Source organism: Scyliorhinus torazame, chromosome 4, assembly GCF_047496885.1.
Source record: "Scyliorhinus torazame isolate Kashiwa2021f chromosome 4, sScyTor2.1, whole genome shotgun sequence".
Lineage (NCBI taxonomy): Eukaryota > Metazoa > Chordata > Chondrichthyes > Carcharhiniformes > Scyliorhinidae > Scyliorhinus > Scyliorhinus torazame.
The window spans coordinates 283,222,956-283,367,134 of record NC_092710.1 but is presented as its reverse complement, the minus strand read 5'-3'; positions in this window follow the sequence as shown (position 1 = coordinate 283,367,134).

The window sequence follows — 144,179 nt, the reverse complement described above, 5'->3', positions numbered from 1 at the left end:
ACTTTTACAGCTTCCATCTTTGCATTGTCCTATTCAGTATTGGAATTGAAATTGCACCCTGTGGGTCCACATCACCTCAGCTGATGCTACTTAGGCAGGAACAACATAGAACATAGAAAATACAGCACAGAACAGGCCCTTCGGCCCACGATGTTGTGCCGAACCTTTGTCCTAGATTAATCATAGATTATCATTGAATTTACAGTGCAGAAGGAGGCCATTCGGCCCTTTGAGTCTGCACAGGCTCTTGGAAAGAGCACCCTACCCAAACTCAACACCTTCACCCAACACCAAGGGCAATTTGGACATTAAGGGCAATTTATCATTGGCCAATTCACCTAACCTGCACATCTTTGGATTGTGGGAGGAAACCGGAGCACCCGGAGGAAACCCACGCAGACACGGGGAGGACGTGCAGACTCCGCACAGTCAGTGACCCAAGCCGGAATCGAACCTGGGACCCTGGAGCTGTGAAGCAATTGTGCTATCCACAATGCTACCGTGCTGCCCTTGAGAACAAATAAATCTACACTATATCATTTAACCGTAATCCATGTACCTATCCAATAGCTGCTTGAAGGTCCCTAATGTTTCCGACTCAACTACTTCCACAGGCAGTGCATTCCATGCCCCCACTACTCTCTGGGTAAAGAACCTACCTCTGATATCCCTCCTATATCTTCCACCTTTCACCTTAAATTTATGTCCCCTTGTAATGGTTTGTTCCACCCGGGGAAAAAGTCTCTGACTGTCTACTCTATCTATTCCCCTGATCATCTTATAAACCTCTATCAAGTCGCCCCTCATCCTTCTCCGTTCTAATGAGAAAAGGCCTAGCACCCTCAACCTTTCCTCGTAAGACCTACTCTCCATTCCAGGCAACATCCTGGTAAATCTTCTTTGCACCTTTTCCAAAGCTTCCACATCCTTCCTAAAATGAGGCGACCAGAACTGTACACAGTACTCCAAATGTGGCCTGACCAAAGTTTTGTACAGCTGCATCATCACCTCACGGCTCTTAAATTCAATCCCTCTGTTAATGAACGCGAGCACACCATAGGCCTTCTTCACAGCTCTATCCACTTGAGTGGCAACTTTCAAAGATGTATGAACATAGACCCCAAGATCTGACAAAAAAAAGCAAATGAAGTGGTTGAGTTAAAAAGCCTCTGATGGACATGCTGCAGGTACTTCAGGTTTTTCACATGCTGTCGGAAGTCTGCAACTATCCCAATCCTCCCCACTCCTGACACATCGTACAACTAAAGCTAAGGCGTTTGCATTGATTTCTAAGTCAGACACAACCAATTTGGAATTGCCAGTGACTTTAAACCTGTCATTCTTGAAGTCACTTGGGACATGAAGCAGGTGACACCACTTGGGTTAAGGTTAATAGCCCAAGCCTGCTGATGCCCTGATGTGCGCTTTCCCTATAGTCTGAACCAACAGGGAAAAATCTACCCATCTGTTTGCTGCCGTGTCCCCTTTTTCCATTCTCAGATCCTCAAATCGAGGGAAGCGGGGTGGGAATGTTGCTGGGTAGAAGACCCAAAGAGCCAAAAACTCAAGAGAAACTTCCAGTGGGGACTGTGCTAAATCTTAGGCAAGAAAAGTGAGACAGGAATTGTGTCTTCTCCATTCCCGCATAACGTGGAAAGCAGAGGAAATTCAACCTGGTTTCACTTATGAAACAAATTATGCTCACGCTGTCTGGAATGGGCGAAAAAGCCATACCAACCACTGAAAGAAGGGCAAGGTGCTGATAATTCCTGTTGAAATTAAAATCAATATTTTCAAGCAACCTTCCCTCAAACTAGCTCATTTATAGCCCTCAGAAATAAACACTGGCACAGAAGATATGCCCTTTCCCCATTTCTCTCAACTCAGCTTGTAATTAAGAAAATCTTCAAGGAAGCCCGTTTGATGTGTTTAGCATGTCTACCAAATTGATGGCAGGTATGCAAGATAAGCTTTAATTAAATGTTATCATTCTTGACAGAATTCTTGACAGAAAAATTGCTAACCTTGTCAGAATTTGGTAGGAGTGAAAAGAATTCCTTCCTTCAGGTACCTTTCCTCGAATCTTCTCTCTAGAAAAGGCTCAGAAGTTCACGGACCATAATCCCTGAGGTATATGATGATTGTACTGCTTGAATGCTTTCACTTCCTTGGGTTTTAAGCTGACAACTAGACAATTAGGAGGCAGATATAGACCTCATGAAAAAGCCTCAAATTGAAGTAGGAGGTAACAAAGAGGAGCATATTTTCATCATCCTCATCTCCAAAACAGTCTCGAGTTTAACTTGGCAATGAAGGAGTGGCACGGTGGTTAGCATTGTTGCTTCACAGCACCAGAGACCCGGGTTTGATTCTGATTTCGGTTGACTGTCTGTGTGGAGTTTGCACTTTCTCACCATGTTGAACGGTTAGATGATTGACCACGCTAAATTGCCCATAATATCCAAAGATTAGGTGGGGTTACGAGGAAAGGGCCGGGGTTTGGGCCTAGGCAGGGTGCTCTTTCAGAGGGTCGGTGCAGACTTGATGGGCCAAATGGCCTCATTCTGCACTGCAGGAATTCTATGATTCTATGGGCACAAACTAAATACAAAGGATTTGTAATGTGTTCAAGAGCCCAGGTTTGGATCATTTCTTCTCAGAAGAAATCTTCCCAGATGCACCGACAGATCAACAATGTTTAACTCCCTACCTCTTTTGTGTAAATATGCATTGATAGGCAATGATGTGTGGATTAGGAACACCATACAATTAAAAGTAGACCTGGTATGTCTGTATTTCTGGACCCACACACACATCTGAATTCAGCTGCATATCTCTGATAGCAATAGAGTGACTCGAAGGAACATAGGAATGTGCAGAACCAAAAAAGATCATTCCGGTGTGTCTAATTCAAAAGTTCAAAACAGAATGAACAATTCACAACCTATACTCCTCAAATGATTTCTTTGAGAAATTGGGATTTATGTGTTACGTGTACTGAGGTACAGTGAAAAGTATTGTCCTGCATATAATCCAGACAGATTGTTCCATCCATGAAAAACATAGGACATACGATAAATATACAAAGTAAATATATAGATATTGGGTGAAGCATACGGAGTGTAGAGATCAGTTCAGCCCAATAGAGGGCCATTCAGGAGTCTGGTAACAGCGGAAAAGAAGCTGTTTTTGAATCTGGTAGTGCATGTTCTCGGACTTCTGTATCTCCTGACCGGTAGAGAGAATAACCCGGGTGCGAGGGGTCTTTGATTATACTGCCCGCTTTCTCAAAGCAATGGGAGGTGTAAACAGAGTCGGGTTCATGTGATGGACTGGACTATGTTCACAATTCTCTGCAGTTTCTTGGGTCGAGCAGTTGCCATACCAGGCTGTGATGCAGCCAGATAGCACGCTTTTGTAGCCATCTGAGATGGCCACCTGCAAAGAATGATGGGAATTATGGCCAGGTTTGGGACACAGACAAGCTGCAGCTTGTATCTTTGCAAATGGCAGCCCAGAAGTATGCAGGAATTCACACCTGCAAATGGGCCATTCAAGGCGATTAAAATAACAATGGGACCATCAGGTCCATCGCATCGTCTTCCAGACTAGGCAGCACCGAGTGCCTGCTCAGAGCCCTCCCAGGATTGGCCACTGATGCACACCTCAAAAGTGATATGGCAGCCCCTGATTGGATGTGACCAATCAGAGGGTGGAGGCCTGAGGAATTGATTGACAGTGACCCAGAAACCGCCCACAAAAGGGGCGGGGCAAACTCAAGCCAGTTAAAAGACAATGCAGCCATGATTTCTGTCTCTCTTGGATCCAGCCTATGCCAAGTGCAGCATAACAACCAGACAGCCAAGTTCAAGACCAACGATCGCTATCAGACGGATGAGCCCAGCAGAAACAGAGCCACTTCTTCCGCCCAGCCACGCAAGATCCGAACAACGAGCCGGTTGCCCTGAAGTTAAGTATTGGTTATTGTAGTTGTTAGGTGTAGTTTAACTTGTAGTATTTTGTGTTCATGTCGAAGTAATCCTTGTGTGTAAATAAACCATCTTTGAACTTGAACTGACTAACTGGTTGTGTGAACCTTTGATCGATATCCGGTAAAGCCTTGTGGTGGTATCATTTGATACCTGGCGAATCTAAAGAGCATCATTAATAATTGGCAACATTGCTCTGGTGCCGATTGGCAACACTTTCTACGGCGCATCTGTAAAAATTGGTCAGGGTCAATGTGAACATGCCGAATTTCCTGAGTTTCCTGAGAAAGTATAGGTGCTGTTGTGCTTCCTTGGTGGTAACATCAACGTGGGTGGACCAGGGCAGATTGTTGGTGATGTGTACCCCTAGGAATTTGAAGCTGTCAACCATCTCCACCTCGGCACCATTGATGCAGGCAGGGGTGTGCATGACATTTCACTTCCTGAAGTCAATGACCAACCCTTTAGATTTGCTGACATTGAGAGAGAGATTGATCTTGTTACACCATGCCACTAGGTTCTCTATCTCCTTCCAGCACTCTGACTCATTGTTGTTTGAGAACAAAACCACAAATGTGTCATCAGCAAATCTGTAGATGGAGTTGGAACCAGATTTTGCCACGCAGTCATGTGTGTATAGGGAGTATAGTAGGGGAATAAGTATGTAGCCTTGCGGGGCCCCGATAGTGAGGACTATCGTGTAGGAGGTGGTTTTGTTTATACTTACTGATTGTGGTCTATGGGTCAGGAAGTTGAGGACGTCGAGATGGTCCCGGGATGAGTGTAGGGCCAGAGGGATAGTGTCTGCTGTGGACTGTTTTTGGCGATAGGTGAATTGCAATAGATCAAGGCATTCTGGGAGTATGGAATTGATGTGTCTCATGACCAACCCCTCGAAGCACTTGATAATGATCAATGTCAAGGCCACTGGATCGTAGTCATTGAGGCATGTTGCCTGCTTCTTCTTTGCCACCGATATGCTAGTGATCTTCTTGAAGCAGATGGGAACCTTGGAACGGAGTAGAGAGAGGTTAATGATGTTGGCGAACACACCCGCCTGTTGGTCTGCACAGGATCTGAGTGCATGACCAGGGACTCCATCAGGATCCATTGCTTTCCGAGGGTTCACTTTCAAGAAGGCCGATATGACTTCGGAAGCTGTAACGGTTGGTATGTGTAAGTCCGAGGCGGCTGGGGCTAATGACAACGGTTTTGTTGGTTTCCTGCTCGAAACGAGCATGGAATGCATTGAGTTCATCGGGGAGGAGTGTGCTGCTGCGGTAGATTCTACTTTATTTTGTCGCCTGTTATGTTGTTTAAGCCTTGCCACAACCGATGAGAGTCCGTGACGTTGGTCGTGACTCTATTTTAGTCTGGTATTGTATCTGGCACCCCTGATGGCTTTGCGGAGGTCATACCTAGATTTCTTGTACAGGCTAGGATCACCTGTCTTGAATGCCTCAGATCTGGCCTTCAGTGGGGAGTGAATATCCCAGTGAAACTATGGTTTTCACTTGGGAATGCATGGACTACCTTCTTTGGAACACAATCTTCTACACACTTACTGATGCAGTCTGTGGCAGTGGTGACATACTCATTTAGGTTGGCCATTGAATTCTTGAATATGGACCACTGAGTACAAACAATCGAGTAGGAGCTCTTCCGTTGTCTCGGACCAGCATTGCACGACATTCCTAACCGATTCTCCCGCTTAAGTTTCTGCTGGCGTGCCGGGAGAAGGAGCACCGTATTGAGTCTGATTTTCCAAAGTACGGTCAGCGGATGGATTGGGAGGTGCCCTTGATGTTTGTGCAGCAGTGGCCAAGGGCGTTGGCGCCCCTGGTGGGACAGGAGGTGTGTTGGTGGAATTTTGGCAGTAATCTCTTGAGGTTTCCCTGATTGCAGTCCCCAGCCATGATGAACAAGGCCTCCAGGTATTCTGTTTGATTGTTATCTATAAAGAGTTCATCAAGATATATCTGTACAACTACTTCAGACTATTGATGTTAGTGATCCTGTATATCTTTCTGGACTGTCCTTTCAAAATAAAACATGTTCCATTTGAAAGAAATACATCTGAGCTATCTAATTGCCAATACCGTCCTGATCTTCTCACACAAGCGCATTGTTGTTTGCAAGGCCACGACAAATAGTGCTTCAGGGTACAATTCATTTCTTTTTTTAAATAAATTTAGTGTACCCAATTCATTTTTTCCAATTAAGGGACATTTTAGTGTGGTCAATCCACCTACCCTGCACGTCTTTGGGTTGTGGGGGTGAAACCCACGGAAACACGGGGAGAATGTGCAAACTCCACACGGACAGTGACCCAGAGCCAGGATCGAACCTGGGACCTCAGCGCCGTGAGGTAGCAATGCTAACCACTGCGCCACCGTGCTGCCCCAATTCATTTCTTTTTTTTTTAATAAACATTTTATTGAGGTATTTTCGGTATAGTAACAACAACAAAATAAACAATATACATGAAACCATAAACATGGTGCAAAAGCCATTTACTTTCGTACAGGTCCCACCCTTATTAACCCCCTACTCTAATCTAAACTACTGCCCCCCACCCCCCCCCCCCCACCCCCCCCCCCCCATCTGCTGACGATTAATTTTTTGCAAAGAAGTCGACGAACGGTTGCCACCTCCGGGTGAACCCTAACAGTGACCCTATCAAGGCGAACTTGATTTTCTCCAAACTGAGAAAGCTAGCCATGTCCAATAGCCAGGTCTTCGACTTCGGGTGATTTGAGTTCCTCCAAGCTAATAGTATCCATCTCCGGGCTACCAGGGAAGCAAAGGCCAGAACGCCTGCCTCTTTCTCCTCCTGGATTCCCGGGTCTTCTGACATCCCTAAAATCGCCACCTCCGGACTCAGCGCCACCCTTGTTTTTAACACCGTGGACATGACGTCCCCAAACCCCTGCCAAGCTTTGGACATGTCCAAAACATGTGAACATGGTTCGCCGGTCCTCCCGCACATTTTGCGCATCTGTCCTCAACCCCAAAGAATCTGCTCATCTGGGCCACTGTCACCTGAGCCCGGTGAACAACCTTAAATTGTATCAGGCTGAGCTTGGCACATGTTGCGGACGCATTGACTCTACTCAACGCGTCCGCCCATAGACCATCCTCTATCTCACCTCCCAGCTCCTCCTCCCACTTGCGCTTCAGCTCCTTCGTCTGCGTCTCCTCTGACCCCGTAAGTTCCTTGTAAATGTCCAAGATACTCCCTGCTCCTACCCACCCTCTGGAAACTACCCTGTCCTGAATCCCCCTTAGCAGTAGGAGTGGGAAGGTTGACACTTATTTACATAGGAATTCCCGCACCTGCAGATACCTGAATTTGTTTCCCCTCGCCAACCCAAACTTCTCCTCCAGTGCCCTCATACTCGGAAAGCTCCCCTCTATGAACATGTCCCCCATCCTCTCATTCCCCGCTTTCCGCCATAACCGGAACCCCCCGTCCATACTCCCCGGGGCAAACTGGTGATTATCACAGATTGGGGCCCAAACTGATGCTCCTACTGCTCCCACATGCCGCCTCCACTGGCCCCAAACTCTCAGGGCCGCTACCACCACTGGACTGATGGAGTACCGTGCCGATGGGAACGGTAGAGGTGCAGTTACCAACGCCCACAAACTGGTGCACTTCCATACGCACCCACGCCGACCCCTCACCCACCACCCACTTCCTGATCATGGCTATATTAGCCGCCCAGTAGTATTTGCTAAAATTTGGCAGCACTAGCCTGCCCTCTCCCCGACTCCGCTCAAGCATTACCTTCCTTACTCGCGGAGTCTTGCCCGCCCAGACAAAGCCCATGATCACTCTGTTGGCCCCAATTCATTTCTTAACCATGGTGAATACCTGATGTGGTCGCCACAAAATTTGCTTTAGGGTAAAAATAACACTCAGCTTTATCGCCTCCACCCCGTAACTCAATGTTTGATGCCAGCCATCAGATGGGTTTACTGCAGTCCCTCAATATTCTTCCGGTAAGATCAAGGGGGTTTAGAAACAGCACAGGGTGAAGATAATTCTGATGAATTGCCTCAAACTCAATTATGGATAATGAGGATTATGGATAATAAGGATTATAGATAATACGGAATTATTATGGATAAGAGGAGATCATTTACATCAAAAAATCTGCCCTTACGGTTTGCAGAAAATAATTATTAATGAATGTTTTAGAAGGACACAATTGCATTGGGTGGGACATCACAAGTAATTCTGCCCGGCATTGTTTTGAGAAAGAGTATCACAATACTCTGAAGTCTGACAATTAACTCGAGGCAAAATTATCATTAAAGATTTATCGACTGGATTAATATTCTGGATATGAAACTAGTCTGGTGATATTTCCCCACTATATTATCTTGTCTTATTTTACATTAACGTGTATGTTTATTGAAATTCTGACCTATGTGTAAAGATTAATGTGAGCATGCACAAAAATTATTCCCAGCAGGCAATGATATTTTTAAGTTTTCTGTTAAATGTGGCTGCTTTGTTCCTTAATTTATTGAATATTCCAATGAACTGTACTTCTGATAATCCCATTAGGGAATGAAGGGCTTCCTGAAGGACACACAAGTTTGACTAAGCAATTAATAATCAGCAGCTCCAGAGTTACGGGAAGGATTTTTACTGGGAGCTGTGTTCAGCCAGGTAGGAGACGGGAATGGTCATAGAATCATAGAATCCCTGCGGTGCAGAAAGAGGCCATTCGGCCCATCGAGTCTGCACCAACCCTCCGAAAGAGCACCCCACCAAGGCCCACTCCACCTCCTTATCACCGTAAATATTGGACACTAAGAGGCAATTTAGCGTGGCCAATCCACCTAACCTGCACATCTTTGGACTGTGGGAGGAAATCTGAGCACCCGGAGGAAACCCACGCAGACACCGGGAGAACGTGCAAACACCACACATCACTGAAGGCCAAAATTGAGCCCGGGTGCCCGGCACTGTGAGGCTAACCACTGTGCAAAACCTCCACCCAGCAGTATTATCAATTTTTAGACCTGGAGTCTCATTTGCATTCTGCCTGCCCAACATAGGCATGAGGACAGAGCTGACTGACCACCAGTGGGGGTTATTCACCAGAACGCGGGTCAGTCATGGCTGTTTCAGTCAGGTCTGGTGAGTGGGAAAGAATGAGGTTGAAAGAGAAATACTACTTCATCTCCTGATCTCTCAATGCTGACCTTAATACTTACCTTGCGGGACCCCTGTTTCTTATCTAACCTCGCTATTGAGCAGGACAACAGTGGCAGATATCCCCACCCAATTGGAAGTATATAGAATCATAGAATCCCTACAGTGCAGAAGGCGGCCATTTGGCCCTACAGATCTACACCGATCCTTCAGAAGAGACTCACCTGCAGTGGAAGAGACTCACCTGCCCAGTGGAAGGACCTCACCTGCCCAGTGGAAGGACCTCACCTGCCCAGTGGAGAGCCCCTTCTGGACAGTGAAAGGACCTCATCTGCTCTGTGGCAGAACCTTACATCCACAGTGGAAGAAAGAACCTTACCTGCTGAGTGTATGGACCTCGCCTATGTAGTTGAAGAACTGTGCCCGTATCAATCCAATGTGACGTGCTTGCTGGCTGGCCTAAACTGTCTGCTAATTTAACATGTGACATTAGGCCAATGAGAATTGGTGGAGTTGTTCACTGCAAGGATTTGAACCAAATCTACACACTCTCTCCCCCCTCCCCTCCCCCTTTAAGAGTTAAAATAGAGGGCGCGATTCTCCACTCCCGCGCCGGTTGGGAGAATCGCCTGGGCCGCCAAGTTTTCCCACGACGCCGGTCCGACGCCCTCCCGTGATTCTCCCAAGCGGCGAGAACGGCCCCGTCAAGTTCCGCGCTGCGCAGGCCGGAGAATCGCCCGAGACACCCAAAATGGCGATTCTCCGGCACCCCTGCTATTCTCAGGCCCGGATGGGCCGAAGTCCCGACGGCGTGACCCCAGTTCACGCTGTCGCCGTTCACACCTGCTTTTTAAAGTCGTCAGCCAGTCGTGCTGGCTGACGCTGAGCAGGGAGGAGGTGAGTGGACTGTTCCGCACCTCCTGGAGACCGGTTCGGATTACCCGAGAAGGCTGCGGCCAAAGGGGGGGTGTGGGAGAGTGTGCAGGTGGGAGGGGGGTGTCATGATATTCAAACACACACATCATGATGGACACACCAACAGACAAATCAGAACACACAATCACACACAAAGACAGGAACCATAGAAAAGCACGAACACGACACCTGGTGGACAGTAGGTCTGGGGACAAGGACACGGACACGACCTGTTTTAACATCACAAACAGGGAATCCCCACGTGCAGAGTATCAAGACAAAACTGTACATAGAAAGTTTAAATAAAATAGCGTTGTACCATATACAACTGTGTTGGCTCATCTGTGCACCAGAGCACCCAACACCACATGGTACAGGAGTGGATCGATACCTGCCAACTAACCTGCCATTCTGGACATGGACCGCACCAACAAACCGCAGCCGTTGCAAGTCGCGGGAACCTTGGTACCAATTGGAAGCTCTTCAGGCAGCGATTTGACCTGTACATCCGAGCCAACGAGAAACAGAGTGCCTTGGATGAAACGAAGATTGCACTGCTCCTCTTCTACGCAGGGCAGCACGCCCTCAACGTCTTCAACTCACTGGTGTTCGAAGAAGGGGAAAACCAATCCAAGTATGACACGGTCATCCTCAAACTGGACCAGCACTTTAATGTTGAAGTGAATGAAAGTTTTGAAAGATACCTCTTTCAGCAACGCCTGCAAGATAAGGAGGAGCTTTTTCAACCCTTTTTGACGCACCTCCGAATTCTAGCGCAGTCCTGTGGTTACGGCAGCACCACAGAGTCCATGATCAGGGACCAGATTGTTTTTGGCATTGCCTCCAGTGGCTTACACCAGCAGCTTCTTAAAATAAAAGGCCTCACCTTAGCGTCTGCTGTGGAAGCCTGTGTCCTCCACGAGAATGCAAACAGCCGTTTTGCCCAATTTCAGGCGTCCGAATTGGCACGGAGGGGGTCCCCAGCCGTCGAATCGGCAAGCCAGGCCGCCCACGACGCTGAACGCATCCAGGCCGTCGATTACTTCCCGACCCGCGGCCCCGACGAGAGCGGCCGCTTCCCGCGCTTTTCGCGGTCTCCCGCGCTGGTGCGCGCCAAAAATAACGGCCACATTGAGGGACGCACTGCGCAGGCGCGCCCACCGCAAGATCGCACTGCGCATGCGCAGTGGCGCAACGAACGCCGTGACGTCATGACGTGCGGCAATTGTGGAGCTGTACACTTAAAAGGGCAATGTCCTGCTAAAACCCGACAGTGCCTCAGATGTGGCAAGATGGGCCACTACGCTGCCCACTGTCGTGCGGCTCAACCCATGGATACTGCACATCTCCGACAACCTCGCAGACACGTCAGGACCGTCCAGCCCACGCATCAAGACTTCCAGTTAAGTGATGCAGATGACCAGGATGCCTTCCGCGTTTCCGTCATCGATGTCAACAAGGTCAATGCCATCAATCCAGCCGATGAGTGGTGTGCCACCCTGACGGTCAACCGATCGCGCGTCACCTTCCGTCTGGACAACGGCGCATCCGCCAACCTGATTGCATATTCTGAATTCCAGGCCATGAAGGTCAAACTACCCATCACGCCATCCCGGCTCAAGATGGTTGATTATAACGGGAACGTCATCCCGTCCATAGGATCTTGCCAGCTACAGATAACTCACAAGATGCACACGGCCACACTCCCCTTCGAAGTTGTCGGCTCATCAAAAGACTCGTTACTGGGCGCACAGGCGTGTAAGGTCCTTCACCTGGTACAGCGCATTATGTCTCTCTCGCCAGATGAGATATCCGACTTCCCCGATGCTGAGTTCCACGCAAATCTCCATTCCCTCCTTGCTCACAACCAGGAGGTTTTTGAAGGCATGGGGACATTGCCATTCACGTACAAGATTCGACTCAAACCGGACACCAACCCTGTCGTTCACGCACCTCGCAGGGTTCCTGCACCACTCAAAGACCGCCTCAAGTTGCAGCTGCAGGCTCTTCAGGACCAAGGGGTCCTATCCAGGGTCACGGAGCCCATGCCATGGGTCAGCTCCATGGTCTGTGTAAAGAAGCCCTCTGGCGAGCTCCGCATATGTATAGATCCTAAAGATCTGAATAACAACATCATGCGGGAACACTATCCCATCCCGAAACGAGAGGAACTCACCAGCGAGATGGCGCAAGCCAAAATATTTACCAAATTGGATGCGTCCAAAGGATTTTGGCAGATCCAATGCACGTTCAACACCCCTTTTGGCAGATTCTGCTACAACCGGATGCCATTCGGCATCATTTCAGCATCTGAAGGTTTCCACCGCATTATGGAGCAGATGATGGAAGGCATCGAAGGGGTACGTGTATATGTGGACGATATCATCATTTGGTCCACCACTCCGCAGGAACACATGCATCGTCTACGACGTGTCTTCACCCGCATACGACAAAATGGCCTGCGTCTCAACCGCGCCAAGTGTGCCTTCGGCCAGACTGAGCTGAAATTCCTCGGGGACCACATCTCACGATCAGGGGTCCGTCCCGAAGCAGACAAAGTTAGCGCCATCACAGCCATGCCACGGCCGGCTGACAAGAAGGCTGTCCTAAGATTCTTGGGCATGGTCAACTTCCTTGGGAAGTTCATTCCCAACCTGGCTTCTCATACAACGAATATGCGCCATCTCGTAAAAAAATCAACAGAATTCCACTGGCAACAATCGCATCAGCTGGAATGGGAGGAGCTCAAGCACAAACTGGTCACGGCACCAGTGTTGGCGTTCTTTGACACGGCTCGCCCTACAAAGATCTCAACGGATGCCAGCCAATCTGGTATTGGAGCGGTACTCCTGCAAAAAGACAGCACGTCGTCATGGGCCCCGGTTGCATATGCCTCACGAGCCATGACCCCTACCGAACAGCGCTACGCGCAAATAGAAAAAGAATGCCTGGGCTGGTTAACTGGACTGGACAAGTTCCACGACTATGTGTATGGTCTTCCACGATTTACGGTTGAAACTAACCACCGCCCACTGGTCAACATCATTAACAAAGACCTGAACGACATGACCCCTCGCCTCCAGCGCATCTTACTTAAACTCAGGAGGTATGATTTCGAACTGATCTACACTCCGGGGAAGGATCTCATCGTGGCGGACACGCTCTCCCGAGCAGTGAGCACACCACCAGATGCGGAGGGGTTCGTGCGTCAAATTGAGGCACACGTGACTCTGACAGCAGCAAATCTGCCAGCTGATGACCCAAGTCTGGCCCACATACGTGCAGAGACGGCGACTGACCCCCTTCTACAGCGAGTGATGCGCCACATGGCGGAAGGGTGGCTCAAAGGGCAGTGCCCCCAGTTTTATAATGTGCGAGATGACCTTACCAACATAGACGGGGTCCTTATGAAATTAGACAGGATTGTTATTCCACACAGCATGCGCCAGATGATTCTTAATCAACTACACGAAGGCCACTTGGGCGTCGAAAAATGCAGAGGAAGGGCCCGAGAGGCGGTATATTGGCCGGGTATTAATGAAGACATAGCCAACATGGTGCTCAATTGCACAACCTGTCAGAGGTTTCAGCCGGCGCAACCTCCGGAGACGCTTCTACCACACGAGTCGGTGACGTGTTGACCTATTTCACGCGCTCGGCAGAGATTACATCATTATTATAGATTACTTCTCAAACTACCTGGAAGTCATGCCTCTACATGATATGACGTCGTCCGCAGTAATTGGGTTCTGCAAGGAAACATTTGCTCGCCATGGCATTCCAAGGACTGTCATGTCAGACAATGGACCCTGTTTCGCCAACCGTGAATGGTAGTCCTTTGCCGCAGCATATGGTTTCACTCATGTGACATCCAGCGCTCTACATCCACAGTCGAATGGGAAGGCAGAGAAGGGCGTCCACATTGCCAAGCGGCTCCTGTGCAAGGCGGCTGCTGCCGGATCGGACTTTAACCTCGCCTTGCTGGCCTATCGATCGGCCCCGCTTTCTACGGGTCTCTCGCCAGCGCAGCTCCTAATGGGTCGCTCCCTCAGGACGACGGTACCATCCATCCTGGCACCAACAACGGACCATGAGACGGTTCTTCATAACATGTAAATGCAGCGTGATCGCCAGAAAAGTCAGTGCGACACACGAGCGACGGACCTGCCCCCCCCCTGTCCTCCGGAGACAAAGTACGCGTCCATCAACCGTATGGTGGCTGGTCAGCACCGGCCGAAGTCCTCCGACGCGTGGCTCCCCGCTCGTTCCTGATTCGAATGCCGGATGGTTCAGTGCGTCACCGCAATCGGCGCGCCCTTCGCCGACTTCCACGCTCGCAGCCACACAGTACACACACGCCAGATCCTCAACAGTCTTCCGAGGATGACTTTGTGGAGCTGCCGCAGATCACGCCCTCTCCATCGCCACCCATGGCCACGCTTGCACATCAGCCGGTGGTTCTTGACCCACCCTTGAGGCGGTCAACCCAAACTCGTCGCAAGCCCATTAGACTGGACTTATAACACCGTTCATATGTTCAAAAAGTTACACACTTCTGTATTATAACCTGTTGTTGTTTATCGTTCCAGATATCGTCTGACTGGACCAGTGTTCAAGTTTTTTTTTTCTCGTTGGCATTCATGTTCTGTTATGGTACAACCTTGTTGATGTGACGCACCCGACATCGCCCCATGTAAATAGTTACGTCATATGCACATGCTGTACACAACACACACACACTCTTAGATGCACTCACGACACGATTATATTTATTACCACGTAGGCACATATCTTTGTAAAAAGGGGGGATGTCATGATATTCAAACACACACATCATGATGGACATACCAACAGACAAACCAGAACACACAACACCACAACCAAACACACACAAAGACAGGAACCATATAAAAGCATGAACACGACACCTGGTGGACAGTAGGTCTGGGGACAAGGACACGGACACGACCTGTTTTAACATCACAAACAGGGAATCCCCACGTGCAGAGTATCAAGACAAAACTGTACATAGAAGGTTTAAATAAAATAGCGTTGTACCATATACAACTGTGTTGGCTCATCTGTGCACCAGAGCACCCAACATCACAGGGGGGGGCGTGTGGTAGAGTGTGCAGGTGGGAGGGGGGGGGGGGTGAGGGAGAGTGTGCAGGTGGGAGGGGGGGATGAGGGAGAGTGTGCAGGTGGGAGGGGGGGATGAGGGAGAGTGTGCAGGTGGGAGGGGGGGATGAGGGAGAGTGTGCAGGTGGGAGGGGGGGGGATGAGGGAGAGTGTGCAGGTGGGAGGGGGGGGGATGAGGGAGACTGTGCAGGTGGGAGGGGGGGGGATGAGGGAGAGTGTGCAGGTGGGAGGGGGGGGGATGAGGAAGCGGCGTGCAGGTGGGAGGGGGGATGAGGGAGTGGCATGCACGTGGGAGGGGGGTGAGGGAGAGTGTGGATGGTATCGTCCACCCGCGGATGCCACATGTCAGCTGCCCTGATATGGCAGGACGGTGACGAGGACACGGCCGCAGGTTGCGTGTGGCTGATGGGCACAGGCGAGTGGCACACTGGTGAGCAGTACGGTGTGAACTGACCGTTGGTCGCAGACAGTGACGGTGTTAGGCTGGCTGCGTGTCTGCAGCGCGACCAGGCCACCGGGACACACAGGTATCCCATGCAACCCGGCTGGCGAGGTGTGGAAGAACCTTGGTGTAACATGTCGTTTCTCTGCCCCCCTACCACCCTCCTGCAGGTCACCATGTATGTCAACCAGACAGCGATGTTCACTGCCGTGGTTGGAGCCGCAGCTTTGGAGTTTGCCATTCGGCAGTGCAGAGTCAGACGGCCCACAGTGGCTGCAGATGCAGCGGTTGCCAGTGCAGCAGAGGGGATGGCCGCGGAGTGGCCCGTCGTCGACACGCAGGCCGCAGGCGCTCAGGACCCCAATATACAGGGGGATGCCGAGGGGAACATTGACCGCCAGACGGCGAGGAATGCTGAGGAAGTGCTTGGGGGGGAGCAGGAGGAGGAGGAGGAGGAGGAGCAGGAGGATCCACTGATGGTGGTGCCAGGGCGCCACAGGCGTCCAGCAAGGCCGAGGGTGTACCGTGACAGAATGTCGTTCGAGGCCGTACCGGACATCACATGCAGGAGGAGACTACGGTTCAGCAGGGAGACGGTCGCACATATATGCCAGCTCGTGGCGCACCTCGCACCACGTGGAATGGGAGGAGGACACGCGATACCAGTCTCCGTCAAGGTGACGGTGGCCCTAAACTTCTATGCGACCGGTTCCTTCCAGGCGCCGAGTGGGGACCTATCCGGGATATCACAGGCATCGGTCCACAGGTGCATCAGTGCCGTCACGGACGCCCTGTACGCCATCGTGGACAGGTACATTCAATTCCCCGAGGACCGAGCACAGCAGGAAGCACGGGCACGTGGATTCGCTAAGGTGGTCCAGGGTGTCATCGATGGTCCAGGGTGTCATCGATGGTGTGCACGTCCCCATGCGCCCACCTGCAGACAACAGGGAAGTGTTCATGAACAGAAAGGGCGCATACTCCATGAACATTCAGGTGGTGTGCGACCCCCACATGAAGATCATGCACGTGTGTGCAAAGTACCCCGGGAGTGTGCATGACGCCTACATTCTGGCACAGTCATTCATCCCCGCAATGTTCGAAGGATTCCACCCCCACCTGGCTGAGGGGCTGGTTGCTGGGTGACAAGGGCTATCCGTTGAGGTCATGGCTGCTGACACCAATACGGAGGCCTCACACCAACGCGGAGAGCCTATACAACGAGGCCCATGCAGCAACCAGGGGTGTGGTGGAGCGGTGCTTCGGGCTGCTGAAGATGCGCTTCAGATGCCTGGACCGATCAGGAGGGGCCCTGCAGTACCAACCCGACAGGGTCGGTCGCATAGTTGTGGTCTGCTATGCGCTGCACAACATTGCCATGCAGAGGGGAGATGACCTGGTGGAGGAGCCGGAGGGAGGACCCGACGGCACCGGAGCCAACGCAAACGAGGGGGATGGGGAAGAGGAGGATGTGGAGGATGAGGATGATGGCGCGCATCATGGTGGGGGGAGGGGTGCAGGACACAGGCACTGCCCGGCTGCTCGTTACATCCAGGAGGCTGCGCGACGGCACCGCCGGGGACAGCGGGCATGCGACGCGTTGGTGGCCGCACGGTTCACGCACTGTGGGGGTGGGATATGCTGAACACTTGCACCGTCACTCCTGTACACGGGCACCACACAGCACCCCACCCCCCCCCACCCCCCCCCCCCCCCCCCCCGCACCCCCGCACCGCGTTCACGGCAACAATTCCACATTACCTTACCACTACGGCACTACGGGATTGCACAACATTGATGATTGTGTAAGCGGGTGTGAACAGTGCCATGTTGAATGATGACAGCCCGCTCTGCGATGAGCTGTGTGCTCAGATTCGCCAGCCGTGTCTGACTCATGGCTATAGCTGAACCATGCACTCCGGTGGTCACAGCCTTCGTGTCGGATATTTCACCACATGCCCGTGGGGTGGCTGGCGTCGGTGTACTGAGGACTACGGTGTCCGATTATGGGAGGCAGGGGGGAAAGGGACAGCACATCCGGAACAGATCTTGAACAGCTCGTATACCACTATGCCAATCGGGCACCCTCACGAGCCCCCTGGCACCGGACATAGTACACAGTCTTACAAGTCAAATCCAACAGTGAGTTTATTCGTGTGGATAACATAGGTGCCCTACCCACTACAAGTAGACTGTGCCCTGCACCCGTGCCAACTTCTTACGTGCCTAACGTCTTTGCCTTACGAGCCCTACCACTACGACTAGGTGTGTTCCCAGATGGTACAGCAGGAGTGGAGGCGGACTGCTGAGAATCACGCCCTTCGACATAGCTCCCCGTTTCCTGGGGCGGCCCGGCTTCGATGGGCCAGGCTGCTCGGCGGGCGTGCTGGATGGCGTGGTGCCACCCTGACCTGCCCGCTCCCCACCAGATGCGCCAGGGATCAAACGGGGGGAGGCCGAGTGTACCGGGACGTCCCTTGATGGAGCTACCGGGACGGGCCCCAGAACCTCCTCCTCCCTCGGGGAGCCCGGTGGCCCCCGGGACTCACTGTGGGACGGAGATGTGCTCTGAGACATGCCCCGTCGCACCACCGACACCTGGCACTGCCAGTCCTGGAGGCCTGCAGCGAAATCGACCACGGTCCGAATGTTCGCCGAGATGGAGCCCAGGGAGTGCCACATTCCTGCCAAGGACTGTGCGATCGCAACCTGTGAATGCGCGACGCCATCCATCACGTGCGCCAGGCGGTCAATGCTCTCCGCGACCGACTGCTGGGACTGTGCCATCGCTTGCTGGGACCGGGCCATGGCATGGTGAGACTCAGCCAGGGCCCTGAGAGTGGCGGCAATGTCGTGTTGGCTCTGTGAGATGGCTGCCTGTGAGAGGGCAGCCCTCTCCTGGGCCATGGATGACGCGTGCACGTGAAGCCCAACGCCTTGCAGAACCTGACCCATGGCCAAAACCCTTTCACCCATTGCCTCCACCGTGGATGCCACCCGTGCGGTGTCAGCCTGGGTGGCTGCGATGAGCGGCACCACTCCCTGCTCCTGGACGCGGATAGACTCCTCCAACTGCGTGTGCAGGTCCTGGAAGATGGCCCTCATCCCGTTACTCAGTCCCTGGGTGTCCATACGCATCGGTTGTCCGGGTGAGTCAAGTACATCCAGGAACACGGGAACCGTCTGGGTGGCAGCTGGTTGCTGGGCCTGGGCTGCCCTCCGACCGTCCAGCCCCTCGGCTGCTCCAAACTCCACCTGCTGTACCGGCTCGGCTGTGGGGTGCGCACCAGACAGTGACCCGGGAGCCTCATCACTTATATGCCCAACCGAGGTGAGTGTCTCTGTGATGGTGAATGGTGTGGGAGACAGCAGTGCCGCAAGCTCGAGGTCATCATCCGTCAGGAAGTCTGGTGTGTACTGGTCCCCCTCATGGCCCGGCACCCTCCCAACAAGCTCCATGCAGGCCATGTCGTCTTGACCTCCAGGTGGATCCAGCGGATGTGTGGCCGTGATGTGCGCTTCGACATGACTGTCCACCCTGTGCCCCTCACTAATGTCTGTCTCGGTGGTCTGAGCGTCCCGGTCCTGCGTTCCAGACTGAGAGGTCCGCCCTCCTGTCCGACCGACTGCCAACCTCTGCGTGCGTCCTTGGGTGCAGTTGCAGTTGGCGATGTTCCGCTGTTTCCTGGGCGAGACATCCCTGAAGGTTCGGCGGGTGGCCCTGGGGAACATAAAGATTTGGGGTTCGTTAGACACGGTGGGCCGGGTGTATGGTGGTGGTGGGTGCACAGTGTGAGGGGGGAGGGGATCGGGGGTGCAATGGCCAGAGTGTGAGGGGGGATGGGATCGAGGGTGCAGTGGCCAGAGTGTGAGGGGGGGGGATGGGATCGGGGGTGCAGTGGCCAGAGTGTGAGGGGGGATGGGATCGGGGGTGCAGTGGCCAGAGTGTGAGGGGGGATGGGATCGGGGGTGCAGTGGCCAGAGTGTGAGGGGGGATGGTATCGGGGGTGCAGTGGCCAGAGTGTGAGGGGGGGGATGGGATCGGGGGTGCAGTGGCCAGAGTGTGAGGGGGGGATGGGATCGGGGGGGCAGTGGCCAGAGTGTGAGGGGGGATGGGATCGGGGGTGCAGTGGCCAGAGTGTGAGGGGGAATGGGATCGAGGGTGCAGTGGCCAGAGTGTGAGGGGGGATGGGATCGAGGGTGCAGTGGCCAGAGTGTGAGGGGGGATGGGATCGAGGGTGCAGTGGCCAGAGTGTGAGGGGGGCGATGACGGGTTGGGGGTGGGGAGGACATGCAGGGTTCTCTCACTTGCTTCTGCGCCTCCGACCTGGCATGGCGCGACCTCCCGGGTGGCGGATCCCCCAGCGAGGTCCAGGGCCCTCTGCTCGTGAACGGTTAGGGGGTCCAGGACCGGAGAACCCCCTCCGGTTCTCATGCACTCCCGCTGGTTATGCGCTGTCTTGTCCTGGGGGGGGGGGGGGGGGGGGGGTTGGATAAAGCATCACTTTTAGGCGGGTATCATCAGGGCATGCAGATATAGACTACATTGTTGCTGGTTCAGGAGACAGCACGCCATGGGTTCGCTCCAGGGGGGTCCCGGGGCTCATGTGGATCGAGTAGATAGTTGGGCACCGTGACCCCCCCAAAACCCCCCCTGACCCCACCCCTGATGCCCCAATCCCCCCCAACACTCCCAACCCCCCCTGACCCCCCCGCACCACCGCCCCTGATGCCCCCCCACCACCGCCCCTGATGTCCCAATCCCCCCAACACTCCCAACCCCACCTGAACCCCCCGAACACCATCCTTGATGCGCCAATCCCCCCCAACACTCCCAACCCCTCCTAACCCCCACCAACACCGCCCCTGATGCCCCAATCCCCCCCAACACTCCCAACCCCCCTGATCCCCCCAACACCGCCCCTGATGCCCCAATCACCCCCAACACTCCCAACCCCCCCTGACCCCCCGCACCACCGCCCCTGATGCCCCAATCCCCCCCCAACACTCCTGACCACCCCCACCACTGCCCCGATGCCCCAATCCCCCCAACACTCCTGACTCCCCCCACCACCGCCCCTGATGCCGCAATCCCCCCCACACTCGCAATCCCCCCTGACCCCCCGCACCACCGCCCCTGATGCCCCAATCCCCCCCCAACACTCCTGACCCCCCCCCCCCCACCACCGCCCCTGATGCCCCAATCCTCCCCAACACTCCCAACCCCCCCTGACCCCCCCCCCCCCAACACCACCCCTTATGCCCCAATCCCCCCAACACTCCCAACCCCCGCTGACCACCCCCCCACCCCACTTCCACCCCCCGTGCCGGGGGAGGAGGGGGGGGGCCTGGGGGCACCCTCACGGCACTTACCCTGGCAGCCCGGGTGAGGTCGTGCAGCTTCTTGCGAAATTGCTCCCCCGTCCGAGGGGTCTGCCCCACAGCACTGACTGCGGTGCCAACCTCACGCCAACCGCACCTCACCGTGCTGGATGGCTGGCGATGCCCACGTCTTGGGCAGACGGTGTCCCTTTTCTGTTCGACCTCATCCACCAGGGTGTCCAGGTTTGTGTCCCTGAACCTCGGTGCGGCTCTTCGGGGTTCAGCCATGTCCTCTCTTCTTCTCCGGGTCCCCTGTGCGCGGATCGCGCCATTTATTACGCAGCGCCGCGTCATTCGGGCATCGCGCGGTGACGAACTGGTCGGGGGCCGTTGGAAAAGGCCCCGCCGGCGATTCTCAGCGCTAGACGGGCTGAGTGCCCGCTGAGACCCGCCGGAGTGGTTTTAATGTGGTTCCACCCGGCAGGAACTGAAGGGAGCGTTATGGTGGGGGGAATCTGACATCGGGGCGGGAGTGTCGATGATGGGCAGGCCCGCTATCGGGGGCCACCGATCGGCGGGCCATCGCGATTCGGGAATTACCTGTCTTCCTCCGCACGGTCTGTTCAGCAGGGCCACGCCGGCAGCCAGAGCTGCGGGACGCACACCGGAGGCCTGCTAGCCCCTGGAGAACGGGGAATCACCCCGGACTTTCGAGGAAAAATCCGGAGTGATTCTCACCCGTTATCCGGCGGGCATGGGGGCTTGGTCCCCCAAAGGGAGAATTCCGCCCAGGGGCTTCAGTATTTAGTGTGGTGTCTGTAAAAAGAATTCTTGTCATAGTTGACTTCCTCATACCAACTTAATATGCAATTAAAATAAATATACATAATTAAACACAGGTGCTTTTAAAGTGAAATGCTGCAAACAATTCATAAGTTCTATTTTATTTTGGTATTAAGTTGTTGGAGACTTGATGGTCAGGCACAAATTGACCAAATTTATGGAACTTTATTTGTGGAGCAGTTTTTCGAAAACAAAACCATTCTATTAAATTCAGAAGATGAAAATATTTAATATAAAATAAGTCTATTCCTTATTTTAGGTTCTAGAATTTTAGGTACAGATATTTCACAAAATATGCACCAACGGCTTAGAAGCTATAATAAAAAGCTAAATTAAAAAGCGATTAACATTTAGTTAAAGTTCTGCAATCATTGATGGCAGCCTCCCCTATGTTTACATTGGGATAATTGGAAGTAGAATGATGTTATTGTTAAATAACTACACCTGTTAATGAGTCACACTCACAATGAACTGATTAATAATAATTGAGTCAGGTGTTCAGAACAGAAAGAATTAGATATCAAGGCATTTAGTTCTGTGAAGATTTAAAAACATAAGCACAGAACATACAGCATCTGAATAATGTGCAACTGGTAGGAAAAATAAACTGGATGAATGGAAATAAAAGATGTCTTCCAAAGATACATTTGAGGAGAAGCTAGATTTTGCTTCCATTAGCACAGTGATGGGCAATGTAGGCCGCATGAGTGGCCCTCCTTCATCTCAGTGGGCCACAAGGTTGAAATTAGGCATGCTCTTTAACCACGGCTCCAATGGATAGGATTCAATACTTTTCATACAAGCAGAAAATTTCAAAACGAGTTGTGGAAAATGCTTAATCATTCATATATTAATAGAACTATCATCAACTTCAAGCAGTAAAAACAAAATAAATATTTACGCTGACCTCACTTAAAGTACGAAAGTGATGTTGGAAGAAAGGACAACCCATCCATCATGTCATAACCAAGATGGTCTCCCAGGATGGGGTAATTTTGCTAAGTGCAGTTGCATACCTAGAATTTGCAGGGTGTGCTGATTGTACCTTGGCACCTCTTTGATTGGACACAGATGGAGCACACGGCTCCAACAGTCATTGTGTGCAGTCAGCACACACCTCACTTCACGTGTCCTTGCTTGACGTGCGTATGACTTTAGTAAAACCAGAGTCTGGCAGCCCTGCGCACAGGCATTGGTGAACAAAATGTCTTGCAGGCCAATCCTGATGGGCCACAGAGGCCCACAGGCCGCAGATTGCAACCACCGCCCCCCCTCCCCAAACTGCAATAGCATGTCATTATGCATGGTCATTAAAAGGCCACCCTGCCAAAATTAAACTCCACCCTCCAGATTAGGTTTCCCCCACAGTCAGGCATTAGAATGGTCACCTGGTGAGCTTGACGTCTCCCACGAGTTGAGGTCAATAGACACTGCTTTAACCTTCTTGGAGCCTGCTGGGGAAAACTGCACCAAGGCTGGACAGAGGAGACAGGCTAAATGTGGAAGGCATGGGTTTGTGGGAGTGGTTCATAGAGTCATAAACAGAGTCATAGAATATGATTCGATTACTATGACTCTACAGCTAGAAGAGGCCTTTCGGCCCATCGAGTCAGCACCGACAATAGCTACCCCTAATCTCGCGCTAATCCCATTTACCAACACTTGTCCCATATCTTTGAATGTGTTGGTGTTTCAAGTGCTCATCAAAGTGCTTTTCAGATTCTCACCACCCTCTGAGTGATTTTTTTTTCACATCCCTCCGAATCTCTTGCATCTCACCCTAAAACTATGCTCCTGTGTGATTGATGCCTCAACCAAGGGGAACAGCTGCTCCCTATTTACCCTGTCCAAACCCCTCATAATCAAACACACCTCAATCATATCCCCCCCTCAACCTTCTCTGCTCTACAGAAAACTTTCCAAGCCTATCTAGTCTCTCTTTATAGCTCAGATGCTCCATCCTAGGCAATACCCTGGTGAATCCCCTCTGTACCCCCTCCAGTGCAATCACCTCCTTCCTGTAGTGAGGTGACCAGAACCGCACACAGTACTTCAGCTGTAGCCCAGCCAAATTTCTGCACAGCTCTAACATAATCTCCTTGCTCTTCTCTTCTATGCTGCAACTGAAAAAGGCAAGTGTCCTAAATACCTTCTTAACTCCCTATTCACCTGCTCTGGTGCCTTCAGGGATCTGTGAAAAAGTACCCCAAATGTTTCTCTGAGCTTCCTACTATCCTGCCATTCAATACATACTCCCTTGTCCTGTTTCTTCTTCCAAAGTGTATCACTTCGCGCTTCAGGGTTAAATACCATCTGCCACTGCTCTGCCCATCTGACCTACCCATCTATAGCTTCCTGTAACCTACAACCCTCTTCTTTACTGTTAACCACCTTACCAATCTTGATGTCATCTGCAAACTTACTTATCATTCCACCCCCACATTCTCCTCTATAACAGTTATATGTATAAAACAAAGAATAAGGGATCTAGCACTGAACTGATCTCTGTGGTACACCGCTGGACACTGGCCTCCAGTTACTCAAACAACCATCTACCACCACCCTTTGAGTCCTATTGCTAAGCCAGTTTTGGATCCATCTCGACAGGTTTCCTTGAATTCTCTGGGCGGGATTCTCTGTTCGGCGACGGCGAAATCGCGTTCGACGATCGGCCGGAGAATCCCCGTTCACAACCGAATCGGGAGCGGCGCTGCTTTCGCGATGCTCCGCTCCCTCCAAAGCGACGCAGTCAGAGAGTATGCCACATGCTGTATTGCAGGCCTCAGGACATTGCCTGAGGCCCAGCCTCCGATACACCACTCCCGACCGGCTGAGTTCCCGACGGAGTCGGTCGCATGTGTTCTCATCCATCGGGAGCTCGGTGTTGCAGCTGTGGACTCAGTCCAGCGCCACCACTGGAGGGGGAGGACCGATCCGTGGGCAGGGAGGACTTTGCCAGGCGCTGGAGCACTGTTGGGAGGTGGTCCAAGGCGCTTGAGCCGGCCAAAGGGGGAGCACTATTTCACAGGCCGGGTCTGCGAGAGGCCAGCGCCATGTTGCTTGGCGCGGCCACGGACCTGGCAATTCTCCAGACTGTATCGGCAGCTAGAGCAAGGTGCTCTACGCTGCCTTGATGCTAGCCCCCAGCCAAACGGAGGATCAGTGGCCGTTTTATGCCATTTGTTCTGTCGTAAAACGCCACCGTTCCCGCGTTGGCATGGAGACACAGCCTCAAAATCGGAGAGTCCAGCCCCATGTGCTTCAACCTCAATCAGTCTCCCATGTGGGACCTTGTCAAAGGCTTTGCTAAAATCCATATAAACTACATCAACTGCACTTCCTTCATCCACAATTTACTGCCCATCCCTAATTTCCCTTGAACTGAGTGGCCCGCTAGGCCATTTCACAGGGCAGTTAAGAGCCAACCACATCACTGTGGACCTGGAGTCACATGTAGGCCAGACCAGGTAAGGACAACAGCAATCCTTCGCTAAAGGACATTTGTGAACCAGGTGGGTTTTTAACGACTTCTTAATTTCAGATTCTTATCTGCTGCGGACGGATTTGAACCCATGTCCCCAGACCATTACCCAGGCTCTCTGGATTGCTAGCACAGTGATAGTACTTCGACACCACTGCCACCCCTTGTACAACGCTGCCTTTTTTGCCATGGCTGTAATCAGACACAGAGATGAAGGGAGGGAGGTGGATGCCTCCAAGATGCACAACTGGTGGAGGGCAGTAAATTCACAACTCCAAACTGCCTTCCTCTCAGGTGAATGGTTCTGCTTAATAAAAACTCATATGGTTAGAATTTCTGTGCTGCCAAGGTAATTTCCTCTTTCCTAGAGTCTCAAGGGTGGTGGATGCAAGCTGAATAATGTCATGGAGGGTTCTCGTGCATGGCTCTCATCACCCCAGTTAAGGAGCAATATTTCCATGCACAGTCATGTATGAATGGGAGGAACATCCATTTCTGGTCCTCCAGGATGTCCTTCACCTGGAAGGGGTGGGGTGGGGATGTCATGGCTAGACAAAGGCCAGGAACAGGGCTTAGCACTGGGTTGGTGGATATTAGATGGAAGCCAAACTTCAAAGAATATGCTCACTGGATTCATTAGGTGGAATTTTCCCAAAAAATGACAGTATCATTTCTGGCATGAAAATCAGTGTGAATCCCATTGGTCCTGACGGTACAATTCGGATTGCAATCTTTAGGCAGTTAGAAATGCAAAGTGCCATGCCTGAGGCACAATGCACCTGATTCACCCGTCCCGAGGTTCATAAGAGCACTTCAGCCAAGAGGATGCTGCATTTAAATGACTCCACAGCACTCAGTCACTTTCAAGCCAGGAGGATGGCAGCGAGACCAGCTCCCAGATTACCAGAGGAGGCCCTTACACGGTTCCTGGATGCCAAGGGAAACAGTTCGCCCACTCTCAGTTTGAGAATAACATACATCCTGAAAAAGTCTGGCATTAATTAGTGAACCCTACAGCCTTCCTAGCACCAAGAAAGCACAACAGCGCCTATACTTCCTCAGGAAACTAAGGACATTCGGCATGTCCACATTAACTCTAACCAACTTTCACAGATGCACCACAGAAAGCATCGTATCTGGCTGCATCACAGCCTGGTATGGCAACTGCCCGGCCCAAGTACGCAAGAAACTTCAGAGAGTCATGAACACAGCCCAGTCCATCACACGAACCTGCCTCCCATCCATTGACTCCATCTACACCTCCCGCTGCCTGGGGAAAGCGGGCAGCAGAATCAAAGGCCCCTCCCACCCGGCTTACTCACTCTTCCAACTTCTTCCATCAGGCAGGAGATACAAAAGTCTGAGAACACGCACGAACAGACTCAAAAACAGCTTCTTCCCCACTGTTGTCAGACTCCTAAATGACCCTCTTATGGACTGACCTCATTAACACTACACCGCTGTATGCTTCATCCGATGCCGGTGCTTATATAGTTACATTACGTACCTTGTGTTGCCCTATCATGTATTTTCTTTTATTTCCTTTTCTTTTCATGTACTTAATGATCTGTTGAGCTGCTCGCAGAAAAATACTTTTCACTGTACCTCAGTACACGTGACAATAAACAAATCCAATCCAATCCCTAATTCACATGAAATGAAATGAAAATGAAATGAAAAATGAAAATCGCTTATTGTCACAAGTAGGCTTCAAATGAAGTTACTGTGAAAAGCCCCTAGTCGCCACATTCCGGCGCCTGTTCGGGGAGGCTGGTACGGGAATTGAACCCACACTGCTGGCCTGCCTTGGTCTGCTTTAAAACCAGCTATTTAGCCCAATGCTAAACCAGCCCCTATCTAGTGCTATGGGACCTAGTCCCGAACCTCACTTGCGCATGAACCAGGGAGTCAACGTGCTGGCAGCAGACAGACAGGAGGCAGACAGAAGCAAAAGCTAAGGAGCATCAGAGTTTTCCACACTGCGAATCATCATCATCCTCCTGCACTGATAGGCTGAGCTGACCCAATGACTCCACAGGCCCAGCATCCTGAAAATTGGTTCTCACACAGACCTTTTCTTTTGGATGTGGATGGGCCACGAGGTTCTTGGGGCGATGGTCGCAGGAGGGGGAGCGCTATAGTTGTACAGCTGTCGGACAACATGATAGTCATGATAGTACTTTTGTCCAAAGCAGGAAGCAATGTGGGCATCAGGTCTCAGATTCGATTCCTGGCTTGGGCCAATGTCTGTGCGGAGTCTGCACGTCCTCCCTGTGTCTGCCTGGCTTTCCTCCGGGTGCTTCAATTTCCTCCCGCAATCCAAAGATGTGCAGGTTAGGTGGATTGGCCATGATAAATTGCCCTTTGTGTCCAAAAAGGTTGGGTGGGCTTACTGAGTTATAGGGTTTGGGGGATAAAGTGGAGGCATGGACACAAGTGGGGTGCTCTTTCCAAGGGCTGGTGCAGTCTCGATCGGCCGAATGGCCTCCTTCTGCACTGTAAAGTCTACGATTCTATGATCCCTGGTTTTCATGCCCATGCAAACCCTCACTCCCATCTGGCCTCCATCCTCCAGCTCTTCTTCAGCCTCACTCTCCACTCCCATCTGGACTTCCTTCTCATCTGAAGAGATATTCCACTCCTCCTAGTTGTCATCATTAAGGACGTAACGCTATTGCTGAGCCAAGTTATTTAGGGTGCAGCAGACCACCATGGCCCAGGAGACCCTCTGGGTACAATACTGCAGGGCTCCACCAGACCTGTCAAGGCAGCAGAAGCGCATCTTAAGCAGCGCAATGCACTGCTCAATCACAGACCGGGAAGCACTGTGAGCTTTGTTGTAACGGGCCTTTCCATCGGTCTCAGGCCTCTGCACTTCAATCATCAGCCATGACCTTGGCAGGTGTCCCTCGTCCCCAACGAGCCATCCCTGCAGCTTGGGGTGACCAGCGACTATCCAAGGGATTTGATATTCCAAACCCGTGACATCTACCGCCTAGACGTAGGTAGGGCAGCACGGTAGCACAGTGGTTAGCACTGTTGCTTCACAGCACCAGGGTCCCAGGTTTGATTCCCGGCTTGAGTCACTGTCTGTGTGGAGTCTGCACGTTGTCCCCGTTTCTGCGTGGGTTTCCTCCGGGTGCTACGGTTTCCTCCCACAAGTCCCGAAAGACGTGCTGTTAGATGAATTGGACATTCTGAATTCTCCCTGTGTACCCGAACAGGCGCCGGAACGTGGTGACTCGGGGCTTTTCACAGTAACTTCATTGCAGTGTTAATGTAAGCCTACTTGTGACAATAAAGATTATAATTATTAGACGAACAAGATCAGCAGAAACATGGGAACGTCGCCACGTGCAATTCAGCAATCTGGATGTACCTGCATCACATGGACTGCAGCGGTTCAAGAAGGCAACTCACCACCACCTTCTCAAGGGCAATTAAGGATGGGCAATAAATGCTGGCCTAGCCAGCGAAGCCACATCCTACGAAAGGATTTTCAAAAAATTACTGAGACTAGCTTTCTATATTCCAGTTACTAATTAAATTCAAATTCCACCAGCTGTCTTTGCAGGATTAAAATTGCTGTCCCCAGAGCATTAGCCTGGATCACGAGTCCAGTGACATTATCACCACCCCACCATCTCCACATAATGACTTGGATATCTCTATACTTAATGTCTGATGGACAAATCATAGTGTTGATTCAGATGGCTCCAATTGTTAAAGGGTAAAGTATACCTGACCGAGTGTGTCCATAATCATAAATGCGAGAAAAACTGATGTCGGTATCTTCACTAATTGCTGGTAAAAGGCAATGTCCATTTGTAACGGACCTTGGGTTTACATGCTTTCATTTGATCTCCACATAGCATTTACGATTATGTGGCACATCAGAAAACGCGTGATCTTTTGCAAAAAAAATTCATTGATCAGAGGGCCAAAAATTATAGCAGTGCACTTGCTCAATCTTGTTTTTCATATATAGCAATTCCACAAAACAGTGGGGAAATCAGCAGACTCGGTCAAGATGACAAACATTGCAAATTCTATTTGTAACTGATGGAGTTGATGTTCGCTCGGAATGATGGAATCAATTTATTATTTGAGAATAAGAGAAATTTCTGCTGTGCTACTTTGCATTGCACTACCAAGAACTACAGGTTTTTTTAAAGCGAGAATGGGTGGTATGGTGGATTTGCACATTGTTCTTTCAACTCTGTATCCTGGAGACGCAGAGCACCCTTCTCGAAGGTCAACCCACGGAAAGCCACTGGCCCGGATGGACGAGCACTCAGGTCTTGCGCGGATCAGCATCCTGGCGGGGTTATTCGCAGACATCTTCCACCTCTCTTTACAACAATTTGAGGTCCCTATCTGCTTCAAGAAGATGACCATCATTCCTGTACCAAAAAAATGTCAAGCAGTGTGCCTTAATGACTATCGTCCAGTGGCTCTGACATCCATCATCATGAAGTGCTTCGAAAGGTTAGTCATGGCACGAATCAACTCCAGCCTCCCGGATTGCCTTGATCCACTACAGTTTGCCTACCGCTGCAACAGGTCCACAGCAGACGCCATCTCCATGGCCCTGCACTATACCCTGGAACACCTAGATAACAAAGACACCTATGTCAGACTCCTATTTATCGACTACAGCTCAGCCTTCAACACCATCATTCCTACGAAACTCATCTCCAAACTCCATGGCCTTGGCCTCGGCTCCTCCCTCTGCGACTGGATCCTGAGCTTTCTAACCCACAGGCCAAAATCAGTAAAGATAGGCAACAACACCTCCTCCACAATCATCCTCAACACCGGTGCCCCATAAGGCTGTGTCTTAAGCCCCCTACTATACTCCTTATACACCTATGACTAGGTGGCCAAATTCCCCTCCAACTCAATTTTCAAATTTGCTGATGACACCACCATAGTGGGTCGGATTTCAAACAATGACGAAACAGAGTACAGGAATAAGATAGAGAATCTGGTGAACTGGTGCGATGACAATAATCTCTCCCTCAATGTCAACAAAACGAAGAAGATTGTCATCGACTTCAGGAAGCGTAGTGGAGAATGGGAATGAAGTAGAAAGGGTCGAGAGCTTCAAGTTTTTAGGTGTCCAGATCACCAACAGCCTGTCCTGGTCCCCCCATGCCAACACAACAGTTAAGAAAGCCCACGAACGACTCTACTTTCTCAGAAGACTCAGGAAATTTGGCATGTCAGCTACGACCCTCACCAATTTCTACAGATGCACTATAGAAAACATTCTTTCTGGTTGTATCACAGCTTGGTATGGAGCCTGCTCTGCCCTAGACCACAAGAAACTACAAAAGGTTGTGAATGTAGCCCAGTCCATCACGCAAAGCAGCCTCCTATCCATTGACTCTATCTATAATTCCCTCTGCGTCAGAAAGGCAGCCAGCATAATTAAGGAACCCACGCACCCTGGACACACTCTTCCACCTTCTTCCATCAGGAAAGAGATACCAAAGTTTGAGGTCACGTACCAACCGACACAAGAACAGTTTCTTCCCTACTGCCATCGGACTTTTGAATGGACCTACCTCGTATTAAGTTGATCTTTTCTCTACACCTTGCTATAACTGTAACATTATATTCTGCAGTCTCTCCTTCCTTCCCTATGTACGGTATGCATTGTTTGTACAGCATGCAAGAAACAATACTTTTCACTGTATACTAATACATGTGACAATAATAAATCAAATCAAAATCAAAATTTGAATCTAGACTCAATTGACGGGTTGAGTGGTTTTGTTCTGCTGCTTGCATTTCTTCCTTGCTTTCAAAATCATTGTCTCGACAGTTGTCTTTGACATATCGTTCCCCTTCTCCACCACCCCCAACCTTCCCTTCCTCCTTCATGGTTGGTGACTATACATTGCTCAACATTGAGCCTGGAAAGCCAAAGGAGCAATGAGAGGAGCTGTCCTTGGCACCATGGCAGCATTTAATTGAGCATAGCTCCAAGCATCAACTTGTAAATGAGGATCAAATCATACACAACACAAAGGAAAAGCAATGCTAGCATTTATAGAGTGACTTTCATTATCTCTGGATACCCCATTGTGCCAATGAATTACTTGTGAAGTGCGGTGTGACAAATGCAAAATTTTAGATATATTGAATTATAAACATTTAGCAATTTAAGGGTTAAAAGCCTGGGGTTAGAGTGTGTTTGACTGCAGTGGTCATGTTTTTAAAAAGAATCTTGTTGTTCAAGACCAGAAAGCTTTTAGGAACCAGAGGTGAAATTGACCAGATTAAAAAGCGTGGGCTAATGCACTGTTGATTGACGAGGGGGAGTCCCTGGGGAGTTAATATATTTTCATCTTCGAGAGATGATGCCATTTCTGTGTGGAGCTAAGGTTTTCAGACCTTTTGAGAAAGCTTTTGAATTAGGTTCTGATCAGGCTAACACTGAGTCCACAAGTAAGGCAGTTTTCTCTCATCATAGGATTGTTCAAAAAGATTAATAGTATTGTAGTATTTAAAGCAACGCTGACAAATCTGTTACAGTTCTTTGAGGAGGTAACAAGGAAGTTAGATAAAGGAGAACCAGTGGACATGATTTATTTCGATTTCTAGAAGGCCTTTGATAAGGTGCCGCACAGGAGACTGTTAAATAGGTTAAGAGCCCATGGTGTTAAGGGTAAGATCCTGGCAGGGATAGAGGATTGGCTGACTGGCAGAAGGCAGAGAGTGGGGATAAAGGGGTCCTTTTCAGAATGGCAGCCGGTGACTAGTGGTGTGCCTCAGGGGTCTGTGCTGGGACCACAACTTTTCACAATATACATTAATGATCTGGAAGATCTGGGGCTGGTTTAGCACAGTGGGCTAAACAGTTGGCTTGTAATGCAGAACAATGCCAGCAGCACGGGTTCAATTCCCATACTGGCCTCCCCGAATAGGCGCCGGAATGTGGTGACTAGGGGGTTTTCACAGTAACTTTATTGAAGCCTACTTGTGACAAGAAGCGATTATTATTATTATGAAGGCACTGTTGCTAAGTTTGCACATGATTCAAAGGTTTGTAGTATTGAGGAAGCAGAGGGGGCTGCAGAAGGAGAGTGGGCAATGAAGTGGCAAATGAATTACAATGTGAAAAAGTGTGAGGTTATGCACTTTTGAAAGAGGAATGGCGGCATAGACTATTTTTTCAATGGGAAATGCTTAGGAAATCAGAAGCACAAAGAGACTTGGGAGTCCTTGTTCACAATTCTCTTAAGGTTAACATGCAGTTTCAGTCGGCAGTTCGGAAGGCAAATGAAATGCGAGCATTCATGTTAAGAAGGCTAGAAAGGGTGTTGGAAAGGGCCCAGAGGAGGTTCACAGGAATGAACCCTGGAATGAAGACCTTTCGTATGAGAAACGGTTGAGGACTCTGAGTCTGTACTCATTGGAGTTTTGAACGATGAGGGAGGATCTTATTGAAACTTACAGGATACTGTGAGGCCTGGATAGAGTGGATGTGGAGAGGATGTTTCACTTGTAGGAAAAACTAGAACCAGAGGACGCCATCTCAGACTGAAGGGACGATCCTTTAAAACAGAGATGAGGAGGAATTTCTTTAGCCAGAGGGTGGTGAATCTGTGGAACTCTTTGCCGCAGAAGGCTGTGGAGGCCAAATCACTGAGTGTCTTTGAGACAGAGATAGGTAGGTTTTTGATTAATAAGGGGATCAGGGGTTATGGGGAGAAGGCAGGAGAATGGGGATGAATAAAATATCAGCCATGATTGACTGGCAGAGCAGACTCGATGGACTGAGTGGCCTAATTCTGCTCTTATGCTTTGTGGTCTTACGGACTTGTCTGAGGGCAAGGGGGAAGCTGAAGCAAACCAGTTGAAACAGCTTTTTGAAGACATCTAGCCAGAGTCTACAGGGGTTCTAACAGAAGCCAAATCTGTTCTGGCAAGCAAGTATTAATCTGTACATTTGGGATGTAGGATGGATTGAGACCTTTATGTTTTTCCTTCCTTGTTGTTTAATTGGGAATAGTGGTATCAATTAAGGGTATTGTATTTACAGTATTGAGTAGTATTGTTTAAGGGGTAATTGGAAGTTATTTTCAGGTGTGATGTTAAAGAGTTTAAAATTGTGTTAATAATAAAATTTTGTTTTAAAATACCAAATCCCTATTTCTTTGTGCAATCAATCCTGAAGCAAAATATTCATTCCACACAGTCTTGCAAAATAAACTAAAATATTGGGGTTTTGGTCCAGTATCCAGCGATCGGTTTGGTCTGGGATCCTAATATCAATCACTGTTGTAATGGAGGAAACATGGCAGCTAATTTGTGCACCAGCACACTTTGAGCCTCACTATCCAGGTGGATGGAATGTACACTCTGCTTCCACAGCATCTGATTTTCATGGCTCCCATTAAGAGACCATGTCAATAATGTAGCCTGAGAAAATGATCCCTCAGATATGATGTGACTTGTGCTTTGAATTGTTTAAACTTAAAGATCCTTAAAAGAGTTTAGATGCTAAATCACTACCTATTTCATCTTTAGCTAATTCTTTGCCATCTAAATGAGATCAAACCTTCTTCAAATCTTCATTGCCTTAATTTGCCTCAATTGGATTTCAAATGTCGCCAGATTCATGCCTCACATTGGCTAATGCTTTTTTGTTCTTAATTAAGGTATCAGGTTGCTGAACTGCAACTTACTCCCCAGTTTACTATCAGTGGTTTATATATTCCACTGGCCTCAAGTTTCTGAATTGAAGTGGTCGGTGTAGATTAGAAACAATGATCCCCGCCGATGTGATGTCACACCGCCAGGGGAGGACATCAGACATCCCAGGAAGCCAGAAACATTAAGCCATTTAATAATATTTAAATTTTGACGATTTCATGGTCATCGGGCTCATGCGCTGCCGGTGGGGGTGGGCGGGGGGGTGATGGATGGTGGCATGGAAGATTTCCATCAGACCATAAGACATAGGAGGGGAGGTAAGGCCATTCGGCCCATCAAATCCACTCCACCATTCAATCATGGCCTATTTCAACCCCATTTACCCGCTCTCTCTCCATAGCCCTTAATTCCTCGAGAAATCAAGAATTTATCAACTTCTGTCTTAAAGACACTCAACGTCCCGGCCTCCACCGCCCTCTGTGGCAATGAATTCCACAGACGCACCACTCTCTGGCTGAAGAAATTCCTCCTCATCTCTGTTCTAATGTGACTCCCTTTTATTCTAAGGCTGTGCCCCCGGGTCCTAGTCTCCCCTGCTAATGGAAACAACTTCCCTACGTCCACCCTATCTAAACCATTTCAAACTGAGATCTCGCCGCCGCAGATCCCATTATGGTCCTCCGTGAGGGTTAGCAGCCCTAACAGGATTTGTGTCCGCGGCGAACGGGCCCAGAAAATATTTGAAACTTAGGAGCTTTCGACAATTCTGGAAATAACATTCAATCATTCCTCACAATGCAATCTCCTCTACACTGGGGAGACTAACCGCAGACTAGTGACCCCTTTGCGGAACACCGTCACTCAGTCCGCAAGCATGACCCCAATCTTTCTGTCGCTTGTCATTTCAATTCGGCACTTGCAGACATGCCAAAATGCCCATCCTTGGCCTGTTGCAATGTTTTAGTGAAGCCGAATGCAAACTGGAGGAACAATGCCTCATCTTCCCATGAGGCACTTTATCGCCTCCTGGACTTAACATTGAGTTCAACAACTTCAGACCATGATCTTTGCCCTCCATTTTGATCCTTTTTTAGAAATGTTTTACCAAACAACCACCTCCCCCTCTCCCAACAAGGCCATGCTGTAACTTGTTCTTATGTTTTGCTTTCAAAGAGTGCTGACCCTTGTTCTGCCAATAACATATTCTGCTATCTGACACTTATGTTACTAATTAACACCTTCCTTAGTCTTGAACAATATCATTAACACTCCCTTTGTCTTGTGTCCATAAAGACTTTGTCCAATTTCTCCTGAGCCCTCACCGATCCTTGACTTTCTATTTTGCTCCATCTCTCTTCAACAGGATAAAATCCATCACTTCATTCTACCTCTCTTCAGCTCTGAATCATAGAATCATAGAATTTACAGTGCAGAAGGAGACCATTCGGCCCATATAGACTGCACCGGCTCTTTGAAAGAGCACCCTACCCAAGACCACACCTCCACCCTATCCCTATAACCCAGTAACCCCACCCAACACTAAGGGCAATTTTGGACACTAAGGGCAATTTAGCATGGCCAATCCATGAATCAAAGAATCATTAAATACCTCCAGTGTAGAAGGAAGCCATTTGGCCCATCAAGTCAGCACCAACACTCTGAAAGAGCACCCCACTCAGACCCACTCCCCCACTCTATCCCCATGATCCAACCTAACCTTTGGACACTAATAGCATGACCAATCCACTTAACGTGCACATCTTTGGACTCAGAGAGTCATAAGAACTCAAAAAGTTAACTATGTTTCTCCCTGCACAGATGCTGCTGGAACTGGTACATTTGTCCAGCATTTTCTGTTTCTATTTCAGATTTCCAGTATCCACAATATTTTGCTTTTATTCAATTATTTCTCTCCTAGTATTCCTAACAACCCTCGAACCAGCTCCCGAAGCTCTCCCTGTGACTGCATGGGTTTCCTCCGGGTACTCCAGTTTCCTCCCACAAGCCCCGAAAGACGTGCCTATTAGGTAATTTGGACATTCTGAATTCTCCCTCTGTGTACCCGAACAGGCACCGGAATGTGGCGACTAGGGGCTTTTCACAGTAACTTCATTGCAGTGTTAATGTAAGCCTACTTGTGACAATAAAGATAATAATAATTATTATAACTAGATATTCCATTTTTTTAAAGGTGACTCGACATATTAAGTACACCAGCTGAAAGTTTATTTGCCATATAAAGTTTAAAAATTAAAGTTGAAAGTTTTGAGGTCAGCACAAAAACATTGTTGAATGAAGGCTCAATACCAATGAGATAAATGTTGCACCAGAATCTGCAGCGATAATATACTCTAAAATTCCAATAAATGAACCCATTCATAGAGGTTTTAACTCAATGATACAGAGAGTAAGCTGCTGTGAAATCTGGAACTATTAAGTAAAACTAGAGATGAGAGAAATGTCAGAATGTAAGCTCTCTGCTGCCTTAGTAGATAAATATTATCTCTGGTGTGCTATTGATCCATACAGACAGAATGTCCTGAGTTTTATTTGGTCTGTGCTGTTAGATAATCTCAACCAGGATGGTTGAAGGGTGGGGTATGATTGATATCCATGCGACTGGGCAAAGGAGAAGAACAATTACCCTGGATTCCTGATTCTGATTCCCATTAAACACCAAATAAAGAGCTTTTCCCCAATGTTTCTTCTTACTCTCCTGGTGACAATTTTAAATGGTCATCACTGACCACACATACAAAAGAAACAAGGGTCTTAGCCCTTTCTCAAGCAAAGAGAGGTTGGCACACACTGACTATGGCAGAAGCCAGAAGCCTATAAGGTCGCCTGAAATTAGGCCTTGAAGATGGGAAACAGAGAATTGCACTTATATATCACCATTATTGATCACAGGATGTAGAGTGGCACAATAGTTAGCACTACTGTCTCACAGCACCAGGAACCGGGTTCGATTCCGGCCTTGGGTGACAGTGTGGAGTTTGCGTATTACCCCCTACCTGCGTTGGTTTCCTCCGGGTGCCCCAGTGTCCTCCCACAGTCCAAAGTTGCGGAGGTTAGGTGGATTGACCATGCCACAAATATTGCCCCTTAGTGTCCAAAGATGTGCAGGTTAGATGTGGGGTTACGAGGTTAGGGAGAGGGCTTGGGCCTAGATAGATATTCCCTGGATTCGATGCAAAAGCGCGTTGCGGCCAATTAAATAGCTTTGGAGTGGAGTTATTGTTGTAGTCAAGAAAATGCAGCAGTTATTTTGCACAGAACAAACTCCCCCAAACAGTAACATGATAATGGCCACATTCTCTGCTTTTGTGAGGTTAATTGCACCTCATTTGAGTAATTCTGGCAAGGTGACAATGCACAATGGAGTTCCAGTGGCAGCTGGCTGCTCACCATGGAGACAATCTGGACCACACCCTCACCATGAGCGGATCTCAGTTAAGTTCCAGGAGTGTGGGTGATTGTGAGCGAAGGAGTGTGAACGTGAGTGGGTTGGAGATGGGGGGAGGGGGGGACAGGGGAGGTGTGTGGAGGTTACCATTAGCTGGCAACAGTCCACAGTAGTGATTCTCAAAGTTGCACATAAATATAAATTGAAAAAAGAATTGCTCAATTTTGCTCCCCATAGACAACACCCAGGCATTTGAGGGGATGTGGCAAAACTCACCTCAAATAGCAACACTTGATTAGGCACTCATGTTGAAAGGGCACTGATGTAGGTTGCAGAAATGTACTCTGGACAAGAGAAGACTCAAGGGTAATCTTCTAGATAAGGTAAACATTGACATGTTTAAGATAGTACGAAGTCTTTCAACACCAGGTTAAAGTCCAACAGGTTTGTTTCGAATCACTAGCTTTCGGAGCACTGCTCCTTCCTCAGGTGAATGAAGAAGTGGGTTCCAGAAACATATTTGTACACAAAGTCAAAGATGCAATACGATACTTTGAATGCAAGTCTTTGCAGATAATTAAGTCTACAGGTCCAGACGGAGCAACTGGAGAGAGGGATAATCACAGGTTAAAGAGGTGTGAATTGTCTCAAGCCAGGACAGTTGGTAGGATTTGGCAAGCCCAGGCCAGATGGTGGAGGGTGAATGTAATGAGATATGAATCCAAGGTCCCGGTTGCGGCAGTACTCATGTATGCTCGGCAATTCTGCATTGTAACGTGTCCTGAAGGCTGCCTTGGAGAATGATTCCCCCAAGATCAGGGGCTCAATGCCCTTAACTGCTGAAGTGTTCCCCGACTGGAATGGAACATTCCTGCCCGGTGATTGTCGCACAATGTCCGTTCATCCGTTGTCGCAGTGTCTGCATGGTCTCGCCAATGTACCATGCTTCGGGACATCCTTTCTTGCAGCGTATGGGGTAGACAATGTTGGCCGAGTCGCACGGGTATATACCATGTACCTGGTGGGTGGTTTTCTCACGTGTAATGGTGGTACCCATGTCGATGATCTGGCTCGTCATGCAGAGATTGCCATGGCAGGGTTGTGTGGTGTCGTGGTCGCTGTTCTGAAGGCTGGGTAGTTTGCCTTCAGAACAGCATGGAGGATAGTCAATGTTGTCCCATTATTTAAGAAGGGTAGCAAGGATAACCCAGGTAATTATAGGCCAGTGAGCTTGACGTCAGAGATAGTGAAATTGATGGAAAAGATTCTCAGAGATAGGATCAATGGACATTTGGAAGTGAATAGTCTTATTAGTGGGGGGCAACATGGTTTTGAACGAAGGAGGTCATGTCTCACTAATTTAATTTAATTTTTTGAGGAGGTGACAAAAATAATTGAAGAGGAAAAGGCTGTGGATGTTGTCTATATGGACTTTAGTAAAGCATTTGATAAGATCCCTCATGGCAGGCTGGTGCAAAAGATTAGATCACATGGGGTCAGGGGTGTACTAGCTGGATGGATTCAGAACTGGCTTGGCCATAGAAGACAGAGGGTAGCAGTGGAAGGGTGTTTTTCCGAATGGGGTTCTGTAATGAATGGTGTTCCACAGGGATCTGTACTGGGACCTCTGCTCGTTGTAATATATATAAATTACTTGGAAGAAAACATAGCTGATCTGATTAGCAAGTTTGCGGATGATATTAAGATTGCAGGAGTTGAGGATAGTGATGAAGATTGTCAGAGAATATAGCAGGATATAGATAGGCTGCAAAATTGGCCAGGAGGTGGGCTGTGGGGCCGGGATGGAAAGGCACAGAACACCATTGCCGCAGCCGAAAAGGCAACCATGCAGCTGTACATGCCGCTAACAGCTCACTGTGAACACGGGTCATTTTGGCGTCCCCCCAGGATACCGTCCGAGGTGCCTCTGGCCCCAGCCAACCCATCAGCTGGATTGGCACGCTCCAGCACAACCAGTGCCATCTTGTTCGCTGGGATGTGTTTTTGAGGGGGTCGCAATGTGTATATGTGGCTGCAGCTAGTCAGCCTCCCAAGTGTCACAGACCCGGCGAATCCCGCACTATGTTAAATTGGAATCGATTGAGTTCCACGGGCGCTGGTGCTAGCCCCTCCACAGTTGCTGAATCGGTCCAGGTTCGGTGCCAGTTTTGTTGTCACGAAAGTCCACAAATTCTGCGTCGACGTCAACACACTAGTCTCAGGAACGGAGAATCCCACCCATGATATTGAATAGTCAACATGGATTTCAAAAGGAAAAATCTTGCTTGGGCAATTTTATTGAGTTTTTGTAAGGGGTAACGTGGAGAGTAATCAATGGAAATGCAGCGGATGTAATTCATCTGGATTTTCAAAAGGCCATTATGGATCATCTCAGCCCCGCAATTGCTGAATAAATAAGGCCTTGGAAAATGTGGAGTCGGGGACAAGTGACAGAATAAATTTCTGGCTGGTTTTAAGACAGAGCAGAGAGTGAGAATATAGAGAAGTTATTCAGAGTGGCAGGTGTGAAGTGGTGTTCCACAAGAATCAGTGCTGCGACCACTGCTCTTCACAATGTACATGAATGATTCTGACTTTGAAATAAAAGCACAATTTCTAAATTTGCAAAAGACACCAAAATGGGGGAATAGTCAACATGGAGGACAACTGCCTCAACCTACGGGTTGACATTAATAAACTTGCAAAATAGGAAAATAATCGGTGGACAAAGTTTAATGCAAATAAATGTGGTCGGACATTTTTGTGAACATAATAGGATGTCACTTATTATTAGAAGATGCAAGGATATTGGAATATATCAATCATTAAAAGTTACACCACAGTCTAGCAAATAAATATCTGAGGATTGACTGGTTAAGTCTCTTTTTTTCTTGAAAAACAAGGCTGAGTGGTGACCTAATAGAGGTCTTTAAAATTAAGAAAGCTTCTGTTCCAGGTGATGCAGGAAAATGTTTCCTCTTATGGGAAAGAGCATGACCAGAGGTCATCAATACAAGATAGTGACCAGGAAATCCAAGAGGGAATGCCAAAGAAGCCTCTTCACCCAAAGAGTGGTGGAACTCATGGTGACAGGAAAGTGATCAAAATGAATAGTTATAGATGTGTTTGAGAGGAAATTAGACGAGCACATGAGGCAGAAAGGAACAGATGGTTACAAAGGTAAATTTAGAGGCATAGAGTAGGATTTAGTGGCTGGGTTAGCCATGGACATAATTCCTGTCATGGCCGCTAAATCCCATGAGAAGCCAGAAAAAGCATTTGCGCTGGTGAGATTTCCGATTGTGATCTTCCCAGGCCCTCCTCGATGATGTGCTCAGGTTCGCACCCAGGAAGGGCATGAACCTAATTAACATGAATTTTAATCCATTATCATGTATTTAGCATGATTAATGTTACATATTCAGCCCTCATCGAACCTTCCCACCCACCTGGCATGATGCATTGCCAGCGCAAATTACTGCTGCTTTTCAAAAACAGGAAGCATGATCTCCATTAGGGCAGAAGGAGATGAGTATCACTGTCTCCACTGAATGCCAGGGAGTCCAACGGGACAAAATCTGCTGGCTAGCTCCAGGGAGGGGATGGGGGATTGGAGGAGGAGTCAGGGGTGTGAGAGAAAGAGTAGGGTAGCCATTGGGGGCATAAGGCTGCAATTGCAGGGCAGGCGGGACATTATTTTATTACAAAGAAGTAATAAGCTTCAGATCCCTGTTTTCCCTCTCTATCTTTTCAAAATGTGTTACACCCTGCAAAATTTGACCCCCACTCCAGGGGCGGGATTCTCCGAAATGGAGGCAGAGTGTTTGCGCCGTCGTGAATGCCGTCGAGGTTCACGACGGCGCGAAACGGCCCCTATCCCGACCGATTCAGGTCCCGATAATGGGCTAGGAGCGGCGCCGCGTCATTTACGCGGGCCAGGCCTTGGAGCCGCGTCAAGGCGGCGTCGCATACATGATGCGGCCGGTACCGCATAACCGCCGTCACCCGCGCATGCGTGGGTTGGCCGGCGCCAACCCGCGCATGCGTGGTTGCCATCCTCTCCGAGTCTGCCCCGCAAGAAGATGTCAGACGGACCTTGCGGGGCTTCAGAAGAAAGGAGGTCCTCCTTCAGAGAGGACGGCCCGACGATCGGTGGGCACCGATCGCGGGCCACATCCCATTTGAGGCCCCCCCCCGGTGCAGGATCCGCCCTCCCCCCCGCAAGCCACCCCACCCCCCAGCGTTCCCGCGCTGTTCCCGCCGGCAGGCAGCGACCAGGTGTGGACGGCGCCGGGGGGAACCCGCCGTTTTGGGCTGGCCGCTCGGCCCATCCGGGCCTCAGAATAGCAGGGGTGCCGGAGAATTGCCATTTTGGGTGTCTCGGTGTCTCGGGTGATTCTCCGGCCTGCGCCGCGCGGAACTCGACTGGGCCGTTCTCGCCGCTTGGGAGAATCGCGGGAGGGCGTCAGACCGGCGTCGCGGGAACATTTGGCGACCCAGGCGATTCTCCCAACCGGCGCGGGAGCGGAGAATCGCGCCCCATGATCTTTCGTCACCCCTTTCTCAATAATTCCTGCTATGTCTACTTCCTCCCAGTGTATGATTGCCTCCAGTTCCCTTGTTACCTTATGGATACTGTGCCCATTATTGTCCCAACATTTTAACTTGTTTCAGTAGGATTCCAGGAGTGTTGTCATCATCCTCCAGCCCATGGGCTAGACCTGCTGTCACAGCCAGCACAGGGCCCCCACCCCATAGTGCGGCAGGTATGTATCACAGAGGGAGATGCAGGCGGGGTTGGCCAGGGCGGTGGGGAAGTGAGGGGGTGGGATGCGGCCTCCGTGCCCTTGGCCAGTCCCCACCCCCCCCCATCCCAGTTGATGAACCTGGAGTCAACCAGAGCGTCCAGTGCTTGTAGGCCCTGACGCACACGTCGTGCGGCCTCCCGTGCCTGTCTGGGCGCACCCCTGCCCTCCCCCGCATCTGCCTTGTCAGACAACGCCCGGTGATCCACCTCCTCCTCCTCCAGCACATCGTCCCTCTGCTGCATGGTGTTGTGGAGGACGCAACAGGCCGCTACGATGTGGGAGACCCCCTCAGCATCATACTGGAGAACCCTCCAGGGCAGTCCAGGCACCTGAACTGCATCTTCAGGAGGCTGATGCACCGCTCGATCATGGACCTGGTCCCTGCATGGGCCTCATTGTAGCGGGTATATAGCCTCCGGATAGGTATCATCAGCCACGACCGTAATGGATAACCCCTGTCGCCCAGGAGCCAATCCCCCAACCAGGAAAAACCGAGTGTGCCAGGATGAAGGAGCACACTGCCTGGGTATCGGGTGCAGACATCATAGAATTTACAGTGCAGAAGGAGGCCATTCGGCCCATCAAGTCTGCACCGGCCCTTGGATAGAGCACCCTACCCAAACCTACACCTCCACTCTATCCCTGCAATCTAGTAACCCCACCTCACCTTTTTTGGACACTGAGGGCAATTTAGCATGGCTAATCCACCTGACCTGCACATCTTTGGACTGTGGGAGGAAACCGGAGCACCCGGAGGAAACCCACGCACACACGGGGTGGATGTGCAGACTCCGCACAGACAGTGACCCAAGCCGGAATCGAACCTGGGACCCTGGAGCTGTGAAGCAATTGTGCTATCCACAATGCTATCGTGCTGCCCGTGCTATTGTCTGCAGCATGCAGTTGACACTCTCAACCATGGTCCTCAGAGTCTGAGCCAGGCTTTGAAGTTCTCCACTCATGAATACGACATCTTAAGGGCGGCATATGGTGCAGTAGTTAGCCCTGGGACTGCGGCACTGAGGACCCGGGTTCGAATCCCGGCCCTGGGTCACTGTCCGTGTAGAGTTTGCACATTCTCCCCATTTCACCTCCACAATCCAACGATGTGCAGGTTAGGTGGATTGGCCACGCTAAGTTGCCCCTTAATTGGGAATTTAAAAAAATATATGGGGCGAAATTCTCCCCCAACGGCGCGATGTCCGCCGACTGGCGCCAAACACGGCGCCAATCAGATGGGTATCGCGCCGGCCCAAAGGTGCGGAATGCTCCGCATCTTTGGCGGCCTAGCCCCAACATTGAGGGGCTAGGCCGACGCCGGAGGGATTTCCGCCCCGCCAGCTGGCGGAAATAGCGTTTGTTGCCCAGCCAGTTGGCGCGGAAATGCGGCGCATGCGCGGGAGTGTCAGCGGCCGCTGACAGTTTCCCGGCGCATGCGCGGGAGCGTCAGCGGCCGCTGTCAGTTTCCCGCGCATGCGCAGTGGGGAGAGTCACTTCCGCCTCCGCCATGGTGGAGACCGTAGCGGAGGCGGAAGGGAAAGAGTGCCCCCACGGCACAGGCCCGCCCGCGGATGGGTGGGCCCTGATCGCGGGCCAGGCCACCGTGGGGGCACCCCCCGGGGTCAGATCGCCCCGCGCCCCCCCCCAGGACCCCGGAGCCCGCCCACGCCGCCTGGTCCCGCCAGTAAATACCAGGTTTGATTTACGCCGGCGGGACAGGCAATTTCTGGGCGGGACTTTGGCCCATCCGGGCCGGAGAATCCAGCGGGGGTCCCGCCAACCGGCGCGGCCCGATTCCCGCCCCTGCCCAATCTCCGGTACCGGAGACTTCGGCGGGGGCGGGATTCACGGCGGCCTCCGGCCATTCTCCGACCCGGCGGGGGGTTGGAGAATGACGCCCCTGATGTCTTACCCCAGGATTGCACTACAGCCACCACCCTTGCAGTTTTGGCCTGCGTGCCATGTGTTGCCAGCACCATCTCTTGCGATAGAAGGCTGTGGAACGTCTCCATTCAGCTTTGCAGTTGCAGGAGTGTCGCTGTCACCCTTTCCTGGTATCCCGGCTCTGCCATTGCATCTCCAGCAGCTGACGGACAAATGTGTGCAGAGGCACGGCACTTGGGTGGGGCACAGCTGAGTCTTGGGATCTAGCAGACCTCTGACTGTCCAGTCCCTGGGACACTCCTGCCTCCACCTAATGTGTACCAGAAGCAGTGTGATGCTCTTCTGATAGTGACTCAGAAGCCTGCCTGCTAAGATCGCTCACCGAGGTGTGTGTCGCTGTGATAGTGAATGGTGCGGCTGATCGCTGTGATGTTTCTTCGATTTCCTCTTCGGACATCCCTTCTGAGGTTGTGTTTAGGGTGGGTGCTAGGACACTGCTGGTGGATGGGCCAGACTGGTCGGGTGATGTTTCTGTCAGGCAAGGAAGGTGGTATTAGCACATGACCAGGTCAGGGGTTTGGAGTACACAGAACTCACTTGAGGTTGGTCATTTAGATGGAAGTGCAGTGGCTCCACAATTTTCTCTCGCAGACCACCTTGCTTTCAGCACAGGTCCACTCCTGCTCCTCCCCTGCGAGATCCAGGGTTCCCTCTGCTCAAAAGGATTGAGAATCTTCAGCTCGGACATCCCGCCGCCCACCTTCTCTCGCTTGCAGGGATGGTGGCCAAGCTTCTCCTGCAGGAACGCAAATGGGGATCATGTGAGCTGGCTGCCTGGTGGGTCAGGTATTGATGAAAGTTAGCATATGTGGGCACTGCGCGTAAGCGGGGAAAGGTTCTGATGAGGTGTGCCGGGGTTGGGGGGGGGGGGGGGGCGCGGGGGGGGGGGGGTGGGGGGAGGTTGATGGAAGCTTGGAAGCTGAAATGAAATCATAGATCATAGAAGTCACAGTGCAGAAGGAGGCCATTTGGCCCATCGAGTCTGCACCGGCTCTTGGAAAGAGCACCCTACCCAAGCCCACACCACTCTATCCCCATAACCCAGTAACCCCACTCAACAACACTAAGGGCAATTTTGAACACTAAGGACAATTTAGCATGGCCAATCCACCTAACCTGCACATCTTTGGACTGTGGGAGGAAACCGGAGCACCCGGAGGAATCCCTCGCAAACACGGGGAGAACGTGCAGACTCCGCACAGACAGTGACCCAGCCGGGAATTAAACCTGGGACCCTGGAGCTGTGAAGCAAATTGCGCTAACCACTATGCTACCGTGAAATCGCTTATTGTCACAAGTAGGCCTCAAATGAAGTTACAGTGAAAAGCCCCTAGTCGCCACATTCCGGCCCCTGTTCGGGGAGGCTGGTACGGGAATTGAACCGTGCTGCTGGCCTGCCTTGGTCTGCTTTAAAAGCCAGCGATTTAGCCCTGTGCTAAAGGGGTCCTGTGAGGTGGCAGCACGTGGTATTGAGGTGATATTCTGAGGAGTGACAGCAAGGTGGAGTGCAGAGAGGAGACAGCGAACACCTACCCTGGCAAAACGGAACGGGTCATTCATCTCCTTGCAGCGTTGCACCCCCATCATTTTGGGCCGGCTGCTGGCACTGACCAATTGCTGCGACTGTCTCCCAGGTGGGGTTCGTTATCTTGCTGGAGGGTGTCCTGAAAGCATGAGGGTATATTGTTGCCTGGCTCTCCTCCAGGACATCCAGAACATGGAGAGCAAGTGCTGTGGAACCCCGGGGCAGGCAAATCAGACGTTTCGCACCTCAGGCACAGCGTTTTTCATGTGAGGGAAAAAGATTTTTTCCAACGGATGAAAATTGCAGGCCGGATCGCGCTGCCGGAGCTAACGGGAATCATGCTAATTTTCGTGCCGAAATTGCACTTTACCATTTTTGGGGGGAACTTCCACCCATAGAATTTTACAGAAAAAGAGGCCCTTTGGCCCATCATGTCTTTGTCGGCCATCGAGCACCAATCTATTCTAATCCCATTTTCCAGCAACAGATGGGAAAAGATTGGAAGAGGTTGGAGTCGAGCATTAATCCCATCAAGGATTGGTTGGGCCGAATGTCCTGTTTCTGTGATGTAGGGTCCTGTGTAATATGAAAACAATTTGAAGAAATTACTGAGGTGGGTTGGAGCATGTCAATTGAAGGAAGGTCCCACAACAAGGCTGGACTTAAGCAATGCATTATTTGTCATCAATTGATGCTGACCCTAGATGTAAAGAATGGGAATGTGTTGTAGACATGAGTACTGACCCCCTTTCTTATCTTGAAAAGATGGTCAGCAAAAGGAAAAAGAAAATCAATATTAACAAACCCTATAAGTCTGCTGGAAACAAATGTGATTGCTGAAGGTATTTTGAGACAACAATTTTGGGGAGGCCTAGTGGTTTTGTTGCTGGACTAGTAATCCAGAGACCCAGAGTCATTCTCTGGGGGTGGTGATCTCAAGGTTGTGTTGTAATTCACCGACTGACTACTAGGAGTCTCATTAGTATATAAGTGAATGTTACAGTCAGGTGACCCCCTCAGGCTGACTGGAGAGCAAGAAAGAGAGAGGTTGCTTGTGCATGAATGTACTGTTAATCATCTGTTGTTTGTATATAGTTGACCCACAGTTAATGTTGATAAATCATTTGTAGCTTTAGCTACAAGTGTTCTTGTTATATAAGTCAGGCCATCCGACAAGAACATTACACTGGGCACCCAGGTTCAAATCCCACCGTGGCAGATGGTGAAGTTAGAATTCAATAATAGAAAGAAACCTGGAATTAAAAGTCTAAAGATGACCATGAAACCATTGTTGATTGTTGTAAAACAAAAACCCACATGGTTCACTAATGTCCTCTTAGAGAAGGTAATCTGACTTTGTTACCTGGTCTGGCCTATATGTGACTGCAGATCCACAGCAATGTGGTTGACTCTTAAATGCCCCCAGGGATAGGCAATAAATGTTGGCTCAGCCAGTGAAGCCTACAGCCGATTTTTAAAATAAATTGCTGAAAGCCTTATGTTCTTCTAACACTCATACAGAATTGCCATTTCTTTGCGACAGCATGCCTAGGGGCTTCGATGGAGTCAGAAAGCTGAAAAAGCAATTTGCACAAGCCGAAACAAATTCTATGGTGTAAGGGAACCCAACACATGCGCGATCTTGAGCAGAAGAAGATATTCAAAGCGGTTGTTGTGAATGATGCACCACTGAAGGATTCCACATTGCTCGTACAAAATATTTATTTCATTCCAGTCCTCAGCAGTAGAAGAATGCAAAAATGTTAATCAGATTAAAGACATGGATAATGGGTTTCTTCTGAGGTATCGCCCTATAATGGCAAGTTCGAAAATTGAATTCAATAGATCTGGTAAATTGTGAGCTAGCACCAGAAAAATAACCTAGTTTTAAAAAGCCAACAAGTTCATGGATGCTGTTCTGGAAAAAGAACTTGCTTCCATGTGATTATAGTCTGCAGTACATACTTTGTCTTTTCAGTCCTGTAAAACGTGACTTTTTGAGTCCCTCCGTTATAAAAACAATGGCTGCAAAGAAGAGGCAAGAAAAACTGTCTTGCAAGTAAAGGAAGATCGAGCCTGTCCATTCACCATTTATTACGTTTAATGGCAAAGTAGGTTTTTAAAAAAAGCATCTGCACAAAAAGCCTACCTATTCCAAAGTATAAGCCATAAAAGCATTGGTTATTTCACAAATCTGAAGATTTGAGACCATAAGGTGCCAAGGCCTTAGTTTCAGTGTGTATCAGTCTGTACACAAGGAGAAAGCTCTGGGCAGAGATCCAAAGAAAAAGCAGCTGATAAACCCTTAACCTTTTTGGAGTCAAGTGGGAATATCCCTTCACGCCTCTCGAAACATTAAAAGGACAGCTGAGTTTACGAAGTGTGCAGGAGATCTGCAGATTTTCCGAACTCTTTTAAAACCCACCTTCAAGCTGCATTGGGAGCTGTCTTTGCCACAGTATCAATGCAAGCAAGTGGTGTCTCACACCAATTGGTTTCAGTGTGTTGCAAAGTCAGGTATGAACCTGACTCTGGAGTTAGACTGACACTTTCATGTTGACATGCATTTGTAACTACATCACATCTAAGAAACTAATCAAATATAGTGATTTCTTGAATGATTGGGCACAAGCTGGCTTTCTGCACTGACAGAAGCATTGAAAAGTGTGAAATATGCAAAGGGAATACAATGTAATTTCAAGAACATTTTCACAGCTAGCTTTAGATCTTACTGGTGTCCGCTGGGGAGTTTTCTGTTTATACCATTTATAGTTCTTCTCTAAAAACCGACTGCTTGGTGCTTTGAAGCAACCCTCCGTTGCTTGTCTATACGTTGCAGCAGGCTGCTTCTATCAAGTCTTATTACCTTTCAACAATAACAATCCCTTGCTTTTTAATTTCTTTAATTAGCTCTTAGTCTAAGGGTTAGACTCAATGCAGGGACTGTGGGATGTCTGGGCAATACCTGAGGGCACTGAAATTTAACTTGCTTAAAAGTAATCACACTATCAGCTCCACTGTTATTCATTCTGACTACTTCATTAGAATTTGATGAGTTAAAGTATTGCAACTTCAATTTCCTGAGCTAAATGTAATCACTGGCTTCTTATTGTTGTTGTGCAAAGAATAATAAATTGAGAGGACAGGTTTTGTTTTGAGGAACTGTAATTATAAATGATTAGTGGAAGGCTTTTTACAGATTCCTCGCTGGATAAGTCAATAAGTAATTTTGCTGAGAATCTATTGTGTCTCTTGTATTTTCGTTTTCATCACCATTCCTTCCTTGCTGTTTTACCTTGGCTTTTCAGGCTATTTTACCACAGTGAGTTTTTGGAAAGATAGAGTTACGGTTTAAGGGTTTAAATCAAATTCAATTTCTGTATCTTTTTAAAAGGCATTCCAATAAACGATGATTGAAATGCTAATGAGGAGTGAGACTTGAACTTGTTTCCCCATAGATTGTAAGCAGAAAACAATTTGTCAGCCTGTTTTTGTAATAGCTAAAATAAAACCCACACTTCAATTGCGTTGGGAAATATCTGTTCCTTGGTGTTCGGCTGGCATGCCTGATGTAAGGTCTGCCCAATAGCTAGGAGCACACGGAGGTTGTTTTAAAATAGGCTTCGACACACAAGCAGTCAGATCCAGCAACAGCTTTGAAGTCAGGTCATTAAACAAGGTGCCACCAGGACAAGTTCAGGCTCAAAAGGAAAATGCAGGAGGACAGTTAGAAGGTAGTCTCATGTTCAAGTGAGCAGAACGACTCACTGACGTGAGGAAGCATACCACGTTCATTATAGTGTACCACGACATGAAGCTAAATCATACTGATTTTACTGAGTGGATCCAATCGTAGGTATTGAGTTGGGATAAAGGAACATAAGGTTTCACACCAGTCCGTGGCAATATTCAGACAGGCACCTGTAGAGGCATGTGCCAAAGACACAAATATCCAGTTCAGATGACATGGCGGTACTTTTAATACACCCCTGGATTAAATATCTGGTGGTTCAGGCACACCCCTAAACAGAAGACACAGAGCACGTCTGGAATAACTACCCCTGAGGAACTTGAGAAAATAACCATGGCAAGTTCTTAAACTTGAAATGAAATGAAAATCGCTTATTGTCACAAGTCGGCTTCAAATGAAGTTACTGTGAAAAGTCCCTAGTCGCATAACCTGTATAACTGAGACTGGGCAAAAAGTGAAATTCCTCCTGTCAATAGTTTGTGTGTCAGAGTTGGGATTTCCCATGGTGCTCACACTATTTTGTTAAAATTGGCATCAGAAGAAACACTACCTACTTTATGCCAATGAAAAGCATTTGTACGCCGCACAGACCCTGCAGAAAGTGGGGCTGTGGATGGGACTTACCATTCAGTCGAAAGTATGTGCTGTGCAGTCAATGAAAAAAAGCATCTGCTGGGATGAAATGTGGAGAATGGCTTATCTAATGTAGATAGAATTGTTAATTTAACCAGGAATTGAGGCTTTAAAACTCTAAAGGCATATATTGCAAAGGGCAATAAAAGTTAATTAGTTGCTTAAGACAAGCAAAATGAGTTGCTGGCTTCCACTGGGTCCTAAAAGCCATCACATATTTGCTACTCAAGTCTAACTAAATGAAAATGTCACCTACCCCATCTCTTATGTATCGGTAAAATATATCAACTATTTTTCAGCGTACATGGGATGGCTACAAGGCTAAAATTACAACAATCTGTTTGATTTCATGGTAATTTATCTCTGACACCAGCCCGCAAAAGACCACATTTATTGAATTGAGTCTCATTGCATGCTGTGGTGGGAATTGAACATGAGGGGACTAAAAAGTCATTTCAGTGGTCAAGAAAATCATGCAGGATGCGTAACAGGCAGTCAAGCCACTATCAACCGTTCCGCACCCCTGCTGAAGTAAAAGTTTATCCTCGTAATCTTTGATTGCTAGGCCAGCATCCTAACCACAATTATACCATACCCTTACTTGTTTGCATTCATTTTAATTTCTCCCCTTTGACACTCTGTGCAGTTTACAGTGGAGGATCTGCCCCTGAAACATTGGCACTGAATTGAATGTGAAGTTAAAGGCAAGTCCAAACCACCTGCTGTTACTAGTGAGATAAAAAAACAACCATTTGTGGGAAAGAAGAGATAAGCTCTGACTTACATGTCAGCACGAATTGCCGAATGCTTTGTCTCATGGAAATGGGAACTCATCATCAAACGCCCCAAGAGTTTCAGGAAAATACTGGATTTTAGCTGATAAAATGAACTAAACTCACTGCAGAAAGTTAAGGGTGGTATTTCATGGCACAAGGGCATGTTAATGGATTGGATTGGATTGGATTTGTTTATTGTCACGTGTACCGAGGTACAGTGAAAAGTATTTTTCTGCGAGCAGCTCAACAGATCATTAAGTACACAGGAAGAAAAGAAAATACATAATAGGGCAACACAACATATACAATGTAACTACATAAGCACTGGCATCAGATGAAGCATACAGGGTGTAGTGTTAATGAGGTCAGTCCATAAGGGGTTCATTTAGGAGTCTGGTGACAGTGGGGAAGAAGCTGTTTTTGAGTCTGTTCGTGCGTGTTCTCAGACTTCTGTATCTCCTGCCCAATGGAAGAAGTTGGAAGAGTGAGTAAGCCGGGTGGGAGGGATCTTTGATTATACTGCCCGCTTTCCCCAGGCAGCGGGAGGTGTAGATGGAGTCAATGAATGGGAGGCAGGTTTGTGTGATGGACTGGGCGGTGTTCATGACTCTCTGAAGTTTCTTGCGGTCCTGGGCCGAGCAGTTGCCATACCAGGCTGTGATGCTTTCTATGGTGCATCTGTAAAAGTTGGTAAGGGTTAATGTGGACATGCCGCATTTCCTTAATTTCCTGAGGAAGTATAGGCGCTGTTGTGCTTTCTTGGTGGTAGCGTCGACATGGGTGGACCAGGACAGACTTTTGGAGATGTGCACCGCTAGGAATTTGAAACTGCTAACCATCTCCACATCGGCCCCGTTGATGCTGACAGGGGTGTGTACAGTACTTTGCTTCCTGAAGTCAATGACCAGCTCTTTAGTTTTGTTGGCATTGAGGGAGAGATTGGTGTCGCTACACCACTCCACTAGGTTCTCTATCTCCCGCCTGTACTCTGACTCATCGTTTCATAGAATTTACAGTGCAGAAGGAGGCCATTCGGCCCATCGAGTCTGCACTGGCTCTTGGAAAGAGCACCCGACCCAAGGTCAACACCGCCACCCTATCCCTATAACCCAGTAACCCCACCCAACACTAAGGGCAATTTTGGACACTAAGGGCAATTTATCATGGCCAATCCACCTAACCTGCACATTTTTGGACTGTGGGAGGAAACCGGAGCACCCGGAGGAAACCCACGCACACACGGGGAGGACGTGCAGACTCCGCACAGACAGTGACCCAAGCTGGAATCGAACCTGGGACCCTGGAGCTGTGAAGCAATTCCGCTATCCACAAGGCTACCGTGCTGCCCTTATTCGAGATCCGGCCCACTATGGCCGTATCGTCAGCAAACTTGTAGATGGAGTTGGAACCAAGTTTTGCCACGCAGTCGTGTGTGTACAGGGAGTAGAGTAGGGGGCTAAGTACGCAGCCTTGCGGGGCTCCGGTGTTGAGGACTATTATGGAGGAGGTGTTGTTGTTCATTCTTACTGATTGTGGTCTGTTGGTCAGAAAATCGAGGATCCAGTTGCAGAGTGGGGAGTCAAGTCCTAGGTTTTGGAGCTTTGATATGAGCTTGGCTGGGATTATGGTGTTGAAGGCGGAGCTGTAGTCAATAAATAGGAGTCTGATGTAGGAGTCCTTGTTTTCGAGATGCTCTAGGGATGTGTGTAGGGCCAGGGAAATGGTGTCCGATGTGGACCGGTTGCAGCGGTACGCGAATTGCAGTGGATCAAGGTGTTCTGGGAGTATGGAGGTGATGCGCTTCATGATCAACCTCTCGAAGCACTTCATTACGACTGAAGTCAGGGCCACTGGACGGTAGCCATTGAGGCACGTTGCTTGGTTCTTCTTACCGGTATGATGGTGGTCTTCTTGAAGCAAGTGAGGACCCCGGAGTGGAGTAGGGACAGTTTAAAGATGTCCGTGCCTGTATTCCCGCAATGCCACTCACTTTGAAATGTCCGGAAGGAGAACAATTGAACCTTTGGAGTCTCACACCTTCAGGTTCGTAAATTTCCCTCAGAGATTTTTTAAATGTAAAGATAATTTTTAAAAACTATTTCCTGTCTCTTTTTTCTCTTTCTCTCAATTTAGTGAGTTTGGGAATTTGAATCTAGGTGGGAATTGAATTAAATCAGTAAGGCAGCTCCTTTTAAATTTCAGGAGTTTAAATTAATTTAAATTAAGCTAGTGTTGTGCAGTGTGGGTTAACAAGGGCTGCCCCACCCACTCACATAACTGGTTGGCAGTTAAGTGTCAGTCACTTAAATCTACCTTGATCTAAAAGCAGGTGCGAGAGGGGAGTCAATTCAGGACAGTTTAAAAAGAGCAACTTGTAAACTCACTCCCAGTGAGTTCTCCCAGTGAGCCAGAGAAGACAGAGCCAGGAGTGAGACACAGCTAAGAGTGAGTTTGGGAATTTGAATCTCGGTGGGAATTCAAAGTTGGGTGGGGAAGAAGTGCTTTTTATCCCTGGTAAGTGACTGATAAGTAGTGTTTCTGTTTTTCTGTTTCTTTTCATTGGTATATTTATTTTTTCTTTGTTGTTTTTTTTTGTTGAAATTGTAGTTAACCGAAGGTTTAAGACATGGCAGGAGATCTCAGGCCCATGTCATGCTCCTCGTGTGCGATGTGGGAGCTCAGGGACATGTCCACTGTCCCTGGCTCCTTCACGTGCAAGAAATGTGTCCAGTTGCAGCTCCTGTTAGACCGCTTGACGACTCTGGAGCTGCGGATGGACTCACTTTGGAGCATCCGCGATGCTGAGGACATCGTGAATAGCACGTTTAGCGAGTTGGTCACACCGCAGGTGAAAGGTACCGAGGGAGATAGAAAATGGGTGACCAAAAGACAGAGCAAGAGTAGGAAGGCAGTGCAGGTGTCCTCTGCGGTCATCTCCTTGCAAAACAGATATACCGCTTTGGTTACTGTTGAGGGAGATGGCTCACCAGGGGAAGGCAGCAGCAGCCAGGTTCATAGCACCGTGGCTGGCTCTGCTGCGCAGCTGGGCAGGAAGAAGAATGGCAGGGCTATAGTGATAGGGGACTCAATTGTAAGGTGAATAGACAGGCGGTTCTGCAGATGCAATTGAGACTCCAGGATGATATGTTGCCTCCCTGGTGCAAGGGTAAAGGATGTCTCGGAGCGGCTGCAGGACATTCTGGGGGGGGGGGGGGGTGAACAGCCAGCTGTCGTGGTGCACATAGGCACCAACGATATAGGTAAAAAACGGGACGAGGTCCTACAAGCTGAATTTAGGGCGCTAGGAGTTAAACTAAAAAGTAGGACCTCAAAGGTAGTAATCTCAGGATTGCTACCAGTGCCACGAGCTAGTCAGAGTAGGAATGTCAGGATAGAGAGAATGAATGTGTGGCTCGAGAGATGGTGCAAGAGGGAGGGATTGAAATTCATGGGACATTGGAACCGGTTCTGGGGGAGGTGGGACCAGTACAAACCGGATGGTCTGCACCTGGGCAGGACTGGAACCGATGTCCTGGGGGGGTGTTTGCTAGAGCTGTTGGGGAGAGTTTAAACTAATGTGGCAGGGGGATGGGAATCAATGCAGGAAGCTGGAAGGTAGTAAAACAGGGACAGAAATAAAAGGCTGTAAGGGTGTAAGGGGGAAAGTATAAGGCAGAGAAGCCATAGTCAAAAATCAAAAAGGGTGACAGTACAAGGTACAGTGACTGAGGAGAGCTCAGTGAATAGGACCAGGAATACTAAAAGAAATGAAACCGGAAGTGAAAACATTAATGGTAAGCGACGCGGCAGGTTGTTACATGAAGATATGGGTTCAACGACAAGGAAAATTAGGAGAAAGGTTAAGAGGAAATATAACTTAGGAGAGGTTACTGATTGAGGTGTTAAGATTCAGAACAGAGGTAAAAAAGCCAACGTAAGTGTACTTTACCTGAATGCTCGGAGTATTCGGAATAAGGTAAATGAGTTGATGGCGCAAATCATCGTGAATGACTATGATTTAGTGGCCATTACTGAAACATGGTTAAAGGATGGTCACGACTGGGAGTTAAATATCCGAGGGTATCAAACTTTTCGGAAGGACAGATGTGGTGTAGCTCTGTTATTTAAGGATGACATCCGGGCAACAGTAAGGGATGACATCGGTGCTATGGAGGATAAGGTTGAATCCATTTGGGTGGAAATCAGGGATAGTAAGGCGAAAAAGTCACTGATAGGAGTAATCTATAGGCCACAAAACAGTAACATTATGGTGGGGCAGGCAATAAACAAAGAAATAACTGATTCATGTAGAAATGGTACAGCAGTTATCATGGGGGATTTTAATCTACATGTCGATTGGTTTAACCAGGTCAGTCAAGGCAGCCTTGAGGAGGAGTTTATAGAATGTATCCGCGATAGTTTCCTAGAACAGTATGTAATGGAACCTACGAGGGAACAAGCGGTCCTAGATCTGGTCCTGTGTAATGAGACAGAATTGATTCAGGATCTCATAGTTAGGGATCCTCTCGGAAGGAGCGATCACATAATGGTGGAATTTAAAATACAGATGGAGGGTGAGAAGGTAAAATCAAGCACTAGTGTTTTGTGCTTAAACAAAGGAGATTACAATGGAATGAGAGAAGAACTAGCTAAGGTAGACTGGGAGCAAAGACTTTATGGTGAAACAGTTGAGGAACAGTGGAGAACTTTCCAAGTGATTTTTCACAGTGCTCAGCAAAGGTTTATACCAACAAAAAGGAAGGACGGTAAAAAGTGGGAAAATCGACCGTGGATATCTAAGGAAATAAGGGAGAATATCAAATTGAAGGAAAAAACATACAAAGTAGCAAAGATCAGTGGGAGACTAGAGGACTGGGAAATCTTTAGGGGGCAACAGGAAGCTACTAAAAAAGCTATAAAGAAGAATAAGATAGATTATGAGAGCTCAGAATATAAAAACAGATAGTAAAAGTTTCTACAAATACATAAAACAAAAAAGAGTGGCTAAGGTAAATATTGGTCCTTTAGAGGATGAGAGGGGAGATTTAATAATGGGAGATGAGGAAATGGCTGAGGAACTGAACAGGTTTTTTGGGTCGGTCTTCACAGTGGAAGACACAAATAACATGCCAGTGACTGATGGAAATGAGGCTATGACAGGTGATGACCTTGAGAGGATTGTTATCACCAAGGAGGTAGTGATGGGCAAGCTAATGGGGCTAAAGGTAGACAAGTCTCCTGGACCTGGTGGAATGCATCCCAGAGTGCTAATAGAGATGGCTAGGGAAATTGCAAATGCACTAGTGATAATTTACCAAAATTCACTAGACTCTGGGGTGGTCCCGGCGGATTGGAAATTAGCAAACGTGACACCACTGTTTAAAAAAGGAGGTCGGCAGAAAGCGGGTAATTATAGGCCAGTGAGCTTAATTTCGGTAGTAGGGAAGATGCTGGAATCTATCATCAAGGAAGAAATAGCGAGGCATCTGGATGGAAATTGTCCCATTGGGCAGACACAGCATGGGTTCATAAAGGGCAGGTCGTGCCTAAATGATTTAGTGGAATTTTTTGATGACATTAACAGTGCGGTAGATAACGGGGAGCCAATGGATGTGGTATATCTGGATTTCCAGAAAGCCTTTGACAAGGTGCCACACAAAAGGTTGCTGCATAAGATAAAGACGCATGGCATTAAGGGGAAAGTAGTAGCATGGATCGAGGATTGGTTAATTAATAGAAAGCAAAGAGTGGGGATTAATAGGTGTTTCTCTGGTTGGCAATCAGTAGCTAGTGGTGTCCCTCAGGGATCAGTGTTGGGCCCACAACTGTTCACAATTTACATAGATGATTTGGAGTTGGGGACCAAGGGCAATGTGTCCAAGTTTGCAGACGACACTAAGATAAGTGGTCAAGCAAAAAGTGCAGAGGATACTGGAAGTCTGCAGAGGGATTTGGATAGGCTAAGTGAATGGGCTAGGGTCTGGTAGATGGAATACAATGTTGACAAATGTGAGGTTATCCATTTTGGTAGGAATAACAGCAAAAGGGATTATTATTTAAATGATAAAATAGTAAAACATGCTGCTGTGCAGAGAGACCTGGATGTGCATGAGTCGCAAAAAGATGGTTTACAGGCTCAACAGGTGATTAAGAAGGCAAATGGAATTTTGTCCTTCATTGCTAGAGGGATGGAGTTTAAGACTAGGGAGGTTCTGCTGCAATTGTATAAGGTGTTAGTGAGGACACACCTGGAGTATTGTGTTCAGTTTTGGTCTCCTTACTTGAGAAAGGACGTACTGGCACTGGAGGGTGTGCAGAGGAGATTCACTAGGTTAATCCCAGAGCTGAAGGGGTTGGATTACGAGGAGAGGTTGAGTAGACTGGGACTGTACTCGTTGGAATTTAGAAGGATGAGGGGGGATCTTATAGAAACATATAAGATTATGAAGGGAATAGACAGGATAGATGCGGGCAGGTTGTTTCCACTGGCGGGTGAAAGCAGAACTAGGGGGCATAGCCTCAAAATGAGGGGAAGTAGATTTAGGACTGAGTTTAAGAGAAACTTCTTCACCCAAAGGGTTGTGAATCTATGGAATTCCTTGCCCAGTGAAGCAGTAGAGGCTCCTTCATTAAATGTTTTTAAGATAAAGATAGATAGTTTTTTGAAGAATAAAGGGATTAAGGGTTATGGTGTTCGGGCCGGAAAGTGGAGCTGAGTCCACAAAAGATCAGCCATGATCTCATTGAATGGTGGAGCTGGCTCGAGGGGCCAGATGGCCTACTCCTGCTCTTAGTTCGTATGTTCTTATGTTCTTAATCTTTTCCTCTATTTCGTTATCTGATTCTAATTTAATTCTATTTCATACTCTGTCTGTCTCCATTGTTTGCCCTGTTTCTTTCTCAGTCCTTAAATCTCAATGGTTAATGAGATAGATTATTAGTTCTGTCATTCATCAGGATCCTAGATGCTCTTTTGATCTCACCATACCATTAGCAGCTCACACTTTCCACAATTTGCAATTCAAAACTAAATGGAGTTGAAGGGCGAGGAAAATAACTACTAAATGCCAGCAACTTCTCGATTATTAACTCATCTATTCTCTCCACACATGCTGACTGTGGGCCAGTAAATGTTTCTCGAATTTTTTGTTTTGTTTCCGAGTTGCTGCAACTGCAATTTGTCTTTTGCAATTTTATTTAACTCACTGTGATTGACACATCTTAGTATGTTTGTTTTTAAGACTGTTATGTTTATTTTGTGTCTGTCCAAAATCATGATGACTGTAATGTCATTAATCAATCCAATCTCGTTGAACAATATCTAAGGTTATGTCTGACCTATCTGTTAGAGTTCTTTGAGGAGGTAACAAGGAAATTAGACAAAAGAGAACCAGTGGACGTGATGTATTTAGATTTCCAGAAGGCCTTTGACAAGGTGCCGCATTGGAGGTTGTTAAATAAGTTAAGAGCCCATGGTGTTAAGGGTAAGACCCTGGCATGCATAGAGGATTGGCTGACTGGCAGAAGGCAGAGAGTGGAGATAAAGGGGTCTTTTTCAGGATGGCAGCCGGTGACTAGTGGTGTGCCTCAGGGGGCGGTGCTGGGACCACAACTTTGCACAATATGCATTAATGATCTGGAAGAAGGAACTGAAGGCACTATTGCTAAGTTTGCAGATGATACAAAGCTCTGTAGAGGGACAGGTAGTATTGAGGAAGCAAGCCTGCTGCAGAATGATTTGGACGGCAATGAGAGTTGGCAATCAAGTGGCAGATGAAATACAATGTGGAAAAGGGGGCAGCACGGTAGCATAGTGGTTAGCACAATTGCTTCACAGCTGTAGGGTCCCAGGTTCGATTCCCGGCTTGGGTCACTGTCTGTGCGGAGTCTGCACGTTCTCCCCGTGTGTGCGTGGGTTTCCTCCGGGTGCTCCGGTTTCCTCCCGCAGTCCAAAGATGTGCATGTTAGGTTGATTGGCCCTGCTAAATTGCCCTTAGTGTCCAACATTGCCCTTAGTGTTGAATGGGGTTATTGGGTTATGGGGATAGGGTGGAAGTGTGGGCTTGGGTAGCGTGCTCTTTCCAAGAGCCGGTACGGACTCGATGGGCTGAATGGCCTCCTTCTGCACTGTAAATCCGATGAAACTCTATGAAAAGTGTGAGGTTATGCACTTTGGAAGGAGGAATTTAGGCATAGACTATTTTCTAAATGGGGAAATGCTCAGGAGTCAGAAGCACAAAGGGATTTGGGAGTCCTTCTTCACAATTCTCTTAAGATTAACATGCAGGTTCGGTCGGCAGTTAGGAAGGCAAATGCAATGTTAGCAAATGCAATGGGGAGCCAGTTAATTCCCGGGACAACATTACATTCAACTTCAATCTCAATAATGAGATGGAAATTAATGCAAATCGAGGTCAATGATATGCTCACCATATTTGGGCGAGATCTGGAACTTGCCATTGGGAGTGGGCCTGTTAGATAGCACATTGATTTGTGCCTGGCACGGATCTCGATTTTGGTCTTTACCGCTATTTAACTGGCGCGCCCAGATCCGTGGTAGGCGCAATGCGGTAGTTAAATCACATCCATAGTCACAAACGTGCAATAAGTCAGGCAATCACCATTTTCACTTTAACACCATCACGAGAAACCGAAGCAATGAACAACATGATTAATGGTGATGCTCAGAATAATGACTCGATTGGAGATTAGATGACAATGATATCAATTATGAGGCTGAGCGGAATTGCTTTTATTCATAAAAAAAGGAAAGCATCTATTTTTATAGTGGAATCAGTTGAATTACCCTATGGCACATTTGTACATTTCTATTTCCATCTTAATCTAATATTTTTGCCGAAGTCCGATACAAGCAACTTGAATGTCCTAAAGATATTTAAGCTGCGTGTTTAGATAAATAACTTCTTTTTTAGTAAGATTATAGTCTTATGTCAAGTATATTCAAGGCTGACAACCCGTTTTCTTCACTAGCTTTCATTGAGGGTTTGCAGGTATTTCCAGCTTTGTTCATGGATGCACACCAGCTGAGGCCTCGTGCTGAAATTTGGGGCTTCTGCCTGAGATAACTTGGTACATCATCGCAGTGAGACCAAAACAGACAGTGGTATTCTGACAAGGCTGGAAACACGCAACACATATAGCATAGATTTAAGGTGAGGGGCATGAGGTTTAGAGAGGATCTGAGGAAAATATTTTTCACCCAGAGGGTGGTGGGGGTCTGTAACTCCCTTCTTGAAAAGGTGATGGAGGCAGAGAGTCTCAAATTTTGGAAGTATTTAGATGTGCACTTGTGATAGCAAGGCATACTATGGGCCAAATGCTGGAAAATGGGATTAGAATAGTTTGGTGGTTGTTTTTGACTTGCACAGACACGATGGGCAGAAGGACCTTTTCTGTGCTGTAAACATCTATGACTCTATGGCAGTCATGGTTGAGGATTTGAAGTTGGTCATTTGAAGTTGACATTTCAGGTAAAGCTGCTTATTTGGGATTTGAGGATGGTCTTGTGGAGGGAGACAGGGAGGGAGGGAGAGAGAAAGTCAAGGAAGGGAGAAGGAGGAGAATTAAAAATAATTCTCAGTGTGGGAAGGGCCCTAAATGCGGGGCATGTGGGCTACTTCATGAATTGATGGGGAAAGGGCTATCCTGTTGATATTGAGATTGTCAATATGCGATGTTGGAGCGCGAGGTGACGGAAGGTGAAGTAAGCAGACCAATTCTCATTGGAAAATGCTCATATGTTGCGGGGGATGGGGGAAGGGGGGGCGGGTGAAATGTGAATTTGAGGTATCAGACCCCGGATGAAGCTAAAGGGATGGATATCCAGATTATTTATAAGCCTTGAAGTTACTGTGAGGAACTTTATTGTGCAAATGTTTAGCACACAATCAAAATTCCTCTGTCTTAACCGAGATATGAACCATTCTAAAACAACTAGGTTACTTCCCCTGTTAAATGCCATGGGTTCAACATCTGCATGACAAATCACTGCCAGTCATGTCCCTGCTGCAGACACTCCTGCTGCCCTGTGCATTGGCTGTCTTCATTTGAAACAGTTTCAAAATGATTGATTTTGTAATGGAAAGCTGAGAGTCTAGTTGTTCCTGTTGGGATTTTAAATATAAATATCTAAAGGCTCAAAAATAATGAAATAGAATGTGCCGCATTCAGCTCTTGTGAGGGCCTGAGTTTGGTTTGACGTGCAATCCCTGGTATAATTGGTGCTGGCTTTCTTTCTTTTATTTATCTGATCCTATTTCCATGGCAATACAACAGGGGTCAAATCTCTAAGCTTACTTAGTCTCGCACTGCACTTCATCTTAAGTGGTTCCAGAGACCGGTGAGAGCAGATAACCTGGACATATGTGTTAAGAAAGTCTTATTTCCTGTGGCTTTATTTCTGAGAATTTGTTATTTTACATGTAAATGGGATGGGAGGAATTACTCAACACAAATAAAAAGCTGAAAACATGCTGGTAAGCGTACGGGGAACTAAGAGAAAAGTTGGACTGGCATCTCATTATTGGACCATTAACAAAATGTGGTGATTGAAAAACTGGGACATTCAAGCATGAAACTCAGCAGGCAAGAAATGGATGTATTCCAGAGGGATATATTTGAGCAGAACCAGGCACAAGATGCACCGTGAATGTGGCACCCGCGGGTTAATGAGATTAATGAGGTATGTCAGTCTCAATCAACTGCAACTATTTTATTTCTTTAGCATTTATCATAACATCAGAGGGATTTAATTGCTTTTCTTGGTGTGACTTTGGAGACTGGCAAAAAGAATAGAAGGAAAGTATCGCAGGGGTGTGGGGAGGGGAACTGGAAACAAGACACATATAGGAAATGTCTAACAATGATTTGAGACCTTGGTATGAGGAATATCCTTTTATTTTTAAATCATTCAGTGGTTACTGGAAATCTATGAAAAATTCTCCATTGAATTACATAGAATTATGAGGAGAGAAACAAGCTATTTGCCCCATTTGGTCTATGCTCCACAACAGGCTCCAACCACCTTTCTTCATCTCACCCTATTTGGATATCTTTCTCCAACATTAACTTACCTAGCATCAACTTGAAGGCATCACTGCTATTTACCTCAACCACTCCATGTGATAGCAAGTCCTCCAATCAAGCCAATCTCCGGATAAAGAGGTTTCTCTTAATTTTTTTAATTGGATTTATTAACTAATATTTTGGTTTTGGTCGTCCCACAAGTGAAATTGTCTTCTCTAAATTTACCCTATCCAAACTCTTTCAGAATTTGAAAGACTCATATCCGTGTTACGGCTGTCCAAACGGCACTGATTTCCTCCCAACACCTGTGCATAAGCAGAAGGTGTTTTGAATTGTTTTTTAATTGGGATGGCATGGTGGCACAGTGGCTAGCACTGCCGCCTCATAGCGCCAGGGACCTGGGTTCAATTCTGGGTGACTGTCTGTGTGGAGTGTGGAGTTTGTACATTCTCCCCGAGTCTGTGTAGATTTCCTCTGGGTGCAGGCTAAATTGTCCCTGAGTGTCCAGTACTGTGCATGTTAGGTCATGGCGTTGACAGGGGAGTGGACATGGGAAGAGTGTTATCTTGAAGGGTTGGTGCAAGCTCGATGGGCCAAATGGCCTCCTTCTGTAGGGATTCTATGGAAAAAAAAGAATAGGCGGTGGCATTCTTATGCAATCCTTAGGTTTGCGTGATCTACTTTTACTGATAAACCGCAGCTAACACGATTTAGGATTCACTCAGAAGCTTTATTTATTTTACGCATTTTACATATTTTAAACGTGAAAAAAGGTATTCATGGGTTGCAGCTAAACTGGAGAGGCATAAATATCCTGGCCGCGAGGTTTGCTAGTGTCACACGGGAGGATTTAAACTAGTATGGCAGGGGGGTGGGCACGGGAACAATAGGTCAGAAGGTGAGAGCATTGAGGGAGAATTAGGGAATAGGGACAGTGTGGCTCTGAGGCAGAGCAGGCAGGGAGATGTTGCTGAACACAGCGGGTCTGGTGTCCTGAAGTGCATATGTTTTAATGCAAGAAGTATTATGGGTAAGGCAGATAACTTAGAGCTTGGATTAGTACTTGGAACTATGATGTTGTTGCCATTACAGAGACCTGGTTGAGGGAAGGACAGGATTGGCAGCTAAACATTCCAGGATTTAGATGTTTCAGGTGGGGTAGAGGGGGATGTAAAAGGGGTGGCGGAGTTGCGCTATTGGTTAGGGAGGATATCACAGCTGTACTACGGGAGGACACCTCAGAGGGCAGTAAGTCTATATGGGTAGAAATCAGGAATAAGAAGGGTGCAGTTACAATGTTGGGGGTTTACTACAGTCCTCCCAACAGCCAGCGGGAGATAGAGGAGCAGATAGATAGACAGATTTTGGAAAAGAGTAAAAACAACAGGGTTGTTGTGATGGGAGACTTCAACTTCCCCAATATTGACTGGGACTCACTTAGTGCCAGGGGCTTGGACGGGGCAGAGTCTGTAAGGAGCATCCAGGAGGGCTTCTTAAAACAATATGTAGATAGTTCAACTAGGGAAGGGGCTGTACTGGACCTGGTATTGGGGAATGAGCCCGGCCAGGTGGTAGAAGTTTCAGTAGGGGAGCATTTCGGGAACAGTGACCACAATTCAGTAAGTTTTAAAGTGCTGGTGGACAAGGATAAGAGTGGTCCTTGGGTGAATGTGCTAAATTGGGGGAAGGCTAATTATCACAATATTAGGCGGGAACTGACAAACCTAGATTGGGGGCGGATGTTTGAGGGCAAATCAACATCTGACATGTGGGAGGCTTTCAAATATCAGTTGAAAGGAATTCAGGACCGGCATGTTCCAGTGAGGAAGAAGGATAAATACAGCAATTTTCGGGAACTTTGGATAACGAGAGATATTGTAGGCCTCGTCAAAAAGAAAAAGGAGGCATTTGGCAGGGCTAAAAGGCTGGGAACAGACGAAGCTTGTGTGGAAAATAAGGAGCAGCCCTTTGAATTTTGGCGGGAGCGGTGCGCAGGGGCCTTCTGGGAGGTGAGTATATACTTTAAAAACACTTACCTTTGCAGGAGCAGCCCTTTGAATTTTGGCGGGAGCGGTGCGCAGGGGCCTTCTGGGAGGTGAGTATTTACTTTAAAAATACTTAATTTTGCAGGAGCAGCCCTTTGAATTTTGGCGAGAGCGGCTTGCAGGGGCCTTCTGGGAGGTGAGTATTTACTTTAAAAACACTTAACTTTGCAGGAGCAGCCCTCCTCCTCTAACCCAATAATAAGACCCATTGGTGTGAGGTAAGTGCCATATTATATTGTTATTATATATATTTTTTATTTTTTATTTTTTTTATTTATTAACCAGTTCTTGGTTGGAGGTTAGAGGGATGGCAGGGCAGGGAGTGCAATGTTACTCCTGCAGGATGTTTGAGGTGAGGGATGCCGTTAGTGTCCCTGGTGATTTTACCTGCAGGAAGTGCAGCCATCTCCAGCTCCTCTAAGACCGAGTTAGGGAACTGGAGTTGGAGGTGGATGAACTTCGGATCATTCGGGAGGCAGAGGGGGTCATAGATAGCAGCTTCAGGGAATTAGTTACACCAAAGATTGGAGATAGATTGGTAACTGTAAGAGGGACTGGGAAGAAGCAGTCAGTGCAGGGATTCCCTGCGGTCGTTCCCCTGAGAAACAAGTATACCGCTTTGGATACTTGTGGGGGGGACGACTTACCAGGGGTAAGCCATGGGGTACGGGCCTCTGGCACGGAGTCTGTCCCTGTTGCTCAGAAGGGAAGGGGGGAGAGGAGCAGAGCATTAGTAATTTGGGACTCGATAGTCAGGGGCACAGATAGGAGATTTTGTGGGAGCGATAGAGACTCACGTTTGGTATGTTGCCTCCCAGGTGCAAGGGTACGTGATGTCTCGGATCGTGTTTTCCGGGTCCTTAAGGGGGAGGGGGAGAAGCCCCAAGTCGTGGTCCACATTGGCACTAACGACGTAGGTAGGAAAGGGGACAAGGATGTCAGGCAGGCTTTCAGGGAGCTAGGATGGAAGCTCAGAACGAGAACAAACAGATTTGTTATCTCTGGGTTGTTGCCCATGCCACGTGATAATGAGATGAGGAATAGGGAGAGAGAGCAATTAAACACGTGGCTACAGGGATGGTGCAGGCGGGAGGGATTCAGATTTCTGGATAACTGGGGCTCTTTCTGGGGAAGGTGGGACCTCTACAGACAGGATGGTCTACATCTGAACCTGAGGGGCACAAATATCCTGGGGGGAAGATTTGTTAGTGCTCTTTGGGGGGGTTTAAACTAATGCAGCAGGGGCATGGGAACCTGGATTGTAGTTTTAGGGTACGAGAGATTGAGAGTATAGAGGTCAGGAGCACAGATTTGACTTCGCAGGAGGGGGCCAGTGTTCAGGTAGGTGGTTTGAAGTGTGTCTACGTCAATGCCAGGAGTATACAAAATAAGGTAGGGGAACTGGCAGCATGGGTTGGTACCTGGGACTTCGATGTGGCCATTTCGGAGACATGGATAGAGCAGGGACAGGAATGGTTGTTGCAGGTTCCGGGATTTAGGTGTTTTAGTAAGCTCAGAGAAGGAGGCAAAAGAGGGGGCGGTGTGGCGCTGCTAGTCAAAAACAGTATTACGGTGGCGGAGAGGATGCTAGATGGGGACTCTTCTTCCGAGGTAGTATGGGCTGAGGTTAGAAACCGGAAAAGAGAGGTCACCCTGTTGGGAGTTTTCTATAGGCCTCCAAATAGTTCCAGGGATAGAACATAGAACATAGAACATAGAACAATACAGCGCAGTACAGGCCCTTCGGCCCACGATGTTGCACCGAAACGAAAGCCATCCAACCTACACTATGCCATTATCACCCATATGTTTATCCAATAAACTTTTAAATGCCCTCAATGTTGGCGAGTTCACCACTGTAGCAGGTAGGGCATTCCATGGCCTCACTACTCTTTGCGTAAAGAACCTACCTCTGACCTCTGTCCTATATCTATTACCCCTCAGTTTAAAGTTATGTCCCCTCGTGCCAGCCATATCCATCCACGGGAGAAGGCTCTCACTGTCCACCCTATCCAACCCCCTGATCATTTTGTATGCCTCTATTAAGTCTCCTCTTAACCTTCTTCTCTCCAACAAAAACAACCTCAAGTCCATCAGCCTTTCCTCATAAGATTTTCCCTCCATACCAGGCAACATCCTGGTAAATCTCCTCTGCACCCGCTCCAAAGCCTCCACGTCCTTCCTATAATGCGGTGACCAGAACTGTACGCAATACTCCAAATGCGGCCGTACCAGAGTTCTGTACAGCTGCAACATGACCTCCAGACTCCGGGACTCAATCCCTCTACCAATAAAGGCCAACACTTCATAGGCCTTCTTCACAACCCTATCAACCTGGGTGGCAACTTTCAGGGATCTATGTACATGGACACCTAGATCCCTCTGCTCATCCACACTTTCAAGAACTTTACCATTAGCCAAATATTCCGCATTCCTGTTATTCCTTCCAAAGTGAATCACCTCACACTTCTCTACATTAAACTCCATTTGCCACCTCTCGGCCCAGCTCTGTATCTATATCCCTTTGTAATCTGCTACATCCTTCCACACTATCGACAACACCACCGACTTTAGTATCGTCTGCAAATTTACTCACCCACCCTTCTGCGCCTTCCTCTAGGTCATTGATAAAAACGGCCCCAGAACAGATCCTTGTGGTACTCCACTTGTGACTGTACTCCATTCTGAACATTTCCCATCAACCACCACCCTCTGTCTTCTTTCAGCTAGCCAATTTCTGATCCACATCTCTAAATCACCCTCAATCCCCAGCCTCCGTATTTTTTGCAATAGCCTACCGTGGGGAACCTTATCAAACGCTTTGCTGAAATCCATATACACCACATCAACTGCTCTACCCTCGTCTACCTGTTCAGTCACCTTCTCAAAGAACTTAATAAGGTTTGTGAGGCATGACCTACCCTTCACAAAGCCATGCTGACTATCCCTGATCATATTATTCCTATCTAGATGATTATAAATCTTGTCTCTTATAATCCCCTCCAAGACTTTACCCACTACAGACGTGAGGCTCACCGGCCTATAGTGGCCGGGGTTGTCTCTGCTCCCCTTTTTGAACAAAGGGACCACATTTGCTGTCCTCCAGTCCTCTGGCACTATTCCTGTAGCCAATGATGACATAAAAATCAAAGCCAAAGGTCCAGCAATCTCTTCCCTTGCCTCCCATAGAATCCTAGGATAAATCCCATCAGGTCCCGGGGACTTATCTATTTTCAGCCTGTCCAGAATTGCCAACACCTCTTCCCTACGTACCTCAATGCCATCTATTCTATTAGCCTGGGGCTCAGCATTCTCCTCCACAACATTATCTTTTTCCTGAGTGAATACTGACGAAAAATATTCATTTAGTATCTCGCCTATCTCTTCAGACTCCACACACAATTTCCCATCCCTGTCCTTGACTGGTCCTACTCTTTCCCTAGTCATTCGCTTATTCCTGACATACCTATAGAAAGCTTTTGGGTTTTCCTTGATCCTTCCTGCCAAATACTTCTCATGTCCCCTCCTTGCTCGTCTTAGCTCTCTCTTTAGATCCTTCCTCGCTACCTTGTAACTATCCATCGCCCCAACCGAAACTTCACACTTCATCTTCACATAGGCCTCCTTCTTCCTCTTAACATATGTAGAGGAAAGGATGGCGAAGATGATTCTGGATAAGAGCAAAAGTAACAGGGTAGTTATTTATTATGGGAGACTTTAACTTTCCAAATATTGACTGGAAAAGATATAGTTTGAGTACATCAGATGGGTCGTTTTTTGTACAATGTGTGCAGGAGGGTTTCCTGACACAATATGTTGACAGGCCAACAAGAGGAGAGGCCACATTGGATTTGGTTTTGGGTAATGAACCAGGCCAGGTGTTAGATTTGGAGGTAGGTGAGCACTTTGGGGACAGTGACCACAATTCGGTGACGTTTACGTTAGTGATGGAAAGGGATAAGTATACCCCGCAGGGCAAGAGTTATAGCTGGGGGAAGGGCAATTATGATGCCATTAGACATGACTTGGGGGGGGGATAGGTTGGAGAAGTAGGCTGCAAGTGTTGTGCACACTGGATATGTGGAGCTTGTTCAAGGAACAGCTACTGCGTGTTCTTGATAAGTATGTACCGGTCAGGCAGGGGGGAAGGTGTCGAGCGAGGGAACCGTGGTTTACCAAAGAAGTGGAATCTCTTGTTAAGAGGAAGAAGGAGGCCTATGTGAAGATGAGGTGTGAAGTTTCAGTTGGGGCGCTTGATAGTTACAAGGTAGCGAGGAAGGATCTAAAGAGAGAGCTAAGACGAGCAAGGAGGGGACATGAGAAGTATTTGGCAGGTAGGATCAAGGAAAACCCAAAAGCTTTCTCTGGGTTTGTCAGGAATAAAAGAATGACTAGGGTAAGAGTAGGGCCAGTCAAGGACAGGGATGGGAAGTTGTGTGTGGAGTCTGAAGAGATAGGCGAGATACTAAATGAATATTCTTCGTCAGTATTCACTCAGGAAAAAGAGAATGTTGTGGAGGAGAATGCTGAGACCCAGGCTATTAGAATAGATGGCATTGAGGTACGTAGGGAAGAGGTGTTGGCAATTCTGGACAGGCTGAAAATAGATAAGTCCCCGGGGCCTGATGCGATTTATCCTAGGATTCTCTGGGAAGCCAGGGAAGAGATTGCTGAGCCTTTGGCTTTGATTTTTATGTCATCATTGGCTACAGGAATAGTGCCAGAGGACTGGAGGATAGCAAATGTGGTTCCTTTGTTCAAAAAGGGGAGCAGAGACAACCCCGGCAACTATAGACCGGTGAGCCTCACGTCTGTAGTGGGTACAGTCTTGGAGGGGATTATATGAGACAAGATTTATAATCATCCTGATAGGAATAATATGATTAGGGACAGTCAGCATGGCTTTGTGAAGGGTAGGTCATGCCTCACAAACCTTATCGAGTTCTTTGAGAAGGTGACTGAACAGGTAGACGAGGGTAGAGCAGTTGATGTGGTGTATATGGATTTCAGTAAAGCGTTTGATAAGGTTCCCCACGGTATGCTATTGCAGAAAATACGGAGGCTGGGGATTGAGGGTGATTTAGAGATGTGGATCAGAAATTGGCTAGCTGAAAGAAGACAGAGGGTGGTGGTTGATGGGAAATGTTCAGAATGGAGTTCAGTTACAAGTGGTGTACCACAAGGATCTGTTCTGGGGCCGTTGCTGTTTGTCATTTTTAACAATGACCTAGAGGAGGGCGCAGAAGGGTGGGTGAGTAAATTTGCAGACGACACTAAAGTCGGTGGTGTTGTCGACAGTGCGGAAGGATGTTGCAGGTTACAGAGGGACATGGATAAGCTGCAGAGCTGGGCTGAGAGGTGGCAAATGGAGTTTAATGTAGAGAAGTGTGAGGTGATTCACTTTGGAAGGAATAACAGGAATGCGGAATATTTGGCAAATGGTAAAGTTCTTGGAAGTGTGGATGAGCAGAGGGATCTCGGTGTCCATGTATATAGATCCCTGAAAGTTGCCACCCAGGTTGATAGGGTTGTGAAGAAGGCCTATGGAGTTTTGGCCTTTATTGGTAGAGGGATTGAGTTCCGGAGTCATGAGGTCATGTTGCAGCTGTACAAAACTCTGGTACGGCCGCATTTGGAGTATTACGTACAGTTCTGGTCACCTCATTATCATAGAATTTACAGTGCAGATGGAGGCCATTCGGCCCATCGAGTTTGCACCGGCTCTTGGAAAGAGCACCCTACCCAAGGTCAACACCTCCACCCCATCCCCATAACCCAGTAACCCCACCCTAAGGGCAATTTTGGACACTAAGGTCAATTTATCATGGCCAATCCATCTAACCTGCAAATCTTTGGACTGTGGGAGGAAACCGGAGCACCCGGAGGAAACCCGCACACCCACGGGGAGGATGTGCAGACTCCACACAGACAGTGACCCAAGCCGGAATCGAACCTGGGACCCTGGCGCTGTGAAGCAATTGTGCTATCCACAATGCTACCGTGCTACCCTTATAGGAAGGACGTGGAAGCTTTGGAGCGGGTGCAGAGGAGATTTACCAGGATGTTGCCTGGTATGGAGGGAAAATCTTATGAGGAAAGGCTGATGGACTTGAGGTTGTTTTCGTTAGAGAGAAGAAGGTTAAGAGGAGACTTAATAGAGGCATACAAAATGATCAGGGAGTTAGATAGGGTGGACAGTGAGAGCCTTCTCCCACGGATGGAAATGGCTAGCACGAGGGGACATAGCCTTAAACTGAGTGGTAATAGATATAGGACAGAGGTCAGAGGTAGGTTCTTTACGCAAAGAGTGGTGAGGCCGTGGAATGCCCTACCTGCAACAGTAGTGAACTCGCCAACATTGAGGGCATTTAAAAGTTTATTGGATAAGCATATGGGTGATAATGGCATAGTGTAGGTTAGAAGGCTTTTGTTTTTTGACTTCCCATGTCGGTGCAACATCGTGGGCCGAAGGGCCTGTACTGCGCTGTATCGTTCTATGTTCTATGTTCTATGAAAGTAGGAAGGAACTTAAGCAAGGAGTCAGGAGGGCTAGAAGGCTTCACGAAAAGTCATTGGCAAATAAGGTTAAGGAAAATTCCAAGGCTTTTTACACGTACATAAAAAGCAAGAGGGTAGCCAGGGAAAGGGTTGGCCCACTGAAGGATAGGCAAGGGAATCTATGTGTGGAGCCAGAGGAAATGGGCGAGGTACTAAATGAATACTTTGCATCAGTATTCATCAAAGCGAAGGAATTGGTAGATGTTGAGTCTGGAGAAGGGTGTGTACATAACCTGGGTCACATTGAGATCCAAAAAGACGAGGTGTTGGGCGTCTTAAAAAGTATTAAGGCAGATAAGTCCCCAGGGCCTGATGGGATCTATCCCAGAATACTGAAGGAGGCTGGAGAGGAAATTGCTGAGGCCTTGACAGAAATCTTTGGATCCTCACTGTCTTCAGGTGATGTCCCGGAGGACTGGAGAATAGCCAATGTTGTTCCTCTCTTTCAGTAGGGTTGCTAGGATAATCCAGGGAACTACAGGCCTGTGAGCCTTACTTCAGTGGTAGCGAAATTACTGGAGAGAATTCTTCGAGACAGGATCTACTCCCATTTGGAAGCAAATGGACGTATTAGTGAGAGGCAGCATGGTTTTGTGAAGAGGAGGTCGTGTCTCACTAACTTGATAGAGTTTTTCAAGGAGGTCACAAAGATGATTTATGCAGGTCGGGCAGTGGATGTTATATATGGACTTCAGTAAGGCCTTGGACAAGGTCCCTCATGGTAGACTAGTACAAAAGGTGAAGTCACCCGGGATCAGATGTGAGCTGGCAAGGTGGATACAGAACTGGCTAGGTCATAGAAGGCAGAGAGTAGCAATGGAAGGATGCTTTTCTAATTGGAGGGCTGTGACCAGTGGTCTGGGACCTTTGCTGTTTGTAGTATATATAAATGATTTGGAGGAAAATGTAATTGGTCTGATTAGTAAGTTTGCAGACGACACAAAGGAATTGCAGATAGCGATGAGGACTGTCAGAGTATACAGCAGGATTTAGATTGTTTGGAGACTTGGGCGGAGAGATGGCAGATGGAGTTTAATCCAGACAAATGTGAGGTAATGCATTTTGGAAGGTCTAATGCAGGTAGGGAATATACAGTGAATGGTAGAACCCTCAAGAGTATTGAAAGTCAGAGAGATCTAGGTGTACAGGTCCACAGGTCACTGAAAGGGGCAACACAGGTGGAGAAGGTAGTCAAGAAGGCATACAGCATTGCGTATAAGAATTGGCAAGTCATGTTGCAGCTGTATAGAACCTTAGTTAGGCCACACTTGCAGTATAGTGTTCAATTCTGGTCGCCACACTACCAGAAGGATGTGGAGGCTTTAGCGAGGGTGCAGAAGAGATTTACCAGAATGTTGCCTGGGATGGTGGGCATTACCTATGAAGAGCGGTTGAATAAACTCGGTTTGTTCTCACTGGAACGACGGAAGTTGAGGGGCGACCTGATAGAGGTCTACAAAATTATGAGGGGCATAGACAGAGTGGATAGTCAGAGGCTTTTCCCCAGGGTAGAGGGGTCAATTACTAAGGGGCAGAGGTTTAAGGTGAGAGGGGCAAGGTTTAGAATAGATGTACGAGGCAAGTTCTTTACACAGAGGGTAGTGGGTGCCTGGAACTCGCTACCGGAGGAGGTGGTGGAAGCAGGGACGATAGTGACATTTAAGGGGCATCTTGACAAATACATGAATAGGATGGGAATAGAGGGATATGGACCCAGGAAGTGTAGAAGATTGTAGTTTAGTCGGCCAGCATGGTCGGCACGGGTTTGGAGGGCCGAAAAGCCTGTTCCTGTGCTGTACATTTCTTTGTTCTTTGTTCTTTGTATTTGCCATTTTGCACTCAACAAATTAACACAGTAAAATAGAGGTGGAGGAGAAGACAGAACAGGGAGTTTGACAGTAGAAAGACCGCAACCAAATTAATATAAGTTCATACAATTTACAGTCTGGAAGGAGGCCATTCAGCCCATTGAGTCTGCACTGGCCCTTGGAAAGAGCACCCTACCTAAGCCAACACATCCACCCTATCCCCACACCTCCACCCTATCCCCGTAACCCCACCTAACCTTTTTTGGACTCGAGGGGCAATTTAGCTTTGCCAATTCACCTAACCTACACATCTTTGGACTGTGGGAGGAAACCAGAGCACCCGGAGGAAACCCACGCAGACACGGGGAGAACGTGCAGACTCCGCACAATCAGAGACCCAACTGGAAATTGAACCGGGGACCCTGGAGTTGTGAAGCAACTGCGCTAACCACTGTGCTACCGTGCTGCCCCCAAAGGGCACACGTGTCCCAGGGTCCAAGTTCAGAGTGTAGAGGGTATTTCCGTTTGGATGGGTTTCTGGCTGTTTAAACAAATGATACTGCTGCACAAGGGTATATTCTGTGTGTTGACAACTTGGCAGACATTGGTTAGAGACTTTTAAAAGTCGAACAACCTTTACGGAGTTACCCAGCCCGGCTCCTAGAGTCTGTCCAGTTGATGTGAAAACAGCAGTTTGGCTGTGCAAATCAGAGGATGCAGTGGTAAACTGGCCAAAAGGCTGGAAGCTCGGGGCAGATGATATTCCTCATTTACAATAATTTCAAAATGGATGTTTAGCCAACTTCTGGAAATGGCTTTGGTTTTTGGTCTGATAATGTCTGAGTCATTAGTTGTTGAAACCATCAATGTTAATGGAAACCATTGTCTCAGCAGATCAACTGACTCCGCTAGTAAGGCCGCCTTATCAAATTCAAATGACATCCCCGTTGCTCCCTTTGAAATTGGCCTGAACAATCACAGGTGTGATGTGAGTATGTTAGTAACTCTCGAAGCATAATGAGGTGTGACATTATAGAACTAAGAAAATAATTATTTTGTCCTTGAATCTCCTGGGGATAGATCACAGACAGATAATTAAGCCTGTAATGAGACGATTTAGCAGCCACCTTAATTTTCTTTGTTCAGCAGACAAGAAGTGGTGGTGTTGTGGCATTGTCACTGGATTAATAATCCAGAGACCAGGGTAATGCTCTGGGGACCCAGGTTCAATTCCCACCATGGACGATAGCAAAATTTAATCCCAATTCAATAAACTGGAGTTAAAAGCCCAATGATGATCGTGAAACCATTATTCATTGTCAGAAAAACAGTAAAATTTAGAAAAGGAAATCTGCTGTACTTACTTACCTGGTCTGGCTTACATGTGACTCCAGAGTCACAGCAATGCCCTCTGAAGTGCTCAGTTCAAGTGCAATTAGAAATGGCCCTGCCAGCAAAGTCCACAACCAATCATAGAACCACTACAGTGCAGAAGGAGATCATTTGGCCCATCGACTCTGCACCAATGCCCCGAAAGAGCACCCTAACTAGACCCATGCTCACCCTATCCCTATCCCCTGCAACCCCACATAACCTTTTGGACACTAAGGGGCAATTTAGCATGGCCAGCCTAACTAACCTGCACGTCTTTGGACTGTGGGAAAAACCAGAGCATCCGGAAGAAACCCACAAAGACAAGCGAAGAAAGTGCAAACTCCACACAGACAGTCACCCGAGGCTGGAATTGAACCCGGGTCCCTAACACTGTGAGGCAGCAGTGCTAACCACCGTGCTGCCAATGAATGAAAAAAAAGAACAATTTTTAAAATGAAGCTGTTCAGCTCACCCTGAAATGTTTACAAAATCACCAAACTGGCCCTGATATCTCATGAGTTGAGATGCCTACATGTATGCGTTCTAGTACCATTTGGTATTAACTGCCCAACTACTGGCGGCACTGCAGCACAGTTGCTTCACAGCTCCAGGGTCCCAGGTTCGATTCCTGGCTTGGTCATTTGTGCTACCGTGCTGCCCTGCTAAATTACCCCTCAATTAGCCATGCTAAATTGCCCCTCAATTAGCCATGCTAAATTGCCCCTCAATTGGAAAAATTTAAAAACATTTAAAAAAAAGAAAATTGTCGATAATTTGGGCAGGGGAGCCTTTCAGAATACTAAAAGGTAAAAGATTGTCTGCAGTCTGTCTTGACACCTTGGGTTGGGTTAGTCCATGGTCAATTCCAGCCCCACTTGGCCCGGATCCGCAACACAGGTGAAATTAGATTTTAAATTAATACCTGTGGCTTTGGTTGAGTTACATTGACTACAGTTACCAGGGGCGAAATTCTCCGTTATCGGCAGAAAGTCCGCCGATCGGCGCAAAAAACGGCGCAAATCCCACTTGCGTCACGTCATAAAAATGGGACGATAGTCTCCGGCCCGAAATGGGCTAGCAGCGACGTAACGGGATCCGCGCTTGCGCAGTGGTTCACGCCGTGCAGCGTCATACGCGCCGCACGGCGTGACGGCTCATGAGGCCGCGCTGCTCCCCCCACCCGACCGGAACACCCGACCGCAACACTCGACTGGATGGCTGGCCGTTGCTCAGCCCCGAGGTTCGAGTCACGCGATGTGGAGGCGCTCCTGGACGCGGTGGAGCAGAGGAGGGACGCCCTGTATCCCGGGTACGGCCGCAGAGTTGCCCCACGCCACAGCCGGCGTCTGTGGAGGGAAGTGGCAGAGGCCGTCACCGCTGTGGCCCTGACACCACGGACAGGCACCCAGTGCCACAAGAAGGTGAACGACCTCGTCAGAGCAGGCAGGGTGAGCCTCCCCCATAGCCCCCCTCCCCCATAGCCCCCCTCCCCCATATCCCCCACCCCCATATCCCCCATATCCCCCCTCCCCATATCCCCCCTCCCCCATATCCCCCCTCCCCATATCCCCCATATGCCCCCCTCCCCCATATCCCCCATATCCCCCCTCCCCCATATCCCCCCTCCCCCATATCCCCCCTCCCCCATATCCCCCATATGCCCCCCCTCCCCCATATCCCCCATATCCCCCCCTCCCCCATATCCCCCCTCCCCCATATCCCCCCTCCCCCATATCCCCCATATCCCATGTCTAACCATGCATGCTTCATTGTGTATCGCAGGACCAAACGTCCAGGCATCCATACCCGCAGATGCACACCGCCCGCAGGATGCCCCTCGGAGACCACAGGAGACGGAGAGACCCGCACCCGCCAGCATGCGACGCCCGCAGGATGCCCCTCGGAGACCACGGGAGACGGAGAGACCCGGATCCTCCAGCATGCGACGCCCGCAGGATGCCCCTCGCACACCACGGGAGACGGAGAGACCCGGACCCTCTAGCATGCGACGCCCGCAGGATGCCCCTCGCACACCACGGGAGACGGAGAGACCTGGAGCAACAGGGAGACTTCACCCCCGTCACGTGCGGGAGCGACCACCCAGCGACGAGGGGGGCAGCCACAGGCCCCCGTCACATCCGAGCCAGGACACCACTACCCAGGACACCACTATCCAGGACACCCCTACCCGGGACAGCACTACCCAGGACACCCCTACCCGGGAAGACGAAATACCGGACAGTGAGTCAGAGTGGATGGGTGGAGACGAACCCCCACCCCAAAGTGCCATGGAGTCAGAGTGGGGCGAAGAGCACGACACAATGCCACTGCTGTCACCAACACCCTCCACCATCGCAGAAACACTCACCACGGTTGGGCACTTTAGTGATGAGGCGTCTGGTACACTCACTGGTGCGCACAACACAGCCGTCCCGGTACAGCAGGTGGAGGTAGGAGCAGCAGAGGGACCGGGCGGTCGGAGGGCAGCCCAGGCCAAGCGAACATCTGCCGCCCAGATGGATCCCGGGTTCCTGCAGTTACCACACCCACACATAGATCCGATGCAACCACCGACACGGAGACGAGCGAAGAGGGTGACGGGTGGCTTGCGGCGGCTGCGGTCGCAGGTGGAGGAGTCCACCCGCGTCCAGGAGCTGGGAGTGGTCCCGGTCATACGTGCCACCCAGGCTGACTCCGCACGGGTGGCGTCCGCGGTGGAGGCAATGGGTGCGACGGTGTCAGACATGGGGAACGGTTTGCGAGGCCTGGGGCCTTCCGTGCAGGCGGCGTCTGTGGCCCAGGAAATGGCTGCCCTCTCACAGGAGGCCATGAGCCAGTGCCAGCGCCAGATGGCAGAGGCGCTCAACGCCATAGCCCAGTCTCAGCAGGCCATGGCCCAGTCTCAGCAGGTATTAGCTCAGCCTCTGCAGGCCATGGCCCAGTCTCTGCAGGCCATGGCCCAGTCTCTGCAGGCCATGGCCCAGTCTCAGCAGGCCATCGCTGAGGGCATCGGCGCCAGTGGCCATGTGCGAGCCGGCGTCGCACTGTCACAGACAGGGTTTGACAACACCCTGGGCTCCATGGCTGCAAACCTGCAGACCCCTGTCGATACCAGCACGGGCCTCCAGGACTGGCAGCGCCAGATGTCGGGGGGGGCGTCGGATGGCCAGTCCGTTCGCATCCCCCACCCATGTAGAGGCCTGGGGGCCATCGGGCACCCCGAGGGAGGAGGAGGTGGTGTGGTCCGTCCCGGCTCCCTCTGTAGGGGAGGTCCCGGTACACCGCGACACGTCGGACTCCCCCCCTTCCGTCCCAGGTGCATCAGGTGGGCAACGGGCAGGACAGGCTGGCAGCTCGCCATCCCAGTCGCCCGAGCCGCAGCCTGGCCCATCTAGGCCAGGACGCCCCAGGAAACGGCCGCCAAAGGGATCCAACTGGGTGAGCCCGGCCCGTTGTGCCGCCGGTGGATCGGCAATTGGGGCGGGGGGGGTGGTGTGCATGCGGGTGGGGTGTGTGGGGTTGGGGAGGGGGGGGAGGGTGCTGGGTGGGTGGATGGGTGGGGGGTGTGGGTGGTCGGCTGTTGCCATGGTGTGCGGTCTGTGGCCATACTACCCGATTCCCACGCCCATCTAGTCAGTGAAGCGGGCGGCTATCAGTCTGTCCCATGCCCGCTGGGCCAGCCGGTAACGGTGGACAGCCACCCGCCTGTGTCTACCCCGTCTGCCCTGACCATTGCCCCCATCCCCCTCATCTGGGGAGGACTGTGCCTCTTCCTGCTGCTCCTCCACTCCGCCCTCCTCTGCCTGCGGCACATCGCCCCTCTGCTGGGCTATGTTGTGCAGGACGCAGCACACCACAATGATGCAGCCGACCCTATCTGACCGATACTGGAGGGCGCCCCCAGAGAGGTCCAGGCACCTGAAACGCATCTTCAGCACGCCAAAGCACCTCTCGATCACTCCCCTTGTCGCTACATGGGCATCATTGTAGCTGTTCTCCACCTCATTGCGTGGCCTCCGAATAGGCGTCATCAGCCACGATCGCAATGGGTAGCCCCTGTTGCCCAGCAACCAGCCCCTCAGCCGGGGATGGCGTCCCTCGTACATGCCGGGGATGGATGACCGCGACAACACGAATGAGTCGTGTACACTGCCTGGGTGACGGGCGCAGGCGTGCAGGATCATCATGCGGTGGTCGCAGACCACCTGTACGTTCATCGAATAGGTCCCCTTCCTATTAGTGAACACGGCCCTGTTATCTGCAGGTGGCCGCACGGCGACGTGCATCCCATCGATCGCGCCCTGGACCATGGGGAACCCGGCCACGGCAGAGAAGCCCACGGCCCGGGCATCTTGGCTGGCCCGGTCCACGGGGAAGCGGATGTAGCGGTGCGCCATGGCATAAAGGGCATCTGTCACTGCCTGGATGCACCGGTGGACCGATGTCTGCGATATGCCGGACAGGTCCCCACTCGGTGCCTGGAATTACCCCGTTGCATAAAGGTTCAGGGCCACCGTAACCTTGACGGACACGGGGAGAGGGTGTCCCCCGCCAGTGCCACGATGTGACAGGTGTGCCAGCAGGTGGCAGATGTGTGCCACGGTTTCCCGGCTCATCCGGAGTCTCCTCCTGCATTCCCGGTCCGTGAGGTCCTGCTATGACTGCCGGGGCCGGTACACACGGGGCGCCCTCGGGTGCCTCCGTTGCCGTGGGGCCGCGATGTCCTCCTCCCGCTCCTCGTCCTGTCGGTCAGGTGTCCCTCCAGCCTGGGCGGCTGCCGCCTGCCCCTCTGCGGCAGCCTGCGCCGCCTCTCTGGCACGCTTCTCCTCCTCCTCCTCCTCCTCATCCAGGGCAACATAGACATGAGCGGCTGCCACCACGGCGGCCAACATCGCTGGATGGTCTGAAAACATGACGGCCTGGTGGGGGGGAGGGGAACGACGACATGTCATCATTGCCCATATCCCCTCCTCCCCCCAGCCAGGTGGCATGGACCGCATGGGTCCAACTGTTGGAGGCTGGCACCTGGCCAGGTGGACCAACTCATTTGCCCTCCCATCACCCTCCTCGGCACGGACGCCCTCCCCAACCTCCACCCCGGCACGGCCCCCCCCAACCCCCAACCTCCACCCCGGCACGGACCCCCTCCCCAACCTCCACCCCGGCACGGACCCCCCCCAACCCCCAACCTCCACCCCAGCACGGACCCCCTCCAACCCCCAACCTCCACCCTGGCACGGACCCCCTCCCCAACCTCCACCCCGGCACGGACCCCCCCCAACCCCCAACCTCCACCCCGGCACGGACCCCCTCCCCAAACTCCACCCCGGCACGGACCCCCCCCAGCCCCCAACCTCCACCCCAGCACGGTCCCCCTCCAACCCCCAACCTCCACCCCAGCACGGACCCCCTCCAACCCCCAACCTCCACCCCGGCACGGACCCCCTCCCCAACCTCCACCCCGGCACGGACCCCCCCCAACCCCCAACCTCCACCCCGGCACGGACCCCCCCCAACCCCCAACCTCCACCCTGGCACGGACCCCCTCCCCAACCTCCACCCCGGCACGGACCCCCCCCAACCCCCAACCTCCACCCCAGCACAGACCCCCTCCAACCCCCAACCTCCACCCCGGCACGGACCCCCTCCCCAACCTCCACCCCGGCACGGACCCCCCCCCAACCCCCAACCTCCACCCCGGCTCGGACCCCCTCCCCAACCTCCACCCCGACACGGACCCCCTCCCCAACCTCCACCCCAGCACGGACCCCCTCCCCAACCTCCACCCCAGCACGGACCCCCTCCCCAACCTCCACCCCGGCACGGACCCCCCCCAACCCCCAACATCCACCCCGGCACGGACCCCCTCCCCAACCTCCACCCCAGCACGGACCCCCTCCCCAACCTCCACCCCGGCACGGACCCCCCCAACCCCCAATCTCCACCCCGGCACGGACCCCCTCCCCAACCTCCACCCCAGCACGGACCCCCTCCCCAATCTCCACCCCGGCACGGACCCCCCCCAACCCCCAACCTCCACCCCGGCACGGACCCCCTCCCCAACCTCCACCCCGGCACGGACCCCCCCCCCCCCAACCTCCACCCCAGCACGGACCCCCTCCCCAACCTCCACCCCGGCATGGACCCCCCCAACCCCCCAACCCCCAACCTCCACCCCGGCACGGACCCCCTCCCCAACCTCCACCCCGGCACGGACCCCCCCCCCAACCTCCACCCCGGCACGGACCCCCTCCAACCCCCAACCTCCACCCCAGCACGGACCCCCGCCAACCCCCAACCTCCACCCCAGCACGGACCCCCTCCCGGCACTCCCCCGGAGCCCAGCCTACTCTAACCACCCCCCCCCCCCCCGCCGCACACACACACACACACAAGCCGAGACACACCTCTCCTCACGCAATCAGTCTGCGGCCACGCCATTTCCTACCCAGAGCCAACCCCCCAGGCCGTCACTCACCTCCTCGCTGGTCGGCGTGAGCCTGGAGCACCGGGTCACGCCGATGAAAAGGAGGTTTGATTCACGTCGACGTGAACGGTCATCACGTCGACGGGGCTTCGGCCCATCCGGAAGGGAGAATATCGGCAGGCCGAAAATCGGCTGCCTTGCGCAGACCCGTGACATTCTCCGCGGCAGCGGCGCCATTAACGCCCCGCCGACTTTTCTCCCTTCGGAGACTTCGGCGGGGGCGGGGGCGGGATTCACGGCGGGCAACGGCCATTCTCCGACCCGGCGGGGGGTCGGAGAATGACGCCCTAGGTTTGTAAAATCTTAACACCAGTGACCTTCTATTATGTGTGTGTGTGTGTGTGTGTGTGGAGCGGGGGATTGGGCAGCACGGTAGCACAAGTGGCTAGCACTGTGGCTTCACAGCTCCAGGGTCCCAGGTTCGATTCCCCGCTGGGCCACTGTCTGTGCGAAGTCTGCACGTTCTCCTAGTGTCTGCGTGGGTTTCCTCTGGGTGCTCCGGTTTCCTCCCACAGTCCAAAGACGTGCACGTTAGGTGGATTGGCCATGATAAATTGCCCTTATTGCCCAAAATGGTTAGGAGGGGTTTTTGCGTTATGGGGATAGGGTGGAAGTGAGGGTTTAAGTGGGTCGGTGCAGTCTCGATGGGCCGAATGGCCTCCTTCTGCACTGTATTTTCTATGTGTAGTATTATAATTAAACTGACAGAAAAATGTCACTGACTATCCAATACCCCTTTCCCAACTCCCCCCCCCCCTTTCTAAGTACCCCCACTCTCTCAGTGTTAATTCACCATAGTCCCAGATGACCAACGACTGCTTTCCCTTTTGAGGGGGCGGGATGACTGGTGCTGAGTTAACCTGAGGGTCACCACACCTCAGACGAGGGACAAGGCTTCATGAATGATCTCGGCCGGTATGGGGCTTGGGCCCACGTTGTCTGCAGCCCACCAAGCTACACCGGCCCCCGCTCCACACACACACACACATGCACACACACACACACATGGTTGAGTGGGAAATAAAATATTAATAAAATAAAACGTTAAAGGAACTTTGATGCACTAGGATGACTTATACTTAATGTCTTTCTGAGGTTCAAGCTTTCCTTTTGGTACTTCCTCCTTCTAGGCTTGAGATGGCAAGCCATGTTGAGGTTATCTACATTCTCTGGAGATTCAGGATCATTTCAGGTTCACAGCAAAGATTTGCCAGGCACTCAAAGGTTTTAAGATCAATAAAGCAGTGCTTTTACTTCATGAAGAGAGAGAGAGAGAGAGAGAGAGAGCGCACGCCTTCTCCTTTCAGTTCTCTCAGAAAACATCACACAGGAACTAATCACTGACTGTTGTCAGGCTGATCACTGTCCCTGGTCAACCCATCAGTTGCCAGTTAGTCAGTGGAACCGACTTCCTCCAAAAGTTTCCTCAGGTTCACCCAGCACAAACGAGTCTGTTCTCGTCTCCAAAATACAAAATCTAGGAACACAATGTTTTGACAAGCAAATTGCTTCAACTTGAGTCCTCTGCTTAGAGGCACATTCTGATTATGGGTCCATGGACCAAAAATAATAAAAGAAAAGAAAAGAAAATGGGAACAAAGGAATTAACAGGAAGGACTCTTACAAGTCGAATTGCAATGCCACTGTTCAGCAAAATTGATCTATTTGATCTGGAGGTTGAAGGTTGGGGCCAACAAAAGGCTTCAATACTATTTTGCTGCCAATGAAATAATGCAGAAGAGAAACAAAGGTAATATTGCTTACTTACGTCCCACAAACATACAACCTTGTGCGCAGCTTAACATCTCCAGAGGCTACAAACTCCAAGTCCTTGATTAATTGGTGCAGTTGGTGAGGGACCATTATAACCTCCATCATTATGTGGAGATACAAGTTTCATATAGCCATCAGAGGTCAAGCTAAATGGTATCTGCTATCATAGCCAGACTCCGACTGGGATTATGGTGCTGAAGGCAGAGCTGTAGTCAATGAACAGGAGTCTGATGTAGGAGTTTTTGCTGTCGAGATGTTCGAGGGATCAGTGCAGGGGCAGGGAGATAGCAGCTGCTCTGGACTGGTTGTGGCGGTATACAAATTGCAGTGGATCAAGACATTCTGGGAGTATGGATTTGATGTGTCTCATGACATCGTCAAGGGGAAGTCATGTCTGACAAATCTGTTAGAGTTCTTTGAGGAAGTAACAAGGAAGTTAGACAAAGGAGAAACAGTGATTTATTTTGATTTCCAGAAGGCCTTTGACAAGGTACCACATAGGAGACTGTTAAATGAGTTAAGAGCCCATGGTATTAAGGGTAAGATCCTGGCACGGATAGAGGATTGGCTGACTGGCAGAAGGCAGAGAGTGGGGATAAAGGGGTCTTTTTTAGGATGGTAGCCGGTGATGACTGGTTTGCCTCAGGGGTCGGTGCTCGGACCACAACTTTTCATTCCATACATTAATGATCTGGTAGAAGGAACTGAAGGCACTGTTTCTCAGTTTGCAGATGATACAAAGATCTGTAGAGGGACAGGTAGTATTGAGGAAGCACGCGGGCTGCAGAAGGACTTGATAGGCTAGGAGGCTGGGCAAAAGAAGTGGCAGATGAAATACAATGTAGAAAAGTGTGAGATTATGCACGTTGGAAGGAGAAATGGAGGCATAGACTATTTTCAAAATTGTGAAATGCTTAGGAAATCAGAAGCACAAAGGGACTTGGGAGTCCTTGTTCATGATTCTCCTAAGGTTAACGTGCAGGTTTAGTCGGCAGTTAGGAAGGCAAATTCAATGTTAGCGTTCATGTCGAGAGGGCTAGAATAGATGACAAGGGTGTACATCTGAGGCTGTATCAGGCTCTGGTCAGACCCCGTTTGGAGTATTGTGAGCAGTTTTGGGCCCCGTATCTGAGGAAGGATGTGCTTGAAGAATGATCCTTGGAATGAAGAGCTTGTTGAATGAGGAAGGGTGAGGACTCTGGGTCTGTACTCATTGGAGTTTAGAAGGATGAAACTTACAGGGTACTGCGAGGACTGGATAGAGTGGCGTGGAGAAGATGTTTCCACTTGTAGGACGAACAAGAACCAGAGGACAGAATCTCAGCCTAAAGTGACGATCCATTAAAACAGAGATGAGGTTTAATTTCTTCAGCCAGAGGGTGGTGAATCTGTGGTACTCTTTGCTGCAGAAGGCTGTGGAGGCCAAATCACTGAGTGTCTTTAAGACAGAGATAAATAGGTTCTTGATTAATATGGGGAGAATGAGGATGAGAAAAATATCAGCCATGATTGAATGACGGAGCAGACTCGATGGGCTGAGTGGCCTAATTCTGCTCTGATGTCTTATGGTCTTATGACCAACATATCGAAGCACTTCATAATGATCGATGTCAAGGCCACCGGATGGTAGCCATTGAGGCACGTTGCCTCGTTCTTCTTTGGCACCGGTATGATGGTGGTCTTCTTGAAGCAGGTGTGAACCTCAGAACGGAGTAGGGAGAAGTTGAAGATGTCCACAAGCACACACACCCACCAGTTGGTCTGTGCAGGATCTGAGTGCACAACTATGGACTCTGTCAGGACCTGTTGCTTTCCGAGGGGTCACATTCAAGAAGGCCAATCTGACTTCAGAGGCTGTGATGGTGGATATGGGTGTGTCCGAGGCTGCTGAGGCATTTGACAACAGTTTGTTGTTTTCCTGCTCGAAACGAGCATCAAATGCATTGAGTTAATCAGGGAGGGGTGCGCTGCTGCCAGAGATTCTACTCAACTTTGCTTTGTAGCCCGTTATGTTGTATAAGTCTTGTCACAACCGTTGAGAGTCCGTCTCGGTCGTCTGTGACTGTAGCTTAATCTGGTATTGTCTCTTGGCAATTCTGATGGCTTTGCAGAGATCATAACTAGATATCTCGCATCGGGCTGGGTCGCCTGTCTTGAACGTCTCAGGCCTGGCCTGCAGTTGGAAGTAGATCTCCCGGTTAAACCATGGTTTCCGGATGGGGAACACACGTACTACCTTCTCTGCCGTGCAATCTTCTACACACTTGCTGATGAAGTCTGTGACGGTGATGGCATACCCGGTTAGGTTGGTCGCTGAGTTCTTGAGTATGGATCAGTCCACAGACTCCAAGAAGTCGCATGGGAGCTCTGCTGTTGCCTCGGACGAACGTTGCACAACCTTCTTAATTGGACTCCCCCACTTAGGTTTCTGCTTGTCTGCCCGGAGAAGGAGCACTGTCTTGTGTTCCGATTTTCTAATGTGCGGTCGGGGGATAGATCGGTAGGCACCCTTGTTGTTTGTGTAGCAGTGGTCAAGGATGTTGGTGTCCCTGGTGAGACAGGAGATGTGTTGGTGGAATTTTAGCAGTACACTCTTGATGTTGTCCTGGTTGAAGACCCTGGCCATGATGAACAAAGTCTCCGGGTATTCTATTTCACTGTTATTTATACCGGTGTACGATTCATCAAACGTCTTCTTCACTTTCGCCTGGAGTGGGATGTAGACTGCTGTGATGATGACAGAAGTGAACTTCCGTGGAAGGTAGTACGGGTGGCACTTCACAGTCAGGTATTCCAGGACCGGGAAGCAGTAGTTCACCAGGGTCACCATGTTTGACCTCCAGGACGAGTTGATGAGGAGGCAAGCCCCTCCACCCTTTGCTTTGCCAGATGGTGCCGTGCATTGAGAAGCCATCAGGTTCTTTGGCACAATCCGGTATGGCGGGTGAACCATGTTTTCGTGAAACAGAGCCCGCAGCGGTTTATTCCTTCTCTCTGCGAGGTAAATCTAGTGTTAATCTCATCCAGCTTATTTTCGATCACTTAGACGTTTGCCAGGGGTATGCTGGGCAGAGGAGACTTGAAAACACATTGTTTAGTCACACCTGGAGTCCGCCGCTTTTTCCCTTGCTTCCTAGGTCGGAGGCTGCTTCTGGATGGTCCTGGGATCCGATGGGAGATGTCTGACCTTATGAAAGGTAAGTGGTTGCATCTGACGGGGTTCCGGATGCTGGTTGCGATTTCAAGGTTGCTTCTGGTGGGGTCCCAGGCGCCAGTTACGGTTTTGGGATTGCGGGGGGCATGTTTATGATCCTGTCGGGTCCCAAGGTTCCGCGAGGTCAGGTCTACCTTTCGGCACATTCGGGTCCTCGCATGGGGTGTCCGTTGTTTTGGGGGTGTTTAGTCTGCGTTTGGGTCTCTGGCAGGGTCCTCCTGGGTCAGGTTGGGCTGGGTCACATGTTAGGTCCCAGCATTGGAGATCTGGTTGGCTGTACCTGGAATCGGGCTTTGGAGTAGGCCTGATCGGGCCTGATCAGACTTCCATGTGGATTCTCTTTTCATCCATCTGCCAGTAAGTCAGGGCACTGGTTTCCACAGGGCACTGGGCTAGCCTCTCTGGGTCTAGTTGGGTCAGGTCTTGTGATCGGAGGCCAGGTCGGGCATTCCGGGAGCCGGGTCGGGTCCTACGCGGGTTTGGGGTCGCACTTCCACTTCGGGCCTCTTCCACTTCTAGGTCGAGACCAGGGTCGGGTCGTTGGAGGAGTTCTGCTGGGTGTGGTCCTGTGGTAACTTTTGGTCATTGTAGACATCCACTCGAAATGACTGATATCCAGCCTATGCGCTCAGTCACTGCAAAAGACACAGTGGTCAAGTTACGCCAAATATTTGCAATACGAGAATTATGATCCCAGATCAGGCCCCAACAGTTGCTGGGCTGCTGGACAGAAACCCCAATATTTTGTTTAATTTGTGAGACTGTAAGGAAAGGATACTTCATGGTATATTAAAACAAACAATTACTAACACAGTATTATTAACTTTAGCATCAGAAAGAAAATAGCTTACAAATACCAGTTAAACATGGTAAACAATGACAATGAAACACTAAATCCTAACTGCTATTTTTCATTTGCCCTCAAGCAAAACCCAACCCAGGTCAATATCCACTTTTAAATGGAGTTAGCAGACCCAGGAATACTTATTGTAAAGTTTTATCTTGGATGAACTGCTTTGAGAGGGATAGATGGTCAGGAACCAGCTTCTAGATTCTTCCCTCTGTCAAACCACTGTTTAACCTGCCAGCCGTTTACAGAAAATGTTTTTCTGTTCACAGGCAAAATCTTTTTGACTAAACTGCTTTGAGAGGAATTGCGGACGCTATCCAGCCACCATGTTGCACCAGGAGCAGAACCGAGTGCAGTGGGTAAATCCCACGAGAGCCCCAAATCAGGGTCTGCGCCGGACCGACCACGAATCACCTGCCTGATGTGATCTTCATATTTAAATGAGCCATTAGGGTAATTTAAATACACAGATGCCAGAATCACCAGGTGCCCATCAGTCAAGTACTGCGGCTGCGAGACCTCGCCAGGGTGCCATTTAGCACTGGTTTCCACAAGCATAGGCCAGGCTTGATGACATCTCAGGGGTCTCGCACCCCTTTGGAGGCCCCAGGTAGTTGGGCATAGGGCAGAATAATGCCCTGGAACCTTCAAGGGTGCCCAGGTGGCATTGCTGGCATGCCCAAGTGGCACTGACAGGGTGCCAGGCTGGCAGTGCCAAGGTGTCCAGATGTCAAGTTGGCACTGCAATCAGTGGGCTCAGGTGGGGGCTTCCCCACGAGAAGGGGGGTGAGAGCTATGCAACAGCCAATAAAAGGTGAGGGAGGGGGCGGTGAAGGGGGGTCCAGAAAGCAGGGGGAAGGCCAAAGTGGGGAGGGGTGGGTGCAGCGATCAGAGCTGCTGGTTAAAATTGCACCCAATCTGCGAGGAGCCATTCCTGAAATCGACCAAATTGTGGCCTCGCAGAGAAGAAACTCCCTGAGGCCCAAAAAACCCAGCAAAATGCCGGTGAACAGCAGGGTGGATATCACACTGCAGCCGCCGAGAAAGCGTGAAAAAGACCATCTGAGGAAAAGAGAATCCGAAATCCATGAAAAGGGACAGGTGGACCCAATCCCAGTTACCAGTATACCACTTGCCTAGGCGGTGTTGGAACCAAGATCTTCTCAAGGGGATTCTTCAACAGTCACTGTAGGAGCTGCTGTGTTTGTCAGCACCACCGCTGTTGTGAACTCTATAGATCTGTCCTGTGTTGCTGGTGACCCAGATGCTCCTAATCTGGAAGAACCAGTGGCCCAGTTGAGATGTTCGGCAAGGGTTAGGAGGTCATCTGATAGATTTACCTTATGTTTTAAGCTCCTTTACTGTAACCTTTTTGTAACCTTATGTAACAGCAAATAGGAGTTTTTCTGTTTCTGAATTCCAGCGATCTGCAAGGGAACTTAAGGAGTGGTGGGGGAATGTGACAGTGTGCTCCCTTTAAGTGGCGATACTTTGTGGGCCAATTGATGGACCTAGAAGCTACAGAGACACAGCGTGCAAATGTAAGGAGTTCTGATGCGGTTCTGATCATTGGGTCTTGGTTAGAGTTAGCCTGGGAGTCGTGGGAACAAGACCTGTGTTTTGTTGTGCTGTATAGTTCGTCTTAGTTTAATAAACCTCTTTTGTGCTTCAACATTACCTTGTCGATCACAATATAACAAGGTTCCACCAAAGATGACGCATCTTTATTAAACCACTAAATAGCTACTCAAGATAATCCAGGTTGCCGAGATTTCCTGCCTGCCAGAATCCCTCTTGGTGGTTAATCCGCTGACAAATTTCCTGTGTGCGACTTCTGAGTGACTGACCACATCATTCTAACCCACTACAGCAAAGATGCTTCTGTGGACTCTTTCTTTATACCTGTTTTGCTATGTCTCTATGCCATATGACGTCAAACCTGTTTTTAGTCTATTTAATTGTGTTTTCGTTACTGTTCATCTCCGTGCTTTCTCCAGATATTTCCCGGTTATGTCCACTTTGGAGGTCACATGAGGTACAACAGCCAACTTGATACCCACCACTTTCTTATCTCCCACACTGCTATTAATCTGCAAAGCTGGGAGCAGGAAGCACATTCATTGGTCCTTTGGAAGACACAGTCTTTTTAACTTCCCATTGGCTGGAGGACCTGTGGGAAATAGACATGTGGTCAGTGGGAGGGATGGGTCAGTCAGTATGGCAATAATAACTCACGTGTGATAGGTCCTCCGGAGGGGCCCAATGGAGGGGCCCAAGTCTGCTGCGTCTGACAACCTCCTCATTGGTGGCTGCTCTGTCCTCGGCTATCCCAGTCACCTCCAGGGCCCATTCCTCGAAGGTGGTGAGGATTGGTATGTTCGGCACCCCCACCAGTCTGGGCCCTCTCCTGATGATTGTGGGAGAGCTTCTCCTGCGGAGGCACAAGTGGGCATCGTTAGTCACATGCGTGGGAAGGGAATTGTGAAGGAAGGGTTGGGGGGGGTTGAGAGGAGAGGAGGGTGAAGGGAGGGTTGGGGCTGCGTCGAGGGTTAGGTGGATGCTCGCGTGGGGGCGGAAAGGTCGGGGGGGGGGGGGGAGAGGGGGGGAGGGTGTTGGTGTCATCGCACCCGTGCTGCCCGGTGCATGTCGTTGACCTTCTTACGACAATGGAGGCAAGTCCTCATGGTCACACTCCCCGAGTTCATGGTCACCGCCACCTCATACGAGATGGCATAGGCTGCCCTGTGGCTCACCCTGGGACCCTTGGGGTACAGTACATCCCTCCTGGCTTCCCCCACATCGAGGAGTCTCCCCAGGTCTGCCTCCCCAAAACCTGGGGCCGGTCGTCCCAGTACCATGGCTTCGAGCCGAATGGGGCTGGCTGTGTAAGTGCTGTTTAAGAGATGCTCGACCTTGTTAGCGGAGGGGCTGGCGAACATGGTCCCAGTGAATTGGCTGACAAGTCTTAATTTGTGGTGAGAAGCCCGTGGGGCCTCACTAAGTGGACCAATTAACGTTGAATAGCGTTGCCGGCCTCGCCGGGCGGAGCTCTAGGAAGCCCGCAGAATTTTCTGCTTGCTACCACACTAAAAATCTTTCTGGAGAATCGTGCCCCCTGTCATTAAAATTGTACCCCTAGCCAACTAGGGGGCTACGCAACATGCCCTGGTAGTACAGAATTCAGATGTTTCTGAGGGGACAATGTAATAATAATAATAATAATATGCTCATTGTTACAAGTAGGCTTACATTACACACTGCAACGAAGTTACTGTGAAAAGCCCCTAGTCGCCACATTCCGGCGCCTGTTCGGGTACACGGAGGGAGAGTTCAGAATGTCCAATTCACCTAACAGCACGTCTTTCAGGACTTGGGGGAGGAAACCGGAGCACCCGGAGGAAACCCACGCAGACATGGGGAGAACGTGCAGACTCCACATAGAGAGTGCCCCAAGCTGGAAATTGAACCTGGGACCCCGGAGCTGTGAAGCAACTGTGCTACCCACTGTGCTACCGTGATTTAGTGAACTGTTCAGTTGAACATAAACCTTCATAAAGTTAATTAATGGATGATGCATGAGTTGTAATATCCAGACAGGGCTTAGTCAGTGTACTAATGGTCCAAAATGTGCTGGGCAAAAGTCCCCCAAAACCAACTTCTGTATAATCTATATAATCCTATAACTCTCTCCCTAGTGTTGGTAATCCGTTCGGATGATATTCTGCTTTATTAGTCCATTTATCGTAAATTGATTAATGCCTTCACTTTCATTTGTAGATATTACCACATTCGTATAAATTGCACACACTCCATTCATGTATCAACTGGTGGAGCCAGAAAAAAATATGATATGTGACACCATTTAGTAAAATGTCTTATCATTTTTCTTTAAAAAAAACAATCTTTTTAAACAACAATTTACTAGCATTTAAAGCATGCATTGTGGCATATTTTATGGGGATAGTTCTTTTTCGGAGGTGGGGGTGTGGGCGACAGTGGAGCTGTCACATCTCATCCTGGCTACAGTAAATTCATCGCATCGGAGTTTCTACAGTCAATGTCATGACCCACAAAACAGAAAGAATATTTCCTCCTTTTGATAATATTCCTATCAAAAATCCATCAGTAACAGATTCAAACAATTATTTGGTTGACATCTTCTAATTTATTAGCCATTAGTCATGGGTGCACCCACACTATGTCATTAAACAAAAACTGATTGGCTTATGCCGCAGAATTATGAAGAACTGAGAATGATTAATGAGACTATAATTTACCCTGGAGATTCAAAATGACGTCATAAACCATGAGAGACGAGCTTAAGCAATTCATGGATCTCACATAAACCCAGAGATTTGAGGGGGGTAATTCCAAATTCCTTCACTTCTGTGGGTGGGGCAGGGTGGGAGGAGGGGGTGAGGGGGAGGATGTGCTGGCAGAGAAAACTGCTTGCTGAATAGGGACACAACATTAGCCCTATTTCTAACCCATGTTCATTTTCTCAGGGAAATCCAGAGTAGAGTACGGGGCTTCCATTTTTCACAGCACTGACATAGCCTAAACATAGCAGCAATTCGCCCATTGCTTCCATAAAGCAAATTTAATGAGGCAATATGTCACATGGCTCATATACGGAAAGAAATATTACACAACTTACTGAAATTGAAAGGTGTAGGAGCTCACGGATTATGACATTTGTAACAGTATTTATCTTCCAATTTAGAACATTTGCGATGAGGTATGAGTATCTTTGGCCCTGAAGCTACATTGTGGCACGTGAGCAAAAAATGTTTCAAGCATTCAACAATAAGAACACCTTTAACGTCTAAAACTGTCCCAAAGCATTTCACAAAACTGTAACCAGACTAAAATGGTTGCTGAGGCAAGCAGAAATATATGGAGCGATGGGTAGAAGATTAAAACTCAAAACTGGGCGAGTCGCATGTGTGCCATTTGCTGAAATTTTAAAAATCTCAACCCAAACCCGTCCACTTTTGGGGTTTACGGAGATGGGAAGAGGGCAGGCAGCCAACCTGATCTCAGAAGTTGGTTTTGCATCTTGAATATCTTAAAGAGACTGACAGGCAGCCTCTGGTTTAATCTGCTAATAATGTTTTACATTGGGCGACCGAGTGTCCCGGAGCTGGGAAGTCTGGCAGCAGCATAGAATCATAGAATCATAGAATTTACAGTGCAGAAGGAGGCCATTTGGCCCATCATGTCTGCACCGGCCCTTCGGGAAAGTAAAGTCTAGCTAGTAAAGCTAGCGTAGATTAGGGGGGGAAGTAATGGTGGGACCTGTGGGAGAGGGAGGCGGTATTTGCACTATGTTAATATTTTCCTTGTTATGTACATTGTTGATTTTGTTGCTGTTACAATGTCAAAGAAATACCTCAACAAAATGTTTATTAAAAAAAAAGATGAACAATATAAACAGCCGCAAAAGTACAACAACGTGCGATATAATACGTATCCATGGATGGATATTGGCATTCAGGCCCCAATTCCATATTTTAGAGAAAAAGTTCTGTGACTGAAACAGTTCCGCAGCCTTCTCGGCGAGAGTCTGTATACGCTCCCGCTCCTTGTTCCAGAGGTGGTCAATTTGTGTTGCCTCCTTCCGAAGTCCTTCCCAATCGCCCCGCAGGCGCGGGATGCGTGGAAGTCCCTTCTGGACATATTGGCGAATCCGCTGGTCATCGTCAGTTCGCTCGAGGCCATCCGCGTCCACGATGGACACATCCCTGTATGGAGTCAGTTCATGTCGGCCAATGGTAATAGACTCATTTAAATTGGTTAGAACAACATTATGCCCAGGCAATTCACACACAATGCCTCGTTTGGTATAGTTGCCAAATAACGTATTGTTGTCTGATATGGCTACAACTGTTTAAGTGCCTTCCACACAAGCTGATTGACTTGCTGGCTAAGGCCTGCAGCTGTTTCGGCATCCTGGTATATATCCTAAACTGCAGTTCTTATTTGCCCTTTAATAACCTCAATCCCTTCACTTATCTCCGCAATGTCAAGGGCGTTCAGTTCCACTATGTCTCTCTGTTGTTGCTTACGTATTTTCCATCAACTCCTGTCCAAAATCCCCCTCTCCAAGTCTACAAACAATCCTTGACCATAGCAATAGACTGGTAAGTGTAGGTTGGCAAGATCAATCATAATTCTTACATGTCCATATCCTGATACTATCGTCACTGATTCATCATCGTCACTGATTCATCAGTGAGGGTCAGAAATAACCCGTGTCCCACAGTGTGGCTAGTGATATGCTCATCACATTCGGGCTTAGGGGTTGTGCTTGGACTCGTGGTTGTAATCGAGCCAGAGCTCGCCGGTGTCACAGTGGTGGTGATAGGCTTCGGCCTGGTCCCCACGTACCCCGTGGAATCCTTGCTTCCTACAATATCCCACCCGAGTCTCAGACTCCTGCGCTGACTGGCTGCCTACCTCACTACCCCGATACAAAGCTGTTAATCTATCACATACCATCTCATGATTGTCAGTACGGTTAGGTACCTGGCAGGGATCTATTCAGTGAATTATCAGATGGTCCCCCATAACTGACTATTTCACAATCGGGTGATTTGGGCCATCGATGGCATGTAACATTCCCTGATCAGTCATTTTAAAAACGATGTCATCCTGCCTGGGGGCAAAGGTCCTGCGTCCCAGCTTTCCGTATCACCTGTAACTCCCATGATCCTGGGTTCCCAACTGATATAGGGCCCAGGTATTTCAGAATTGCACGTAATTCGTATAAGCTGCCCCGCGGGGACATATAGAGTCCTGTTTGTGCATACATCCTGAGAGTCATCAGAACAAAAACCTATACCACTCCTCCCCTTTGCATCTCTCATAACATTAACAGCACCCGTGTGACATTAGTGTACATGGGATCACTGGACTTGGCTTCAGCAATGTCCGGCTCATTCCGCGTCCCTGACGAGATGGTTGCAGCCATCTGGTTGATGGCTGCAACCAGAGATGAGATGGAATCCTGAGGTGTGCTAGCAATAGAATCCTGTAGGAATTTAAAAAACACCTTCCGGCACCCAATTAGATCATTCGCATCATCGCCACTCCTTTCTCGTAAACATCCTCTCCGTGCCTTAGTCCCATATCCTGAGCCACTCCGGTGGCCTATCTACAAATCCAGATAAGTCCCATTACAAGTGTGCAGCTGGCAATGCCATGGCTACCCCCCGCTCCCTGGATCATATTTGTCCAGCGATGATTACTGCATCGGGGCCCTCCCATCAAACCCCTGGTCCCTTTTTACCTGTCATGAGTTTGACCATGACCCTATCCCCTGGTGTCGGCAGTTCTGGGGTATCCTTTCCAGTCAGTTTGGTCCAATATCTATGCTGTTGCTGTGCAATTACCTGACCCTTAAGGGCATGCAGGCGTTTCACCAGATCTTGCATGCATTGGAGTACAGTGCCTTTGCTTATCTCAAGTTCCGCTCCTCCAGTTATCACCACCTCCGGGAGGCGCATTGTTCTTCCTGTCATTAACTCAAAATGTGTTAGACCCCATTCCCCGGGCGGGGGTGGCTCTTTGTCGCAACAATTTTGCATGCAGGGCCCGTACCCAATTATTCCCTTCCTGCAATATAGCTTTGGCTAGGCTGTTTTCAAGGATTGGTTCATCCGTTCCACCATTCCCGAGCTTTGAGGATGGTGTGGGATGTGGAATCTTTACTGGATGCCAAAAACCCCACAAGCCTCCCTCATGACTTTCCACGTGAAATGGGCCCCTTGGTCAGAATCCAGTTGAAGTGGCACCTCCCACCTTGGTATTATTTGACTAGCCAATATCAAAGCCACGGTACTAGCGGCGGTGTCCTTACACGGGAATGCTTCCGCCCACCGGGAGAATTGATCTACAATCACCAAACAGTATGCTTTACCCTGTACCCGAGGCAAAGGCCCAGTAAAATCTAGTTGCAAATTTCCCCCTGGTCCCTTGGGCCGGGGGCTGACTTCCCATTTATCTTGCAGGGACGGCCTGGTTCCACCAGGGTGCACTATATCCATCGCTGGCAGAATTTGGCCACATTCCTGTCCATTCCTTCAACCACCAACATTTCTTGAATAGTTTGATCATATTGTCTCTCCCTGTGTGCGCTTGTCCATGGTATATGTCTAACAGGGATTGTTGCACGGCCTCGGAGGCTATTATTATTCCTTCTCTCCTCCATATTCCATTATGGCCTATCTGTCCCCCGTTATTTCTCCCCCCCCTTTTCCTCCACTACTGCTTGTTCTTGCACCTGTCTTACATCAATATCAGCATTGCTTGTGGCCTCCACGGCTGCTAGGCCTATCCTGCTCTAATAGGTCACTCGCAGCCTGATCAGCCCAACTGTTACCTGATTGCGCATAACTCTCAATTCTCCGATGGGCCTAGACCTTAATCACTGCTGCTTCTAAGGGCTGTCGGGCAGCCAGGATCAAGTCCCTGATTAAACTCTCATGCTGTATGTGTCCTCCACTGGAGGTCACAAACCCCCGCCTACTCCATGCTGTCATATAGTCATGAACTATGCCAGAAGCGTCCCGACTGTCAGTGTACACATTGATTTGCTTTCCCTTGCCCCATTCCAGGGCCTTTGTTAGAGTTATTAATCCAACTATTTGTGCTGAGTGGTTCCCAGGAATCTGTTCTCCTGCAATCAACTCACCTTCACTATCCACTACCGCCCATGCCGTACGGGGCTCCCCTCCTATATACTTCCTCGCTCCATCCACATACAAGTTGTTCACACCCTCTCCCACTAGTGGCTCTTCTGCCAAGCCGCCACTAGTGTCCTCCTCTACTTCCACAACACATTCATGCTCCATTCCTTGTATTGTTAACCCTATCGCAGGATTTTCCATCATATCTTTACAGATTTCCACATGTTTGGCCCCAGGTAAAATATTAGCTTCCCACTTTGAGCATCTACTACCCGAGACACCCTTCAGTCTTCCAGCCTCCAAGAGTTGAACAATAGTATGAGAGCTATAGAGGATTATCTTACCCATCAGGGCAATTGGTTCTGATACATTTATTGCCCATGAAGTGCACGCCAAAGCCCGCACACATCGGTGCATGCCTGTGGCTACCGCATCCATTTGGACGGAGTTATATCCTACTGGTCTTAATTCATCCTCATGCCTCTGGGCTACTACAAAGGCCTATATTCCACTAGCCCTCCTGGCAGAAGATGTGGAATGGCTTACTGAGGCCCGGCCACCCCAGGTGGGCCCCTTCACATTACTTGCGTAGATTGGAAAAGCCTGCATCTCCTCCCCACACTCTACTTTGTCTTTGCTAGCCCTCCCCCACTTTGCTAAATCTTGTAGGGGTTTCACAAGGGTTGCTTATCCCTCCACTAGATTTTAAATCATGCCAGCTATTGCTTAGAAATTCCCAAATCCTCGAAGCTACTGCAAACCTTGCTTTATGGCAGTTACGTAGAAAGAAAAACACAAAAGGTCCATTCGGACAAGTCAATATTAAAATTCGCAATTACTGTTAAAAGAAAACCTCTTCAGCTGACACTTCAAAGTTAAAATTCTTAATGCCTGTTAAAAAACATCTTCAGCTGTTAACAGGCAAGGGTTAATTATCTGCTGTATGAAGAGAGGCAGGGCAAAAACCTTCAACTGGATGTCATTATGTCGCCACCCTCCTTTGTTTTATTTAACCAGAAACGCGAGGAGGGATTTTTATCAATCTCTAATCTACACCCATTTTTGTTCTCTCAAACTTTGTTTCCTTTCTTCCTACCAGTATCAATTGTGTCAGGAATAATTATTTTCCAACAAAACCAATCCAATATAGGATCAGCCATAATCAATTTAGATATCACAAATTCCAATCAATCCTATTAAATTAAAATGGTCTCATTCTTACATGTGTGGATTTATATCCGGATAAAAAGTCCCACGTGTTGTTCAGAAATATCCTGTAATCATGTCTCTGGCCAGAAATATGACTTCAGGGGCGGGATTCTCCGCACACAGGCGGGGCGGATCACTCCGACGCCGAGGAGTGGCGTGAACCACTCCGGCCCGGGCCGCCCCAAAGGTGCAGAATCCTCCTCACCTTCAGGGGCTCGGCCGGTGGCAGAGTGTTTGGCGCCGCACCAGCCGGCGCAGAAGGCTTGGTGCCACGCCAACCGGCGCCGAAGGGCCTCCGCCGGTCGGCGCGAGTTGGCACATGCGCGGGATCGCCAGCGTGTTCTGACGTCATCCCAGCACATGCGCAGGGGGGTTCTTCTCTGCACCGGCCATGGCGGAGGTTGACAGCCGCCGTTGCGGAGGGAAAGAGTGCCCCCACGGCACAGGCCCGCCCGCGGATCGGTGGGCCCCGGTCGCGAGCCAGGCCACCGTGGGGGCACCTCCCAGGGGCAGATCCCCCTGTGCCCCCCCCCCCCCCCCCCGAGAACTCTTGAGGCCACCCCTGGATCCAGGTCCCGCTGGTAAAGACCTGTTGTGATTTACGCCAGTGTGACTGGCCAAAAACGGGCGGCCACTCGGCCCATCGCGGGCCGGAGAATCGCTGGGCGCCCCCGCCAAAACCCCGGCGCCGGAGAATTTGGCAGTCGGCAGGGGGGGGGGGATTCACGCCGCCCCCCGGTGATTCTCCGACCCGGCGGGAGGTCGGAGAATCCCGCCCCAGGTTTTTGTCAACTGTTTGGACCTGAAGCACTTAAATGTTTAAACATAAAAAAAAGGAAAGCTCAACTTCAGGCAGCAAGTGGTTTGAAACTAAAATAATCATTCCTCATAAAGATAAATCTTAATAATAACATTACTCTACGATTCTCCTTCAGACAAAGAAACATGATACTTCTGCTCGTAAAGTTCAGAGCAGCCCTTTGTTCTTGCTGCACCGCAGGCTGACACTATTTTGGTTAAACTAATGAACAAGGTTCACTACCCTTTTTCATGATAAAACTTAAATTGTTTGCTTGATTCATTTATCTTTCTTTTTTCCATTTAATCCAATCCTCAACACCTGGGGCGAAATTCTCCGTTATCCGCGCAAAGTCCGCCGATCGGCGCAAAAAACGGCGCAAATCTGACTTGCGTCACTCCGGAAAAATGGTTCAAAAGTCTCCGGTCCGAAATGGGCGAGCAGCGACGTGACGGGATCCGTGCTTGCGCACGTGGTTCACGCCGTGCAGCGTCATACACGCCGCATGGCGTGACGGCTCATAAGGCCGCGCTGCTCCCCCCCCACCCAACAGGAACAACCGACCAGAACACCCGACTGGATGGCTGGCCGCCGCTCAGCCCCGAGGTTCCAGTCACGGGATGTGGAGGCGCTCCTGGACGCAGTGGAGCAGAGGAGGGACGCCCTGTATCCCGGGCACGGCCGCAGAGTTGCCCCACGCCACAGCCGGCGTCTGTGGAGGGAGGTGGCAGAGGCCGTTACCGCTGCGGCCCTGACACCACGGACAGGCACCCAGTGCCACAAGAAGGTGAACGACCTCGTCAGAGCAGGCAGGGTGAGCCTCGCCCATATCCCCCCATCCCCCATATCCCCCCTCCCCCATATCCCCCCTCCCCATATACCCCCTCCCCATATCCCCCTCCCCCATATCCCCCCTCACCCATATCCCCCCTCCCCCATATCCCCATCCCCCTCCCCATATCCCCCTCCTCCATATCCCCCCTCCCCCATATCCCCCTCCCCATATCCCCCCTCCCCATATCCCCCCTCCCCCATATACCCCCCCTTATCCCCCTCCCCATATCCCCTCCCTCATATCCCCCCTCCCCCATATCCCCCTCCCCCATATCACCACTCCCCCATATCCCCCCTCACCCATATCCCCATCCCCCCCTCCCCATATCCTCCCCTCCCCATATCCCCCCTCCCCCATATCCCTATCACCCATATCCCCCTCCCCCATATCCCAATCCCCCCTCCCCATATCCCCCCTCCCCATATCCCCCTCACCCATACCCCCCTCCCCCTTATCCCCCTCCCCATATCCCCCTCCCCATATCCCCATCCCCATATCCCCCCTCCCCATATCCCCTCCTCCACCATATCCCCCCTCCCCCATATCACCCCTCCCCATATCCCCTTCACCCATATCCCCATCCCCCCCTTCCCCATATCCTCCCCTCCCCATATCCCCCCTCCCCCATATCCACCCTCCCCATATCCCCCCTCCCCATATCCCCCCTCCCCACATCCCCCTTCCCCCATATCCCCCATATCCCCCTCCCCCATATCCCCCTTCCCCCATATCCCCCCCATAACCCATCTCCCCCATATCCCCCATATCCCCAAGTGAATCCAGCCCGAACCTTAATCTCTGCAATGCACGCGCAACCAATGGCGTGCATTCATATACCTGCCTAACACTGTTGCCTTTTACCCCTGCCACCACCCCCACCCACCCCCCCGCCACAGGAGAAGCACGCATACAACAATAGGGAGCATGTGAGGACTGGAGGAGGCCCCGCTGATGAGAGGCCACTGACCGAACACGAGGAAAGGGCCCTGGAACTGGCTGGCGGACCTGACGACCGGGAGGTTGCTGATGCAGAGGTCGGGGGCGTACTAGCAAGTGAGCCACCGACAGCCTGTCCCCATATCCCCCTCCCCCATATACCCCCTCCCCCATATCACCTGATCACTGCCTGCGTGTCTAACCATGCATGCTTCATTGTGTATCGCAGGAGCAAACGTCGAGGCACCCATCCCCGCAGATGCAGACCGCCCGCAGGATGCCCCTCGGAGGCCACGGGAGACGGAGAGACCTGGAACCTCCGGATGCGACGCCCGCAGGATGCCCCTCGCACACCTCGGGAGACGGAGAGACCCGGACCCTCCGGCATGCGACGCTCGCAGGATGCCCCTCGCACACCACGGGAGACGGAGAGACCCGGACCCTCCGGCATGCGACGCCCGCAGGATGCCCCTCGCACACCACGGGAGACGGAGAGACCCGGACCCTCCGGCATGCGACGCCCGCAGGATGCCCCTCGCACAGCATGGGAGACGGAGAGAACTGGAGCAACAGGGAGACGACACCCCCGTCACGTGCGGGAGCGACGACGCAGGCGTGTGCCACCCAGCGACGAGGCGGGCAGCCACAGGCCCCCGTCACATCCGAGCCAGGACACCACTACCCAGGACACCACTACCCAGGACACCACTACCCGGGACAGCACTACCCAGGACACCCGTACCCGGGACAGCAATACCCAGGACACCCCTACCCGGGACAGCACTACCCAGGACACCCCTACCCGGGACAGCACTACCCAGGAAGACGAAATACCGGACAGTGACTCAGAGTGGATGGGTGGAGACGAACCCCCACCCCAAAGTGCCATGGACTCAGAGTGGGACGAAGAGCACGACACAACGCCACTGCTGTCACCAACACCCTCCACCATCGCAGAAACACTCACCTCGGTTGGGCACTTTAGTGATGAGGCGTCTGGTACACTCACTGGTGCGCACAACACAGCCGTCCCGGTACAGCAGGTGGAGGTAGGAGCAGCAGAGGGGCTGGGCGGTCGGAGGGCAGCCCAGCCCAAGCGAACATCTGCCGCCCAGATGGATCCCGGGTTCCTGGAGTTTCCACACCCACACATAGATCCTATGCAACCACCGACCCGGAGACGAGCGAAGAGGGTGACGGGCGGCTTGCGGCAGCTGCAGTCGCAGGTGGAGGAGTCCACCCGCGTCCAGGAGCTGGAAGTGGTGCCGGTCATGCGTGCCATCCAGGCCGACACCGCACGGGTGGCGTCCGCGGTGGAGGCAATGGGTGCGACGGTGTCAGACATGGGGAACGGTTTGCGAGGCCTGGGGCTTTCCGTGCAGGCGGCGTCTGTGGCCCAGGACATGACTGCCCTCTCACAGTAAACCAAGGTCCACCACACTAAGAAAACAAAAAGGGACGGTCAATAGAGAATTAAAGGTGCTATATTTAAATGCGCGCAGTGTACGGAACAAGGTAGATGAGCTTGTGGCCCAGATTGTGACTGGCAGGTATGATGTGGTAGGCATCACAGAGGCATGGTTGCAGGGGGTTCAGGACTGGCATTTAAACATCCAGGGATTCACAACCTATCGAAAAGACAGGGAGGTGGGCAGAGGGGGTGGTGTTGCCTTGTTAATTAGGAATGAAATTAAATCAATAGCACTAAACGACATAGGGTCAGATGATGTGGAGTCTGTGTGGGTAGAGTTGAGGAACCACAAAGGCAAAAAAACCATAATGGGAGTTATGTACAGGCCTCCTAACAGTGGTCAGGACCGGGGGCACAAAATGCACCACGAAATAGAAAGTGCATGTCAGAAAGGCAAGGTCACAGTGATCATGGGGTCTTCAATATGCAGGTGGATTGGGTAAATAATGCTGCCAGTGGACCCAAGGAAAGGGAATTCATTAAATGTTTACAGGAGGGCTTTTTGGAACAGCTTGTAATGGAGCCCACGAGGGAACAGGCCATTCTGGACTTAGTGTTATGTAATGAGCCAGACTTGATTAAAGATCTTAAAGTAAGGGAGCACTTAGGAGGCAGTGATCATAATATGGTAGAATTCAATCTCCAATTTGAAAGAAAGAAGGTAGAATCAGATGTAAAGGTGTTACAGTTAAATAAAGGTAACGACAGGGGCATGAGGGAGGAACTGACGAAAATCGACTGGGAGCAGAGCATAGGGGGAAAGACAGTAGAACAGCAATGGCAGGAGTTTCTGGGAGTAATTGAGGACACAGTGCAGAGGTTCATCCCAAAGAAAAGAAAGGTTATCAGAGGGGGGATTAGGCAGCCATGGCTGACAAAGGAAGTTAGGGAATGCATCAAAGCAAAAGAGAAAGCCTATAATGTGGCAAAGAGTAGTGGGAAGTCAGAAGATTGGGAAGGCTACAAAAACAAACAGAGGATAACAAAGAGAGAAATAAGGAAAGAGAGGATCAAATATGAAGGTAGGCTAGCCAGTAACATTAGGAATGATAGTAAAAGTTTCTTTAAATACATTAAAAACAAACGGGAGGCAAAAGTTGACATTGGGCCGCTGCAAAATGACGCTGGTAATTTTGTGATGGGAGACAAGGAAATAGCTGAGGAACTAAATAAGTACTTTGCGTCAGTCTTCACAGTAGAAGACATGAGTAATATCCCACCAATTCCAGAGAGTCAGGGGGCAGAGTTGAATATGGTAGCCATCACAAAGGAGAAAGTGCTAGAGAAACTAAGAGGTCTAAAAATTGATAAATCTCCGGGCCCAGATGGACTACATCCTAGAGTTCTAAAGGAGATAGCTGAAGAAATAGTGGAGGCGTTAGTTATGATCTTTCAAAAGTCACTGGAGTCCGGGAAAGTCCCAGAGGATTGGAAAATCGCTGTTGTAAACCCCCTGTTCAAGAAGGGAACAAGGAAAAAGATGGAAAATTATAGGCCAGTTAGCCTAACCTCGGTTGTTGGCAAGATTCTAGAATCCATTGTTAAGGATGAGATTTCTAAATTCTTGGAAGTGCAGGGTCAGATTAGGACAAGTCAGCATGGATTTAGTAAGGGGAGGTCGTGCCTGACAAACCTGTTAGAGTTCTTTGAAGAGATAACAAATAGGTTAGACCAAGGAGAGCCAATGGATGTTATTTATCTTGACTTCCAAAAGGCCTTTGATAAGGTGCCTCATGGGAGACTGCTGAGTAAAATAAGGGCCCATGGTATTCGAGGCAAGGTACTAACATGGATTGACGATTGGCTGTCAGGCAGAAGGCAGAGAGTTGGGATAAAAGGTTCTTTTTCGGAATGGCAACCGGTGACGAGTGGTGTCCCGCAGGGTTCAGTGTTCGGGCCACAGCTGTTCTCTTTATATATTAACGATCTAGATGACGGGACTGGGGGCATTCTGGCTAAGTTTGCCGATGATACAAAGATAGATGGAGGGGCAGGTAGTATGGAGGAGGTGGGGAGGCTGCAGAAAGATTTAGACAGTTTAGGAGAGTGGTCCAAGAAATGGCTGATGAAATTCAACGTGGGCAAGTGCGAGGTCTTGCACTTTGGAAAAAAGAATAGAGGCATGGACTATTTTCTAAACGGTGACAAAATTCATAATGCTGAAGTGCAAAGGGACTTGGGAGTCCTAGTCCAGGATTCTCTAAAGGTAAACTTGCAGGTTGAGTCCGTAATTAAGAAAGCAAATGCAATGTTGTCATTCATCTCAAGAGGCTTGGAATATAAAAGCAGGGATGTACTTCTGAAGCTTTATAAAGCATTAGTTAGGCCCCATTTAGAATACTGTGAGCAATTTTGGGCCCCACACCTCAGGAAGGACATACTGGCACTGGAGCGGGTCCAGCGGAGATTCACACGGATGATCCCAGGAATGGTAGGCCTAACATACGATGAACGTCTGAGGATCCTGGGATTATATTCATTGGAGTTTAGGAGGTTGAGGGGAGATCTAATAGAAACTTAAAAGATAATGAATGGCTTAGATAGGGTGGATGTAGGGAAGTTGTTTCCATTAGCAGGGGAGACTAGGACCCGGGGCACAGCCTTAGAATAAAAGGGAGTCACTTTAGAACAGAGATGAGGAGAAATTTCTTCAGCCAGAGAGTGGTGGGTCTGTGGAATTCATTACCACAGAGGGCGGTGGAGGCCGGGAAGTTGAGTGTCTTTAAGACAGAAGTTGATAAATTCTTGATTTCTCGAGGAATTAAGGGCTATGGAGAGAGAGCGGGTAAATGGAGTTGAAATCAGCCATGATTGAATGGCGGAGTGGACTCGATGGGCCGAATGGCCTTACTTCCGCTCCTATGTCTTATGGTCTTATGGTCTATGGTCACAGGAGGCCATGAGCCAGTGCCAGCGCCAGATGGCAGAGACGCTCAACACCATGGCCCAGTATCAGCACGCCATAGCCCAATCTCAGCAGGCCATGGCCCAGTCTCTGCAGGCCATGGCCCAGTCTCTGCAGGCCATGGCCCAGTCTCTGCAAGCCATCGCTGAGGGCATCGGCGCCAGTGGCCATGTGCGAGCCTGCGTCGCACTGTCACAGACAGGGTTTGCCAACCCACTGGGCTCCATGGCTGCAAACCTGCAGACCCCTGTCGATACCAGCACTGGCCTCCAGGACTGGCAGCGCCAGATGCCGGGGGGGCGTTGGATGGCCAGTCCGTTCGCATCCCCCAACCATGTAGAGGCCTGGGGGCCATCGGGCACCCCGAGGGAGGAGGAGGTGGTGTGGTCCGTCCCGGGTCCCCCTGTAGGGGAGGTCCGGGAACACCGCGACACCTCGGACTCCCCCCCTTCCGTCCCAGGTGCATCGGGTGGGCAACGGGCAGGACAGGCTGGCAGCTCGCCATCCCAGTCGCCCGGGCCGCAGCCTGGCCCATCTAGGCCAGGACGCCCCAGGAAACGGCCGCCAAAGGGATCCAGAGTCAGAGGGCAGGAATCACAGGAGTCCACCTCCAGTTCTTCTGTACCGTCTGGGGAACCACGTAGACGTAGTCAAAGGGCCCGTAAGGCCAAACAATTAGACACTGAGTAAGTTGGCACGGGTGCAGGGCACAGATGAGTTTTAGGGGCTAGGGCACGTGCATGAACTCGTTTGGTTATTAAAGTCAATGTTACACCTACAGAAGCTGCCTTTGTGCTCTGTCCAAAGCGTGCGGGGGTGTCAAGTACGTTGAGCGCAAGTGTGTGTGCGAGGGTTGGTCTTACCTCAGCCCCAGGTAAGTCTGCCCCCTTCCCCTTGGCCCGTCATCAACATCCCCCCGGGCAGAGGACGGGACCGTGCGCTGCAGTGTCACAGCCGCATGCAGGGATGGTCCGGGTGGATGGTGGTACTGTGGCCATGGGTCAGGCATAGTCCAACGATGTGGAGCCAGGAGCTCACCGCAGGGCGGGTTGTCATCATCCTCCATGGTCTGCAATAGACACGCGTCCATCCGCAACTGTGTGAGCCCGGCCGTTGTGCCGCAGGTGGATCGGCAATGGAGGGGGTGGTGTGCATGCGGGTGGGGTGGGTGGGGTTGGGGAGGGGGGTGAGGGTGCTGGGTGGGTGGATGGGTGGGGGGTGTGGGTGGTCGGCTGGTGCCATGGTGTGCGGTCTGTGGCCATACTACCCGATTCCCACGCCCATCTAGTCAGTGAAGCGTGCGGCTATCAGTCTGTCCCGTGCCCGTTGGGTAACGGTGGACAGCCACCTGCCTGTGTCTAGCCCGTCTGCCCTGACCATTGCCCCCATCCCCCTCATCTGGGGAGGACTGCGCCTCTTCCTGCTGCTCCTCCACTCCGCCCTCCTCTGCCTTCAGCACATCGCCCCTCTGCTGGGCTATGTTGTGCAGGACGAAGCACACGACAATGATGCGGCCGACCCTATCTGACCGATACTGGAGGGCGCCCCCAGAGAGGTCCAGGCTCCTGAAACGCATCTTCAGCACGCCAAAGCACCTCTCTATCACTCCCCTTGTCGCTACATGGGCATCATTGTAGCGGTTCTCCGCCTCATTGCGTGGCCTCCGTACAGGCATCATCAGCCACGATCGCAATGGGTAGCCCCTGTCGCCCAGCAACCAGCCCCTCAGCCGGGGATGGCGTCCCTCGTACATGCCGGGGATGGATGACCGCGACAACACGTATGAGTCGTGTACACTGCCTGGGTAACGGGCGCAGACTTGCAGGATCATCATGCGGTGGTCGCAGACCACCTGTATGTTCATCGAATAGGTCCTCTTCCTATTGGTGAACACGGCCGTGTTATCTGCAGGTGGCCGCACGGCGATGTGCATCCCATCGATCGCGCCCTGGACCATGGGGAACCCGGCCACGGCAGAGAAGCCCACGGCCCGGGCATCTTGGCTGGCCCGATCCACAGGGAAGCGGATGTAGCGGTGCGCCATGGCATATAGGGCATCTGTCACTGCCCCGATGCACCGATGCACCGATGTCTGCGATATGCCGGACAGGTCCCCACTCGGTGCCTGGAATGACCCCGTTACATACAAGTTCAGGGCAACCGTAACCTTGACGGACACGGGGAGAGGCTGTCTCCCGCCAGTGCCACGCGGTGACAGGCGTGCCAGCAGGTGGCAGATGTGTGCCACGGTTTCCCGCCTCATCCGGAGTCTCCTCCTGCATTCCCGGTCCGTGAGGTCCTGGTATGACTGCCGGGGCCGGTACACACAGGGCGCCCTCGGGTGCCTCCGTTGCCGTGGGGCCGCGACGTCCTCCTCCCCCTCCTCGTCCTGTCGGTCAGGTGTACCTCCAGCCTGGGCGGCTGACGCCTGCCCCTCTGCGGCAGCCTGCGCCGCCTCTCTGGCACGCTCCTCCTCCTCATCCAGGGCAACATGGACATTAGCGGCTGCCGCCACGGCGGCCAACATCGCTGGATGATCGGAAAACATGACGGCCTGGTGGGGCGGGGGGGGTGAACGACGACATGTCATCATTGCCCATATCCCCTCCTCCCCCCAGCCAGGTGGCATGGACTGCATGGGTCCAACTGTTGGAGGCTGGCACCTGGCCAGGTGGACCAACTCTCTTGCCCCCCCCATCCCCCTCCCCGGCACGGACCCCCCCCATCCCCCTCCCCGGCATGGACCCCCCCATCCTCCTCCCCGGCACGGACCCCAACCTCCTCCCCGGCACGGACCCCAACCTCCTCCCCGGCACGAACCCGCCCCCCCCCATCCCCCTTCCCGGCACCGACCCCAACCTCCTCCCCGGCACGGACCCCCCCCCCATCCCCCTCCCAGACACGGACCCCATCCCCCTCCCCGGCACGGACCCTCCCATCCTCCTCCCCGGCATGGACCCCCCCCATCCCCCTCCCCGGCACGGACCCCAACCTCCTCCCCGGCACGGACCCCCGCCCCATCCCCCTCCCCGGCACGGACCCCATCCCCCTCCCCGGCACGGACCCCCCATCCTCCTCCCCGGCACGGACCCCAACCTCCTCCCCAGCACGGACCCCAACCTCCTCCCCGGCACGGACCCCAACCTCCTCCCCGGCACGGACCCCAACCTCCTCCCCGGCACGGACCCCCCCCCCATCCCCCTCCCCGGCACGGACCCCAACCTCCTCCCCAGCACGGTCCCCCCATCCTCCTCCCCGGCACGGACCCCCCTCCCGGCACTCCCCCGGAGCCCAGCCCACTCTAACCACCCCCCCCCCGCCGCACACACACACACACACAACCCGAGACACATCTCTCCCCGCACATTCAGACTGCGGCCACACTATCGCCTGCCCAGCAGCCAACCCCCCCAGGCCGTCACTCACCTCCACGCTGGTCGGCGTGAACCTGGAGCTCAGATTCACGCCGATGAAAAGGAGATTTGATTTACGTCGACGTGAACGGTCATCACGTCGACGGGACTTCGGCCCATCCGGAAGGGAGAATATCGGCAGGCCGAAAATCGGCTGCCTTGCGCACACCCGTGCCATTCTCCGACGTCAGCGGCGCCATTAACGCCCCGCCGACTTTTCTCCCTTCAGAGACTTCGGCAACCTGCGGGGGCGGGATTCACAGCGGCCAACGGCCATTCTCCGACCCGCTGGGGGGTCGGAAAATGACGCCCCTGATTTCATAGGCATCACCTACCCTTTAGTAAATTTAAATCTCAAAGGCATTTCACTCAAACACATTATGAGCGACCAAACCTTTGTCCCCTCACAGGGGTGATGAATGCTTAGAATTTCTACGTTTAATTGGTGTTATTGAATTTCCATACATCCACAATTTAATCTTGTATCGAGTAATTTACACACATGTTTTGGGGCAATTTAAAAAACAATCAATAGTTTGCTAAAACAGTTAACTTTTGTGCTCCAATTCATGTTCCTTTGTTGGTTTTTTTACCTCCCTTTTCTCCACAGCTGCCCTAAGCAGTGGGGTTTCAAATCTTGCCACACATCCAACCTCAGAATAATGACACCAGCTTTGTCTGACTGATCACTTACTCTGAGCCCCTCTGGGGTTCCCTGTTTTGGCCTCCATCGAATCGTCGTGGGGTCTTACTCTTTCCAATCTTTTTCATGCGTGGCGGTTTATCCTGCTCTGCTCATTGGCGTGGCACAAAAGTCCGTCTTTGCCAACCCAACATTAACGCATTCTCAGTGTTGTGTGTGTCCACCGCTACCTACTCGCAACTTCACACCGCCCCCCCCCCCCCCCGGCTGTCTGGGACCCCCCCCTCCCCCCGCTGTCCGGGCCGCACAACTTATGGATCTGACCGCCTGATCCATAACTCCTCTATCTACTGGGTGGTAAATTAAAATGTACTCACCCGTATTTAGGAGGCGGATCATTCTGTCAGAATCCTGTGCACGACCCTGTTCGCAGTGCGGCAAATGATGAGGGAGCGGTTTCAAGACCTGTGTATTGAGTCAGCTTCCACATGGAGTTATTCCCCGTGGCTCAGCTCAGTGCGGATGAGGAACAAACACGACAACCTGGACAAGATGGCTTATTTAATCAAACTTGTTACGTGTACACGGAGAACAGGCTGGATATCGGCCAAGACATGTTCTGCCGAACAAAGACCAGAACACAGTACTTATACAACGTTCAAAAATCAATAGCCCACCCCAGTTGGACGCGACCCAATCCCTGAAGCTGCCACTTTTAAACTTATCCAATAGAATTGCAAGCAGTGTTTAAACTTCACCCAATAGAAACGCAAGCAGTGCATGGTTGATCCTCATCCTGACAGCTGTGGACAAAACCAGCACCCTGGATTGTTTCACAAAGACAACGGGCGGGATTCTGCTGTAATCAGCAGGGCGGGCAACTTCGGCGCGAACAAGTGGCGTGAACCACTCCGGCATTGGGCCGCCCCGAAGGTGCGGAATGCTCTGCACCTTCACGGGCTAGGCCAGCGGCGGAGTGGTTTGTGCCACGCCAGCTGGCGCGGAAGGGGCTTGGTGCCACACCAACCGACGCCGAAGGGCCTCCGCCGGCCGGCACGAGTTGGTGCATGCATGGGAGCGCCAGCGTGTGCTAGCGTAATCCAAGCGCATGCGCACGCGGGTTCACCTCCGCGTCGGCCATCGCGGAGGTCCACAGCAGCCGACACGGAGCAATAGAGTGCCCCCACGGCACAGGCCCGCCCGCCGATCGGTGGGTCCCGACAGCGAGCCAGGCCAGCGTGGGGGCACTCCCCGGGGCCAGATACCCCCGCCTCTCCCCCCCCCCACCCCCCGAGGGCCCCGGAGGCCGCCCACAGAGTCAAGTCCTGCCGGTAAGTACCTACTCGAATTTACGCTGGCAGGACCGGCCGTAAATGGGCAGCCACTCAGCCCATCGCGGGCCGGAGAATTGCCGGGGGGGGGCCGCTGCCAGTGGCCGCCAACCGTGCGCCGTGATTCCCGCCCCCGACAAATCCCCGTCGCCGGAGAATTCGGCAGCCGGCGGGGCGGAATTCACGCCGTTCCCTGGCGATTCCCCGACCCGGAGGGTGGTCGGAGATTCCCGCCCAAGATGTCAGAAGTAATGGGCGAAATTCTCCGTTATCGGCGGAAAGTCCGCCGATCGGCGCAAAAAACGGCGCAAATCCGACTTGCGTCACGTCGGAAAAATGAGTCGAAGGTCTCCGGCCCGAAATTGGCTAGCAGCGACGTAACGGGATCCGCGCTTGCGCAGTGGTTCACGCCGTGCAGCGTCATACGCGCCGCACGGCGTGACGGCTCATAAGGACGCGCTGCTCCCCCCCACCCGACCGGAACACCCGACCGCAACACCCGACTGGATGGCTGGCCGCCGCTTAGTCCCGAGGTCCGAGTCACGGGATGTGGAGGCGCTCCTGGACGCAGTGGAGCAGAGGAGGGACGCCCTGTATCCCGGGCACGGCCGCAGAGTTGCCCCACGCCACAGCCGGCGTCTGTGGAGGGAAGTGGCAGAGGCCGTCACCGCTGCGGCCCTGACACCACGGACAGGCACCCAGTGCCACAAGAAGGTGAACGACCTCGTCAGAGCAGGCAGGGTGAGCCTCCCCCATATCCCCCCCCTCCCCCATATCCCCCCCTCCCCCATATCCCCCATAATCCCCCCCTCCCCCATATCCCCCATATCCCCCTCCCCCATATCCCCCATAATCCCCCTCCCCCATATACCCCATATCCCCCCTCCCCCATATCCCCCATATCCCCAAGTGAATCCAGCCCTAACCTTAACCCCATGCAATGCACGCGCAACCGATGGCGTGCATTCATATACCTGCCTAACAGTGTTGACTTTTACCCCTGCCACCCCCCCCCCCCCCCCCACCCCACAGGATAAGCGTGCACACAACAATAGGGAGCATGTGAGGACTGGAGGAGGCCCCGCTGATGAGAGGCCACTGACCGAACACGAGGAAAGGGCCCTGGAACTGGCTGGCGGACCTGACGACCGGGAGGTTGCTGATGCAGAGGTCGGGGGCGTAGTAGCAAGTGAGCCACCGACAGCCCGTCCCCATATCCCCCCCTCCCCTATATCCCCCTCCCCCATATCACCTGATCACTGCCTGATGTCTAACCATGCATGCTTCATTGTGTATCGCAGGACCAAACGTCCAGGCACCCATCCCCGCAGATGCAGACCGCCCGCAGGATGCCCCTCGGAGGCCACGGGAGACGGAGAGACCCGGACCCTCCAGCATGCGACGCCCGCAGGATGCCCCTCGGAGGCCACGGGAGACGGAGAGACCCGGACCCTCCAGCATGCGACACCCGCAGGATGCCCCTCGGAGGCCACGGGAGACGGAGAGACCCGGACCCTCCAGCATGCGACGCCCGCAGGATGCCCCTCACACACCACGGGGAGACAACAGGGAGACGACACCCCTGTCACGTGCGGGAGCGACCACCCAGCGACGAGGGGGGCAGCCACAGGCCCCCGTCACATCCGAGCCAGGACACCACTACCCAGGACACCACTACCCAGGACACCACTACCCAGGACACCATTACTCGGGACACCACCAACTGGTACACCACTACCCAGGACAGCACTGCCCAGGACACCCCTACCCGGGACACCACTACCCGGGACACCACTACCCGGGACAGCACTGCCCAGGACACCCCTACCCGGGACACCACTACCCAGGAAGACAAAATACCGGACAGTGACTCAGAGTGGATGGGTGGAGACGAACCCCCACCCCAAAGTGCCATGGACTCAGAGTGGGACGAAGAGGACGACACAACGCCACTGCTGTCACCAACATCCTCCACCATCGCAGAAACACTCACCTCAGTTGGGCATCTGGTATTCTCACTGGTGCGCATAACACAGCCGTCCCGGTACAGCAGGTGGAGGTAGGAGCAGCAGAGGGGCCGGGCGGTCGGAGGGCAGCCCAGCCCAAGCGAACATCTGCCGCCCAGATGGATCCCGGGTTCCTGGAGTTACCACACCCACACAGAGATCCGATGCAACCACCGACCCGGAGACGAGCGAAGAGGGTGACGGGCGGCTTGCGGCGGCTGCAGTCGCAGGTGGAGGAGTCCACCCGCGTCCAAGAGCTGGGAGTGGTGCCGGTCATGCGTGCCACCCAAGCTGACACTGCACGGGTGGCGTCCGCGGTGGAGGCAATGGGTGCGACGGTGTCAGATTTGGGGAACGGTTTGCGAGGCCTGGGGCTTTCCGTGCAGGCGGCGTCTGTGGCCCAGGAAATGGCTGCCCTCTCACAGGAGGCCATGAGCCAGTGCCAGCGCCAGATGGCAGAGGCGCTCAACGCCATAGCCCAGTCTCTGCAGGCCATGGCCCAGTCTCAGCAGGCCATGGCCCAGTCTCTGCAGGCCATCGCTGAGGGCATCGGCGCCAGTGGCCATGGGCGAGCCGGCGTCGCACTGTCACAGACAGGGTTTGCCAACCCCCTGGTCTCCATGGCTGCAAACCTGCAGACCCCTGTCGATACCAGCACGGGCCTCCAGGACTGGCAGCGCCAGATGTCGGGGGGGCGTTGGATGGCCAGTCCGTTCGCATCCCCCACCCATGTAGAGGCCTGGGGGCCATCGGGCACCCCGAGGGAGGAGGAGGTGGTGTGGTCCGTCCCGGCTCCCCCTTTGGGGGAGGTCCCGGTACACCGCGACACCTCGGACTCCCCCCCTTCCGTCCCAGGTGCATCCGGTGGGCAACGGGCAGGACAGGCTGGCAGCTCGCCATCCCAGTCGCCCGGGCCGCAGCCTAGCCCATCTAGGCCAGGACGCCCCAGGAAACGGCCGCCAAAGGGATCTAGTGTCAGAGGGCAGGAATCACAGGAGTCCACCTCCAGTTCTGCTGTACCGTCTGGGGAACCACGTAGACGTAGTCAAAGGGCCCGTGAGGCCAAACAATTAGACACTGAGTAAGTTGGCACGGGTGAAGGGCACAGATGAGTTTTAGGGGCTAGGGCACGTGCATGAACTCGTTTGGTTATTAAAGTCAATGTTACACCTACAGAAGCTGCCTTTGTGCTCTGTCCAAAGCGTGCAGGGTTGTCATGTACGTTGAGCGCAAGTGTGTGTGTGAGGGGTGGTCTTACCTCAGCCCCAGGTGAGTCTGCCTCCTTCCCCCTGGGCCGCCATCAACATCCCCCGGGCAGAGGACGGGACCGTGCGCTGCAGTGTCACAGCCGCATGCAGGGATGGTCTGGGTGGATGGTGGTACTGTGGCCATGGGTCAGACATAGTCCAACGATGTAGAGCCAGGAGCTCATCGCAGGCCGGGTTGTCATCATCCTCCATGGCCTGCAATAGACACGCGTCCACCCGCAACTGTGTGAGCCCGGCCCGTTGTGCCGCAGGTGGATCGGCAATGGGGGGGGGGGGGGGGTGTGCATGCGGGTGGGGTGGGTGGGGTTGGGGAGGGGGGGGAGGGTGCTGGGTGAGTGGATGGGTGGGGGTTGTGGGTGGTCGGCTGTTGCCATGGTGTGCGGTCTGTGGCCATACTACCCGATTCCCACGCCCATCTAGTCAGTGAAGCGGGCGGCTATCAGTCTGTCCCGTGCCCGCTGGGCCAGCCGGTAACGGTGGACAGCCACCCGCCTGTGTCTACCCTGTCTGCCCTGACCATTACCCCCATCCCCCTCATCTGGGGAGGACTGCGCCTCTTCCTGCTGCTCCTCCACTCCGCCCTCCTCTGCCAGCGGCACATCGCCCCTCTGCTAGGCTATGTTGTGCAGGACGCAGCACACCACAATGATGCGGCCGACCCTATCTGACCAATACTGGAGGGCGCCCCCAGAGAGGTCCAGGCACCTGAAACGCATCTTCAGCACGCCAAAGCACCTCTCTATCACTCCCCTTGTCGCTACATGGGCAACATTGTAGCGGTTCTCCGCCTCATTGCGTGGCCTCCGTATAGGCGTCATCAGCCACGATCGCAATGGGTAGCCCCTGTCGCCCAGAAACCAGCCCCTCAGCCGGGGATGGCGTCCCTCGTACATGCCGGGGATGGATGACTGCGACAACACGTATGAGTCGTGTACACTGCCTGGGTAACGGGCGCAGACGTGCAGGATCATCATGCGGTGGTCGCAGGCCACCTGTATATTCATCGAATAGGTCCCCTTCCTATTGGTGAACACGGCACTGTTATCTGCAGGTGGCCGCACGGCGACGTGCATCCCATCGATCGCGCCCTGGACCATGGGGAACCCGGCCACGGCAGAGAAGCCCACGGCCCGGGCATCTTGGCTGGCCCGGTCCACGGGGAAGCGGATGTAGGGGTGCGCCATGGCATATAGGGCATCTGTCACTGCCCGGATGCACCGATGCACCGATGTCTGCGATATGCCGGACAGGTCCCCACTCGGTGCCTGGAATGACCCCGTTGCATAAAGGTTCAGGGCCACCGTAACCTTGACGGACACGGGGAGAGGGTGTCCCCCGCCAGTGCCACGCGGTGACAGGTGTGCCAGCAGGTGGCAGATGTGTGCCACGGTTTCCCGCCTCATCCGGAGTCTCCTCCTGCATTCCCGGTCCGTGAGGTCCTGGTATGACTGCCAGGGCCGGTACACATGGGGCGCCCTCGGGTGCCTCCGTTGCCGTGGGGCTGCGACGTCCTCCTCCCCCTCCTCGTCCTGTCGGTCAGGTGTCCCTCCAGCCTGGGCGGCTGCCGCCTGTCCCTCTGCGGCAGCCTGCGCCGCCTCTCTGGCACGCTCCTCCTCCTCCTCCTCATCCAGGGCAACATAGACATGAGCGGCTGCCGCCACGGCGGCCAACATCGCTGGATGATCGGAAAAGATGACGGCCTGGTGGGGGGGAGGGGAACGACGACATGTCATCATTGCCCATATCCCCTCCTCCCCCCAGCCAGGTGGCATGGACCGCATGGGTCCAACTGTTGGAGGCTGGCACCTGGCCAGGTGGACCAACACACTTGCCCTCGCATCCCCCTCCCCGGCACAGACACCCCACCAACCTCCACCACGGCACGCACCCACCCCCAACCTCCACCCCGGCACGGACCCCCCCCCCAACCTCCACCCCGGCACGGACCCCCCCATCCCCCTCCCCGGCACGGAACCCCCCCCGCATCCCCCTCCCCGGCACGGACCCCCCCCAACCGCCACCCCGTCACGGACCCCCCCCCCCAACCTCCACCCCGGCACGGACCCCCCCCCAACCTCCACCCCGGCACGGACCCAGCATCCCCCTCCCCGGCACGGAACCCCCCATCCACCTCCCCGGCACGGACACCTTCCATCCCCCTCCCTGGCACGGACCCCCCCCATCCCCCTCCCCGGCACGGACCCCCCCCATCCCCCTCCCCGGCATGGACCCCCCCATCCCCCTCCCCGGCACGGACCCCCCCCATCCCCCTCCCCGGCACGGGCCCCCCCCATCCCCCTCCCCGGCACGGACCCCCCCCCCAACCTCCACCCCGGCACGGACCCCCCATCCCAATCCCCGGCACGGAACCACCCCATCCCCCTCCCCGGCACGGACCCCTCCCAGCCCCCTCCCCGGCACGGACCCCTCCCCCAACCTCCACCCCAGCACGGACCCCCCATCCTCCTCCCCGGCACGGATGCCCCCCCCCCAACCTCCACCCCGGCACGGACCCCCCCCCCAACCTCCACCCCGGCACGGACCCCCAATCCCCCTCCCCGGCACGTCCCCCCCCCCATCCACCTCCCCGGCACGGACCCCCTCCCGGCACTCCCCCGGAGCCCAGCTCACTCTAACTACCGCCCCCCCCTCCACCCCCCGCCGCACACACACACACACACACAACCCGAGACACACCTCTCCTCACGCATTCAGACTGCGGCCACGCCATCGCCTGCCCAGAACCAACCCCCCAGGCCGTCACTCACCTCCACGCTGGTCGGCGTGAACCTGGAGCACAGGGTCACGCCGATGAAAAGGCCCATCCGGAAGGGAGAATATCGGCAGGCCGAAAATCGGCTGCCTTGCGCAGACCCGTGACATTCTCCGACGGCAGCGGCGACATTAACGCCCCGCCGACTTTTCTCCCTTCGGAGACTTCGGCAACCGGCGGGGGCGGGATTCACGGCGGCCAACGGCCATTCTCCGACCCTCTGGGGGGTCGGAGAATGACGCCCAATGTCTTTTTGGTCAAGTTAGCTATCCTAAATCCCATTTGAATACTTATTACTGCTATGTCCTAAAAATACATGTTCAATAGTTAATAGTGATTACTTAGTCCTATAATTCATCTCAATCCTTAATAAAATAACTTATGTAAAGCTACTCTAGTGGCATGCTAACCCTTCAGTTTTAAGAGGTATCATCACTGAACCCCCCTTCATGGAGTCACATGTAGGCCAGACCAGGTGAGGATAGCAGATTTATTTCCCTAAAGGACATTAGTGAACCAGATGGGTTTTTACGATGATCGACTTCATGGTCATCATTAGAATTTTATTTCCAGTTGCTTTCTTCCCTGTGGTGGGATATAAAACCTGGTTTCCAGATCATTACCTGGGTCCAGCAACAATACGACTACGCCACTATCTCAATCTTGCAGGCCAGAAGGAACAGGAGGGCTTTCCCTGACTCATCAAGCTCTGCCCTTGCTGCCCATTGGAAAAGCTCACCCTCTGCCTGCCTGCCGGGACCCACAGTGGACCAATAAGAACCTGGGGCGAGATTCTCCGACCCCCCCGCCGCCGGGGCTGGCGTGTATCCCGCCCCCGCCAGTTGCCGAATTCTCCGGCTCCGGATATTCAGCGGGGGAGGGAATCGCGCCGGTTGGCGGGACCCCCCGGCGATTCTCCGGCCCGGATGGGCCGAAGTCCCACTGCTAGAATGCCTGTCCCGCCGGCGTGGATTAAACCACCTCTCTTACTGGCGGGACAAGGTGGTGCAGGCGGGCTCCGGGGTCCTGGGGGGGGGGCGCGGGGCGATCTGGCCCCGGGGGGGGCCATGGTGGCCTGGCCCGCGATCGGGGCGCACCGATCCGCGGGCAGGCCTGTGCCGTGGGGGCACTCATTTCCTTCCGCCTTCGCCATGGTCTCCACCATGGCGGAGGCGGAAGAGACCCCCTCCCCTGCGCATGCGCAGGGATGCCGTGAGCGGCCGCTGGCACTCCCGCACATGCGCTGCCCGGCAAAGTCATTTCCGCGCCAGTTCGGCGCGGGCCTAGCCCCTCAAGCTTAGAGCTCGGCCGCTCAAGATGCGGAGGATTCCGCACCTTTGGGGCGGCGCGATGCCGGACTGATTCGCGCCGTTTTTGGCGACGATCAGCGGACATCGCGCCGATTGCGGTGAATTTCGCCCCTGGGGCGCGATTCTCCGACCCCCCCACCGGGTCGGGACAAGGCGGCGAGGGCAGGCTCCGGGATCCTGGGGGGGCCGCGGGGCGATCTGGCCCCGGGAGGTGCTCCCACGGTGGCCTGGCCCGCGATCGGGGCCCACCGATCCGTGGGCGGGCCTTTGCCATGGGGGCACTCTTTTTCCTCCGCCTTCGCCATGGTCTTCACTATGGCGGAGGCGGAAGGGACCCCCTCCCCTGCGCATGCACGGGGATGCCGTGTGCGGCCGCTGACGATCCCACGCATGCGTCGCCCGGCGAAGTCCTTTCGGCGCCGGCTGGCCTGGCGCCAAAGGCATTTCCGGCCAGCCGGCGGGGCGAAAATCACTCCGGCGTGGGCCTAGCCCCGCAAGGTGAAGGCTTAGCCCCGAAAGTTGCGGAGAATTCCGCACCTTTGGGGCGGCCCGGCGCCGGACTGATCCGTGCCGTTTTTGGTGCCGGGTAGCAGACATCGCGCGTTTGCGGAGAATCGCGCCCCTGGTCTTCAGTTATTTCACGGAATCAGTGCTGCAGGGAATGGGCAGTTTGCCAGGAAATGGTTTGTTCAAATAGTGGGCTTTGTCACAGCTCTTTAACTGAAGCACATTCGGCATTAACATTCCATTTCTGTCTCTCCAGCCAATCCAAGATGGCGGGAGGGATGATGCACCATATCGGTCAATGGAAGGATTTCTGGATGAATGCACCCAGCAGCGGGCTGGATGGTTGAACTCTACATTGATTCCTGTGGTTTTAACAACCACATAAACGGAAAGGAGATCTGGGACGATTGTTCCCTGGATCTTGGGATGTTATGTGGAGGTTCTGCTGCTTTCTCAGAATTCTCTTGCACACTACTCCTCAGACGAACACACCTTGCAGCTATCCAGTTTCACTGTTTGAACGTTTCTGACCAGACAGTCTCATTGAAGAAGCACTGCCCACTGTGCTGGTTCAAGCCAGAATTCCTGGATAGTTTTCTGTTAATTGGGGAATCAAATATCAACCCGCAACTCCAGGAGGGGTTCCCGCTCACCTGGAAACCCACCAAGGATAAACCCTGAAATGGGCAGGCTCATATTGGATTTCTGTCTTGGGCTTTAACCTCCCACCTAAACCAGTTTAGCTCAGTTGGCTGGACAGCCAGTTTGTGATGCAGAACAAAGCCAGCCGCATGGGTTTGATTCCCATGCTAGCTGAGGTTACTTATGAAGTCCTTCCTTCAGAACCTTGCCCCTCGCCTGAGGTGTGGTGACCCTCAGGTTAAATCACCACCAGTCAGCTCTCCCCCCTCAAAGGGGAAAGCAGCCCATGGTCATCTGGAACGATGGCAACTTTACCTTTACTCTCACTACCACACCCAAACTGCTTCCACTTGGCAATTAAAATCCAGCTCTTATTTTCCAAGGAGTATGTGACACCCTCCTGCTTACAATCAAAATGTATTATTTATTTTATTTAAACATACCTCATGTGGAAGAAAACTATCACCCAAAAGAAGTCTGTGAACATTGTTCATTTTGTGCCAGCACCCAGCCCCTGATTAATTGATTTAATAAGGCAGTGAGTTATTGGGTTGATTTTCTTTGGGGTGGAGAGGGTACCTCAATCACAGTTGGTTATGGTATCTTCTCCTATCAGTTTTGTGCATAAACAAATCAACGTGCTCAAACTGATTTATTTTCCTTCATCTAGGGAAAGATTTTATGCTTGTTCCCCCCTCCCCAAGGTGGGTTCTGAGTCGGCGAGGGGGCTAGTAAATGCGTAAAATTGAATGGACAGGATTCCCTCTGAGAACCTGCCCGCCCAAACCCAGATTTCACGCTTGGGCAAGCAGAGCCTCAGGCAGGAAACCCACCCATTCAGGCTCTTAAGGGGCCACTTAATGGCCCCTTAAGGGCCTTATCCAAACTTTCCTCAATTGTTAGGCAGGTGGGAGCAGGGAGTGGATAGGGTGGGAAAGTGACATTCACATTTTTTCCCATTTTGGGCAGGAAAGGTTGGGGGGTGTTGCCTCACTCAGAAGGCTCTCTCAGTGTTGGGACATCCTCCACCACCTAAAACATTGGCATTTCAGGACAGCTCCCTGCTGGCCTACCCTCTGACACCATAATCATCCTCCCTCTGACCCCAGGATCCCTGAGCCATAGCTTTTCAGAGGTCCTGGGACATATTATCATGATGTGGAATGCCAGCGTTGGACTGGGGTGGGCACAGTAAGAAGTCTTCCAACACCAGGTTGAAGTCTTACAAGTTTGTTTCGAATCACTAGCTTTCGGAGCACAGCTCCTTCATCAGGTGAGTGGGGTGGAGGACATCCCAACTCTGAGAGGGCCTTCAGAGTGAGGCCAGTGGGATTTATAGAGTCGGCTACTGCACATTAGGTGACGACTCTCGAGATGCCGAATACGTGCCATCCTGAAAATTCTACCACTTATACACATACACTCATTGCCAGGAAAATAAAGGCAGTTTTAGATGAGTTATAGTTGTAGTATTAAATATAATAACTAAGGTATAGTTTTTAAGTGGGTTAAATTGTTTCTGTGTAAGGAACGATAAACCTATAGCTAGCTTCATCTGGGGGTATTGGGCAGTTCAAACTGTGCTTTTAATGTGCTTAGAGAGAGTTACAGGGTGAAAAGTAAACAAGCTGGGAGATGTACAAAGTTGGCACTTAGCAACTGGGGGAACCTTTCGGATAGGAATGCTTTTTGAGTTTAGTTTTAGCTGGATTTATAGCAATTGGGGCTCAAGAGCAAGAGGGCAAACAGCTCTCAGCACTGCTAGAAGCACAAAAGCCATCTAATGGAGTAAGGTGTATGAAAGCCCAGTTAGTTTTAGAAACCAGGGAATGGAAAAGGACCTTCAGGAATATTGAGGCAAAAAGGAACAAAGAGGAACTGCCTTGAGAAGAGGATACTGTTCATGGAAGTCAAAGTCAGACCTGGGAAGAGAAGAGCTGATGAAGTTGGCTGCAGACCTAGTTACATATCTGAAGTAATTGTAGGGGTTGTTGTCGGTAAGGTTCCAGGCGGACGACCAAACAGAAGCAATGACTGTTACGAAAAGCTTAATATTTATTTAATCTGCTCAATGCAAATCTTACCTCCCCCCCCCCACCCCCCCCACCCCCCCGCCCCAAAGAGGTCACCCGCTCCGGGCCCAACATTTGGGCCTGGGTATTTATGTCTCATGGAACCCTTGCTCAAAAGATGTAGCTCTGCCCCCTCACCTGGGGAGATCATATTCAAGTGAGACCACAGGAGCTCTGATGTTGCACATTCCGGTTGGGTTATAACAGTGTCCTTATTACCCATGTTTGAAGCAATAATATTATATTGGGAACTGAGTATCTGAGTTTGTGTAGCATTTGGATGCATGTTGCAATTCAAAAGAAAGGGAATCTGAAAAGAGAGGTGGAAATCCTGATGCTGTATTTTTTGTTAAAAGTGAAGCGGGGCTTTGTTTGAATAGATAGTTGGAAAACCTAGCATGGAATATTAGTGAAAACAGCTGATGGAAGGCATTGTTTGAAAAAAGGTATTAAAGTATGACTTTTGTGTTGTGTTGTATGAGTTGTGTTGAAAACACATGTGACAATCATGTGGGGGAAATTTGAGGCGAAATCCACAGAAGATCAGTTGAGTGGCATTGGCCATTTGGTTCAGAGTGTGGTGTTTTCTTTGAAAACTGTATACAGTTGTGAAGCTAAGTGGGGGGGTAAAGAAGTATGGTATCATCATTAAACTTTTCGTATTTAATAAATGTTTTCTTCTTGTGTTGGAAACGAATTAGCCTTCCTGTGACTCTGTTCCTCAACATTTTCGAAAAAAGGTAAAAGTTACGGAGCGGGATTCTCTGATCCTGAGGCTAAGTGTTGACGCCATCGTAAACACCGTCGCCTTTCTCTACGGTGTCAACGTGGCCTCAGGTCAGCAATTCTGACCACTACATCTGGCCAGCATGGCACTGGAGCGACCCACGCCACTCCAGCTGCCAATCCCCAGCGTCAAACGGGCGCCGCGGGTCTGTGCATGTGCAGTGGCACCGCCGCCAATGCGCACATGCGCAGTGGGACCAGCGCCAATGCGCGCATGCGCAGTGGCTCCCTTCTCCGCGCCGGCCCGGACACAGCATGGCGTAGGGCTACAGGGGCCGGCGCAGAACAAAAGAGGCCCACAGCCCTGTCATGATATGCACTCATGCACATAATGAGATACATACAGGCAATGACAGACACCCAGTACAGCCAATCAGCACACAGGACAGAACACAACCAATCACCAGGCAGAACACTAGAAGGTGGTCTCGCACTATAAAACACACGAGGCATCAACACTCTGCCTCTTTCCACTGGTGACAACTGTAGTGACAGTCAGGGTGTATATATCAGTTAGCACCTTCTACACGTGGCTCAGAAATAGTCTGGTCTAGTTAGTTATAGTAAGCACGCTTAGATTAGTAGAGTGTCAAACCCACAGCGAACTGTGTGCACTGCTTAACAAGTTCAATAAAGCGTCTTGAACGAACATCAACGTTTGGAGTCTACTTTCAAGTACAACTGCATCCAATTGCAGTCCGTGTTACCCCAGGGTGATTAACATGACAAGCCCGAGAGGCCAGCCTGCCGATCGGAGGACCCCCCCCCCCCGGGGTCAGACCCCCCCCTCCCCCCCTCCACTCCCACCAAGTCGCCCCCAGATGCATCCAGCCCGAGGTCCCGCCGGGTAAGAGCAGGTGTGGACGGCGGCAGCGGGACTCGGCTTTTTTAGCGTGGCCCCGTAGAGCGGCCCCCGAACGGCGCCACTCCGACCGCGCCGGCGCCAATGGCGCCGAGGTGGCGTGGCGGGATTCGCACCAGTCCCGCCGATTCTCCGGCCTGCCCCCGGGTGAGAGAATCTTGCTCACAGTCTTTTGAGCTGGTGTTCCATTCTGGGATTAGGGTTAGGGTTAGGGTTAGGGTTAGGGTTAGGGTTACAACATCAGCTGGAATCGTAAAAACATGTACACTAATGTTTTAATCACATAGATCTGCAACCAACTCAAGAAATTTGAAATAATGGATAATGCAAATTAAAATACCTCATTTTGACTGAAACTTTTACCAGAAATTTTGGGTCCAATTTTCATTTTCACCATCTGGATTCTGACAAAAAGTTGCAGTCAACACCATTTTCCGGTTGTTATTTTGGTGGGGCCGTTGAAATGGCTGGCCCAGATATGCACCAGGACCAATTCCTGCAAATGAGTGGCAAAAAACCCCCAGCCAGTACATATGCTTTTTAAAGTAATATTTTTAAGGCTACGGTTCGTATTATTTGAATAAACAACTTGTACTTCACTCTGTCAGGTTTCTGCAGTAATCTGAACCCCTCAATGGATTTGTATTAATGCCTGGTTGCTAATTAGTGTGCATTTGATTGTAATCATTATTATGATTATGCAGTTGAAAATAAGATTTGTACTGTAGATGAATGTAGTATTTCAATGAAGTACCCAGTCATCGTAACAGATCAACACAAATATGTAGACAGGTAATACAAGTCACCCTTTAGCCCTTTCCAGTAACCTTGAATCAAAACCTAATATATGCATTAGAGATTACATCATTACATTTCTGTGTATTATTTTTCTAGTTATGTAAACTTCCAAACAGTGGACCATTGCTAAATACTTTCACTCATAATTAAATTAAAATTCATGTCACATTATTTGTTTCCAGTTCACGCAATGGATTGTTTCAAATTCCTCAGTCAAAAATAAATTTTTCAGTTCTTCTACTCTGGCAATGCTTTTAGTTATCTCCAAAGCTTGTGTTCTTATTTTAGCTGCTCATTTATGTAAGGGATTCTCCAGGGTTACAAGAACACAGGTGACCCAGGTAGTGCCACATTATTGAATTCTTTTAAATTTTGCAAAAAAAAAACATGTAGGCCAGTAGGGTGAAACAAATGAATGGAAGACACTTCAAATTTTCAGTGACTATTTTCTGTTCAGCCTCTGTTTCATCTCATCACTGGCATCCATTAAGGTTATCCCATCTTCTCTGACAATCCTATTGTTGCCTTTTAACTCAGTAAGCAGCAATGACAGCATTCAGAAGAAGTCACATCACTTTGGTTCCCCTCTCCCCAAAGCTGTAGGAGGCCTCACGATGCTTAAAGGCTTGTTTTGGAGAAAATAAATTTGTATAATTATTAGTAAGGCCATTTGATATTAATTCTTTGAGGAATTGAAAAATGACATTATGGATTTGAATCATATGACTGATTAATACTTCAACTTGACTGCTCAGGTTCTTGAACTCGTTATTTGAGCTTTTAAGGACCCAATAAATATTTCAGTGGGGGAGATAAATATCAGAATACTTTATCAACTCTATACATCTCTCTTTTTTTCTCCCTCTCTCTCACTCTTGACCACAGCTACCTCAGTTGACTCTATTTGTCCCTTTCTGAACATAGCAGTATCATAGTGATGTCTGTGGTCTACCTCCCTTCCTGACAACCTGATTAATGCATCTTCTATGCAAATAGGTGCTTGACAGAAAAGCCAGCATTTGTGACATTGAGCAGATGGAAAAGAGATGCAATGTTAAAGTGATGGCTACCCATAATTTTGTGCAACTTGGATAACCTACAAATCCATACTGATTATTCTTATTGTCCTAAAACAAAAGTGTTAAGATGATAACCTTGTATTATTTTCAGTCAGAGGACAAGTAAGCCGCAGCGAAGCTCAAGTGGTAAAATCGTAATGTCCCTCATCGACCAGTTGATTGCTTTTTTCGTGAATTTCTCCTATGCATACAAATAAAAATGAATGAGTATTGCTTATTGTCACAAGTCGGCTTCAAATGAAGTTACTGTGAAAAGCCCCTAGCCGCCACATTCCGGTGCCTGTTCGGGGAATTGAACCGTGCTGCTGGCCTGCCTTGGTCTGCTTTAAAAGCCAGCTATTTAGCCCAGTGTGCTAAACCAGCCCCTGGAACTATGATGGAACTAGCAGTTAAAGCATTCGACTGAATTCTGGATTAATCAGTTTAATTTTTTTAATTCATTTTCAGGATGTGGGCTTTGCTGGCTAGGTCAACATTCATTGCCCATCCGTAATTGCCTTTGAGAAGGTGGCGGTCTTCTTGAACCGCTGCGGTCCGAGTGGCGTAGATGCACCCACAGTGCTATTCAGAAGAGAGTTCCAGGATTTTGACCCAGCGGCAGTGAACGAACGGTGATATATTTCCAAGTCAGGATGGCCAGTGGCATGGAGGTGAACTTCCAGGTGGTGGTGTTCCTATGTGTCTGCAAAGATAAGGAAAGGAAAGGAATTGAATGCTGGAATGAAGTTTGTGTTCAAACCTAACCAAACTGAACAGGGCTCTTGTGGCTCAGAAGAATTGATTTTACAAATTACTTATGAACACATATATCTATAGAATGAAGAAAAAAGATTCTATCATCCAGATAATTCCATTGAATTGGCTGATGCTGTCAACATTCCCAGTCGGTATGGTACCCTAATCCAATTAAATTTCAACTTTATTAATTGCCATTTTAATTCATATTTAAGATTACACGTCGCCCAAGCCCTGAGACAAATGTACAGGTCCAATGATCACTGCACGAGGATAACTTTTGAAATGGTCTTTCTCAATTTTCTGGGAGGGCATGTTGAAAACAGATGTAGGAACCTTGAAGGTTTTATTTTCCACCATAGTCAATCAATGGAATAAATTCCTAACAAAAGCAATTAATCTGATGCTGCATAAATAACTTTTTAAAAAGCACCAGGGAAATATATGTTTACGAGTAGACTTACCACTCCTAAGGGTACAAACACATTTTATAAAATATTATATCTTGGTTCAAGCATTTCTGCGATCACCGATGAGGAATCGGTAACTACTTAAAGCTGTAAGTAAGCACTGTGAAGTTTGATTAATATTTTTGGATAATGAAGTTTTGCTTGTCTGCCTTTTGGGATCACAGAGAATCACACTGACCTTTGTCGTCTCACAGGTTTGGCTGTGAATGTTTTATTTGTCTCATTATTTTTCGTTTTAATTTCCTCAGCCTTTTCCTGCCTCCTCTCACTTCAGTCTTGTCACTGTGAGGCACCAATTAGTTTGAGCATTAAAAACTCCTCACACGACCGGTCCGATGGGAAATATCGCACCTTTGAATTTTACATGTCTTTAATGTCATGAATAAGACCATGTACTATAGGTCCAAAGAAATGAGCATTAGCTTGTACTACCATGTTGTCAACTTCCAGAGCTATTTTGTTAACCTGAAAATGATATTAGAACATAGTTTTTAAGAGCAGGTTAGCTCATTAGGCCCAAATAGTCTGTTCTTATTTGATAGCTCGAAACTGCACCTATCCACCTTCCCACCATCTGGTCCACAATCCCTTTCACTTTCGGATTCAGTATACTGCATTGCAATTTGAATCCATTTGCAATGTTGCTTCAATGTCCTTTCCTGGTAATTTAAAGATACCCTATTATTTTTGGAACAAGTTTTCATTTTACTGGGGATTAAAAGGCAGGAGGTGGGCCTCTTGACAAAATTAAGTGGGAAGAGAGAATGTGGGGGAGTCGAAGGAGAAACTAGGGAGTGACAAAGGAGTGTTTGGAGACAGAGACAAGAAAGCAGCTACTTGGCTCATCTTATTGTTGGAGATTTTTTATTTATTCATGGGATGTGAACGTCATTGGCTAGATTTGCATTTATTGCCCATCCCTATCCTTGTTCCGAGAGCATTCAAGAGATTTTTCATAGAATTTACAGTGCAGAAGGAGGCCATTCAGAAAGAACACCCTATCTAAGCCCACACCTCCACCCTATCCTCGTAACCCAGTAACCACACCTCACCTTTTTTGGACACGAAAGGCAATTTAGCATAGCCGATCCACCTAACCTGAACATCTTTGGATTAACCCCCTCTTTGGAGTTAACCCCATGGCTGTGGGTCTGGAGTCACATTTAGGCCTGACCAGGTAAGCACAGCAGATTTATTGAACCTAATAGGTTTTTACAAAAATTGACAGTGATTATATTTTTATTTACCGTGGCAGGTTTCCAACCTAGACCCCCCAGAAGATTCCACTGCATTTCTAAGATTTTTAATCCTGTGATATGACCACTATACCACCATCTCCCCTTGATGGTGCTCTTCCCACTTGACATTGAAGTGAGAATGGAGGTAGTTGAGGAGGCACAGATTAAGGCAATGTACTGTAGTTTCAATATGCAACATGTTACCAGCCAAGGCTGTCTTCAATTTTACTAAAGTATCCGAGTTGTGTCAAGTGGCAGGTACTCATTGCAATCTTTCACTGCCTCCTCTGGTTTTCCATTCTCATTCATGATGTGTTTGCAAACGTAGGTGAGATTCACTTAAGACTAAAACAAAACGTTTACTCTTTTCATTGTTCCAAAATGTTATTTTCTAAAGAAAGCAATCACTTTGACGAGAAGGGGTGAGGAGCATGTGTCGCCACTTGAAAATGAAATGAAATGAAAATCGCTTATTGTCACAAGTAGGCTTCAAATGAAGTTACTGTGAAAAGCCCCTAGTCACCACATTCCGGCGTCTGTTCGGGGAGGCTGTTACGGGAATTGAACCGTGCTGCTGGCCTGCCTTGGTCTGCTTTCAAAGCCAGCGATTTAGCCCTGTGCTAAACTTGGCAGAAACCGTGCGTTGCTTCAATGTTTTGAAGGCTGCACGAACAGTCTTGCACATAATTCAAAACTAGCAAACACTCCGGGCGACTTTTATAGATAAATTGAGAATGTTGTTCGATGAAATAAATCTCAAGTCAATTTTAGCAATTGCGAAGCTAGGTGTAATGGTGAATAATCATCTTGATTACAGACTATGAAACAATAAAAGGATGGCCTGTTCTGATGTTCGTCAATGTGTTGATTTGTGACAATTCAGAAGTGGATTTTATGAAATCAAGTACAATTGGAAAATAAGATGCCTCTGACAAATGCAACCTGTTAATTATATTTGTGTTTATGAAACTGAGACTGTTTACTCTGGAGCAAGTGGGGCACCAGAATAACAAAGAACCATAGATGAGTTGCAGGGTTGTGGATGGGCAAGCAATTTTCAACAAAGCATGTGTATTACAGTCACTTTACAGCAGGGCCGCTGGACCATCCCCATGCTTTGAGATCAGCAACGCATTTCTGGGAGGTCACCATAGTAACAGGCTTCATCCTCCTGAGTCACCAGAGAAACAAAAGAGTCTGGTTTATTTGTAAGGCTTGAATATTTGAGAAAAACACTGTAAAGCACAACAGAGGGAAAAGATACTAATAACATTCAAACATTCTCATAAATAAAATGATTCATAAAACACATTTAAGATGAATTTAATCGGCACTTACTGTTTGTTTGTTAGAAGGAAAGGTAAATTGAGAGCAAGATCAAGTGGAAAAAATATAACATGTTCTTGTTCGGTCTTCTTTTATGGGCTTATGTAATTTAATTGAATTTACAATTCTCCAGTCATTATGAATCAATAAAGTAACATGTATATTATAATGCAAAAATGTAGCTTTATTTGCTGTAGGAAAAAACTTTTAAGATCCATTTTCAAACGCGGGGGTCATAATGCACTGATTGCACTGTGCCCAATCCCACAACAGGCAGCATGCAAACTTCATGCTGTCTGCTCTTTTCAGTGAATGTACAAGCAAGTGAGAAAGGGCCTAGCTAACTGCAGCGGCCCAACAATGTGTGTAGCTAATGCAATGCACAGCTATCCCAGACCATTTAAAGGCAGTCTACCCTTCTTAAAGGGGACCTACAGCCCCCTGTCCTGCTCTGATCCCTTATCCCTGGTCCTGCCCCGATCCTCTGTCCTGGTCCTCAGCTCCAGTGCCATCGCTGACTTCCAGTGCCCTGTCCTGTCACCAATCCCTGGGGACCACTGACAGCATAAGAGTTCCCAACACAAAATTATTGCAGCTTTCTAACACAGAAAATATCATAGCAGTGCTCAATGGGCATTGATTACCATGGCTAGTCCCCATTGTTAAAATGACCAATGGCACCTAACCAAAAAAGAACTGTGTGGATTGTTTGATAGTGTTGGTGAGCACATTGGTCAGCAAAAATTAAGAAAGAAGGCTTCATTCAAGAGAGACATTCGTGCCAGATTGACTTCAACAACTGGGGACAGTCAGCACAAGATTTGGCACTGAAGTCTCCACAGTGGAGCATAAATATTTGAAGAACTGCTTCTTCGGGTTGCCACAGAAAAGTGTCAGCACAGAAAGATTAGACGGCAGTCGCACCTGCATCAGTGAATGACGACCTACGATGCCCCACTATTGTCATATGTCTTGATGTTGATGTGACCATAATCTGTATACATCATCAGACAGTATGTGGTGTCATCTCTCATGCACAGTTGGAATGTGTTGGTTGTCCCTGCAAGGTGGAAGGTGTACACACTACTGTGATCTTTGAATGAAGAACTCACGACATACCAATTCTAATTGAACGATTGTGTTTGAAGGATAGAAGGAAACACAACAACCACTGCAAACACTGACAATGCTTTGCTCAAATTAGACTACACCAACCTAAAGGCTCACAACAGATGAGCAGAAAATGTGAATCACTGGAAACGATACAAAGCCAAAGAAACAATCCAATTTTTCCATTTCAAACTGTTTTTGTGTGATCTTTGATTTTAACTCAAATCGGGAACTCAAACTATACTGCACCTTTGACAGGAAGTAATGTCAGCTCCTGAGAATTCTGCATGAATTTTATTTCATTTGAGACATGTCAGTGGACCCAGAGCACCGGTGTCAACATTTTACTGAGTTGAGCAGGCTGATTGATCCAGTGGAGAGAATGGACAAACTGAGATTGTTCTGCGAGCAGAGAAGATTCAGCGGGGATTTTGATCAAAGTATTCAATATTGCTAAGGGTTTTGACAGAGTAAATAAGGAACAGTTATTTCCACTGGGAGGATGGTCACTAACGTGAAGACCATTTTCAAAAGATCCAGAGATGAGGGGAAGGGAAGTTTATTTTTTGAAATCAGTGAATGGCTTTGATTTGGACAATGTACTGTCTGACAGCGTGATTGAAAGCAGATTCAATAGTAACCTTCAAAGGGGAATTAGATAAACACTTAAAAAATAAACAATTGAAGGGAAATGGCCAATTATAAGGTTGTGGGATAAATTGAAGAGCTCTTTCAATGAGCTACCACAGCACAATGAGCCGAATGGCCTCTTTGTGTGCTGCATCATTTTATGCTTCCATCCAATTGCTGTCGGTTCTTTCCACCTCTTGTTCAGAATGATTGTTTGTTAATACTCAGTCTCAAGAAGATAGTAGTGGTATGATTCATTATATTCCCATTGTTCATCAATAACTCTGAAGATAAATGAATAAACAAAGCAATTTGGTTGAAGTAAAATTAAACCTTTATCCCCAGGAATTAAGTTTAATTAAATATAGGACACTATCCTTCGATCAGCTCTCGCAGCCACGGCACGCAAAACAAATTTCCTAGCTCATGACAATTGGAAACACCCGGTCCGGGTCTGGGGGTCGGTATTTAAGACCCCCACTGATGAGCCACTATTGCATGGACCTCTGCCCACTCAACACGGGAACTCATATTCCAGAAAGCCCAAGGAGAGACCAATCAGCAATATCCCCCTGGTTTTTATGAAGGTTAAAACAATGAGGAACATAGAACATAGAACATAGAACGATACAGCGCAGTACGGGCCCTTCGGCCCACGATGTTGCACCGAAACAAAAGCCATCTAACCTACACTATGCCCTTATCATCCATATGTTTATCCAATAAACTTTTAAATGACCTCAATGTTGGCGAGTTCACTACTGTAGCAGGTAGGGCATTCCACGGCCTCACTACTCTTTGCGTAAAGAACCTACCTCTGACCTCTGTCCTATATCTATTACCCCTCAGTTTAAAGCTATGTCCCCTCGTGCCAGCCATTTCCATCCGCGGGAGAAGGCTCTCACTGTCCACCCTATCTAACCCCCTGATCATTTTGTATGCCTCTATTAAGTCTCCTCTTAACCTTCTTCTCTCCAACGAAAACAACCTCAAGTCCATCAGCCTTTCCTCATAAGATTTTCCCTCCATACCAGGCAACATCCTAGTGAATCTCCTCTGCACCCGGTCCAAAGCCTCCATGTCCTTCCGATAATGCGATGACCAGAACTGTACGCAATACTCCAAATGCGGCCGTACCAGAGTTCTGTACAGCTGCAACATGACCTCCTGACTCCGGAACTCAATCCCTCTACCAATAAAGGCCAACACTCCATAGGCCTTCTTCACAACGCTATCAACCTGGGTGGCAACTTTCAGGGATCTATGTACATGGACACCTAGATCCCTCTGCTTATCCACACTTCCAAGAACTTTACCATTAGCCAAATATTCCGCATTCCTGTTATTCCTTCCAAAGTGAATCACCTCACACTTCTCTACATTAAACTCCATTTGCCAACTCGCAGCCCAGCTCTGCAGCTTATCTATATCCCTCTGTAACCTGCTACATCCTTCCACACTATCGACAACACCACCGACTTTAGTGTCGTCTGCAAATTTACTCACCCACCCTTCTGCGCCTTCCTCTAGGTCATTAATAAAAATGACAAACAGCAACGGCCCCAGAACAGATCCTTGTGGTACTCCACTTGTAACTGAACTCCATTCTGAACATTTCCCATCAACCACCACCCTCTGTCTTCTTTCAGCTAGCCAATTTCTGATCCACATCTCTAAATCACCCTCAATCCCCAGCCTCCGTATTTTGCAATAGCCTACCGTGGGGAACCTTATCAAACGCTTTGCTGAAATCCATATACACCACATCAACTGCTCTACCCTCGTCTACCTGTTCAGTCACCTTCTCAAAGAACTCGATAAGGTTTGTGAGGCATGACCTACCCTTCACAAAGCCATGCTGACTATCCCTGATCATATTATTTCTATCTAGATGATTATAAATCTTGTCTCTTATTATCCCCTCCAAGACTTTACCCACTACAGACATGAGGCTCACCGGTCTATAGTTGCCGGAGTTGTCTCTGCTCCCCTTTTTGAACAAAGGGACCACATTTGCTATCCTCCAGTCCTCTGGCACTATTCCTGTAGCCAATGATGACATAAAAATCAAAGCCAAAGGTCCAGCAATCTCTTCCCTGGCCTCCCAGAGAATCCTAGGATAAATCCCATCAGGACCCGGGGACTTATCTATTTACAGCCTGTCCAGAATTGCCAACACCTCTTACCTACGTACCTCAATGCCATCTATTCTATTAGCCTGGGTCTCAGCATTCTCCTCCGCAACATTATCTTTTTCCTGAGTGAATACTGATGAAAAATATTCATTTAGTATCTCGCCTATCTCTTCAGACTCCACACACAACTTCCCATCCCTGTCCTTGACTGGTCCTACTCTTTCCCTAGTCAGTCGCTTATTCCTGACATACTTATAGAAAGCTTTTGGGTTTTCCTTGATCCTACCTGCCAAATACTTCTCATGTCCCCTCCTTGCTCGTCTTAGCTCTCTCTTTAGATCCTTCCTCGCTACCTTGTAACTCATCGCCCCAACTGAAACTTCACACCTCATCTTCACATAGGCCTCCTTCTTCCTCTTAACAAGAGATTCCACTTCTTTGGTAAACCACGGTTCCCTCGCTCGACGCCTTCCTCCTTGCCTGACCGGTACATACTTATCAAGAACACGCAGTAGCTGATCCTTGAACAAGCTCCACTTATCCAGTGTGCCCAACACTTGCAGCCTACTTCTCCACCTTATCCCCCCCAAGTCACGTCTAATGACATCATAATTGCCCTTCCCCCAGCTATAACTCTTGCCCTGCGGTGTATACTTATCCCTTTCCATCATTAACGTAAACGTCACCGAATTGTGGTCACTGTCCCCAAAGTGCTCTCCTACCTCCAAATCCAACACCTGGCCTGGTTCATCACCCAAAACCAAATCCAACGTGGCCTCGCCTCTTGTTGGCCTGTCAACATATTGTGCCAGGAAACCCTCCTGCACACACTGTACAAAAAACGACCCATCTAATGTACTCGAACTATATCTTTTCCAGTCAATATTTGGAAAGTTAAAGTCTCCCATAATAACTACCCTGTTACTTTCGCTCTTATCCAGGATCATCCTCGCCATCCTTTCCTCTACATCCCTAGAACTATTTGGAGGCCTATAGAAATCTCCCAACAGGGTGACCTCTCCTTTCCTGTTTCTAACCTCAGCCCATACTACCTCGGAAGATGAGTCCCCATCTAGCATCCTCTCCGCCACCGTAATACTGTTCTTGACTAGCAGCGCCACACCTCCCCCTCTTTTGCCTCCTACTCTGAGCTTACTAAAACACCTAAACCCCGGAACCTGCAACATCCATTCCTGTCCCTGCTCTATCCATGTCTCCGAAATGGCCACAACATCGAAGTCCCAGGTACCAACCCATGCTGCCAGTTCCCCTACCTTATTTCGTATACTCCTGGCATTGAAGTAGACACACTTCAAACCACCTACCTGAACACTGGCCCCCTCCTGCGACGTCAAATCTGTGCTCCTGACCTCTATACTCTCATTCTCCCTTACCCTTACACTACAATCCAGGTTCCCATGCCCCTGCTGCATTAGTTTAAACCCCCCCAAAGAGCACTAACAAATCTCCCCCCCAGGATATGTGTGCCCCTCAGGTTCAGATGTAGACCATCCTGTCTGTAGAGGTCCCACCTTCCCCAGAAAGAGCCCCAGTTATCCAGAAATATCCAGGAAGCCAAGCATGAGCATGAAATGTTTGAAGGTTGCTGAGGGGTGTTTAGGTGTGGGGATGGGGGGGATTGGAGATCGGTATGGCATGACTTGAGAGGTTGACCGGAGAGTCAGAGATCAGGATCAATGGTGGAGATTGTCAATGATCAATAGTCAATAGTGGTATTGTCACTGGACTAGTAATCCAGAGACCCAGGGTAGCACAGTGGGTAGCATTCACAGTGCCAAGGTCCCAGGTATGATTCCCGGGTTGGATCACTGTCTGTGTGGAGTCTGCATGTTCTCCCTGTGGCTGCGTGGGTTTCTACCGGGTGCTCCGGTTTCCTCCCACAAGTCCTGAAAGATGTGCTGTTAGGTGAATTGGACATTCTGAATTCTCCCTCCGTGTATCCGAACAGGCGCCGGAATGTGGTGACCAGGGGCTTTTCACAGAACTTCATTGCAGTGCTAATGTAAGCCTACTTGTGACAAGAAAGATTATTATTATCAGTGTCCTGGGGGACCCAGGTTTGAATTCCACCATGGCAGATGGTGAAATGTGAATTCAATAAAATAAATCAGGAATTAAAAGTCTCATGATGACCATGAAATCATTATTGATTGTTGTAAAAAGCTATTGGTTCACTAATCTCCTTTAGGGAAGGAAATCCGCCGTCTTACCCTGGCGTGGCCTACATATGACTCCAAATCTACAGCAATGTGGTTGACTCTGAAATTGTCCACTTAGCTGAAGTGCAATTAGGGATGGGCAATAAATGTTGGTGCCGCTGCCAATGCCCACATCCCATGAAAGAATTTTAAAAAGCTCAGTGATAGTACTCTCATCAGAGGTCATGGATTCAAATCACACATCGGAAACCATAGCACGGGATCTGGCCCGACACAATGAATGCAGTACGTAGAGAGGCTGCACATTGGAGGTGTCTTTTGAATGAAATGTTGAAACCACGACCTCTCAGGTGCAAGTACAAAATCCCATATGCCACTATTTTGGAGAAATGCTGGTGAGTTCTCACCGGTGTCCTCATCGATGGTTAGATTAGGGAGCTGGCCATTGCTTAAATTGGCATCTGGGTGCCTAACATTACAACAGCCACGTTGTTTGTTGTAAGTTGCTCTGGGGCACCCTGAGGTCATGAAAAGCCCAAGTTTTTTCTTACTTCTTTCTTTCTATTGGCTTATACTAAGTCTGAAACCTGTTTCCTCCACTCCCCTCGCCTCTCTGCTTCCAAAGTTTAGAGTTGCGGAGTCGAGTATGGTGAGCTGGCTTATTAAAATTCTTGGAATACTAGATGGTTTAGTGGAAACAAATTTTGACAAATATTCCTGTATTTACTGGGAGGCAATAAACTTATCCTATTGGACTAGGTTGTGGGGGAGCAGTTAAAATGAGTGGAAAGACTTACCCCTTTGTCTTCCCACGGCCTTCCCATCATCCAGCTGTTTTCATGTCTGCTCTATTGAGTCGAGCAAGATAGTGACCCCTCTTGAGACTATTCTGAGGCTTGAACAAGGGTTCCTCTAGAGGGCCGACTTGTCAGAAAGTATACCATTGATCTAGAAGAGTCCCAGTAAGCTAGGTTTGTACTCCAGCTTTCCTTGTGGACCAAGAGGAGTAGGAGTGTGATCTGTCAAGTTCAGGCATGAAAATCATGACAATGAGATCAAACTCGGGCGGGATTCTCCGTCCTGCCAGCCCCGCTTTCCAGCTCGGCACGCCCCCTGCCGGCAGCGGGATTCAATGGGGTTTCCATTGTGGCCACCCTATGCCGTCGGGAAACCTGGGATTGTGTGTGTTGCCGGCGAAGCAGAGGATCCCGCCGACGGAGAATCCCGCAGCTTGTCTCTGGCTTTGATGGGCCGAATGGCTTAATTCTGCTCCTATATCTTATGGTCTTATGGATTCCCCAGGTTTCGGCAAAGCATTAGGGCTTTAGGGCCTTAGACCAACTGGACCAACCTCCCATGTATGCAGACAGTGGCGTAGTGGTATTATTGCTGGACTAGTAATCCTTGAGACCCAAGGTAATGTTCTGGGTCCTGGATTCAAATCCCACCATGGCATATGGTGAAATTTCAATGCAAGCCTGGAATTAAAAGAAAAGTCAAATACCATTATTGATTATCATAAAAACCCATCTGGTTCACCAATGCCATTTGAGGAAGGAAATCTGACATCCATTTGTGGACTGGCCTACATGGGACTCCAGACCCACAACAATGTGGTTGATGCTTAAATGCCCTCAGGATTGAGCAATTAATGTTGGCTCATCCAATGGTGCCCACATCCCATAGTGAATTTTAAAAATGTCAATGCAGAGAGAAAGTCCTGAACTTGACTCACTGAGGTGGAGAGCCTATAAGAGCTAGAGAATGCAAATTGTATGAATGCTTTAAGAAGAAAACCATCAAAGGGACAGAGAACCCTCTAGTTCTCTTGGATGGACTTTTCTTAATGTATGTGAAGGGCAGAAGAATGAAGATGTATGTGAATGATGGTGGCTACAATTGCATAAAACCAGCTAACGTCTCCAGTTAATTTTTTCTCGTTTCTCTACTGCTTGCAGGAATATTAGACAGGTGTCACCCTGAGTCTGTAGATTAGCCATCAATCCTTGTTGACAAGTATAAACATGGCAACCTTCCAAACTAACTGTATTAACTGCTCCGAGTCCCCCTTTTGGTTTTCAGAACGTTCCTTCTGCTTAAGGTTGAATGTTAATTGAACTGGTAATCAAGTGCATCAGCATTCAATGAATTCAGCTTCAGAGCTATGCAAACAAGTGGCTTAATATTCAAACTGTGTTTGCTGAAGACAAATGTTACTGGAATAGTAATGGTATAATTCGAAATTAGGTAGGTTAACTGCTTAACTGCTTTGCAGAAGGCAGCCTGAAGAAATACACATTTTATATTTTGTTGACAGTTTGCACACATTTAAGTTAAGAGTAGAGTGATAAATAAACCAAATCTTTGTTGTTGTAAATTCCTTAAAACATAGCCTAGGATTTTCCCAGGTATCGGCGGTGCCGGGGAAGTACACGGGTAGTACACAGGTAGTATCCGGGTAGTGCCGGACAGTGCCAAGGGGAGTGCCAGAGTAATGCCTGGACATGTTAGGGTAATGCCTGGGAAGTACCCGGGCAGGAACCTCTCCAATCATCTCAGCTCCAGGAAATCACTTCAGGAGTTCCTCAGGATAGTGTCCGAGGCCCAACCGTCTTCAGCTGTTTCATCAACAACCTGACTTTCACCATAAGGTCAGAAGTGGAATGTTTGCGGATGACTGCATGATGTTGAGATAATGAAGCAGTTTGTGTCCAAATGCATCAAGAACTGGACAATATCCAGGCTTGGCTGACAAGTGGCAAGTTACATTCGCGCCACACAAGTGCCAGGCAATGACCATCTCCTACAAGAGAGGATTGAATCATCGCCACTTGACATTCAATGGCATTACCATCGCTGAATCTCCCACAATCAATATCCTCAGGGGTACCATTGATCAGAAATTGAACTGTGTCATGTGAGAGTACCTTTAAGAAATGGATGTTTAAGCAATGTAACTTTAAGAAATGGAGCTGATCATACGACTGAAGTGATGTCAGAGGGTGGACGGGAGCTGAGCTCACTTCTGCTTTTGATTTCAGTTTGAGGAGAAAGCTGGGAATGTCTGTGTATTTTGCTGAGAGCTGCAGGAAGAAAACACAGAGCTTGCGGAGAGCTGCAGGAAGAAACAGAGCTGGTCTGTTGATGTCTGCAAATCCAAAGACTACAAATATATTGAATGTAACCTCATGTCTGTTTTTGAAGGTTAAAGTCTTTTGGATGTTTAAAGGAACAGTTTGAAGGATTATTTAGTGTTGTAGTCTTTTGGGGTTATCTTTGAGGTAATGGGTGTTAAGATATTCAATGTTTGTTTTTTAAAGGTTAAATTGAGTCCATAGAATAAACATTGTTTTGTTTTAAAAACCATTTGTCCATAATTGCTGTATCACACCTGGAAAGTACGCCGTGTGCTTCCCACACCACAATCTATTAAAAGTTCTGGGTCGGTTGAACTCTATGAAACACTTTGGGGTTCTGTAAATATGGATCCATAACAATTGGGGGCTCGTCCGGGATAAAAGTCTACCAATTGGATTGGCTTAGTGAACTTAAAGACAGTGAGGGGTGAGCATATTGTGGTTGCTTCTCAGGTGTGGTATTTTAGTATAAGTGGGGAATGTGTTGTGGACAATGGCTCTTTCAGAGGTTCAGGGGTTTTTGGGAGTGGAGACGGTCACACGCAGTACCTTATGGACAGAGACTAAAAGCAGAATATTCGATTTGGCAAAAACATTGCAGTTAACATTATCTGACAAAATGCAAAAAGATGAGGTAATTATGGCGGTGGCTAAGCATTTAAAGTTGCCTGAGATATAGTCTGACTCATTGAAATGGCAAAGCTCCAGTTGCAGATTAAGCAACTTCAACATGAGAAAGAATTAAAGCAGCTTGAATACAAAAGAGAGAGGGCGGAAAAAGAAAGAGAGGGAGAGGAAAAAGAAAAAGAAAGGGAGATACAGATCAGGGAAAAAGATAAAGAGAGAGAGTTTGAACATCAGAAAATGGCCATGAAACATGATCAGTTAAAATTGGCAGATGTAAAGGGAAACGTACAGTTGGATGATAGTGATGAGGATAGTGAGAAAGAGTGTCAAAGTCGAAGGTTTGGTGGGAATCTATTTAAATATGTCCAAGCATTGCCAAGGTTTGATGAGAAGGAGGTAGAAGCCTTTTTCATTTCATTTGAGGAAGTAGCTAAATAAATGAAATGGCCACAGGACATGTGGTATTACTGATTCAAACAAAGCTGGTAGGTAGAGCTCGTGAAGTCTTTGGATCACTACCGGAGGAGGTATCTGGAACATATGAGGAGGTGAAAAAATCCATCTTAGGTGCATATGAACTAGTGCCTGAAGCCTACAGACAAAGGTTTAGAAATTTAAGGAAAGAATTTGGTCAAACATACATGGAGTTTGAAAGGCTCAAACAGAGTAATTTTGCTAGGTGGATAAGGGCTTTGAAAATAGATCAAACGTATGAAGCTCTCAGAGAAATTATACTTTTGGAGGAATTATACTTTTAAAAATTCAATTCCTGATGTAATGAGAGCAGAGGGTTAAAACTGCACGGTGAGCAGCAGAAATAGCAGATGATTATGAATTAGTTCATAAATCAAAGTTTGGTTTACGACATCAGTTTCAGCCTGTGAGGGATAGAAACTGGGGACATGAGAAATATTCAAGTGGTAAAAGTAAAGGTGATCTGATGGGAAATAATAAAGAGAGTGTACCTCAGATTAAAAAAGAGATCCAGGAGGGTGGAAAAGAAATGAAAAGTTTCAAATGTTTTCACTGAAATAAACTAGGCCATGTAAAGTCACAGTGTTGGTGGTTGAAGAAAAGCCCTGGGAAGGCTGATGTGGTAAAACAGGATAAGACAGTGGGGTTTGTTAGAGTGGTAAAGGAAAGCCCAAGTGAAGCAAAGGAAGTGCAAAAGATTGTGCAGCCTGTTCAAGAGGTGATTGATAAGAAGGTGCCAGATCTCTTTAAAGAATTTACTTGTGTGGGTAAAGTTTAATCATGTGTATCAGGAGGAGCAGGTAAAGAAGTCACAATTTTAAGAGATGCGGGAGCTAGTCAATCTTTAATGGTAAGAGATGAGGAGTTATGTAGTTTGGGAAGAATGTTGCCCGAAAAGGTGGTAATATGTGGAATTCAGGGTGAGAGGAGTAGCGTTCCATTATATAAGGTAAGGTTGGAAAGTCCAGTGAAGAGTGGTGAAGTGGTAGTAGGAGTAATAGAGAATCTACCTTGTCCAGGAATACAGTTTATCTTGGGTAACGATATAGCTGGATCGCAGGTGGGAGTGATGCCTACTGTGGTTGATAAGCCAGTGGAAAATCAGACAACTGAAGCGTTGAAGGACAAATATCCTGGGATTTTTCCAGATTGTGTTGTAACAAGGTCGCAAAGTCACAGATTCAAACAAGAGGAGAAATCAAAGAGTGAAGATGAAGTTGAAGTGCAATTATCAGAAACGATTTTTGATCAGATGGTTGAAAAAGAACAAGAACAGGTGGAGGATGAGGAGGATATTTTTAGTTCAGGAAAATTGGCGGAGTTACAACAGAAAGATGTAGAAATAAAACGGATATATCAGAAAGCAAAAACGGAAGAAGGATCTGACAGTATACCACAGTGTTATTACCATCAAAGTGATGTCTTGATGAGAAAATGGAGACCTGTACATATGCAGGTGGATGAAAAGGGGGCAGATGTTCATCAAGTAGTATTGCCGGTAGGGTATAGAAAGGAGGTGTTGCAAGTAGCACATGAGGTACCAGTGGGAGGTCATTTGGGGATAAGGAAAACTCAAGCTAAAATCCAGAAACATTTTTATTGGCCTGGACTACATAAAAATGTAGTTAAATTTTGTCAATCATGTCACACATGTCAAGTGATAGGGAAACCTCAAGCAGTGATAAAACCAGCGCCCTTAATACCCATTCCAGCATTTGAGGAACCTTTTACAAGGGTCCTAATTGATTGTGTAGGACCGCTTCCTAAAACAAAAAGTGGGAATCAATATCTTTTGACTATAATGGATGTGTCTACTCGATTTCTAGAGGCCATTCCAGTACGTAATATTACAGCTAAAAAGGTTGTGGAGGAGTTTCTTAAATTCTTTACTAGATATGGACTACCCACAGAAATTCAATCGGATCAAGGATCAAATATTACCTCAAAGTTATTCAAAGAAGTTATGGATAGCTTAGGAATAAAACAATTTAAATCAACTGTGTACCGTCCAGAATCGCAGGGAGTGTTAGAAAGGTGGCATCAGACATTAAAGACAATGTTGAGGGCTTATTGTCAAGATTATCCAGAATTTGGGATAAAGGAATTCCATTGGTACTGTTTGCAATTAGGGATGCACCTAATGAATCAACCAAATTTAGTTCTTTTGAACTAATTTTTGGTCATGAGGTAAGAGAACCACTTAAATTGATTAAAGAAAAATTGGTGGGTGAGAAATCGGAAGTTACACTATTGGATTACGTGTCAAATTTTAAGGAACGATTAAATAGAGCAGGTGAATTGGCTCGACAACATTTGAAAGTTGCACAAAATGTGATGAAACGGTTCGCGGACAAGAAATCCAAAGTTCGTAGTTTTGCCAGTTGAGATAAAGTTTTAGTGTTGTTACCAGTGGTAGGTGAGCCTTTAAAAGCTAGGTTTTGTGGACCTAGATTGAAAGGAAATTAAGTGAGGTGAATTATGTGGTAAAAACACCAGATAGGAGGAAGGCTCATCGAGTGTGTCATGTGAATATGCTTAAAAGGTACTTTGAAAGGGAAGGAGAGAAAAAGGAGGCGGTTTTAATGATTCTAACTCAAAGTGACGAACCAAATCCAGATGACTGTGAATTTGACATACCTCAAATTAAATTGGAAAATGAGGATGTTCTTACAAATTGGGATAAATTGTTGAGTTATCTTCCAGAGGAAAAACAAACTGACCTGAAAGAGTTATTGGTATCACATGGGCACGTTTGTGGAGATAAATTGGGAAGTACTAAAATAGCTATACATGATGTAGATGTGGGAAATGCTGTTCCAATCAAACAACATCCATATAGACTTAACCCTTTAAAATTGGCACAGGTTAACAAAGAGATTGAGAGTATGCTTAAAAATGGCATAATTGAAATGGGTTGCAGCCAATCGAGCTCACCCATAGTGATGGTACCTAAACCAGACGGTACCCAACGGTTGTGTGTGGCTATAGAAAGGTGAATGCAGTTACAAGAACGGACTCTTATCCTATCCCACGTTTGGAGGATTGCATTGAGAAAGTGGGACAATCCGCTTTTATTTCAAAATTGGATTTACTTAAAGGTTACTGGCAGGTACCTTTATCCGAAAGGGCGTAGGAGATTTCAGCTTTTGTGACTCCAGATGGTATATACCAATTCATAGTTATGCCATTTGGCATGAAAAATGCACCAGCCACATTTCAACAATTATCTAATACAGTTGTTTCAGGATTACCCAATTGTGCGGTATACATCGACGATCTGGTAATTTTCAGCCAGACATGGAAAGAACATTTACAACATCTGATGGAGTTATTCGATTGACTTCAGGAGGCGGGTTTGGTGATAAACCTAGCCAAAAGTGAATTTGGAAAAGCACAAGTCACTTTCCTTGGCCACACAATCGGACAGGGTCAATTGGTCCCACGGGATATGGAAACGAAAATTATTGGGGAGTTTCCTATACACCTCAACATGATGGGAAATAATTCGATTTCGTGGCATGAGTGGATTTGATCGAACATTTGTGCAAGAGTTTTGTAGCGTGATTGCTCCACTGACGGACTCGCTGAAGAAACGTATTAAAAAATTTCAATGGACAGCAGAGTTTCAACATGCATTTGACTGCCTGAAAGCTGTGGTAACCGATACTCCTGTATTGAAGAAGTTTTTCGGTTGGAGGGAGAAGAACGGGAAAAAATGGACTATATTATTATACCTGTTAGTGTGTGTTGTTTTATTGAACCGGTAAAGTGTTTTTACTGTGTGTATTTCTTAATTGATGGTGCAAAGGTGAAAAATGAAACCATCTTGAAGTTGATGGGTTTTTTTTTCTTGGGGGGAGGTGTCATGTGAGAGTACCTTTAAGAAATGGATGTTTAAGCAATCTTTTGGGGTTATCTTTGAAGTAATGGGTGTTAAGATATTCAATGTTTGTTTTTTAAAGGTTAAATTGAGTTCATAGAATAAACATTGTTTTGTTTCAAAAATCATTTGTCCATTATTGCTGTATCACACCTGGAGAGTACGCTGTGTGCTTCCCACACCACAATCTATTAAAAGTTGTGGGTCGGTTTAACTCAATGAAACACTTTGGGGTTCTGTAAACACGGACCCATAACAACTGGACTAGCCACATTAATACTGTGGCTACCAGGGCAGGTCAAAGACAAGGAATCCAACAGTAAGTAACTCACTTCCTGACCCCCCCAAAGCCTGTCAACCATCTACAAAACACAAGTCAGGAATGTTATGGAATATTCTCCACTTGCCTGGATGAGTGCAGCTCCAACAACACTCAAGAAGCTCAACACCATCTAGGACACAGCAGCCTGCTTGATTCTTCCCCATCCACAAACATTCAAACCCTCCACCACTGACGAACACTGGCAGCCGTGTGTACCATCTACAAGAGGCACTGCAGTAACTCACCAAGGTTCCTTGGACAGCATCACAACACTACCATCCAGAAGGACAAGAACAGCAGATACCTGGGAACCCCACCATCTGGAGGTTCCCCTCCAAGTCATTCACCACCCTGACTTGGAAATATATCACCATTCCTTCATTGTCACTGGATCAAAATCCTGGAATTCTCTCCCTAACAGCATAGTGGGTGTACCTACACACGAAGGACTGCAGCGGTTCAAGAAGGAACTCATCACCACCTTCTGAAGGGCAACTAGGGATGGGCAATAAATGCTGCCCTAACTAGCGACGCCCGCATCCTGTAAATGAATTTTAAAAATGAACCTCCTCAGTTCCCCTCAACAGCCATTGCACTAGCTTCACAGTTTTTAAAAGGAGTACTAAACAACACCCATGTGGTTTCTTACTGGGGAGTCAGTTAAATCCCGGCTGGCCGTTACATTTGACTTCAATCTCGCTAATGAGATGGAAATTGGCCTCAAGATGGCGCCGGAGCGAGGCGACTCTCTGCGAGCTCTCCCCAACAGATCAACTTTTTATTTAACTTATACTCATTCTAATCTTTTAAAAATAAATTCTAAAACTAACATTATTACTAACCTCTCTCTTTTATCTTCTCTTGCAGGCTTGAACATCCTCCGAGGCCCGTGGAGACCTTTTGACCCGGCGCGACATGACCTCCACGACCTGGAAGTGGATCGGGCCCAAACCGGAAGTGAAGTCCTGACCTTGATTTGGAGCCGACCCGGACCTCGGAGCTCCCAACCCAGCCTAACCACCGATCCCAATCCCCGGATCGCCTTGCCCAGTCCCCGGAGCTCCCGACCCGCCTCCCGACGGCAAGACCCGGCCCAACGCGACCCCCAGAGACTCGCCCAGTGACCCGACCCGGAGAGGCCCGCCCAACAACACAACCTACCTGGTGATGGAAGAAAGAAAAATCAATGTGGAGGCCCGACCAGGCCTACTTCAAGATCCGACCCCAGGAGCGCCCAGGGAGGGAACAGACCGCAGGACCCAGCCCAAACAGCCTCAGGAAGCCCCTGCCCTCGACCCAGGACCCCCAAAATGGCGGAGACCCCGCGCGAGGACCCAAACGTGCTGCAAGGTATTCCCGCGCCCGCAGAACGCCAGGACCCATCCAGATCGCAAACATGCCCCCCTAGCAACCCCTCTACCTCAACCAGTGCCCGGGACCCTGCCAGATGCGACCCAAGATATGTAAACAGCTCCCTGGTCCCTGCCAGAGCCCTGGACCCCGCCAGACGCAACCACATACCTTCCACAAGAGCTGACATCTGCCATCGGATCCCAGAATCATCCAGCAGCAGCCGCCGACCGAGGAAGCGAGGGAAACACGGCGGTCTGCAAGTTAGACTGAAGCAACGCAGTTTCAAGACCCCTTTCCCCAGCATACTCCTGGCAAACGTCCAAGCGATCGAAAACAAGCTGGGTGAACGTAACGCCAGACTTACATCTCAGAGGGAAGTAAGAGACTGCTGTGTGCTCTGTTTCATAGAGACATGGCTCACCCCCGCCTCACCGGATTGTGCCATACAACCTGAAGGCTTCTCAATTCACCAGGCGGACCGCATGGCATTATCAGGCAAAGCGAAGAGTGGAGGGGTTTGCCTCCTCATCAACTCCTCCTGGTGCTTGGATGTGGTGACCCTGGCGACCTACTGCTCCCAGACCTGGAATATCTGACCGTGAAGTGCCGCCCATATTATCTTCCACGTGAGTTCACTTCAGCCATTATCACAGCGGTCTACATCCCACCCCAGGCAGAAGTGAGGAAGGCGCTGGACGAACTATACAAAGTTATAAACAATTACGAAACAGAACACCCGGAGGCCTTGTTCATCGTGGCCGGAGAGTTCAACAAGGCCAACCTCAAGAGTGTACTGCCAAAATTCCACCAGCACATCTTCTGTCCCACCAGGGGCGACAACACTCTTGACCACTGCTACTCAAAAATCAAGGGCGCCTACCGTTCCATCCCCCGACCGCACTTTGGGAAATCAGACCATAAGACGGTGCTCCTTCTCCCGGCATACAAGCAGAAACTCAAGCGGGAGAATCCTGCTAAGAAGGTTGGGCAGTGTTGGTCCGAGGAGACAGAAGAGCTCTTATGTGACTGCTTAGAGACAGTGGACTGGTCCATATTTAAGAACTCAGCGACGAACTTAAATGAGTATGCCACCACCGTCACAGACTTCATCAGCAAATGTGTGAATGACTGCGTGCCAAAGAAAGCAGTACGTACGTCCCCCAACCGGAAACCATGGCTCAATCGCGAGATTGACTCCCTACTGAAAAATGAAATGAAAATCGCTTATTGTCACAAGTAGGCTTCAAATGAAGTTCCTGTGAAAAGCCCCTAGTCGCCACATTCCGGCGCCTGTTCGGGGAGGCTGGTACTGAAGGACAGATCAGAAGTGTTCAAGACAGACGATTCTGACCTACACAAGAAATCCAGGTACGACCTCCGCAAAGCCATCCGAGATGCCAAGAAAGAATATCAAACCAAGCTAGAGTCACAGACAGACTCTTGGCGGTTGTGGCAAGGACTAAACAACATAACGGGCTACAAAGCGAAGTCGAACAGTATCTCTGGCAGCAGCTCACCCCCCCCCCCCCCCATGAACTCAATGCATTCTATGCTCGGTTCGAGCAGGTAACCAACAATCTGCTGGCGAGTGCCCCAGCAGTCCATAATTCACCTATACCCACCATCACAGCTTCCAAAGTCAGATTGGCCTTCCTGAAAGTGAACCCTCGGAAGGCGACAGGCCCGGACGGGATCCGTGGTCGTGCACTCAGAGCCTGCGCGGACCAGCTGGCAGAGGTATTCGCGGACATCTTTAACCTGTCCCTATTCCACTCCGAGGTTACCACCTGCTTCAAGAAGACCACCATCATATCGGTACCAAAGAAGAACCAGGCAACATGCCTCAATGACTACCGTCCAATGGCCCTGACTTCAGTCGTAATGAAGTGCTTTGAGAGGTTGATCAGGAAGCGCATCACCTCCATACTCCCAGTACGCCTTGGTCCACTGCAATTCGCATACCGCTGCAACCGGTCCACATCAGACGCCATTTCCCTGGCCTTACACTCATTCCTAGAGCATCTCGAAAACAAGGACCCCTACATTAGACTCCTATTTATTGACTACAGCTTCACCTTCAACACCATAATCCCAGCCAAGCTCATATCAAATCTCCAAAACCTAGGACTTGGCTCCCCACTCTGCAACTGGATCCTCGATCTTCTGACCAACAGACCACAATCAGTAAGAATGAACAACACCTCCTCCACAAGAGTCCTCAACACCGGGGCCCCGCAAGGCTGCGTACTTAGCCCCCTACT